Genomic DNA, 144,179 nt, shown 5'->3' on the forward strand with positions numbered 1-144,179 from the left:
AAATAAGGGCTTGGTGATGATGAACTCCTTTAACTTGACCTTATCTGAGAAGCACTTGATCTGCCTTCCATTCTAAATGAAAGCTTTGCTGGATAGAGCAATCTTGGATGTAGGTCCTTGCCTTTCATGACTTGGAATACTTCTTTCGAGCCCCTTCTTGCCTGCAAGGTCTCTTTTGAGAAATCAGCTGACAGTCTGATGGGAACTCCTTTGTAGGTTACTGTCTCTTTATCTCCCGCTGCTTCTAGGATTCTCTCCTTCATTTTCACCTTGGCTAATGTAATTATGATGTGCCTTGGTGTGTTCCTTTTTGGGCCCAACTTCTTTGGGACTCTCTGAGCTTCCTGGACTTCCTGGAAGTCTATTTCCTTTGGCAGATTGTGGAAGTTCTCCTTTATTATTTGTTCAAATAAGTTTTCCACGTGCTGCTCTTCCTCTTCCCCTTCTGGTACCCCTATAATTCAGATGTTGGAACATTTAAAGATGTCCTGGAGGGTCCTAAGCCTCTCCTCATTTTTTTTAATTCTTGTTTCTTCATTCTGTTCTGGTTGAATGTTTATTTCTTCCTTCTGGTCCACTCCATTGATTTGAGTCCCAGTTTTCTTCCCATCATTATTGGTTCCCTGTGCATTTTCCTTCATTTCATTTAGCATAGCCTTCATTTTTTCATCTAATTTGCGATCAAAATCAATCAATTCTGTGAGCATCCTGATCACCAGTGCTTGGAACTGTGCATCTGATAGGTTGGGTATCTCTCAGTTGCTTAAAAGTACTAGTTCTAAGGCTTTCATTTGTTCTTCTGTTTGAGCCATATTTTTTTTCCTTTGGTCTGGTCAAGCCTGTTATGTATGAGGGGCGTAGCCTTAGGTGTTCACCAGGGTGGGGCAACCCAGTCACTGGGTTGTGATGCTATATGTGGGGGTGGGGCCCAAGAGGGAACAATGGCGCTTGCTCCACCCTCTGTCAGACCTCAGCCCCTTCTGCCACTTCCCCCAAGCAAACTGGGCCTCTCTGGTGCTAATTCCCTGTGGGTGGGCTTGTGCATCCCCTGGGACTTTCCAACGACCTCTGTCCTGTGAGGCTGGGAGTCTTTCCCTGTGCCTCAAACCCCACAGGTGTTTTCAATCTGCTGTGCTCCAAGGCTCTATTTCCCAGTGCTGGGATCCTGGGTTGTGCATAGTGCCTTGCTACACAATTGCTGCTTTGCTGGGTCTGCTGGTTGCCACCCCTTGGCCGGGGTCTGCCAGCTGCCGCTTGCACACCCAGGGCCCGCCCACTGCAGTCTCATGCATCCCGGATGCCTTACGCACCTGGTCCCAATGCTCTCTGCTCTCTGCCCTGCAACCTGTGCGCAGCTGCCCGACTCCAACCCTCCTACTGGTCTGGATGAACGTGTCTATTTGAACTCCTTGGTTGTCTGACTTCCATACAGTTCAATTTTCTGTCAGTTCTGGTTGTTATTCTGTTTCTAAATGGTTGTTGTCCCTATCTTGGTTGTGTGAAGAGGCAGAGTGTGTTTACCTATGCCTCCCTCTTGGCCAGAAGTTGCAAGTTTTTAAGTACTTCGTTGGAGTTTTCCTAAGTCCCAGCTGCTACTCTGACCCTCCCAGGGTTTAATATGTGACACACCTTTATGTTCTTCTAATAAATTCTTTTGTCTAAACTATTTGAGAATTGCTTTCTATTGCTTATGTCCAATAGTCCTAATGAATACATGTAGGAAAGTCCATGTGAAGGTCACAGTATGGTCAGGAAAGGTAGGCTGGGCCAGAGTATTCCTTCCCTGGAAACAGATGATATGGAACTAGACTATCAGAAGACTGCTTGCCCTAAATGGTGTGGCTCGGCAGGTGTGGCATTGTTTTGCAAAATGAAATGTTGCTGGTTCTAGGGCACATGCCTGGGTTTCAGCAGGTCTGCTGTTGGGGGCACAGTTGGTGGCACACGGGAGGCAACCAATTATTGTTTCTCCGACACATTGATTTTTGCTCCCTCTTTTTATCTCTTCCTCTCTAATAATAAATACATATATATTTCTTAAGATTTTATTTATTTTTAGAGAGGAAAGGGAGGGAGAAAGACAGACAGAGAGAAACATCAATGTGCAGTTGCTGGGGGCCGTGGCCTGCAACCCAGGCATGTGCCCTGACTGGGAATCGAACCTGCGATGCTTTGGTTCACAGCCTGCGCTCAATCCACTGAGCTACATCAGCCAGGGCATAATAAATACATATTTTTAAAAAGGAAGAAGATTGCTTGGTGAGCAGAAAATCACAACAAAGGGAATTAACCATATGATTAGAATAAGGGTGTCAAACTCATTTTCACTGGGGTCCACATCAGCCTCACAGTTGCTTTCAAAGGGTCAAATATAATTTCAACTCCTTTAAAGTTAAGGAGTAGTTATATTTATAAAATCCTAAAATTATATTGGTGGGAGAGCAGACTGGTGCAGCCACTGTGGAAAACAGTATGGCATTTCCTCAGAAAACTGAACATGGAACTTCCTTTTAACCCAGCAATTCCACTGTTGGGATTATACCATAAGAATCCTGAAACACCAATTCAAAAGAACTTATGTACCCTAATGGTCATAGCAGCACAATTTACAATAGCCAAGTGTTGGAAGCGACCTAAGCGCCCATCAGTAAATGAGTGGATCAAAAAACTGTGGTACATTTACACAATGGAATACTATGCAGCAGAAAGAAGGAGTTCCTACCCTTCCTGTCAGTATGGATGGATCTGGAGGGCATTATGCTAGGTGAAATAAGTCAGGCGGTGAAAGACAAATACCATATGATCTCACCTTTAAGTAGAACCTAATCAACAAAACAAGCAAGCAAAATCTAACCAGATACATTGAAATTAAGAACAATCTGACAGTAACCAGAGGGGTGTGAGGGGTTAATGGGGAGTAGCAGGAAGGTTTGTCAGGAAGATGTATAAAGTACACATCGACAAAACCAAAGTGGGGTAGGATCGAGGGTGGCAGGTGGGGATAGCTGGTGTGGGGAGGAGTTGTGGGGGGAAAATGGAGACAACCATACTTTAACAATAAAGAGAAAAAAGTTCTCATCAGGAAAAAAATTGTAAACGTGAGGTGATGGATTTTAAACTTAAAATTATCATGCTGTACACCTTAAAAAAAAAAAGAAAAATGCCTGGTTTTCATGGAAGGGAAATCCTAGTAAGATCCACTCTTATATAATAACCCAATTAAAATATATATACTGTTGTGAACCCCGACAAAGAAGACATCTACTAAGATGGACTCCTGCTGACTAACTGGGCTCAAATTTCAAAGAACAGAGCCAGCAACTGTTTCTACACAGCGGCCTCTCATGTAAAATGCACTTCAGGGAGAAGCCTGCACTGAACTACCCACCTCTGCACTCGACTGCCTGCCTGAGCTGTTACTGCCATCTGAGCAAGCCCTTATAAAGATCCTGGAATCATATTTTAGCCAATAGGATTGAGATGGCCCCTATCCAGTAGGAGCTGCAAAACTCCAACCAACTAGTCTGGCTCTATTTTGACCAATCGGGACACTGCCTTTAGATGAATCAAACTGTGAGGATTTGGAGTCATTTTTTGCATTATGATAGAACAATCGGGGACCAGGAGCAGGGACTTATGTCTATATAAGCCAACTCCCCTCTGGCTTGGAAAGCACTTTCTCATTCCACTGGAGATTGAAAAATACATCTCTCTGGCTGAGCTGAAACACCAAAGATGTCTCACTAGAGCAGAGTGGAGTGGACCAGCATAGGCCAGAGCAGGCTGACATAGAATGGAGCAGACCAGAGCAGAGTGCAGTAGCACAGGGCAGAGCTGAGCAGAGCTCTCTAGCCAGAAAGGGGCCTGGCCCCTGGGTTTCCTCACAGCTGTGCTATATCACAATTGAGCTGTTTTGCACTGAATAAAGTTTCCTTCTCTGAACTCTGAAATTGGAGATTCTACTTGGCATTAAAGTAGCACCAATGACCATTGGTTGACACTGTTATGTATACCAAATCTAATAGCCTCTTCTACATCTATTTTATTTTTACAGGGTTGGACACCCTCACTTTGAAACTTGATCCTGCTCTTGGATGTAAATATACCAAGAGATAGAATAAAAGTTGCAGTTCAGACCTTGCAACTAGTTTGTGAAATTAGTTGGTCAATGACATTTTTAGATGTCTTTTTACAAAAATTGATATGAAGGCATATGTTCTTTTGAGCATTATAGATTTGCTTTTTAATATTTAGCTTTACAGACCATTTAGAGTTCATTTTGTAATATGATGTAAGCTCAGTTATCTTTCTCTATAGTGTGTCAATTTTACGAATATACCAAATATTCTATTCTTTTCATTGATTAAAAAAATTAAATTGACCTGGCTGGCATAGCTCAGTGGATTGAGCGCGGGCTGCGAACCAAAGTGTCACAGGTTCGATTCCCACTCAGGGTACATGCCTGGGTTGCAGGCCATGACCCCCAGCAACCGCACATTGATGTTTCTCTCTCTCCCTTCCTTCCCTCTCTAAAAATAAAATGAATAAAATCTAAAAAAAAAACCCCTTAAATTAACATTAGAGCAGGAAAGAGAGAAACATCAATTTGTTGTTCCACTTCTCTATGCATTCATTGGTTGATTTTTGTATGTGCCTTGACCTGGAATCAAACCTTCAACCTTGAAGTATCAGGACGATGCTCTAACCAACTGAACTACCGCGACAGGGCTATCATTTACGTTTTTCTTTTTCGTTGTATTTTTTCCATTACAATTTATCCCCTTTATACTATCTTCCACCTCCACCACACACTGCAACCACCGATTTTTTTATGCCAGTTCAACTACAGACCAAATTCTCATATATAAAAGGATTTGTGGAATACATTCTATTTGTCTATTTGTTTCTGTGTTAATGCTATACTCTTAATTAACATACCTTTGTAGTGCCTTATTTAATACAATAATTTTTTCAAAATTTCTTAGTTGTGAATTGTTGACCTTTAATATATATTTTTAGAATCAGTTTTTAAAATTCCACAGTAAAATCTTGCTAGAATTTTTACTGGCAATATTGAATAGTTTCTACATTTACATTAATTTGGAGACACAGAATGGCATTTTGTTCCACTTAGTTTGGTCTTCTTTAAAGTTTTTTAATAAAGCTTTAAAGGCTATATATATATTTATTTACATTTATTTATATTTATATTTATATGCATACATACCATGTTAGGGGATGGTAAAGTTCTATGAAGAATAACAAAATAGAGTAAGATGATGAGAGTGACTAGAGATCACAAGAGGATGGGATTGGTCTGTGATGGTCTCTTTAAGAAAGATAACTGAGCAGAGAGCTGGATTACATGGAAGAATGAGTCCTATGGAAGACCCATGGTCACATCATTAAAGGTCAAGTGAATGGCAAGGGCAAACTTCTTGAGGTTGGGAAGTCAGATGCAGTTGCAGACCTTGAGACCATGTTAAGGCTTCATATTTGATAGTTATGGGAAGCTTTTGAAAGCAAACTAAATTTTTAACTTTTGTAGTGGTTGCCTTAGAATTTGCAATGTACATTTACAACAATACTGGGATGAACATCTTTGTACATACCCTCATGTAGATTTGTGCTTGTTTATTTGGGGGCATATGTTGCAGAGTGAGTTTCTGAGTCACAGGGTGAACGTGGACTTAATTTCACTAAAGACAGCCAGACTGTTTGCTAACCAGCAGTGCATGAAAGATTCCATCTCTGTCTACTTGAACATTCAGTACCATAAAATTTCTATTTTTTGCCAGTTTGTTACACAAAGATTGGCATCATTTAAATTTGCATTTCTTTGGTTACTAGTGAGCAAATGTTTTCTTTAGCTACTTAGATCCATCTCCTGCTCACTCACTACCTCATTTTCCCTTGGTGAATTACAAATTCCCTGTTAACTGCTTAGTTTTCTGATTTTACTTGCTTTATTTTCATGTATATCCTAGATGGCACTGACTTTAGGAAGTATTTTAGAAATATATAGGGACTTTTTTTGATCTTCTAGTATAAGACCAAACATACACATATTGATTACATGCTACTTTATTATAACATTTAATTTATAAATTAATGCTTTAGGTTATTTTAAAAAATGTGTGTAAAGCTATGAATTTCATTTCAAAAGTAAAAATGACAATGTAAAATATTTCTTTAAAAATGCTGTAGGTGGAGGGGAGAATATTGAATTTCACATGGTTGGCTTTTGACATTTCTAAAATACTTTTTTCTCAACCTGTCACCCACTGGTTAACCACACCTATATTACACATTTTAAATTTTTATTTACTTTTAAGTACATTTTGATTATGCTATTACAGTTGTCCCATTTTTTTCTCCCCTTTATTTCCTTCTGCTCTCAGCTGGCTTTTAGTCACTTCCTCCACTACCCACAAGCAAATTGGGCCCTTCTGATGCCGATTCCTGGGTGACTGGGTTTGTGTATGTTCTAGGGTCCTGTGGGTCTCTCCAATGAGCTTTCCCGTGAGGCTGGGAATTTCTCTTGCTGCCTCATCCCCCACAGGTTTTTTTCAGTCAGAGGTTTTGAGGCTTTATTTCCCCTTGCTGGAACCCTGGGTTGCATGGTGTCTTGTTCCCCAGTTGTTCCTCCTGATTTATCTGCTCACAAATGTGGGACCACTCTGCCAGCAGCTGCCTCGCCTGCCCTGGTCCTCCAGCCACTGCCTTGTCATGAGTCCTCTCTGCTCCTGCTGCCCATCTCCACCCCTCCTACCAGTCTGGATGAATGTTTCTTCTTTAACTCCTTGGTTGTCAGACTTCCATGCAGTTTGATTTTTTGGCAGTTCTGGTTATTTTTTTGTTTTTAAATTTGTTGTTGTCCTTCTCTTGGTTGTTTGAGGAGGCACACTGTGTCTACCTATGCCTCCATCTTGGCGGGAAGTCTTACACACTTTTAAAAAATAGCTTCATTAAGATGTATTTCATACACCATATAGTTTGCCCATATAAAGGGTACAAAAATTGTTATATACAAATACATATATTTATATAAATATATATAATATATACAAATATATATAAATATATTTAAACCCAATAAATCCCAAGAGATCCTGATCTTGTGATCGCAATTCTTCCAATTACAATAGTTTTTAAGAATATGAACTAATTAGGCTGGCAAGGGATGAGAGTATTATTCACATTTAAAAACAATGTGGTTTTCAGATAACACATATAAAATGAAACACACCTCAGTAATTTTTGCATTTTTGTAAATAATTTATTCTGTTTGTAGGTCCAATTTTGAAATTTACATGTTATTTTAAAGACAACTAATATACAGCTCACTGAAATGAAATGTACAAGAAGTTTAGGTGATATAAGATACACATGAGAAAACCTTAAATGTTAACTTAATTTGCTCTTCTAGGAACATCAGGATTTATAGAATTGATACTGGCCTTTATATCCATTACTTGTTTCTATAAGTTATTGTGGATCCTTCCAGAGAGCATATTGTGCTATTGTATCTAAGAAATTAGTTAGGTTTTTCACTGTATCATAGTACAAAGCATTACTTTATTCCTAGGCCTTCTCACAGGATCCAGTATCTGTTTTCATAAAAGTGCACTTTCTTTTTACTAAGTTTGTTAATGAAATCTTGTTAAGAAATTACTGAAGCAGAAAGTAATACAAGGCATCTTTGTATTACAAAGGAAATCAGTGAAGACTTAAGAAGATAAACATCTGGTACTTTAAAAAAAATCTCAAATTCTTACATTTGGAGCAATATTCCCACATGATGTTTTCCTAAAAAAGACCTTTTCCAGCTTTTTTCCAGACTTCTTTTACTCCTCTGATGCTTTCTTTTTTCACACATTTCCAGTATTCTTGAACACTTTGTTGTTGTGTTACCTGTTAACCAAAAGTAAAACTTAAGGGGCTATTTTATTGAAGGCTAAACATGATTTCATGTGTGCAATGTTACTGTTTATTTCCCACACTCCTCCAAAACATATTTGAGGTGGATTATGTTGTAAAGGTGATTGCAACAGAACTGTACAATAAGGGTAAAAGATAAAAGTGAATGTGATGTAAGAATATCCACAGGGTAACCAAGGAATGGATACGTGATTGGAGATTCCTTTCTCATAAGAATAGGAAGACTTTGGTTGATCTTCTTTTACATATTGACTTTAAAATATAATTATTTGATAATTTTTCCTTTTATAATATATGTGGAATAAAAATAAGCCTAAAAGTTTGATTTAACCTTAGATAAAATTAAAAAGAAACTACAGGTCACAATATATATGAAGAGAAACCTTAAGAATACAATTAATTTAAGTGCTGAGTTAGAAAGTATTGTGTGGTTATTATTTCTCTCAACTAATCAAGAAAGTGGAAGTTCGACAAAACTGCGACTCTGGTGAGCACAGGGGCACAGCACTGCTGGAAACCTGCCACACTGAAGCAGAGTCTACTTCAGGTTGTATGTCCGTTTCCTACTGTTGATTTTCAGGTCTTCTCTTTAACACTTTCTGAGAAATCGTAGAGGCTCTAGGTATATTAAACTGTTAACTGCAAAGGCTGGTTTAATTTCCAATAATATGATTATTAACTATGGGGTGTTGGATGACTACAAAGCTTGTAAGACATGTTTGTTAGTGGAAATCATATTTGTTCATTTTCCGTAAGTAATGTTTATAGCAGGACATGAATGTGCTTCTCTAAGTTATAAATAGATTTATTTTTGTAAACCCACCATATTTTCTCTCTCTCATCCTCTGTTCTAACTCAACTGCCTACTTACTACGTGGTCCTGTCCGGACCCAGGTTTCCAACCTGCACACTACCTTCCTGACAGGGCTTCTAGCAGATTCTCATCTAAAATAAATTTTGGGTTTGATCTGTCCCAGTTATAGGCCAATATATGAATTTGAGTGAATGATGGTAATAGCTAACACCAATTGTAAGTGTCTCAACCACTATACTATTTTATACTTAATTCTCATAATAATTCTTTCTGGTAGATCCTATTAGTTTCCTCATTGTATAGAAGAGAAATCTGAGACTCAGGAAAATTAAGTGGCTTTGTAAGATTTGGTAGTTAACAGGTGACAGAGCTGGGATTTCAAACTAGGTGTGTTTGCCCTGACTGGTGTGGCTTGGTTGGGTGACGTCCTGCAGAGCAAAAAGTCACTGGTTTGGTCCCCAGTTAAGGCACATATGAGAAACAACCATTAATGTTTCTCACACTGGTTTTTCTCTCCCTCTCTTTCTCCGTCCCTTCCCTTTCCTCTAAAAATAAAGAAATAACATCTTAAAAAAAGAAACTAGGTGTGTCTAACTGCAAAGCCCAAAGTAAATTCTAGGCTATGATTTCTGAGTAATGGTTTCTGATTAGATTCGTATTAAAAAAAATGCAAAGAAAAATGTTAGATCACATCTGCAGGGGTATCTCTTTATACATTATGAAAACTCTACTTAAGATGACACATTTCCTCCGATTCTAGGTTTAACAACATTTAATTACATGTAAACATGTTATTTAAAAACTCAAAGTCTGTTACCCATAAACCTCGATGCATCCTGTTTTTTAACACTCCAAGGAACTCTCCATGACTAAGACATTCATCGCCATCCAAATCAAAGATCTTGAAGACAGTGTCCAAAATGTTGTTTGAGAGCTCCTGTCCTGTAGCTACTTTCACAGCTCTCTTAAACTCTGCTAAAAAAGAAAACACAAACCAACTTACCCACCATGTGAAACAGTCTAAGTAAAATTAATCTAATTTTTCATAATTTGAGAATTAAAAATAAATCTAACTATTAACTATATAGGCAGTAAAACAGAAACAAAAAACATATATAAAAATATATTCATATATAAATGTAGCTGACAAGTGGTACAAAAGTACTGTATTTGCCGTGCATAATGCGCTCCTGTGAATAATGCAAACCCACATTTTTGTGCTCATTATACATAGGCTCATTATACCCATGTATAATGTGTATCTTCATTTTTCCCTCAAAAGTTTGGGCAAAAAAGTGCACATTACACATGGCAAAATATGGTTAACTGCAAGTGGCTATTTTAATTTAACCAATGTTTCAAACACAAGTATTTAAATATTTCCTTCTCCCTCTCAGGGAAAAGTAAGAAAGTAAAAGCAAGCAGAGTAATTGTGAAATGTAAGTATAGTGCTGTAAATCTGGAATAACCTTGATTAATTAAGTAAAGGCCAGTCCACTGTTTTTACTGCTAACTGCCACCTTGGTTGGTATCTAGTTTAAGAGATAATAAAAATTAAATGATGCACTGAACTTACCTAGTCTGACAGGGCGATGAGCTAAATTAAACATCTGCATGGCAATAGCAAAGTCTTCCAAGTGGGTTGTAAAATGACAAAATGACTTGAACTCATCCAGACTAATACTCTAATAAAACAAAAGGGAGTTTTTATTACAATTTTGTAGTTACTTTAAATAATCTTATGAAATAAGTGTGAGTCCTCTTTTCTATCATAAAGCTTATGAATTACTACCTTTCCAAGCAAGTCTATTAAAAAGTTTGAGATGAAGAATAACAAAATTATAGATTTTAGAGATTAGAATGAACCCCAAGAGATAATAAATGTTTTTTTTTTTTTTTATTACCAGGGCACTGGGTGTGATTGCAGACTGTATAGTGTGTGAACGGAGTTGTGCAATGCAAGACCTGGGATTGTCCTGTGTTATGGACTGATTCTGTCTCTTCAATATTCATGTGTTGAATAACCCCCAATGTAACTTGATTTTGAGAAGGGAGGTTTAATTCGATAGGACTGCTGTCCTGATAAAAGGCACCAGACTGCTCTCATTCTGTATGTGGGGAGGAGAGGCTTCAGTGGACACCAAACTTGCCAGCACCCTGATCTTTGACTCCCACTTGCCAAAATTGTGAGCAAATTAGTTTGTGGTTTAAGCCACCCAGTCTGTGGTATTAATGGCAGCTTGAGAATACTAATACATACTGTTAAGTGGCCTACCTCCTAGCTTTTCTTAATTTTATCAGTGGACACAGCACTGAGTTTTGGAGTTAGATGGACCTATGTTGAAATTCCCGTTGTGCCATATATTATGGCATTATATATTTAATAGGGTAAAATGTCAGACACTTCATAGTTCTTGATTTTTTAAGACCCCATTATAAATTAGAGACATTGGTCTATTACGTGTGATCCCAATGTTTCCCCCCATTTTGTTAATTTTTAATTTTGACTTTGATTATAATTTTGGGGAGGATGAGGGGAGTCCATAGACTTTTAATTTTAGGTAGTAATTTCATAAATTTTTTTCTTTAAAGCTTCTGGGTTTGCTTAGAAAGACAGGTATACCCCATTCTAAGATGACTGTTTCCAAGTTTTCTTCTATTCTTACTCAGTTTCCTTTTTCTCTTTAACATTTAATTCTTTGATCCATCTGGAGTTTACTTTAAAGTAATGAGTGAAGTAGAGACTTAACCTTTATTTTCTTTCTCAGATGGCCAGTGAATTGTACTAATGCCATTTAATAATTCTTCTTTACCCAACTAATTTGTAATAATAGCTTACATATACTAAATTTTGTATGTGTATTTGGGTCTATCTCTGGACTTTATATTCTGGTCAACTGATAATGTCCATCAAAATCATTGTAACTGATTTAATTACAAATAGTTGATGATGTATTTTAGTATCTTTGCATTTTCTCTTAAAGACCACTTTTTTAGAATAGTTTTAGGTTGACAGTAAAACTGAGGAAATCATACTTCCCTGCCTCCTCAGACTTTCTTTTCATGTAAAACTTCATGGCATTTTTTTTATTGAAACCCGTAGTATTCAGCAGTGGCTCATTCTCTCGTAATTCCTGCACAGAAGAAGGATCACACTTTGGTGCCTCATTGAAGTTAGGTTGAGACATGTGATCAGTCTAGGCAGTAGCCAAGGGTGGTCATGTTTCCAGAACAAAACATTTAATTGCCAGAACATGACTCACTCCTTTCTTTTCCTACACCAGCCTCTGAAAGTGGTGTCTTTTTTTCAGGTGATGGAGCTCCAAGATGGCAGAGCCTCAAAAAGTCTAGGTCTCTGAGCACCACATGGGTGGTCTCCCACCTGCCATTCTGGAGATGTGTCATGGTCAAGAAAGAAGCCATCCTTTGTGTCAACCACAGTGATTTCAGGGTTGTTCGTAACTGCAGTAAACAGGCTGTTCTGATTGGTATGACTATCCCATTTACAGATTAATTTAAAGGAGAACTACTGTATTTATAATGCCATGACTTTCTATTCAATCACAGAGAATGTCTCTACAATCAGATAAATTTTATTTCATATCCATCAAAACTTTAAAGTTTGTTTCCACATATCTGTAGTTAATTTATAATTGTTATATACTTCTATTGCAATTGTAGATGCGATCTTCATAACGTTTTATTATCTTTTTCCTCACTATACAAATAGCTTTAAAATTATATGAAAATACATGCTCATTTCAAAAAAATTTTTTTTGAATAATGTAATAAAAACAATACATAAAGTAAAAATCCCTTGAAATCTAATCTTACCACTGTACATTAACTATTTGGCAATTATCATTTCATGCATTTCACATACATAAACACACACATATGGTACTACATTTTCTGATCTGGAATTTTTATATAGGGCAGCTACTTCTGATATAGCACTAGCATTGTAACGGGCATTTAATTTAGTTTTTATTGTTTCTAATATTTTTTTCCATTTGATTCTCTTGGGTTCTCTAGGCATATAATCACATCATATGCAAAGATAACTCTCACCTCCTTTCACATTTTCATACTTTTTAATCTTGTTGATTTGCCCTAGCTAAGATTTCCAGAACAACAGAAAGTGACGGCATTGACAATGGACATTCCTGTCTTATCTTGACTTCACTGGAAATGCCAAACTCATGGCTGCTATACTTAGTTAACAGTTTATTAGTAAGAAAATAGTATATGCAGAACTCGCACTTTTTTGTACTTATTTTTACACTTAAACAATAGAGAGCAGCTCAGTCTTGGTTAGTTTGGAAGTCACTTTATTTAATTATGTAAATATGCCTAACATATTAGTTCATGTTCATCACAAACATAACAAAAAGACATACCAACCTCTCCGGCTGACAACTTCTCTCTCACATTTTTCCAATAAATGTCTTTATTTTCAGTGTTAGTGAAAAAAAGGAGCCACTCTGCAAAGTCTTCTTTTCTCATGAAACTCAAACCTTTGGAGAATTGAAGGAACTCCATTTCTTGGACCTCCGTCTGTAGATTCTCCATAAACCTAAATGTTAAAGTATAGAGCTGACAGAAGTGGCCAGTGGCTTCCACCTGTCACATCATCAATGGAGCTGTGCGAGCACCTCTGTGAGCTGCACAAAGCATAAATGTCATGGCAAAGCCTGCAAGAACCGGAGTGTCTAGCAGCTGGGTAAGTCCAATACCTGCTTCAATCTGACTCCCTATACCTAGTTTGTGCAAATTCCACTTGGCAACCTACATTCTGACAAACTTAGACTTAACAAATTAGTAAAATATTGGTCTGATACAACCACAGAAAATGAAAATACACAGAAAACAGTATTTTTCCAATATAGATAAGTTGTCTATAATCAGAGAAACTTAAAATTCAGTTGGGATACTGTTTTTAGAATGTTAATTATAACTGATAGTTCCTCATATTTTTCAGATACCAAATTTGATCAATATAATTAACGGCTTTGCATCAAAAGCACAGATTTACCAGAAAGTATTTATAATCTTTTGGACAATAACATATGTCTATGTGATTTAAAAGTCCTTTTTTTAAAAAAAAATAAAAACAAATGGTCCATGACTCTGTTTCTGTTTTGTCAGTTTATTTTGTTCATTAGATTATACATATAAGTGAGATCATATGGTATATGTCTTTCTCTGACTTATTTCACTTAGCATAATAATCTCCAGGTCCATCCATGTTGTCACAAAAGTTAAGGTTTCTTTCCTTTTTACATCTATGTAGTGTTCCATTTTGTAAATGTACCACAGCTTTGTTATCCACTCATTGCATGGACACATGGAACACACTGACAACTCTCAGAAGGGAGGGGGTGGGGGGACTGGATGAAAGAAGGTAAAGGGATTAGCCAAAGAACGTATGTGCAGGACTCGCAGACCCAGATAACTGTGTGGTGATGGTTGGAGGGAAGCGGGGAGGGGCCTGGGTGGAGGCAGGCGGAGGGGGGATGGGGACATCTGTAACACTGTCAACAATAAAAATTTAAAAAAAAAGGAAACACATAGTACTTGGATCAAACTGTCATCAACAGCTTCCTGAGAAATGTACAAGCTGAAAGATTATCAGGTTAAAGATATACCTACTTTGAACAAGAACACAGAAATGCTGATTTACTTATAACTTAAATCATGTGAAAAGCATGACTGTCTCCATGAGTTTTAACATACTGCAGATTCCTTACTCACCTTTCCACATGGTCAATGATCTGTACTCTGTGTCATGTCACAATTTAGTGGGAATACACATGGGGTAAAAAGAGGTCCAGTCCAGTTCAGTGGGAGGAGAGCTGCCACTTGTCCCCCACACCTTAGAAGCATGAAGGGAGTTTAATTTTAGGCTTCTATCTGTGGTAGGTCAGAGTCTGAATGTATTCAGTACATATTTATCAGTGTTATGTGTCCTTTAGGGTTTAGAGTTTTATCTAAAACTTGAAGCATTTCAAATTTGGACTGAACAAAATCTACTGACACACTTCATCCTTTGTTATACTGTGTACTGTGGTGACATTCATTTTTTTCTTATGAGGGTTGTTTAAAAAATGCTTTATTTGCAAATAAATGTATAATGAAACAGGAAAGTAGAAAATATGGTATAAGAACAGGAACAGACTTCTGACTCAGATGGAGGCGTAGGTAGATACACTTTGCCTCTGTGCACAACCAAAAGGACAACCACAAATTTAAATAACCAGAACTGCCAGAAAATCAAACTGTATGGAAGTCTGACAGCCAAGGAGTTAAATAAGAAATATTCATCTAGACTGGTAGGAGGGGTGGGGACAGGCAGCCAGGGGCAGAGGGGACTCGTGACAAGGCAGTGGCTGGAGGATCTGGGTGGGTGAGGCAGCAGCTGGCAGAGCAGGCGGTCCAACATTTGTGAGCAGATAAATCAGGGCGAACAACTGGGGAGTGGGACAGACCACACAACCCAGGGTTCCAGCAAGGGGAAATAAAGCCTCAAAACCTCTGACTGAAAAAAACCTGTGGGGGATGAGGTGGCAGGAGAAATGCCCAGCCTCACAGGAAAGTTCACTGGAGAGACCCAGAGGGTCCTAGAACATATACAAACCCACTCACCTGGGAATCAGCATCAGAAGTGCCCAATTTGCTTGTAGGTAGTGGAGGAAGTGACTGAAAGCCAGCTGAGAGCTGAGCAAGTGGCATTATTCCCTCTTAGACCCTTCCCCCACATACAGCGCCACAAAGCCGTAACCAGGGTTGCCCTGCCCTGGTGAATTCCTCAAGCTCTACCCCTTACAAAGTAACCTGTGTGCCAAGACAAAAAAATATGGCCCGAAGTAAAGAACAGGTCAACGTTCCAGAAAAAATACAACTAGGCGACAAATAGATAGACAACCTATCGGATGAAGAATTCAAAACACTGGTAATCAGGATGCTCACAGACATGGTTGAGTATGGTCACAAAATGGAGGAAAAAGTGAAGGCTACGAAAAGTGAAATACAGGAAAATGTACAGGGAATCAAAGTGAAGGGAAGGAAACCAGGACTCAAATCAACAGTTTGGAGCAGAAGGAAGAAATAAACATTCGACCAGAACAGAATGAAGAAACAAGAATTAAACAAACAAACAAACAAACAAACAAACAAACAAGGAGAGGCTTCAGAACTTCTGGGACAACTTTAAATGTTCCAACACCTGAATCACAGGGGTGCCAGAAGGAGAAGAGGAAGAGCAAGAAACTGAAAACTTATTTGAAAAAATAATGATGAAGAACTTCCCCAGTCTGGCAAAGGAAATAGACTTCCAGGAAGTCCAACAAGCTTAGAGAATCCCAAAGAAGTTGGACTCAAGGAAGCACATACCAAGGCACATCATCATTACATTAACCAAGATTAAAGAGGAGAAAATCTTAAAAGCAAAGAGAAAGGGAGAGTGTTACCTACAAAGGAGTTCCTATTAGTCTATCAGTTGATTTTTCAAAGGAAACCTTACAGGCAAGAAGGGGCTGGAAAGAAGTATTCCAAGTCATGAAAGGCAAGGACCTACATCCAAGATTGCTCTACACAGCAAAGCTATCATTTATAGTAGAAGGGCAGATAAAGTGCTTCCCAGATAAAGTCAAGTTAAAGGAGTCCATCATCACCAAGCCCTTATTATGTGAAATGTTAAAGAGACTTACCTAAGAAAAAGAAGATCAAAACTATGAACAGTAAAATGACAACAAACTCACAACTATCAACAACAAAACCTTAGAAAACAAAATAAAAAATGAACTAAGGAAACAACTAGAACAGAAACAGATTCACAGAAATAGAGATCACATGGAGGGTTATCAGTGGGGAGCGGGAGGAGGGAGAATAGGGAAAAAGGTACCTGGAATAAGAAGCATAAATGGTAGGTACAAAATAGACAGGGGGTGGTCATACACCAAAGAACTTATATGTATGACCCATGGATATGAACTAAGGTGGGGGAATAATGGTGGGAGATGGGGTATAGGGCAGAGCAGAATAAAGGGGAGAAAAAATGGGACAAGTATAATAGCATAATCAATAAAATATATTTATAAAAAAGGAACATGAATAACTGGTTCCTTCCCTTTTTCTTTAGGCTCTAAGGCTGAAATGTTATAAACATAATTGCTGTTAAGCTATACAGTGTCTGGTTTAAGCTACTTCCATTTTAACTAATTATATTACTTTTGAAGAACATAAGTACATTATATGATAATCTATCTAAGTCTAATATATATTGTTATGACATGAAAATCTGGAATATGATACTGAACATAATATATGAATTGAATAATCTGTAATACATAAGGCCACCAGATGCACTCTGAATACATTTAAATAATTTATAAGTTAGTGGACTAACTGGAAGCCCTGGGAAACTTTGCCTCTTCTTGGATAGTGTTTTAGGCCCTGTGTACTGGAGCTGTGGGTGTGTACTGTGCATGTGTTGTCCACCTCTGCTTAATGTGAGGCAGCTTGAGATGAGTTTGCTAGAGTATTCACACCACTAATCTTAAGTGTTACCAGTCTAGGTAGTTCTCCCTAAGAGATGAGCATAAGATGTACTTATCAGCACACTACTACCTTGGCATTTATGAAAAAACTTCATGAGTTTGGAACACCCTCTATTAATAAGTGGTATTTCAGAAGCTAAAATAATCCCAGTCCTAAAAAGCACACCGGTATCAAAACTTGAGACCATTTTTCTTTCCTTTGTAACTATTTCCCTAATATATCTGGTAAGTCATAGAATTATTTTCAGCTTTAAAAATTTATTGGAAAAAAAAAAGAGGTCAAATGTACCATACCAGAAACTCAGGGATTACTTCTGGTCATTATTTCTAAGGCTAACCATCATTAGAGTTTAAAAGAATGAAAAGCAGAACAACAGGAAAAGGCCCTAAATAAAGTAGGAGAGAAAAGGGAAAAGGAATCAGGAAAAACAAAACAGAGGCACTGTTACAGAGGGGTAAACATCATCAATAGCTGCCTATGTAGACTGAGCATCCCTGAACAATACATATCCTGATAAAGAACCAAATTTTCACATTTAAGTTATCTGTTGATTTCATAACAATAAATAAACAACAAAATCCCAGGAGACAGAACTTAACTTATACTTTAGTTTTTATTTAAATGGCTAAGTGGTATTTTCATTGGGAAATCCCATGACTAGTTGTAAAAGTAAAACAACAACAAAACAAAAACAAAGCTAAAAACAACTCCCAAATCACAAATTTATCCACATGCTCCCTCATTAACTGCTAAATTTCTCTTGATGTGCTAGTATCTACTTAATGTGCCTGTCTCTGTGGTGCACCTACTCACCCACCAAGGACCTGTGGGACTATATTAGCAACTTTATGATCTCTTACACCTTTTAAGACAAACATGGGTATAAATATCTCCTTTTCAGTTTCTGAAGTCTATGACCCTGGACCAAGTGCCCTTAACTTCATCAAGTTCAGTCATCAAAGGGAAGACTACCTGTGCCAAGTTTTCAGGATAGATAAAACAATACATGTGAAACACTTAAACACTTGCCAGGCACATAGTAAGTAAGTACTTGACAGACAGTAGCTTGATAAGGCACTGAGCATGTTTGCAACTATCTTTCTGTTTTCATCCTACTCAAGTCCAGACTCAGATTTTCACTGCTTTGGCTGCTCTCTTGTTCCTTGGGCTTTTTTTTTTTTAATGTAAATCATAATTTTCACAGTCATATACTATATAGATTTTATACTAGTGTTGTATAGTAGGATACTTGACTAGAGTGGTTTAGATAGTATTTTCAAGGTCATGTAGATGAAAACAGAATTTAGATGCAAGTATGTCTAACCTCAAACATGATGATCTACTACTTTCCAAGCATGTCTAGTGTTTTTTAAAAATTTAAATTATATTTTATTTTTATGCTACTACAGTTGTCCCATATTTGCCCTCTTTGCGCTCCTCCACCCAGGCCCATACTCCCTCAGGCAATCCCCACACCTCTCACTGTTCACGTCCATGGGTTATGCATATATGTTCTTTGACTAATCCCTTTACCTTCTTTCAACCAATCCCCATCTACCCTCTCACCTTTGACAGATGCTAGTCTGTTCCATGTATCCATGCCTCTGTTTCTATTTTGCTTGTTACTTTATTTTGTTCAGTACATTCTACATATAAGTGAGATCATGTGGTATTTCTTTTTCTCTGACTGGGTTATTTTACTTATTTTTATCTGACTAGTATTTCTTTTTCTCCAGGTCTATCCATGCTGTTGCAAAAAGTAAGAGTTCTATAGGACACAATGAAAGCAGTCCTGAGAGGGAAGTTCATAGCCCCTTGGGCTTTGATGGCCTTCTTTAAGTGTAACTTGAAAACTATACCATAGCTGCATACAGTGGTACTAACAAAAATTCACTGCCTATACCTTTACTGGGCCCTCAACCCTTCAAACAGCCTCTGCCAACATGGAAAGGTCTTTTTTAGTTTACACAGTGGCTATTTCAAGCCCTCCATATCCTCTACAAATCTATACCATTGGCTTTGTTTGTCTTTGGTAGGTGACCCTGCCCCAACTTCCTTGAGGAGTTAGAAATCATTATTTAGGAAATTCTCTCGTTTTCTTGCTATCACTACAGAAATATGATAGCACTCAGAAAAAAAGGATGGCTAACTTATCTACCGGTCACTAAACTCCACCTTTATTCCCATGTTTCCTCTTCTGCAGGGAACTTTTTCTTCTGGTCATTCTGATTCATTCCTATATTGTTTCCTCTTTACATCATCATCTAACATGTGGGGAAAAACTTTCATATACTTCCAATCTGTTAGTGCCTGCTTTCTCTTTTTTGTAGTCAACCTTCTTAGAAGACTATTTATTTCTTTCCTTACCCCCTGCAATCTAGTATCTACTCCCCTTGACAACATCTGTGCTACACTCATTTTTTCCTCACATGCTTCTTGTGTTCTCCAGCTCAGTGACTAGGCCTCCTCCCATTCATTCATTGGTTCCTCTCAGAAACCAGCATTACCTGACTTCTGCCCCACTCACGCTCTCCTGTCTCCAACTACTATTAATTCTTTCCCTGAAATAACTTCTTGGATTCCTCCACTCGTTTCTATTCCCATTCCCACCACCTCAGTCTAATCACCACTCCCATTTCCTCTATCAGCCAGTCAGCTGTTAACTGACCTCCCTGCTTTCCTTTGATTTCCTTAGCTACCTATTCAATCTGACATCACTGCACTCTTGTGGTTCTCTGCCCTTCTCACCATGGATTAAAAAACCTTCACAATTTTGCCTGTTTACCTTTTTACCCTCTTTTCTTGCTTATTTTCCCATTGACATGTTTTTTTCTTGTAATACATATTATTTTATCTACTTAGTAATCATTGAGTTCAGACAACATTGGATTGATAATTCTTACCAATTTTGCAAATATGAATGCTTTTCTTGACTGGAAAATTGAGAAAATTAACTACCTATAGAGAGCATCAGTTTATCATTACATTGATTAAACTATTCTGAAGAATGACAGCAAACAAAATATTCCTGAGAATTTTTTTCTTAGATTAAATTCATTGTGTATTAGCAGCACCACAGAATAAGCTCATTTAGTACTGAATGTTCTATAAATTATCAGTTAGTGTATATCAAAATTTAGGGTGGAAAAGTAGATGGTGAGATGGTGTTTCTTCTCATGTCCTTTGATGGGGGATAATTTTTGCCAGGGCCAAAGATTAGATAAAAACATCAATATTTTGTAAAGTAAAATTTGACTTGCAGATTTAAATAAAATTATTGATTTATTGGAATGCAAAACAGACTAAAAAAATTTTTTTAAATCTTCACCTGATGATATGTTTATTGATCCCAGAGAGAGGAAGTGGGGGCAGGGAAGGAGGGGAGGAGAGATAGAGAGAGAGAGAGAGAGAGAAACGTTAATGTGTGAGAAAAATGTCAATCAACTGCCTCCTACATGCGCCCTGCCTGGGGATTGAACCTGCAATCTTTTGGTGTATGGGACGATATACTCCAACCACTCAAGCCACCCGATGAGGGCCAGACTTTTAAAATAATTGCTTTTTTCTAAGTGAAAAGTCTACACTTAACTAAGAAATGTTTTGCCCAAGCAATTTCTACATTCTTTTGTATGAACAAAGAATTTAAATTTAAGTTTCTACAATAATAAGGCATGACAAGAAGTTTGGCATACTGTTTGTTAAGCTTGACATCATTATCTTTTGCTCTGTATACTATTATTGTTCTGTAACTGCAGTTTTTGTGACAAATTTAATCCCATTGCTAGCATTATTTTCAGAAGGCTTTATAAAGACTAGGGATCCTGCATACAATTCATATACATTCTCAATATTTTAATTTGTTAATGTTTTATTGATTTTAAAAAGGAAGGGAGAGAGAAACATTGATTTGTTGTTCTACCCATTCACACATTCATTGGTTGATTCTTATATGTGCCCTGACCAGGGACTAAATCCACAACCTCGGTATATGGGGATGATGCTCTAAGCCAACTAAGATACCTGGACAGGGCCTCAAAATTTTGTCTTAAATGATGATTAAAAACTATTGAATTTTCAAATTAAAAAATTGGTTAACATAATAAAAAAAATTGGCCATCTGTGATAAAAAAATAAAAGTTGTGTCCTGTTCTAACTTAAAACAAACTCCAAAACCCTTTTCTTTGAATTTTAAGTAGTCATTTCCAGGAGAAAAAGACACTGAGAAAGTTATACTTTAAATTTAGTTTTGATTAGTTTTCTTTGAGAAAGAGACTGTGGATACTCCATGTTGAAGAAGCTACCTGAGAGAGTGAGCTGAGGAAATGGAAACTGAAAGAAGCCTTCAGGAAGCTTCTGGCATCTGGGCAACAAGCTGTGAGAGGTCTTTGACAGATATCAAATTGACATGAGCTCAGTATGCATTCTGAGTGTTGACCACATGTTATGTTCTTTGTGTTTCAGATACACTGTCTCATCCAACTCTCAGGTGCACCTCAGATTTAAAAAAAAATTGTATATATTGTACAATTTTTAAAAGATTTTATTAATTTATTTTTAGAGAGAGGGGAAGGGAGAGAGAAAGAGAAGGGAGAGAAACATCAATGTGTGGTTGCCTCTCATATGCCCCCGACTGGGGACCTGGCCTGCAACCCAGGCATGTGCCCTGACTGGGAATTAAACCAGCGACCCTTTGGTTTAAAGGCTAGCACTCAGTCCACTGAGCCACACCAGCCAGGGCTATATTGTACAAATTTTAATAGCTTCAATTGTATATACAGTCAAATAAAAACTTGCATTAACAATTGGTAGAGCTGGTGTCAATAGGATCAGTGAACCAGCCTCCTTTTTCTTGCTCAGGCTGTAGATTTTTAAGTGGCTTGGAATCTCCAGGAGTGAGGGTTTATTTATCCAAGCCAGTACTGTCCTTGGACACACTGTTATTAAACTATTAGGGTGATATATACATATTATGAAGAAACTGAGCCCCCAAAAGGTAAAGTATACTGCCTTAGGTCAGAGATCAAGTAAGGGTGCCAGGATCTGAACCCCGTCTTAGCCAGTCTGATGCTGGGAACGGGGTGGAAACTTAGGCCTTTGGCCCTTGTGACAGGATAAGTATGAAGGTTCACTGGCTGGGGGTGGGACAGGATGGCAGAGTGAATGGACTGTTATCTTTCTGTCTGCAAACCCTGTCAAGCTTTGATACCAGGTCAGCGAGCTGGGAAGCATGGCTGTGTGTTGGGCTGCTAGAAGCTCCCAAGCACTGGCTTGTGGGCAGACCAGCTACAGCTAATCACTTAGATTCCTGGAGCTAGAAACCCAACCAATCCCAACTCTGGTCTGGAATTTAGCAGAGGGCCTTCTACCTCATCATGGGTAGAAAGGAGGAGCCCAGAGGCTGACATGGGCAGGCTGTGCCCTTGTGCCCAGCACTGCAGTTGGAACTGAAGACTTCCAGGACCCATGTCAGTCATCTGTAGTCTCTGAAGCCTCCACCAAGCCAGGTCTGGCCTACAGCAAGAGCTTGAAATGTAGCAGTGAGTCTGAGGGCCAAGGAAGGAAGGTGCCCAATGGGTTTGTCGTGTGCTATTTTTCCCTAAACTTGGTTGGGCTATTTCTTCCACTAGGGGGACAGTCAACAACCTCTAGAATTTGAGTAGCCGAGCCCAAGTCCACCTCCGCTTCTTCATTTGGGGGAAAGAACAGATTAGAAAGGAAAATATTTGCATGAATTAGAGATTGTCTCTTTTCTGTTAGTAGGTTATTATAAAGTTGATTATCAGGATTTATAGTTTTATAGTTTACTTTTACATTTACTCAATTCTATAAAGTAGGCAGAACAGGACAAGTATCACCATGTAAATTTTTAAAGACTAAAAGAAGGTACAGTTGACCCTTGAACAATGTTTGAGTCCATGCAGTTCAAACTTGCATTGTTTAAGGGTCAACCATACTCAGGTGTTTTCTTCAGTTCTTACCTATAAAATTTCCCGACACGAATATAAATACTTGCATTTACCTTCGAAATTCTCTATAATGAAGTTTTCTTTCTCCTCTTTTTCCAAAGAAACGTATCTGAAGGGTTGTGTTAATTTCAGATTCTTTCACTTCTGGTTCCTATAAAAAATGTTACAGTAATTTCAAGTAATTATAACCAAGAACAAAAATAGATCCTGTAGCCCAGGACAATATCCACAAAAGACTCTTGTAACAACAACAAAGGTGGAAAAGAGAGAGATAGTCATTCTGCCTATCAGTTTGCATAACAATATTCTATAATCATCTTTGCTTAAGCAGGAGAAAAAAAGGAGGGCTGCAATACTCAAAATACTTAAGGTGGACCTAAGCAGTAAACAAAATTTTAGAAATGCTCATACCTTTTGATCCAGCAACTGAATTTCTGAGAAGTTACCCCTCATATATATTCATATATATATATATATATATAAATGAAATGATATAATCACAGAATTACTAACTGTAGCTTTATTTGTAATATTCAAACACTGGATATTTTTAAACATCTTTCAAAAGGGGAATAGTTACATAAATTGTTACATCCATACAACAAAGTACTATGGAGCCATTAAAAAAGAATAAGATACTAATATTAAGAAAAAACAGGAGAGCGTGGAACAATGTGTAGTATGTATGCTACTGCTTGTATAAAAGTGGGAAAAGATATATAGATATATCTAGTTAATTATATATATGCTTGTATATGCATAAAATAGCTCTGGAAGATTACACAGGAAACTGACAAGCACACATCGCTCAGGGAAAAGTGCTAACTGGGAGGAAAATTCTACCCTATATACATACTCTTGTTAACATTTTGAAGTCTATACCATATGAATGGAGCACATTTACTTAAAATATTCAGAAAAAATAAGCTACTGATAAGTTTCCCAATTGTTTGGGAATATTTATTTGAACAAACACAACAGAGAAACTAATATAGTATCGTCTGTTTGGAAATGTTTACTTTGTCGGCACATACCTGACATTCTGCTTTGTCTGCACATACCTGACATTCTGTTTCATTAGTTATTGTCTTCAAGTCATCCTGTTTGCTTATGATTTTCTGCAGCTAAAAGATGGCAAACATGATTTAGATATGTGTCTACTAGATTTTTCAAAACAACCTAAAAAAAAGATGCTATGTTTTTGTTATAAAACATATAATAGATATTTTAAAAATATTAAGTGAAATTCTTATACTGTAACTCCTAATGTTATGTTTTTATCCCCAGGTCATGTAAGAATCAAAATAGATATGCAATTAGTATTAACATTATTATTATTATTATTACAATCGATCATTTTTTTCTCATAAAGAAAGCCAGCTTACTTAATATAGGGCAAAAGTAGGTTTACAGTTGTGACAGATACATAATACAATAATTGATAAATAATAATACAAGAATAAACTCTGTGTTTTGCATAGTAACAACTGTAAACCCATCTTTGCCCCCCTCAGTATATACATATTCTAAGGGCATCATTCTATAGAAACTTCATGAGTACTCTCATTCTTCAAGAGAAATTTTATTCAGGCCCTGGCTGGCATAGCTCAGTGGATTGAGCGCGGGCTGTGAACCAAAGTGTCGCAGGTTGGATTCCCAGTCAGGGTACATGCCTGGGTTGCAGGCCATGACCCCCAGCAACCACACATTGATGTTTCTCTCTCTCTCTCTTCTCCCTCCCATCCCTCTCTAAAAGTAAATAAATAAAATCTCTAAAAAAATTTTTTATTCATAATTTTCTCTATCACTGAGACTTTATGGCCATATTTTCAAGTGAATAATTCTTAAAAAGCTACTTATATAAGTGTTGTTCCTTTTCCCTTTATGCATTTATAAAGCATTAAAGTAATTTAAAGACCTACATTTCTACCAATTATAAATTAGTAATAGAAAATTGAGACTGAGTACATTAAAAAACCTACCTTTTGGAGTCATTTGTACCAATCCTTAGGTGGAAAGCAAATTAAAAGAAAGGTTTTAAAAAATTAAATGTAGAGAAAATCTCAAACTATAAATTTAAATCAATTAGGAAATAAAGCTTCACCCATTTTTTTCTGGGCTATTTCTTTGTTAAAAATTTAAAAATTGCTGTAGCTAAATTCCAAAATAATTACCTCAAACTTAGTTGCTTCTACTATGTTTATTTAGGAAAGTATTTCTCTAGATCCCTCAAACTTTTCAATATAAACCTTCTTACTTTAGGGAAAAAAGTTGAAAAGCTTTATATTTGTTTTATCCTTTATTTTTCAAGGTGACAATCAAATTATGTAATGCCAAGTTTCTCCCTAATGGAAACAAACATTTCTCCTTAATGGTGCTATATCTTTTTCATTCCTCATATTGGTAATACGGATCCTTTTTTTTTTAAACTGAAGTACAATTGACTTACAATGTTGTTTATATTAGTTTCAAGTGTATGATACTGTGACTTAATAGTTATACATATGACAAAGTGATCACCGTGATAAGTCTAAGTACCTTCTGTCACCATAGAAAGTTATTACAGCATTGCTGACTACATTCTCTATGCTGTTTGTTACTTACTCGTAACTTAATTATTTTGTAACAGGAAGTTTGTATTCCTTGATTCCTTTTATATATTTTGCCCATCTCCCCACTCTTCTCCTTCTGGTAACCACATTTGTTCTCTGCATCGATGAGTTGGCTCTGTTTTGTTTGTCTGCTCATTTGTTTTATTATTTTAGATTCTATTTATAAGTGAAATCATACAATATTTGTCTTTCTCTGTCAGATTTATTTCATTTAGCAAAATACCCTTCAGGTCTATCCATGTTGTTGAAAATGGCAAGATTTCATTCTTTTTTATGGCTGAATATTTAAAAATAACCCACTGTGTGTGTATGTGTGTGTATATATATATCTTTTTAAGGCAAAAGACTTATATAATCTGAAGAGAAGCCAGAGTATACATATCTTTTTTTAAATTTCATTTTTTAACGTATTTTTAGAAAGAGGGGAAGGGAGGGAGGAACAGGGAGAGAAGCATTGATGTGCAAGAGAAACAACTGATTGGGTTGCCTCTCACACGTTCCCAACCAAGGACCTGGCCTGCAAACCCAGGCATATGCTGAGATGGAATCAAACCAGTGACCTTTTGGTTTGCAGGATGATGCTCAACCCACTGAGTCAGGACCCATGTTTTTGAAACAATCATCTATTGATGGACACTTAGGTTGCTTCCATATTTTAACTACTGTAAATAATGCTGCAGTGGCAGGGAGAAAATACAGACAACTGTAATTGAACAATAAAATCATTAAAAAAAATAATGCTGCAGTGAATACAGGGATGATGCATATGTCTTTTTCAATTAGTGTTTTGGATTTCTTCAGATAAGTACCCAAAAGTTGTTGGGTTGTAACATGTTTTTTATTCTATTTTTAATTTTTGGAAGTACCTCCATACTGTTTTCCAAAATGGCTACACCAATTTACAATCCCATCAACAGTTCACAGGGGTTCAATTTATCATGTGTATAACAATTAAAGAAATAAAATTAATAGATGTTATCCATAAAATGATTATAAATTTTTATAGAAAATTCAAAACTCATTTTTCTTTTATTTTAAAATATATTTAACATAGTTATCATTTTTACATGGTCATTGTCAAATAGTTACAAATAAGTAAAACAAAGATAGCAAATAGGATTAGTCTACTGAATAAGAATTTCTTAGGAGGCTTATTATAAGCACTGGCTTATTCTAACATGGTGTGGAATTTAGAACAAGGGCTGGCCCTGAATCTAACCAGTGGGTTTAGTGCTAGATAAAGCTTATCATGTCAGAGTCTTTCCTAAAACATTTCAGTTTGGACTCAGGGAGTTGGTTATAGCAGGTTCTAGTGTACTATGAAGATTACAGTACTGTATAGTTAGTTCTGCAGTAACAGATAAATCTGAAAGATCATAAACACTTTGTGACCAGGTATGCATTCATGTCAAAAGGTCTTTCTGGTCTACTAAGACACTTTCTAAAGTAGCTGTAGCCCTGGCGGGCGTAGCTCAGTGGATTGAGCGCGGGCTGGGAACCAAAGTGTCCCAGGTTTGATTCCCAGCCAGGGTACATTCCTGGGTTGCAGGCCTTAGCCCCAGCAACCGCACATTGATGTTTCTCTCTCTATCTCCCTCCCTTCCCTCTCTAAAAAAAAAAAAAAAAAAAAAAAAAAAAACCCACTTCCGGCAAGATGGAGGAGTAGGTGGACGCACCGTACCTCCTCGCACAACCAAGAACAGAACTACAATAATTTACAACAATGATTTGCAGTCATAATATCAGAACTGTCAGAGGATTTATCTAAATGGAAGTCGGACAGCCAAGAAGTTGAAGTAGACCCGTACATCCAGACTGGTAGGGGATGACGAGCCGAGCGAGCAGGCGCGGGGCTGGCACGGGTCGCTAGCGCGCGGAGGTCGGGGGAAATTTGGCGCAAAATCGGCGCGACAGCAATCCGGGACGCAAGAGCGCAGCGGTGTAGCGGTGATCCCTGAGTACGCAAGCAGCGGCTGGGGGAATCAGTGGGGCAGCGATTGTGGACCAGGGCAGAGCTCACGGCCCAGAAGCCTAGGGAAGTGTCTGGCTCCAGGAGAATGGAAGGGTCGCCATTGATCCCTCCTGTCCCCGCTCCCACCCCTGCCCCCACATATGATGTCACAAGCTAGCGACTGGGGCGCCCAGCCCCGGTGAACACCTAAGGCTCTGCCCCCCACCGTAACAAGAGCGACCAGACCGGGGGAAAAAATAAGTAAATAAGTAAAATAATAGGAGAGACAGGGAAAGACATAAGACATGTTTCCAGCAGAACAGATCAGTCCCCCAGGACTCATCCTTTTGAGTGACCAAGAAATAGCCAATCTATCAGATGCACAGTTCAAAACACTGGTGATCAGAAAGCTCACAGAACTGGTTGATTTTGGATCCAAATTACATGAAAAAATGCAGATTACCATAAAAGGGATGCAGGAAGACATACGGAGGAGAGCCAATTGTGAAAGGAAGGAATCTGAGTCTCAAAACAACACAGTGGACCAGAAGGAAGATAGAATCAACCAAGCAGGAGAGCATGATGAAATAAGAATTCAAAAATTCGAAGAAAAGCTTAAGACCATCGAGGACACCTTTAAACGTTCCAACATCCGAATTATAGGGGTACCAGAAGGGGAGGACCAACAAGTGGAAAAGTTATTTGAACAAATAATAAAGGAGAACTTCCCCAAACTGGCAAAGGGAACAGTCTTCCAAGAAATCCAAGGAGCGCAGAGAGCCCCAAAGAAGTTGGACCCAAGAAGAAACACACCAAGGCACATCATAATTACATTAGCCAAGGTAAAAACGAAGGAGAGAATCCTAGAAGCAGCAAGAAATAAGGGGACAGTAACCTACAAAGGAGCTCCCATCAGACTGTCAGCTGATTTCTCAAAAGAGACCTTAGAGGCAAGAAGGGGCTGGAAAGAAATATTCCAAGTCATGAAAGACAAGGACCTACATCCCAGATTGCTCTATCCAGCAAAGCTCTCATTTAGAATGGAAGAGAAGATAAAGTGCTTTTCAGATAAGGTCAAATTAAAGGAGTTCATCATCACCAAGCCCTTACTTTATGAAATGCTAAAGGGACTTATCTAAGAAAAGAAGATAAAGAAAAGACATGTATAGTAAAAGGACAGCAAACTCACAATTATTAACAACCACACCTAAAGCAAAACCAAAAGAAACTAAGTAAACAACTGGAATAGGAACAGAACCACAGAAATAGAGGGCACAAGGGGGGGCTAGCAGTAGGGGTGAGAGGAGGAGAGAGGGGTAAAAGGTATAGAGAATAAGTAGCATAGAATGTAGGTTGAAAATAGATAGGGGGAGGGCAAGAATAGTACGGGAAATGTAGAAGCTAAAGAACTCATAAGTATGACACATGGACATGGACTAAAGGGGGGGAATGTGGGTGGGAGAGGGGGCACAGGGTGGAGGGGAGTGAAGGGGGAAATGGGACAACTGTAATAGCATAATCAATAAAATATATTTAAAAAAAAAAATAAAGTAGCTGTATATGATGTGGATTCATGATAGCAACATACCAGGTACCCATTTTGTGACCAAAGTTCTGTTTTAAGTGTTGGGAATACAGTGGTTAAGGACAGACAATGGCCTTGCTTTCATTGCATTATATATTCTAATGGACTACAGATAACAAAGAAGTGAACAAATTAGAAATTTTAGGTAGTATTAAGTGCTGTAACTATAATAAAAGAAAGCAAGAGTGACAGGATTCAGGATTGCTGGGGAAAGGTTGCTGTTAAGATAGGCTTGTTCTGGCCTTGGGTGGTGTGGCTTAGTGGGTTGAGCATTGTCCCACAAATAGGAAGGAAATCACCTGTTTGAGTCCTGGTCAGGGCACAGGCCTGGGTTGTGGGCCAGGTGCCCAGCTGGAGGTGTGTGAGAAGCAACCAATTGGTTTCTCTTGCACATTCATGTTTCTCTTCCTTTCTTACTCCCTTCCCCTCTCTCTAAAAATAAAGAAATAAAATCTTAAAAAAACCCCCACCAGGCTTATTCTGGGTAGTTCTCTTTGTGGACATGCATTTGGGCTGAGATCTGAATGACTGAAAGCTACCAAATGGGAAAATATTTCAGGTAGAGAGGAAAGCTAAGTTTCTGGTAGAAACAGGGGTGCTCTGTTAGACAAACAGCAAGAAGGTAAACTGGTTAGACACAAATGGTAAAAGAAGCAGGAGGACACATTCACCAAATACAAATTCTGAATGTCTAAAAAAGTACTGCCTACGTTTACATGGATCCATGTTTTCAATTTCAGGTTGAAAATGGAGAAAAGTATGTAGGGTCGATTTAACTTATTTTTGTTTGCAGATCATGAAGTTTAAATTCTGACAAAAAACAGTACTTCAAAATCAAGAAGAAAAAATTCTACTGGGAAGGCTGTTCTATTTATTTAATAATAGCTCCAGGAGGTGTATTCAAATGGCAGAATTTAACACTGCTGTATGAAAAGTACAGTCCTTACCACCAGTATGGAACAATGTGAAATAAAGGACTGCCAAGAAATCTGCACTGGTAGACAGACCTTTCATCAGTCTATTGTTTGAAGAAATTATACTAAAACCCTGGCACTTATGCCAAAGAAGGAGATGTGCCACATATAAAAGTAAATATAAATTGGTCAACTATTATAGGCTCTGATCACTGCTGGTGTTGTTTATTATTATCTGGCAGGGAACAGCATATACAGATAGTTGCTAATTCACTTATTCTTGTGGTAAAGAAGTAAGCAATACACTTACCAACACAGTTTCTAGATCTGGATATGAATAAAACACAAATGTATCACAAAACACCAAAGTAACAAACTCAAGCAATTTAGGTTTTAGGACAGTTTCATAGGAATTTATTTTAATATATTTTATCATGACTTTTGTGTTTGCTGTTCAAATCACTTTGTTCTATGTTTTCAGTATTAAAGTAATTCTTATTGCTTTTCTAGCAATTATGGCAGGAAGAACAATGAATAAAATTTACTGGAGAAACATTCAGATAAGCCCCTACACCGTACCCCCCCCACACTGCCTTTTAAATATGTTTTTTTCTGATCTGAAAAAAACTGTTTGGTTCCTCCAATAAAATTTCAAATACAACATGCTACATACTTGGGTTTTCTAATATAAGACCATGAGTGTGAAATAATGATTTAAATAACTAATGCGAATATTGTTTTTTTCTCCCCTATGCTGCTATTTTAAATTGATAGGGTCCATGGGTTATCATTTTTAGTGTTGTTTCTAAGATCTGCACAGATAACTTTTTTTTTTTTAAAGATTTATTTATTTTAGAGAGGGGGAAGGGAGGGAGAAAGAGAGGGAGAGAAACATTAATGTGACAGAAACATCCATCAGTTGCCTCTCACATGTGTTCTGCTGGGGCACTGAACCTGCAACCTAGGCATGTGCCCTGATTGGGAATTGAACTGGTGACCCTTTGCTTTGCAGGACAATACCCAACCAATTGAACCACAAAGGGCAGCACAGAGAACCTCTTATAGGCTTAGATGGTTGACCTTTAGAACCTTAAACTTAAAAAAAAATCAGTGATGTATGCCAACATATTCTTTTTCTTGTTTTCTTGATTCATGGGGTTTGATCATCCAAGATTTTTTCAGACATTTAAGGAAAAAACTGTAGATTTCAGAATGCATTCCATAAATACAGCATTTTAAACTATTCTGTTAAAAAAAGTATCTGAGAAACTTTTAAAGTAGGTGTGCCTCACAGTTTCAGGAGCAGAGGCTATGGAAGGCAGGAGGAAGCTCTGTGTCCACCACAATAGGAGACCTCTTGCCTTTTTCAGTTTCACATTTGGTATGGTCTTTCTCTGCAGGCTGTCACTTGGCCCTGGGCTACCATCATACATTAGGACAGTGTACTACAACTCTGGTCCTGGAGAACAAGGCCCCTGTGATGTTACTGTTACAGAACACACAAGGGGGGCCTGGGATGATATACTATTATTGAAAGAAGGCCCCGGGTCCGTTATGTCCGCCGCCAGGGGAAAGACGTCTCTCAATGCCCGAGATTCGTGAAAAGGAAAGGAAACGTTTATTTAATGCTATATTAACTTAAAGTAGTGACCTAATGTCTTTACCAAAATCCCAAAGTCCCTTAAAACACCCACAAACAGACACAGTCTTTCCTTCCTTCCCCCTTTGCCCAGTCCAGAGTACCGTATCTCAGGAAAGAAAATAGAAGTCCATGGCTCAGGCAGTCTTCTGGTTCTTCCCAGTTAGTACTCCATCTCGACTGGGAGACCTCCCTGGGTTCCCGGCACCCTCGGCTGAGTCACCCGGATCTCTGCTAAAACCAGGTGGTGGTTCCCCCTTCTAAAGCTGTGGGGGTCCCCACTCTGCCAGGCTTGTGGTCCTCTCTCTCTCAGGGCTGCAGGAACGGAGAATCCCCACTCTGCCAAAACTGCATGGTTCTCTCCTCCAAGGCTGCCGCGTGGTTCTCCCTCTCTCAGGGCTGCAGGAGTCTCCACTCCGTCAAGGCCGCATGGTTTCTCTCCTCCAGGCTGCACATGGCTCTCTTTCCTAAAGCAGCACGGTTCTCCTTCTCTCAGGGCTGTGCATAGCTCTCTTCCTCTGGGCTGCACAGGGCTTTTCTTCTTAAAGCAGCCTGGTTCTCCTCCTCAATGGCTGTACATGGCTCTCTACTCCATCGAGTCTGCGTGGTTCTTCTCTCAATGGCCGCCAAATCTGGGTTTTAAACCCCCGCGGCCAATCTTCCTCTGCAGCCCCATTTCTGACTCCTCCCACACTCGGCTTCACATGCCAGCACTCTTGTTCTTCTAGCTTTACTGGGCTGCCATCATGAGTCTGGGCAGGCGTGGCCCCATGTCCTGGAGCCAATCTTCTCTGAGCTCCCACGCAGGCGCAGGCGCTATAACTCAGGGGACCTGCCCTCCCCAGTCTGGGTGGGGAAGTTACTTCTGTTCCCCTGGCTTAGAGCTGATTACGGCTACTTAACATATCCATGCAACCAGCCAAAGGCCATAGATATGCTAAATGACCAACCCAGAGGTTAGCTGCAAGGCTGTTGCTATGCAAAACAGCTCTCAATGGCCCTGCTCCATTTGTCCCTTCCCCCAACCCACACCCTGGGGTGGGGGATGGAGACATCTTAAAATCTCCTGGACACCTTAAGTTCTGGACCCCATTTCAAATGCCTATTTGGGGCCCCCCTCTTGGCTGCACCCTGTAACATTACCAAGGCCCCTGTGATGTTACTGTGTCTGCTTCATGACATGACCTCCAACTTTCTGATTCCAGGGATCAGGTTCTGATGCCCTGTGACTTCCAGAAAAAAAAGCAGGACATTTATCCAGGTTTGAGTGAATGAACCAATTCTAGCAGCTAATTAACCCAAAGAGAATTCACAGCCTTTTCATACTTATTAACCTCTACTGGCGTTAGAGCCCCAGTCAACCTTAATAACAGCAACCTTAAATATCTCCTGTTCTTGTAGCTGAGGTGGACTGAGGTGGAGTGTACTGGTACCTTGTGATTTATGACACTGGAATCTCAGGTTCTACTTATGCAGTCATGTTTCCTTCCTGAAACTAATCTAATTAATTGCCTCCCTTAATCACCAAACACCTCAGAAGAATAATTCTTATCCACTGCCATTAATTTTGTACTTCCTGCTCACTCCTCTTCAGCCTTTTTGACTTGATCCCTACCACTCTTTTGAAATAGCTTCTGTAATGGCTCCCAATGACGTACAAAGCTTAAGGGGCTCTCTACTCAGTCTCTATCCTAATGACTGTTCTTTAAAAGGGTGATGTGAAACATCACCTCACTATGCTCTTTTTCTGAGATTCCACTATCCACACCCTCTGGGCAGTCCTCTCCCTTCTTTGGTACTTGGCTTACTACTTTCCTTTCCCCAACTTCATCCTTGGGCTTCTCAGCCTCAGCTTGGCCTCTTAAATGAAACTATTTCAAGAAACTGGTCTTATCCCTGGTCACTTGACATTCTCCCCTGTGAGGTCACATACCCTCATGCCTTAAATCACTTTATTTGATTAATGATCAGAATGCTCCCTGATCCTGGCTACACTATTATTTTCTAGACAGCTTCTTGCTACATTTGTCATCCCTACAGGAATGGCCTATCAGTTTGTCAAGTCAGTGTCTCCAAGGTCAGAGTTACGATCATTTTCAGCCCATTCCTTTGAATTCTCCTTCAAATGGGCAGGCTGATATTGAAGCAAGAGTAGGCTGCAGAAATGGGTTGATTTGGAAACAAATCAGGCCATCATCTTTAAACTGGGGACACCCCTACTTATTTTGTAGGTTGCTGTAAAGATTCAATAATGTAACCTACGTTGGATGTGCCAATCCTCCATACGAACTAGTCTTCTGTTAATTAGTACTGTCAACATTCCTAGTCAGGCTGACTTCTTCTCTCCCTCACTTCCTTAAGCCCTTGGAAGCTAGGTCCCAGGTGTAGCCTAAGGAGCCTCCTTGCCTCCAGCTTCTCCTCTTTATTTTTTTATTTTTATTTTTTTAACTGTTTGCCAAGTAGCTGGAAAGAATGATCACTTTAAGAAAAAAGTCCCAAATCAATGCACAGCTTTTATTGCATCTTGAAAATTATACAAATACATGTAAGGAATATTGCAAGTAAATGTGAGGAATCATTTGGCATCTTGCTGTTTCTACAGCTGGACAACTTAGATCTTATTCATCAGCCTGCTGAACTGTTCCTTTTGCAGAAACACAGATACCATCCAAAAATTTTCTGATATCCTTTTATTAACTTGTGGCTTGCTGAATCAAAGCAGCTAAATTTGACTCAAGTTCAATGTCATTTCCTTCCAGAATCAACTCATCTTTCTGGGCCTGAGATACTGAACAAGCAACACCTGATCTCATCCGAACCCTGTGAATATATATTTTGCCCAGGAAATTTCTGATTTCAAAAAGGGAACCACTCTCCTGAATAACAGTGTTGATGGGGAAGTGAGTGTACACAGACCTCATCTTGGAAGCCCAGTGTAACGCCTTTGATCATGTTCTGTACGTGACTGCAGATAATGCAAATGGTGGCCAGTTCCTTTCTATTTTCCCACCATTTGTCAACCCGGTGCCTCTTCTTTTTCTTTCCAAGGAGACTGAGTTCTCATTGATACGGTTGAAGTCCCTCTGCAGAGTGGCTCTGGGGCCCTTTACAATAACTGTGCACCCCTTCAGAAAGATGTTGACAGTATAACTGCTGAGAGTGGTCTTTATCCTTGAAGTAGAAGTAGTAAAGAGCCCAGACTTTCCTCTTTAATTCACCTATCATACTGTGGCCAGAGATGGATTTTTCGAACAGTGAAGTGCAATTATCTCCATAACAACTGCTCATTAGACTGAAATAATTTGTTATTGTCCTTGTCGCCTACATAATTCATCACTTGTGGTTTCCAGTTTCATTTTCTTTAAAGTGCAGCAAAATGTATGAAAAAGGTGAAATTAATTCATATCCCCAAATTATTACTTCATCATGTAAGCCACATAAAAATTGAGGTATTTCACAATCCTTTTTTCTTCAAAATCCAGTGTATATTTTAAACTTACAGGACATCTCAACTCAGATTTCATTGGAAAAATACTTGATCTCTATTTAGATTTCATAAAATTTACAATTATAAAAGTAAACTCACATAAGTTGTTTCAAACATACTTAATTTCCTGATACCTGGGTTACCAGTCAAGATGGTAGGGTAAATAAACACAGCACTCACACCCTCTCACAACCACATAAAAGTTACAACTAAATTACAGAACCATCATTGGGAATAGCCTGAATCTAGCTAACAGAAGTCCTATAACTATGGATACACAGAAGAAGCCACTTTGAGACCGGTAGGAGTGGCAGAGAAGCAGAAAGGTCTGGTCTTTTAACTGCCCATGTGTGGCAGTTAAAAACTGGGAGGGTTATCTCAGCTGTGAAGGTACCCCTGAAGAGCGAGGGGTCCCAGCTCCCCACCCAGCCCCCACCCCAGGGTTCCAGTGCCATGAAGTCCCCATAACTTCTGGCTGTGAAAACCAGAAGGAATTATGGCTGAGTGAGATGGAGGGCTTCTGGAGTCCCAGGTGTTCCACTTGAAGGGCCCAACGGACTTAGACTCATTCTCTCTGAGCTCCAATGCTGGGGCAACAGTTTGAAAAGTACCAGGGACATATGGGAAGGAAATGAAGTGCTTGGCATCAGAGTAAGGACTGGTAGGGGAGCTTTCTCCCAGACAAAAGTTCTGGCAGAAACCACTGGTCCTTTTCTGAGCCCTCTCCCCACACAGCCAGCAAGTGGGTACCATATCTAAGTTCCCATCAACCTGCTAACATCGTTCACTGTCCTGGTAATTTCCTGAGACACTGTACCACCAAAATTGCGATCCCACTCAAACGATTTCCAGTGGCTTTTCCATTCAAACAGCTTATCCTGGATGGTACTGCAGACTTTTCTAAAATCTCTCAAATGAGCAGCATCTGGCTTCAGCATGTCTTATACCTCTTGCTAAGTGGCCCCAGAACTGGCAGTAATGGCAGTTAGCAATGGTTCACAGCCTGGCGTCTCCCAGGCATTTCTAAGCCCAATACAAGTAGCAGCCATCTACAGAATGCTTTGTAGCTCATGCTGGGAGGCCCTGGGCAGGATACAGATAGTGGTTAACCTTGGCCTGAGCTTCCTGGGAGGCCCCAGAGCTAGTGTACCTACTGGACAACTTTGGAACATGCAGAAGTACCACTTAACCATTTTCAAGAAGTACATATTCAAAGGAGGACTCAGTGGGCACCAGAGCACTGCTGAAGTGAGTCTTGCTCTGTGGGCTGGTTTCTGCACAGCAGGTCCTCCATAATGGTTGCAGCCAGACCTAGTAGAGGATGGGCTAGGGGGTAAATCCCTCTCATTGATGTGGTAAACAAGGCTCAACTATAACAGGAAGGTGAGCCCACATGGAGGCTCATCTGAGTGCCCAGCTATGGTGACGCAGAAGGCTGTGCCCCACAGAACACTTACTATATAAGGCCACCCTACCAACACCAGGAGACATAGCAGCTTTACCTAATACATAGAAATAAGCAAAGGGAGGCTGTCAAAATGAGGAGACAAGAAAAATGCCCCAAATGAAAACAGAAGAAAACTCCATAAAAAGAACTAAACAAAATGGAGAGAAGCAATCTACTGGATGCAAATGAATCTACTGAATGCAGAGTTCAATACACTGTTTATAAGGACACTCAGTGATCTCAAGAGGTAGAGCAGAGGAACTTAGAACTTCAATAAAGAGACAGAAAACACAAAAAATAGAGATAGAAAATATAAAAAAGAACTAGTCAGAAATGAAGAATATAATAACTAAAATAAAGAATACATTACAGGGAATCAACAGTGGAGGAGATGAAGTATAGGGTTAAGTCAGAGATTGGGTAGATAAGGAAGCAGAGAACACCCAATCAGAACAGCAAAAAAAAAAGAATGAAAAAAACAGGGCTAATATAAGGAGCCTCTGGTTCAATTTCAAATATACCAATGTTCTCATCACAGGGGTGTTGGAAGGAAAAGAAGAGCAAGGAATTGAAAACCTATTTGAAAAAATAATGATGGACTACTTCCCTAACCTGATGAAGAAAATAGGCATTCAAGTCCAGGAAGCACAGAGAGTCCCCCCAAAAACATGAACCCAAAGAGGCCCACACCAAGACATATCATAGTTAAAATGCTAAAGGTTAATAACAAAGAGAGAATCTTAAAAGCAGCAAGAGAAAAGCAGTTAGTTACCTACAAGAGAGCTTCCATAGACTGTCAGCTCATTTCTCAAGAGAAACTTTGTAGGCCAGAAGTGACTGGCATGAAATATTCAAAGTGATGAAAAGCAAGGACCTATAACCAATATTACTTGACCCAGCAAGGCTATCATTTAGAATCAAAGACAGAAAAGTTTCCCAGACAAGAAAAAGCTCAAGGAGTTCATCACCAACAAACCAGGATTATAAGCACTGTTAATAGTTTTTCTTTAAGAAGAAGAAAAAAAGATAAAAATATTAATAATAAAATGGCAATAAATACATATCTACCCATTACTTTAATTGCAAATGAATTAAATGCTCCAATCAAAAGACATATGGTGGCTGAATGGATAACAGAACAAGACCCTTACATATGCTGTCTATAACAGACTCACTTCAGATCAAAAGACATACAGAATGAAAGTAAAGAAATGGAAAAAGATATTTTGTGAAAATGGAAACAAAAATAAATGTGTGGTAGCCAATACTTATACCAGACAAAACAGACTTTAAAATAAAAGCTATAACAAAAGACAAAGAAGGACCCAGTAATTCCACTTCTGGGTATTAATCTGAAGAAACTCAAAACACTAAATCAAAAAGACATATACATCTATGTGTTCACTACATTATTTACAATACACAAGTTATGGATGCACCAAAGCGTCCATCAATAGATGAATGAAGAAGTAGCGAGTATATACAATGAAATATGACTCAGTTATTAAAAAAATGAAATCTTGCCATCTGCAACAATATGGATGAACCTCGAGGGTATTATGCTGGGTGAAATAAGTCAGACAAAAAAAGAAAAATGCCATATTTCACCTATATGTGGAATCTAAACAAAATGAATGAACAAGTGGAAGAGAAAGACACTCATAGATACAGAGAACATTTTGAGGTTGCTAGATGGGAGGGGTGTTGGGTGAAAAAGGTGGAGGGATTAAAAGTACAAATTGGTAGTTACGGAAAGTCATGGGATGTAGAAGTACAGCATAGGGAATATGGTCAATGATATTGAAATAACTGTGTATTGTTGGATGGGTGCTAGATTTATTGGGGTTATCAGTTTTTAAGTTATCAAAATATCTAATCACTGTGTTATACACCTGAAACTAATATATTGTATGTTAACTGTAACTGAAAAATAAAAAATTATTTAAAAAATTTCCCAACACCTAAAGTCAATGTCAGTTTCTAAATTTAAATTAATTAAAATAAAATTCTAGTTTCTCAATCACCGCTGTAATTCAAGAGCTCTATAGCCAGATATGGCTGTTGGCTACTTCACTGAACAGCAAAGGAGAGACTCTATCTTACACATAATTTTAACAAGATTTACTGTCCGTCTTCCCAGTACACTGGAGACTGGAAGAAAAAAATAGGTGACTAGAACCGACATACTTTTTTTCTATGAAATACTCTAGCAGATTAAAAAACTGACCCCTAACTGACACATAACCAACAGTTTATATGCAGAGGTATTTTTAATATTGCCATCAACTTTCCTGGAATGAACTGAAATTTACTGGTTGGGTATCCTGGAGTTATGTCTTGGGGAAAATTCATTTAAACATATTTTCAGCCTCTCAAATATTAGCCTTAGCAAATTCCTGGAAAATATGCACCAAATTTATACCTACTGTGGCTTTTCCATTTTCCACTATTTTTCATCAAAATCTAAGTTTTTGTTTTTCTTATCCCTTTCTTTGGGAGGGGGTGTAATAATAATTTTTAAATTGCCTATGAAGCCCTTTCTACTGTATTATCATTAGCTGAAATCATAAAAATAAAACCCAGACTTCCAGACAAGATAGAAGTGTAGGTAGACACACTGTACCTCCTCACACAACCAAAAGAAGGACAACAACATATTTAAAAGGAAAAAACAAGAATCAACAGAAAATTGAACTCTATGGAAGTCTGACAACCAAGGAGTTAAAGAAGAAACATTCATCCAGGCCTGTAGGAGGGGCGAAGATGGGCAGCCAGGTAGAGAGGGCTCCGGGCAAGGTGGCGGCTGACAGACCCGGTGAGGTGGCAGATTGCATACCGGGCAGTTCCACATTTGTGTGCAGATAAACCCAGACAAACAACTGGGGTGTGACACAGACCATGCAACCTAGGGTTCCAGCAAGGGGAAATAAAGCCTCAATTCACTGATTGAAAACACCTGTGGGGGTTGAGGATGCAGCGGGAGAAATTCCCAGCGTCTCAGGAGAGTTCGCTGGAGAGACCCACAGGGTTCTACATAGTACACAAACCCACCCACCTGGGAATCAGCACCAGAAGGGCCAAATTTGACTGTGGGTAGTGAGGGAAGTGACTGAAAACCAGCAGAGAGTGGAGCAAGTGGCACTGTTCCCTCTCAAACCCCTCCCACACGAACAGTGGGACAACACCGCGACATGGGTTGCCCCGCCCTAGTGAACACCTAAGGCTCTGCCCCTTAGTACGTAACAGGTGTGCCCAGACAAAAAAAAAAAAAAATGACCCAAATGAAAGAACAGATCAGAGCCTCAGGAAAAATACAAATAAGTGACAAAGAGATAGCCAACCTATCAGATGAATAGTTCAAAACACTGGTAATCAGGATGCTCACAGAATTGGTTGAATATGGTCACACATTAGATGAAAAAATGAAGGCAATGCTAAATGAAATAAAGGAAAATGTACAGGGAACCAACAGGGACAGGAAGGAAACCAGGACTCTAATCAACAGTGTGGACCAGAAGGAAGAAAGAAACATTAGATGAGAACAGAATGAAGAAACAAGAATTAAAAAAAAAAAAAACAAATGAGAGGCTTAGGAATCTCCCAGACATCTTTAAATGTTCCAACATCTGAATCCTAAGGATGCCAGAAGGAGAAGAGGAAGAGCAAGAAATTGAAAATTTATTTGCACAAATAACAAAGGAGAACTTCCCCTATCTGGCAAAGGAAATAGACTTCCAGGAAGTCCAGGAAGCTCAGAGGGTCCCAAAGAAGTTGGACTTCAAGAGGAACACACCAAGGCACATCATCATTATATTACCCAAGATTAAAGATAAGGAGAGAATCTTAAAAGCAAAAAGAGACAAGTAGACAGTTACCTACAAAGGAGTTCCCATCAGACTGTCAGCTGATTTCTCAAAAGAAACCTTACAGACAAGAAAGGGCTGGAAAGAAGTATCTGAAGTCATGAAAATCAAGGACTTATACCCAAGATTACTCTATCTAGCAGAGCCATCATTTAGAATGGAAGGGCAGATAAAGAGTGCTTCCCAGATAAGGTTAAGTTAAAGGAGTTCATCATCACCAAGCCCTTGTTACATGAAATGTTAAAGGGATTTACCTAAGAAAAAGTAGAAGATCAAAAACACGAACAGTAAAGTGACAGCAAACTCACAGTTATTAACAACCACACCTAAAACTAAAACAAAAGCAAACGAAGCAAGCAACTAGAACAGGAACAGAATCACAGAAATGGAGATCATATGGAGGTTTATCAACAGGGGAGTGGGAGGGGGAGAGAGGGAGAAAAGGTACAGAGAATAAGTAGCATAAATGGTAGATAGAAGACAGGGGGAGGTTAAGAATAGTATAGGAGATGTAGAAGCCAAAGAACTTACATGTATGACCCATGGACATGAACTAAAGCGGGGGGGGAATGTGAGTTGGGAAGGGGTGTGCAGGGTGGAGGGGAATAAAGGGGGGGGAAATGGGACAACTGTAATAGCATAATTAATAAACATATTTAAAAAAATAAAATTAAAATAAAACCCTAAAAAATGTAGATGCTTCAGCTAATTTCATTTTAAAGTCTTATGCTCTGTTCACTTAGTATTTTTAATGTATATAATTGATTTCTTGATATTTGACTTATAAGCAGTGGATATAGTTTTGAATTGTATGAAAATGTAAAATTATCACACAAATTTCTAGGTGTTGATAAACCAAAAATAACTAGAATCTACTTACCTTAAAAAATTCTTTTTTTTCAACCATCTCATCACCATCTGCATCCAGCATTTTAAAAGCAACATGAAACCCAGTATGGGGTTCTACAATCAAGACAAAAATGAATATTTTGAAATGCAAATTAAGTGCATATTTAATAGATTTTCAAATTTGAAATCAGCCATCAGAACCTACATAACTAAGTGCCTAAACACAGAAAAAAATGATCTCTTATGTTAATGATTTTTAAAGGCTGACACATTTCCATGGATGTGCTATTCAGCTATTAAGTGTGCTGCCCTTCAAAGAAACTGTAATTTGAGAACTTTATTTTTTTTTAGCTTTCTTATACTCTTATAAGACCATGGCTATTATCATATTGATTTCCCTTTCTCTTTATTTTCCTTTCTCAGAGTTTTTAAAAAACTTATTTTGAAATAATTTTAGACTTACAGAAATGTTGTAAAGATAGTATGGTGGGTTTCCATATATTCTTCATCCAACTTCCTCTAATACAGCTTCCTCTAATACTTCCCCTGACAACATCTTAATAACCACAGTACCTTTTTCAAAGCTAAGAAATTAATACTGGTATGGCATTTTTAACTTAATTACAGACTTTCTTTTGGTTTCAAGTTTTTCCACCAATGCTCTTTTTCCTATTCTAGGATCAAATACAAAAAACCATGTTGTATTTAGTTGTCTCCCTGTCTCTTCCAAGCTGTAAAAGTTTCTCTATTTCTCCTTGATTTTCATGACATTGACAATGTGAAGAGTACTGGTCAGGAATTCTGTAGACTGTCAATGAGAAGTTTTTAAATATAGAAACTAAGGTACCAATAATATTTACAATGATAAAGACATAAAATACTAAACCTCCAAAACACTGTTTCTTAAGAAGTAGAGAATTCCACATGATAGTTGAGGGAAAAAAGTGGATACTTACTAGTGAGGATTGTAAGCAAGAAGAGATACTCAGTATATGAAATTAATCCTGGAAGACATAAAATAAAAACATTGGAAAATAAGGTTGAGATGGTTCAGAAGTAATCATATACATACAATATGTGGAAAATTCATTAAAAATACATTTTCTCAGAGAGAGAAGATGGTGGTGAGGTATGTGGGAGCAGAGCCCAGTTCTCCCTGTGCCCAGCTGGAACATCTAGCCGATCTTCTGAGGAACAGTGAACAGCCAATGGAACCCCAGCTTATATGAAGTTTGGAGGCCAAAAATTGTAGAGGACATTGGAAAACAGACTTGTAAGGAGATTTCGTTGGGACAGTAAGGTCCCTCTTATCTGAGCAGGAACCTAAGCTGCTGTGGCCCTCAGCTGGGCACCTGCCATGGGATACTTGAAGAAGAGTTAGATCACCAGCTCTCTCCCTTAACAGACCAGGGAGGGCAGCCAGGCACCAGGAGGGACCTGGTTGCTTGAAGTCACTGGGGGGGAATAGAGATGAGTGGGAGACACACAGAGGCTGTGTACACCCGCTGGGGCTGTAGACACCGGGTAGGTCATTATCAGAGAAATTGGGGAGCTGGGTGACCCCTAGAGAAGCAGAAAAGTTGGGCTATTTTGGACTCTGACCCAGATAGTCTCTAGTCTGGTTAGAAAGCTGGGCTGTGTGAAAAGCTGGGCACTTGTTAAGAAAGGCAGGCTTCAACTAGAGGCTTTTACTAAAAACAAATAAGCAAACAAATAAATAAAAATAAAATAAAAAGGCTCATAGCTGGTGATTTGAGCTGTGTGTCAGCACTTGGCTTGGGCTATCACAGGACAGTGGAATCTGGCTGAGGGCCCTCAGGGACTTGGGCAGTTTGCCAGGCAGCTGATTTTTCCTGCTCACCCTACTGCTGATACTGGATGATCCCAGCACCACTTGCCTTACAGCTGATGTGACCCATTGGCCAGAGCTTGATTTGTGCTGCTCGCCCAGAGATTGAGTGGTGCCACATGCCTGGAGCTGCTTGCCTGGCGGTGGGTTCTGGCCGTGGAGGGCTCATAAAGATCAAGGAGGCACACCCCATGGACCTTGGTGCACTGGTGGATTAATGGTGCAAGCCTTGCGCAGATGGACTGTGGGGGCCGGCAGCTCATGGAAGACCTGGGCTGGAGGCTCGGCAACTGTGAATATTGCTGCCCAAACCTGGTCCCCATCCTAGCAAAATCATAGGAAGGGAGAGAAGCAAAGCCCATGCCCCTCTTCCTGTGGCATCCAGGAAGACCAGCAGAACTCGTTCAATGGGTTTAAAGTTAGCAGGAGGCTTATTTTTTTTAATCTTCCTCTTTTATTTTCTTCCCCCAAGCAAGACAATAAGATCTGGAGTTGTGAAAGGTCCAGAGACAGATCCAAAGGGGGAGCACAAGGCTAACCCCACAAACTGAGAAACTGTGACATGTTTCATTTTGCTATCCCATAGAATCAGCATTTTCTTTATTTGTATTATTAGTATTTTTTCATTATTTCTACTTTTGCTCACAATCCTCCTCCCCTCTAACAAGAGCCTTATCTCTCTTTCACCTTTATAAAAAGTGGCTAGTTGGGTGAAATATCACAGTTAATGCTATACTTATCCAAAGAATCTCCTATCTCTTCTCTACTTGCTGGTACTTTAAATCCCATAGAATACTCTCCTGCTGTCTTAATCCATTATACCTACCCCTTGCCACTGATCCCATGAAAGAATAGGTGGGAGCTGTGAATATCAGTATACCCGCTGGGGGAGAGACTGCACCAACAAAGGAACCACCAAAGAGTAAAAACCCAAGCACAACAAGAGAGTCCAAACAAACACAAGAAAGGGCAAACCTAGAGCATCCAGACAAGGAGATCAAAGAGACCACACCACTGAACCCCACAGAATTCCTACCACAGAAGTTCACTGTACAAAGAGAGCTAGCAAAGTGAAACATCAGGAAGGGCAGAAACAAACAAAAAGAGTCACCTAAAATGGGGAGACAAAAAAAGAACCTGCAATCAAAAGGAATGGAAGACTCCCAACTAAAAGAGCTAAATGAAATGGAGGTAAGCAAAATATCAGGTACAGAATTCAAAATAATGGTTATAAAGATGCTCAAGGAACACACAGGCAACTATAAGGAAATGAGTGAGAACTACAACCGTATGAAGAAGGAAACAAAATTTCATTTCAAAAGAAGAAATGAAGAATACAATTTCTGAAATAAAAAACACTAGAAGGAATTACAAGCAGGCGGGATGAAGACGAGGACTAAATTAATGAGCTGAAAGACAAGGTGGAAAGAAACACCAGGTAGAGCAGCTGCATGAAAAAAGACTAAAAAATATGAAGATGGCTTAAGGGAAATCCAAGATAACATGAAATGCAAAAACATGCAGATCATAGCAGTACCAAAAGGAGACAAAAGGAACAAAGGATAGAAACCCTGTTGGAAAAAATAACGACAGAAAACTTTTTGAACCGGGAGAGGGGAAAACCATGCAAGTTCAGGAAGTGCAGAGAGTCCCATCAAGATGAACCCAAAGAGACCAACTCCAAGACATACCGTATTAAAATGCCAAGTATTAAAGACAAAGAGAGAATCTTAAAAGCAGAATGGGAGAAACAAGAAGTAACACACAAAGGGCCCTGATAAGGCTAGCAGCTGTTTTCTCAACAGAAACACTACAAGCCAGAAAACAACAGCAAGAAGTATTCCAAGTAATGAAAAACAAAGGCCTGCAACCAAGATTATTCTATACAGCAAGGCTCTCAATTGAAATGGAAGGCAAAATAAGGGGCCTCCCAGACAAAACAAGCCTCAAAGAATACTCCTCCAAACCAGCTCTGCAAGAGTTACTAAAGGGTCTGCTTTAAGAAAAGGAAGAAAAAGAGTGAGAGGCAGAGGAACACAGGTACAAAGGAAGTAAAATGGCAACAAATAAGTACCTATCAATAATAACCTTAAACATAAATGTATGTTTAAACATAAATGGATTAAATATTCCAATCAAAACACACAGAATAGCTGAATGGATAAGAAAACATGACCCACACATATGCTGCCTACAAGAGACCCATCTCAGAACAAAAGACCTACACAGACTGAAGGTGAAGGGCTGGAAAAAAATATTCCAGGCAAATGCACAGGAAAAAAAAGCCGGGGTAACAATACTCGTATCACGACAAAATAGACTCCAAAACAAGGGTTATAAAAAGAGAAGGTCACTTCATAATACTCAAGGGAAGAATCCATCAAAGAAGACATAAACATTGTAAATATATATGCACCCAACATAGGAGCAACCAAACACATTAGGAAAATCTTGGAGGACTTCAAGAAAGATATTGACAGCAACACAATTATAGTGAGGGATTTTAACATCTCACTGTCAAAAATGGATAGATCTTCCAGACAAAATATCAACAAAGATATTGTGGCACTGAACAATATCCTAGATCAAATGGACTTAATAGATACATAGAACCTTTTATCCCAAAGGAAAAAAATACACATTCTTTTCAAATGCACATGGAACATTTTCAAAGACAGACCATATGATAGGACACAAAACAAGCCTCAACAAATTCAAGATAACTGAAATCATATCAAGAATTTTCTCTGGCCACAAGGGATTAAAACTAGAAACCAACCTCAAGGAAAAAGCTCAAAAACACTCAAACTCATGGAGATTGAATAGCATGCTATTAAACAATGAATGGGTCAAGAATGAGATCAAGGAAGAAATAAAAAAGTTTCTGGAGACAAAGAAAATGAACTCACAACAATCCAGAACTTATGGGATACAGCAAAGCCAGTCCTGAGAGGGAATTTCATAGCAATAGAGACCTACTTAAAAAAGATAGAAACATTTCAAATAAATGACCTAGCCCTATACCTATAAGAACTGGAGGAACAACAAAGACAGCCGAGAGTAAGTAGAAGGAAGGAAATAACCAAGATCAGAGCAGAATTAAACGACACAGGGACTAAAAGCACAATCCTAATGATCAATAAATCCAGGAGGTGGTTCCTTGAAAAGATGAGAAAATTGACAAGCCTTAAAGCAGACTCATCAGGAAAAAAAGACCACACAAATAAACATACTCAGAAATGAAAGAGGAAAGATTACAACCGATACCATAGAAATACAAAGGATTGTAAGAAATTACAACGAAGAACTATATGCCAATAAATTTGAAAACCTAGGTGAAGTGGACAAATTTCTAAAAAAACATAATCTTCCAAAATTGAATGAAGGAGAAGCAGAAAGCCTGGACAGACTAGTAACTACTGATGAAAATAAAGCAATAATTAAAAAACTCCCGACACACAAAGAGTATGAACTAGATGGTTTCCCAGGACAATTCTAGAAAGCATTTAAGGGAGAGCTAACCCCTTTTCTTCAGAGTATGCCAAAAAAAATCCAAGAAGACAGAAGACTCCCAAACTCTTTTTATGAAGCCAGCATCATCCTGATCCCAAACCCGGATAAAGACACAACAAAGAAAGAAAACTTCAGGCCAATATTGCTGATGAACATAGATGCTAAGTACCTCAACAAAATGTTGGCAAACTGTACCCATCAATACATTAAAAGGATCATACAGCAAAATCAAGTGTGATTCATCCCACGGATGTAAGGATGGTAAAATATTCTCAAATCAATAAACATAATACATCACATAAACAAAAGACAAAAATCACATGATCATATTAATAGATGCGGAAAAAGCATGTGATAAGGTACGGCACCCACTTATGATTAAAACACTCAGCAAAGTGGGAACAGAGGGAGCATTCCTCAACATAATAAAGGCCATATAAGAGACCTACAGCCAACATCATGCTCACTGGGCAAAAACTAAAAGCTTTCCCACTAAGATCAGGAAGAAGACAAGGAGGTCTGCTTTCACTACTCCTATTCAACATAATATTGGAAGTCCTAGACACAGCAATCAGACAAGAAAATGAAATAAATGCATCCAAATTGGAAAGGAGGAAGCAAAACTGTCATTTTTTGCAGACAACATGATATTGTACATAGAAAATCCTGTAAATTCCACCCAAAACTGCTTGACCTAATAAGTGAATTTCGCAAAGCAGCAAGATACAAAGTCAATATTCAGAAATCAAAGGCATTTGTGTACACCAACATTGAAATATCAGAAACAGGTATCAGGAAAAATTTTATTTGACATAGCAAAAGAAAAATAAAGTACCTGAATAAACTAAACCAAGGAGGTAAAAGGCCTGTATGCAGAAAACTACAAACACTAAAGAAAGAAATTAAGGAAGACACAAACAAATGGAAGCCTGTACCATATTCATGGATTGGAAGAATTAACATAATCAAAATGTCCATAGTACCCAAAGAAATGTATATATTCAACACAATCCCTATTAAAGTACCAATGATGTATTTCACAGATATAGAAAAAAAATTGCAAAAATTAAATGGAACCATAAATGACCCCAAATAGCTGAAGCAATTTTGAGAACGAAGAACAAAGTAGGAGGGATCACAATAGCTGATATCAAACTGTATTACAAGGCTGCTGTAATCAAAGCAGCCTGGTACTGGCATAAGAATAGACACACAGACCAATGGAACAGTATAGAGAGCCCAGAAATAAACCCAAGTCTCTATGGCCAATCAATATTCGACAAAGAGGGCAGAAGCATAAAATGGAGTAAAAACAGCCTCTTCAACAAATGGTGTTGGGAGATCTGAACAGCTACAAGCCAAAAATGGAACTTGATCACCAACTTACACCATACACAAAAGTAAATTCAAGGTGGATAAAAGAATTAAATATAAACCATGACACCATAAAAGTCCTGAAGGAGAACATAGGCAGGAAAATCTCAGATATTCCACGCAGCAATATTTTCACCAATATGTCCTCTAGAGCAAGGGACCTAAAGGAAACAATAAATAAATGGGATCTCATCAAAATGAAAAGCTCCTGCATGGCTAAAGAAAACAGCATTAAAATGAAAAGAGAATCAACAGTATGGGAAAACATATTTGCCAATGATGCCCTGGACAAGCGTTTGATTTCCAAAATACATAAAGAACTCACACGAGTCCACTCCAGGAAGACAAATAACCGAACAAAAAAATGGGCAAAAGAACTCAATAGACACTTCTCCAAGGAGGACATACAGAGGGCCCAGAGACATATGAAAAGATGCTCAGCATCGCTAGCCATCAGAGAGATGCAAATTAAAACCACAATGTGATACCACTTCACACATGTGAGAATGACAATCATAAAGAAGGCAACAAACAAGTGTTGGAGAGGATGTGAAGAAAAGGAAACTCTAGTGCACTCTTGGTGGGATTGCACACTGGCACAGCCACTATAGAAAATAGTAAGGAATTTCCTCAGAAATCTAAAAATGGAACTGCCTTTTGACCAGGTAATTCCACTGCTGGGATTATATCCTAAGAACCCTGAAACACCTATCCATAAGAAGCTATGCACCCCAATGTGCATAGCAGCACAATTTACCAAGTGCTGGAAGCAACATTAGTACCCATCAGTAAATGAATGGATTAAAACACTATTGTATATCTACATGATGGACTACTATGCAGCAGAAAGAAAGAAGGAGACCTACCCCTTTTGACAACATGGATGGAACTGGAGAGCATTATGCTAAGTGAAATAAGCCAGGCAGTGAAAGACCAATACCATACGATGTCACCTTTAAGTGTAACCTAATCAACACAACAAACAAGCAAGCAAAATCTAACCAGAGACATTGAAATTAAGAACAATCTGACAGTAATCAGAGGGGAGATGGGAGGGGATAATGGGGAAAAGGGTGAAGGGTTTTCAGGAACAAGTATAAAGAACACATGGACAAAACCAAGCGGCGTAGAATCAGGGGAGGTAGGTGGGGATGGCTGGGGCAGGGGCAGAGGTGGGGAGAAAAGGCAGAAAAGTGTACTTGAACAATAAAATTTAAAAAAATGAAAAAAAAAACCCACACCCCAGATTTTCACGTTAAGTTACATCCCACACCCCAGATTTTCACTTTAAGTTACATCTGTTTGGTACTGTGGAAACTTCTTTAATAGAGCTAAGTACAGTACTATCACTTAAAAAAAGGTACTAGGTTTTATCAGATTATTATTACTAGTAAAAAGGGGATAATGGATGCTGGTTAGGCAACAACTTGTATCCACTAGACGTTTTATATGCATGGCACTCTATGTAATTTCTGTTTAAATTTTACTATTCATAACATCTCAAGTAAAGCAAAATTACAAATTTAGTAGAATAACAGATTTGGACACACAAGGGTCAAACTGTATTATTTAAAGTGAAATAATTAAATCCCTGCTGCATACTGAGTTTTCTTTGGGCAAACACTCCTTCCCCACTCTCCAACATGTGGTTTGGGTGGGATGGTGTCTCCATGATGTCTCCCTTTCGAGTCATAGGTTTATTGGTGTAGGCAGTCACGGTGCTCTGCAGAGTTGGTGCTAGGATGGCACAGGGCTGACCATGCTAATTAACAGTTTGTGTTCGTCTTACTGCTGGGGCTTGTTCAGGGATGAGCTGTGACCTGCTCTAAGTTAAGCAGAGTGGGATTCCTACAGAGAAGACCGGGCCATACAATTCATCTTTCCCCCTGGGCTTTGATGATGCGAGAATGTTTCACTTAGGATGTGAGATCATGGACAGAGTCTGGGAACTGCTAGAGATCAGTGTTCAGAGTTTAAGAACCAAGACATTCTTTAACTGGCAGGTGTGAAGGAAGGACACAGGTGATGCCTGAGCCCTGAATTAAGCTGTGCATCACTGAAGCTAGCTGTTTGGTCACAGAATCAGCATCCTTTCCTGATCAAGTAAATGGTGTCAGATGTTATGTGCCTGCCATGAAAAGAATTACTATAAACAGAAAACATATCTTATAAATCACAGCTTCTTGATAAGCTAAAAAGAATTTCTCTCTGGATCATAAGCTACACAAAACACTTTATCATGGAAAACGTCAACTATATACAAACATAGCTAATAATAATATGAGTAATTATATATATCAGATTCAATTACCTGATTATATCAATCATCAATTCATGGAGGATCTTGTTTTACCTGTATGTCTTCACCCCCTTTCCTCACCTCCTACTGGATTAATTTCGAACAAAGCCCACAGATGATATTATTTCACAGTGGGAAATTCAAGCTGTATCTTTTTTTTTAGATTTTATTATTATTATTTATTTTTTTAGAGAGGGAAGGGAGGGAGAAAGAGAGAGAGAGAAAAACATCAATGTGCGGTTGCTGGAGGTCATGGCCTGCAACCTAGGTATGTACCCTGACTGGGAATCAAACCTGCAACACTTTGGTTCACAGCCCAAATTCAATCCACTGAGCTATGCCAGCCAGGGGAGGCTGTATCTTTAAAAAGACTATCCCCTTTTCACAAATATATCTACCACATCTAAAATATTAATGATAATTCCTTAATATCATCAAATTAAAATCAATGTTACAAACATCTGTTTCAGAAAAAAAATTGTATTTTATTGATTACGCTATTACAGTTGTCCTGATTTTTCTCCCTTTGCCCCGCTCCACCCAGCACACCCCACTCCCTCAGACAATCACCCCACCATTATTCATGTCTATGGTTCATTCATGTGAGTTTTTTTGCTACTCTATTTCCTATACTGTACTTTCCATCCTCATGGCTATTCTGTAACCATCTATTTGTACTTCTTAATTCCCTCACCGCTTCATCCATTCTCCCCCATCTACCTCCTATCTGGCAACCTTCTGGTAACTTCTTTGCTCTTGCTTTTCAGAGGCTCTGTCTTTAATTTTGGCCTTTTAATAATGATGTGTCTTGGATTGGGCCTCTTTGCACCCATCATAATTGGGCTTCGGTGCTTCCTGGAATTGCATGTCTATTTCTTTTACCAAATTAGAGAAGTGTGCTTTCACTATTTTTTTCAGATAGATTTCCAATTTCTTGCTCTTTCTCTTCTCCTTCTGGCACCCCTATGAGGCAAATGTTGGACCTCTTAAAGTTTCCCCAGAGGCTGTTTATACTATTCTTACTTTTTTTTTTTGTATTCTTTTTTCTTCTTGTGGTTCTGCATGGTTATTTTTTGCTTCCTTATGTTCCAAATCATAGATTTGATTCTTCACTTCATCCACTTACTGTTGTTTCCCTATAAATTGTTCTTTATTAAATTATTGTATCCTTCATTTCTGACTGGGTCTTTTTATGCTGGTGAGTCCTCACTAACTTCCTTGACCATCCTTACAAGCAGTGTTTCAAACTCTCCATCTGATAGATTGCTTATCTTCGTTACGTTCACCTCTTTCTGGAGTGTTAATCTATCTGTTCTTTCATTTGGGCCATCTTTGTCTTATTTTGGCAGCCTCCCTGTGTTTGTCTCTCTGTATTAAGGTAGAGCTGCTTTGACTGTGTCTTGGTAGTGTGGCCTAATGTAGAAGGTGTCCTATAGGGTCCAGTGACATAGCCTCCCCTATCACCCAAGCTGGGTACTTGAGATGTGCCCTGAGGGCTGAGTACACCCTCCTGTTGTAGAGGACTTTTTGTAGCTGTTGGCAGACCATTGGGATGGATTTCCCCAGGCCAGTCAGCTGCAAGGACTGGTTGTGACCACTGACCACCAACCTCCACTCTCCATGGAGGATCGGCTCTGCAGGTGCAGGGTGGTAGTGTTCCCATGTAGTCTATAGCTATCTACTGTGTGTTGGCCCTGGGGCTCCCCCCAGTAGTGCAGCCCCTGTGTTTTGCCAGGGGCACCTGGCTTGAGCTGTAAAACAATCCGAGATGGATACTACTTCTGCTGGGCTTGGAGATTCCCAGGTGAAGCCAAACTGTGACTCTAATCTGGCTGCTGTAAGGGCTCAATGAAGGCCATTGTTGCTTGTTTGATAGGATTTAGGAACCAAGACCAGCCATTGTTTTGGAAAAGCAGCTTGGGTGGGAGTGTAAATTAGGTGGGTTAGAGCCTCTGTGGATCTCCAAGGTGGTTCACACAGTTAGCCAGGTTGATAGAGTCTCAGGTATGGCACCAGTCTACTGGCTCTCTTGGGGGAAGGCTCAGTAGAGGGACAATGGCCTCTGCTTGCCCTGATGTGAGATACTTGTCTCTCCCTGTATACTACTGGTGCCCTTCAAGTTGCCACCCTGGTGCTGGAGCTCAGAAGGAGCTAGTCTGAGTAGATGAGTCTGTGTGTGGGTTCCCCAAAAGGAACTGCTTAGGGCTCCAGCAGCCTCTTCCACTGACTCAGTCTCCACTGGCCTTCGTAGCTAGACATTGTGAGGACTTACCTTCCTGGCACTAGAATCCTGAGCTAGGTGGGAGACCTGGTGTGGATCTGGGACTCCTCACTCCCTAGATAGCCCTCCTGAACTTTTATCTAAGTGGGTGTAGGGCCAGTGCATTCTCCATCCACGTCCCTCCTACCAGTCCGGATAGATGTGGTTTCTTCAGTTACATTAATTGTCAGACGTCTATTCAACACAATTTCATAGTTGTCAGACCTTTCATTTAACTTGATTTCTGATGTTCCTGAGTGATGGTTGTTCTATATTTTAGTTGTTATTTTGATGTGGTTGTGCAAAGAGGCGAATCATGTCTGCCTATGCCGCCTTCTTGATCAGAAGCCCAGAGAAAATGTTTTTAAGTGTGCTCAAATCAGAATTCAAAGAAAGTTCTTGCATTGCATTTGGTTGACAGGTCTTGTCACTTTTTTTGTGGTAAAATATACACAACATTTACCATTTTGGACTTTTTTAAAAAAGGTTTTATTGATTTATTTTTAGAAAGAGGGTTTTAGAAAGATGAGAGAAACATCAATGTGTGGTTACCTCTTGCATACCACCTACTGGGGAGCTGGCCTACAACCCAGGCATGTGACCCGACTGGGAATGGAACCAACAACCTTTGGTTTGCAGGCCCATGCTCAATCCACGTGGCTACACCAGTCAGGTCTGTCATTTTTAAATGTATAGTCCAGGCATTAAGTAAGTTCACATTGTTTTGTAACCATTATCGTCAGGATGTTTTCATCATCATAAACAGAAACCCCATAAACATGAATTCCCCATTCTTTTCTGCTCCCAACCCCTGTAACCTCTAATCCAGTGATTTCCAATCTTTTTCATGTCATGACACATATGAACTAATTACTAAAATTTGGTGACACACCAAAAAATATATTTTTTAATGACGTGACAAAAACATAGGTATAATTTTGATTCACTCACACTGGATGACTATTGGGTTGGCTGTTGTCATTTTTTTTACCTGATAATGGAAGGGAAAAGAGGTCAGTGCCCCTGACTAAATAGTCAGGTATTGCATGTTTTAAAAATTCGAGGAGCACACCTGTGTGTTTGTTGTAGCATACCAGTTGAAAATCGCTGGTCTAGTCTATATTCTGTCTCTGTTTTAGGGACCACATATACATGGAATCATACAGTGTGTCCCTTCCTGACTGGCTTTATGCCCTTAGCATAATGTCTCTAAGACTTTTCCATATTGTAGCATTTATTGGAATTTTATTCCTTTTTAATTTGGAATAATATTCCGTTTTATGGATAGACCACAGTTCATTTATCTATCATCTGTTTCCACCTTTTAGCTACTGTGACTAATGCTGCTTATAATGGTGTAATAATATAACAGCTGTTTGAATCTCTTTTTTTTTTAATCCTTACCCAAAGACATTCTTTCATTGCTTCTGGAGAGGAAGGAAGAAGTTGAGGAAGAGACATATCAATTAGTTGCATTCTCATATGTACCCTGACTGGAGATCAAACCCACAACCTGGGTGAGTGCCCTGATCAGGAATTGAACTCACAACCTTTTGGTTTACAAGACGACAATCCAACCAACTGAGACATACTGGCCAGAGCCTGAGTCTCTGCTTTTAATTTTTTTTGGGTATATATTTAAAGTGGAATTGCTGGATCAAATGGTAATATTATGTTTAATGTTTTGAGGAACATCCATACTATTTCCCACAGTGGCCATACCATTTTACATCCCTACTATCAATGTGAAAGTATTACAATTTGTCTACATCCTTGCCAATAATTAATTTCTTTTTATCCCCCTGATAGTAATGGGTGTGAAGTGGCATCTCACTGCGGTTTTGATTTGCATTTCCCTAATAGTCATGCTGAGGATCTTTTCATGTGAGAATTAGCTATTTGTATATCTTTGGAGAAATATCTATTCCAGCTTCCCCACTTCTAAATTAATTTTTTATTGTTGAGTTGTAGTTCTTTACATATCCTTGATATTAGCCCCCTATATATAATCTGCAAATATTTTCTCCCATCCAGTGGGTTGCCTTTTCACTATTGATAGTGTACTTGATTCACGACTTTTTCGTTCCTTATGTCTTAAATCTCTTTTGATATATAGGTTCTCCCTTCTCTTTTTTCCTCCTTTCAATTAATTTGTTGAAGAAACCTAGTTATTTTATTATAGCCTAGAAAATTTTGATGATTGCATCTTCTTGGTGTCATTTTATGTTCCTCTAACTTCTACATTTTTTAATGTAGTACTTAGACTACATTAGATGTAGGTACTTAGATCCAGAGCTGTGCTCAGATGTGGGGATCGAACCCACAAACTAGGTATGTATCCTGAATGGGGATTGAACCTGCAACCTTTTGGTGTATGGGATAAGGCTCCAACCAACTGAGCCACCCAGCCAGGGCTACGGCAAAAATTAATAGATGTTGCTGTGTATACCAGGAGGCTGAAATGCAAATGTTTATAGGGAATGCTATATATCACTGAGAGATATTGATAGTAAGAGGTATAGGACTTCAGGAAAATGTGAAATTATTTCCCAAATTTGGATGATCAGAAGCATAATTTTTACCCATCCTTTAGATGGGTGAAAATTTTAAGTAAGCAGGTATAAGTGGGAAAGCCATGTAAGATAAATAAAGATTAATATAAAAATTAAAAAGAGAGCCCTGGCCTCTGTGGCTTAGTTGCTTGGAGTGTTGTCCCATGGATTAAAAGGTTGTGGGTTTGATTCTGGTTAGGGCACATGGATGGGTTGCAAATTTGGCCCCTGGTCAGGCATGTACAGGTGGTGGACAATCGATATTTCTCTCTCATGTCAATGTTTCTCTGAAACTCTCTCTTTCAGAGCAATGAATAAAGTGTCCTTGCATGATAATTAAAATTAAAAAAGTTAAAAATTAAAAAGAGATTGTTGGAAGAACAGTGGGAAGTAAAGTTAATGTGGTAGTACAGAAAGAAGTGATAGAGAAGTGATGGCAGAGGAGTAAGACCACACCCAAATGGCTCCCAATCCCGTAAAGCAGAGATGTGGGACCACAGTCATTCAGAGCAAGGCAGGTAAGGATTTTACATCTAGGCTTTCTGTGTTTTAGCTGTAACTAACTTCAGGTATATTTTAAATGTTCTTAATGACTTACTTTTTTTTTTTTTGCATCACCAACTTTTCTGCTGTTTTTATATTTTTGGGGTAGGAGTACTTCTCTTTCATAAAAAAGCCTATAGTAAGTCTTCAGATTTTTTTTTTAAAACATTCAGTGTTCATGTGAAGGCACTCCAATATTAATAGCTGAAGGAACAAAGTATTTCATCCCTTGACTATCACAAAAAAGTCAACAGTTTTTTTCTAATTTTCAAAGGAATATGGCAATGTGAAGAAATGGCCAATTGTTAGATTGAACTGGGCTTGGTGCCAAAAAAAGACCTCATGATTCCTTTCTCTAGATATAAGTCCATGTCTTTTACACAGGGGAGCTGTTTATAAAAGAAAATTTTCATCCTTCTTTGAAATACTGATGTAAATAAAAAACTTGTGTGGGAGGAACTCCATCCCACAGAATTCCTCCCGTCTACCATGGATGAGAAATAAGTCATCCTGGACACAATCTTGCTGTTCCGGTGGGAAAGGGGGTGGTGATTCCCTCTAGTGGAGAATGCCTTAAGCCCTTCTCCAAAATGGCTTTTATTAGTAATGGTACATGTAGATATATACAGTATACATGCATAGCTCATCAGTCAATGTCAAAAAGCTATAGTCACACAAAAACAGGTATTATCTATAGATAAGAATCGAAGGAACACAGAAATTTGTCATAGGTCAGGGTCTGTTAGTCATACTGATGCCAGATGGTCTTTGAGATGTGTTTTATGAGATAAGGAGTTTACTCCTTATGCCTTGAACTTAAAACATCCAGTTTATATCAACAGAGCCATACAAAGCAAAGCAGAGCAAACTTCAAAGGATGCAATGTATTTATCAGGCCTGATTCCCACGGGAACCCTCAGTGTTAAGAGTTGGGTCACGTCTGTGACCTGTGTTACCTGGTTTACCAGGGAGACTTACTATAGCCCCTTTCAGAGCCTGGTCTCGTGGGGCTGCATTCTCTGAAACCACATAGAGTGTTCCCCAACAAGCTTGAATAAACACAGTTGAGGCAGTATGAAAATAGCATCCTACACTCTCAAGATAGATCATAGACAAGATATTTGTACAAGAGCATTCTAGGCATCTGCCCTCTGAAAATACTTTCCAAAAAAACCTGACACTTCAGAATATTTAGAGGAGAAATAATTTAATACATACTTGTTACATCTAATTATAAAACAAATGCTACTAAATGGCAATGTTTAAAAACTGCAGGTGAAATAGAGAAATATTTCAAATAATTATATTTAAAAATTTGTTAAAAAATCTTTAGGAGCCACCTGAAGAGATGATTAAATTCTCTTACTATGCTTCCGTGGAAATATTTAAAAATTGGAGTCATTGTAAAATATGACTTGCCACTGAATTTTGAGAACCCCATTTCCCAAAGAGAAATTATCACATCTGTCATAAAAGTATATTTATATCTTAAAACACGTCTTATAACTTATAGTCAGTACATTTAAACAAAATATTTACTTATTTATTTAGAGAGAGGGGAAAGGAGGGAGAAAGAGAGGGAGAGAAACATCGATGTGAGAGAGCAACATTGATTGAATCCTTAGTTGTCTGCCTCTCACATGCACCCTCACCTGGGACTGAACCCAGAACCTAGGCATGTGCACTGTCCAGGTACTGAACATGCGACCTCTTGCTTTGTGGGACACCACCCAACCTATTGAGCCATACCAATCAGGACTATATTTAGTATGTTTTTGAGGGTGGTATTACACTGAGAATTCTGCTTGGGTTTAAAAAACACAAAATAATTATGACTTACAATTTCCTTTTTTATAATGCATGGTGGGTAAATTTTTTTTATTTCAAGAATATAATATACCTGGCTGGCATAGCTCAGTGGATTGAGTGAGGGCTGCGAACCAAAGTGTCGCAGGTTCCATTCCCAGTCAGGGTACACGCCTGGGTTGCAGGCCATGACCCCCAGCAACCACACATTGATGTTTCTCTCTCTCTCTTTCTCCCTCCCTTCCCTCTCTAAAAAATTAATAAATAAAATCTTAAAAAAAAAGAATATAATATAGTACCATTAGCTAGTTATATGAGATCGTGGAAATGTTGGTAATTCTTTTATGTAGATTCTGTGAGGCCTTCTCGTTACATCAGATAGTCTGTCTGCCTTATTCCTCTATCCTGGCCTTAATGAAAATTGATGCTTGAATAATTTATCTGTAATTGCTAAGAGTTTGACAAAGTTATTTCTTATTTAATGAGTATTTTATTATGACTTAAAACATATATTAAATAACGTGGTGTTGTAACATTCTCTATGTATAGTCTCTACTGTATATTCTCTAACACACAGCTGCAAACCTCATACCATAATTTATTAATACTTTGGTTAATTAAAACACTTAAGAAGAAACTTAACAAATCACAATTACCTTTATCACCAAGGTCTCTAAAAAAGGTTGATCCACAATGAGTTCTTTGGATTGCTGCCAGTACATCCTCGATATCCTTTGAATATACACATATTAAAATATTTTAATTTAATTTATAAAAGTTCATTTTCTATCATAAGGAAAATTTAGAAAAAGAACCCCACACATTGCTTACCTTTTTTGTCAGCTTCTTGACTGAAGTTTTACCTAAAGCAAAGAAAAACATTACTTACTACCTACATTCCTTGGTCAAACTTGACTTCCATTAAGAAAGAAATCATTTAAAAGACACAACAAACAATCAAATATTTATTTAAAAAAAGTTTGGCAATTTTAGCTAAAATTTTTAAATGAAAATTATGAGCCAGAGAATTCTATATCTGAACAAAAAGACACTGCAGGTTCTTCCTAATACCTGTTTTCAATTTCATTCACCCCATCTCAGACACATGAAGTACAGTTTGCATACAATATCCTATTAATTTCAAGTGTGCCTCATAGTGATTTGACACTTATATACATCACAAGTGATCACCACTATTAGTTATCTTCTGTCACCATACAAAGTTTTTATAATATTATTAACCACATTCCTTATGCTCTATTTTACATAACTTTTGCCTCCTAATCCCCTTCACTTATTTTGGGTGCCCCTTAACCTCCCCCCTCTGGAAACCACCAGTTTGTTTCCTGTATCTATGAATTTGTTTCTGTTTTGTTTTGTTTTAGATTCCACATATAAGTGAAATCATACATTTGTCTTTGTCTTATTTCACACAGCATAACACCTTTCAGGTCCATCCACTGACATGAAATCTTGTAAGTATCTTTACCTTAGTTGTCTGCATCATAAATTCTTGCCAAATACGGTTTTGTTTACATAATTATTAAAAGTCTGTGTCTTTGTGCTTTACTGATTAAAAAATACAGCTTCATGTTTTAGAAAGCTATCTTTTTGAACCCTGAAAAGTTCTCTTAAGCTTAGAACTCTAGTTAAATTTAAAAGGTTAGTTAACATGACTGTGCACTCTAAGATGATGTCACTTTTAATACTTTTCTACTGGATTTAAATTCTTTCAGGTTTCAGCCATTTTCTCTACTGATTACATTACTTTCCTCTTACCCACTGTAATTCTAAAGCTATCACATTGTTTCTTTTGTTGGAACTTATTCTGATAGTGTCTGCCATTTTACACAACTAGAACAATGCTGGAAAAGGTCTTGTTTTGTTTTTTATATAAGCCATGTGCATCACAAACTTCCAATTGCTCTCAAAACATCTGTGAAGTTCCTTCAGTACACTGAAATTCATGTGACAAGTTAAAAAAATGAATATTTTCATATTAAGCCTTTTCTGTAGTTTGGATGCTTAATTAGGACTATAAACCTAGTGGGGATAAATTCTATTATTTGATGCTATAAACTGTCAAGATTTTATTTTTGTATTATTAATCATAATATTGTGAATATAATAATTTTTAGAAACATTTATGAACATGTTTGTAAACTTAGGTACTCCAGTTTGGGCTTTTATTCTTTGATACATTATTCCATGTCACCAAATGACAAAGAACCCTAGACTATACTGTTAAATACTATCTTATGAGATCATCACATAGAAAAACCTTACCAATTATTTTACAAATCTAAGAGTCCCTGTGAATGTGTATGTTGAATTGTAGTAATATGATGTTGATACAAACCCCAGAAAACTGTGTAGTACATGTTTTTCTATCTTTGCATATTCTTCTAACTTAAAAAAAGGAACAATGATTCACATGCTTTATACCAATTTTCTTAAAGTTGTGTAACAAATTATTCATTACCATATGCACTTTCATTTTTAGACATTTAAGGTTAGTCTTATCAGTTTTTTTAAAGAAAAACTGATCCTTGTTCCTAATGGAAGAAGTGTTCTAGGAAGTAAAACTGACACCTAGAAGGTAACATCTTGAGATGACAGTATGGATGATTTCTGAGAAATGAGATAATTTCTAAGGGATCTTATATCTACTTCATAGCTAGATTCCTTTCTGGCCTTTTAGGAATCTTTGTGCTTAAAAAGAGCCCTTCTACTTGAAACTGAGGAAGGAAGGTAAATTTTGATTCCCTGTAGTTGGTAGCCTTGATGCCAAATGACTGAGCCAATACAATTCAATAATATGTGAATGAAATAAAACATAAAGGTATGAGCTAATCAAATAACATAATACCAGAGTCACAGCTAAGAACTAATTTGTAAAACCATACTGAGGCAGATACTCCATATCTCTTGTACCTTGATGTAGCTCAGGGCCTAGCATTTAAATATTTGTTGAGTGAATACTTGATTAAAAATTAGAAAAGATTTCAGAATGTCTCCTTAGTGAGATCCCTGCCTTTACATGGCTAATAAATTTTTATCCCCATTTTACAAATAAAACAGACAGGGCCCAGGGCCCAGCAAAGGGCAAGAGGAATTAGGTCATGACACAAGCATTGCAGGGTTTTCTTTGTCACACAGATCTTTCAAAAACAGGTGTTGGATTTCTTGAGTTCCATTAAAGCGGGAACTTGTGGACTAGTTTCAACACTTAAGAAAGCTTCACAGAACTGACTGCTAAGCATGTATGATAATAGCGTTTTTTTCTTTTTGCTTTTGATTATAATTTGGTACTTCTCTATATATTTGATTCTCAAAATAGAAAAACCATGTACTTAAAATAAGCTTCTCTTGTAAAAACACATTTTCAAAATGAAATCAATACTTGGAAAATGGATAAAGAAGTTATCTATGCTGATAAAAATGTGGGGGTATTGTCTTATATAAAATTCATTTTGAGATTAAAAAATAATAAGGCAGAGCTACCAGAAGTGAACATCTATTCTCTTCGACTTCCTCTCTCTTCTAAGTTAATAAACTTTACCCTGAGTAAGAAAAGGGGTTAGTAGGATTTTCCATCAGGTAGTTGTCTCACCCAGGTGTGCTCAGTCTTATACCACTTGTTCTTGGGCTGTACCAGGAGAGAGGCCACAGCACCAAATCAGAGGCCCATGGTCACATCTGCTACATGAGGAGCAGTAACAACATAGGACATAGTAAACAGACCTAAATATTTTTGTTTACATTTTTCTATTTAGGGGTAAAACCCATTTGTAAGTAAGCTAATTTTCCCTTCAGGTTTTCCTTTTTCTTTTCCTGTACTGTTTTGTTTTTTTCTTTTTTTTTTTGTGGGGGAAAGAGGACTCTTTTCTCTCTCTCTCTCTCTCTCTCTCTCTCTCTCTCTCTCTCTCTCTCTTTTTTGGCTATTTCTAGTTACACATGCATAAAAATGTTCAGTCTTATTATTTTCATAGCTATTTCATAAATCACACACTCATACATGGAGATAACAAAAAGGGGAAAAATTTAGCAAAAACAGTACATTTATAGTTGAGGCTGTAAGGTTTCACTCTACAATATGAAAGCATGGTTTTCACACACTGAGGCTTTTCTTGGTAGGGTAAGTACAGATCTCTCAGCACCAGGGTAGAATTCTGGCTGAGATTTTTTTTAGGTTCTTTTTTAAAAAAAATATATTTTATTGATTATGCTATTACAGTTGTCCCATTTCCCCCTCTTCATTCCCCTCCACCCTGCACATCCCTTCCCACCCACATTCCCCCCCCCCCCCGCTTTAGTTCATGTTCATGGGTCATACATGTAAGTTCTTTGGCTTCTACATCTCCTATACTATTCTTAACCTCCCCCTATCTTCTATCTACCATTTATGCTACTTATTCTCTGTACCTTTTCTCCCTCTCTCTCCCTCCCACCCCCTGTTGATAAACCTCCATGTGATCTCCATTTTTGTGATTCTGTTCCTATTCTAGTTGTTTGCTTCGTTTGCTTTTGTTTTAGTTTTAGGTGTGGTTGTTAATAACTGTGAATTTGCTGTTACTTTACTGTTCGTGTTTTTGATCTTCTACTTTTTCTTAGGTAAACCCCTTTAACATTTCACATAAGGGCTTGGTGATGATAAACTCCTTTAACTTGACCTTATCTGAGAAGCACTTGATCTGCCCTTCCATTCTAAATGACAGTTTTGCTGGATAGTGTAATCTTGGATGTAGGTCCTTGCCTTTCATGACTTGGAATACTTCTTTCCAGCCCCTTCTTGCCTGTAAGGTCTCTTTTGAGAAATCAGCTGAAAGTCTGATGGGACATCCTTTGTAGGTAACTATCTCCTTTTTCTGTTGCTGCTTCTAAGATTCTCGCTTTATTTTTCATCTTGTGTAATGTAATTATGCGCCTTGGTGTGTTCCTTTTGGGCCCAACTCCTTTGGGACTCTCTGAGATTCCTGGACTTCCTGGAAGTTTATTTCCTTTGCCAGATTGGGGAAGTTCTCTTTTATTATTTGTTCAACTAAGTTTTCAGTTTCTTGCTCTTCCTCTTGTCCTTCTGGGACCCCTATAACTCAGATGTTGGAATGTTTAAAGTTGTCCCAGAGGTTCCTAAGCTTCTCATTTTTTTTTTTTTGAATTCTTGTTTTTTCATTCTGTTCTGATCTAATGTTTCTTTCTTCCTTCTGGTCCACTCCATTGATGTGAGACCCAGCTTTCATTCCATCACTATTGGCTCCCTGTGCATTTTCCTTCATTTCACTTAGCATAGCCTTCATTTTTCCCATCTAATTTGTGACCAAATTCACCAATTCTGTGAGCACCCTGATTATCACTGTTTTGAACTCTTCATCTGATAGGTTGGCTATCTTTGTCAGTTAATTGTATTTTTTCTGGAGCTCTGAATCTGTTCTTTCATTTGGGCCATTTTATTTTGTCTTGGCGTGCCTGCTATGTACAAGGGGTGGAGCCTTAGGTGTTCACCAGGGCAGGGCAACCCACATTGCTGCTTTGTGATGCTGTATGTGGGGAAAGGGTCTGGGAGGGAACAGTGGTACTTGCTCCACTCTCTGGTGGATTTCAGTCACTTTCCCTGCTACCCACAAGCAAAGTGGGCCCTTCTGGTGCTGATTCCCGGGTGTGTTGTGTTGGCTTGTGTACACTGTAGGACCCTGTGGGTCTCTCCCATGAGTTTCTCCCATTGCCACCTCAACCACCACAGGTGTTTTCAATCAGTGGTTTGAGACTTTATCTCCCTGCCCTGGCACCCCGGGTTGCAAGGTCTGTCTTGCTTCCCAGTTGTTCTTCCCGGTTTATCCAGACACAAATGTGGGAGCACTTCCTCTGCCAGCAGCTGCCTCACCTGCCCTGGTACTCCACCCCTGCTTTGCTGAGAGTCCTCTCCACCCAGCTGCCCGTCTCTGCCCCCTCCTATGGGTCTGGATGAATGTTTCTTCTTTAACTCTGTGGTTGTCAGACTTCCATCCAGTTCGATTTTCTGTCAGTTCTGGTTGTTTTTTCTTTTTAAATTGTTGTTGTTGTTCTTTTGGTTGTTTGAGGAGGAGCAGTGTGTCTACCTATGCCTCCATCATGGCTGGAAGTCCTTGGCTGAGGGCATTTTTAAAGGTCTCTATCTATTCTAAAGATTCTACCATGCGATTTTTTTTTCTTTACTGTTTACAGAGACTTTGTAAGTAAAACCAGGAACAAGCATATTTTGTTATAGGCAAACAGCCATTTCAATACTTAAAATAAGCAAAACTGCATTAATACATATTAAGTATTATTATGGGTCAAATAAATATTTGCCTTTAGCCAAATTATTTGATAATCCTAACTATAAAACCATTATTTATGGTATCTAATTCTATTTCATTTTACTGGAGACAAGTGGACTTATGACACAAAAAAATTAGACAACAGAGACATTTCCATCATGTCGTATCTTTTGCATAAAAATATAAAACTTGGCATCAATATCAGAATTAGTGTAAGACAAAGCTGATTACTCTAATACTTAGTTGAATTCAAAACTAAGCATTTTCTGCTTAGTTTTCACTATTATGAAAACCAAAGCAGAAAATGACACTGAACTAATATTACTAATAAAAGTGATAACCAGAGGAAAAAGGTACAAATATAATGGTGTTATTTTCCTTCAACAAAGCATATGGCTTGGCTTGTTTACTTGTGCTGGAATATCTGAATATTAAGAAATATCTTGTTGGTACTTGTTCTAGAGGAAGACAAATGGTGATCCCCTAAAATGCCTGAAACTGGCTTCTTGTCAACTTTGCTTGAGATACATTTCAATTGGTTCTGAAAGGGAGGAAAAAAAAAGAAATGTGTCTTTTTTTTTTTTGCAACATTAAGCACTGTGAAATAGTAAGAATGCTATAAACAATAAATTATTTAATTAGTTTGAAAACTGATATAAAGGAGTAAATACAGCAGCAAAGAACTAAATAATGGGGAGAGGGGAAGATAAGGAAAAGCATCTCTAAACAAGAAATACTTAAGTTAAGATCTGAAGAACTAAGAGTATCCCTCCCCATCCCCTGCAATTTCTCTTTCTGCAGTTTGTTATCTGCCATCCATCATGCCCTGAAATTATTAAGTGAAAAATTTCAGAGGTAAACAATTCCTACATTTCACATTGTATGTCGTTCAGAGCAGTGTGTTGAAATCTAACACTGTTCCACTCTGTCCTGTCGGGGACATGCAACATCCCTTTATCCAGTGTCTCCATGCTGTAGACTCTACCAGCTTGTTGGTCACACAGCAGCCATCTCTGTTATACCAACTGTCATGGGATTACAGGGCTTGTGTTCAAGTCCTTTGTTTTCCTTAACAAGGGCCCCAAAGCACAAGAGCAATTTAAACTTCATCATGGGTTTATGCATGTATAGGAAAAAACATTATATACAGGATTTGGTGCTATCTCGAGTTTCAGGCAACCACTGGGGATCTTGAAATGCATCCACATGTAGATAAGGGCAAGGCTCTAATATGAGCTCAGAGAAGTGGGGTTAATGGCATTCTGGGAATAGCATATACATCAATTCTGGGATGGGAAGAGAGGAGGCCCTGTCAGCCTCTTCTCTTGTGGTGAGAAGGAAGGAGAAGTTGAGCATCTGTGCAAGTTTTGGTGTCAGGAAGCTGAGTTAATTACTATCTAACGACTTGTATTTTCTGAGTTGATGATCAGGTAATTTGCTAGGGCATGTAGGTCAAAGTGGGAGGCTGGGGCTTGGAGACATTTAGTAGGCTGCATTGGAGGTTGCTAGTATAAAGAAATACAATGGATTTTTGCATAGAGAGCCTATATCCTGTGTGACCCTGATGACTCATTGTTAATTCTAGTAGTTTTATTATTTGTAGATGCATTGGGGTTTTCTACATAGGTAATCATGGCTCTGAAAAGGACGAATCTTCTGAAATCTGCAGGTCGATTTAGTTTTCTTGCTTTTTTCACTGGCTAGGATTTCCAGTACAATGTTGAAAGCAAGTGCTGAGAATGGACAGCCTTGCTAGTTCTTGATCTCAGAAGCAAAGCTTTCAATCTTCCACCACTGAGAATGAGATCAGTAAGTGGCTTCATAGTCCTATGGCCTTTTAGGGCCTAACTTCAAAAGTACCATAATGGATGCTGCATGAGTTGAGGCAGCCACAAAGGTTGAAGGGGAGGGGACAAAGACTTCACCTCTTGATGGTAAAGTCTGGAAGAGTTTATGGGATCAGAAATATTATTGCAGACATTTTTGGAAGTACAATCTGAGTCAGCACCTTAACCAATTTATCTTCTCAATGGAGCATTCTACCTTTTCACTTACGAAATTTTATCAGTTCTTCTCTACCCTTTGTGAAATCCTGATTACTCCAGTCCTCATCCACAGCTCTGAAGACAGTCTATTATCCAGACTCATACTAGATTGTGAATTCCACTAATACAGTAACATTATCTCTTTTCATTCGCCTATACCCCCAAGGCCTAACACAGTGCCTGTTACAGGAGGTGAGTCCAACAGAAATTTTAATAAATGGATTATGACTCATCATTTTGTTATACAGTAATTTGTTTGGATTGGTATTACTTATTTATTAATCTAGTCAATAAAATATTTGTGCCAGGCACTGTGCTAGGTAAGGAATAGTTTCAAAGAATAGAGACCTTGATGCTGTTATTGATTAGCAGAGGGACTAGAAGATAAGGTAGGCTTGGGGTATGTATGTGTGGGAGTGGGGGTGGGAGAGCAGAGTATCTGCCACACATACACATGGACATTTTAGGTATTATATCTGGTATTTCTTAGTGGAGATGTCCAAAGACAGGTCTGGTATTCATGGGTCTGGTATTCAGCCGAGACATCTAGTCTGGAGAAACACAGGAAACAGCTAAATCACCAACTGAATAACATCATTAAGGAAGAAGGTAAAAATGAGGAGAGGAGACAGCTTGAAGAAGATAGAACCTTACAAAATAACTTCTAAGATAGGCCTTATTTAGTCCCTATCAGGAGACTGAAGACTTTTTGAGGGTCCATATCTTACTAATTGCCTATATCCTCCAGGATATTTATTATAGTATGAAACACTTATTTAGCATTAAATATCAGACTGATCTGAGTTGCTTTATGCTACAAATCCCCATTAAAACTGGGTCTCATAACCAGGAATTAGAGCTTGTCACTCTTGCAGCAGCCTTTGCTTCATAAACAAGTGATGGAATGAATCTTGGAAGAGAATTCTTCAACTGTGAACAAGTTTTTTAGGCTAATATTTGTTAAAATTTTTGACAGATAGCTCACTTAGAGCATTGTCCCTATATGCCAAGGTTGCAGGTTCAATCCCTGGTCAGGGCATATATAAGAATCAACCAATGAATGCATAAATAAGTGGAACAACAAATTGATGTTTCTCTTTTTCCCCCCCACCTCCCTCTCTCTCTAAAATCAGCAAATAAAAATTTTTAAAACAGGTTTATTTTGTTTTTTATTGTTGTTCAAGTATAGTTGTCTCCATTTTCCCCCACACCTCCCCCCGACACCAGCTTCTACCCTCAATCCTACCCACTTTGGATTTGTCCATGGGTCCTAAAAAAGGTTTCTTTAAAAAAAAATTATGAATGAAAATCATTTGGACTTCTGGCCAAGATGGAAAGGTAGATAGATACTCTGTGCCTCCTTGCACAACTGAGATAGGGAAAACAATAATTCAGAAACAGAATAACAACCAGAACTGATAGAAAACTGAACTGTATGGAAGTCAGACAACCAGGGAGTTAAAATAGACACGTTCATCCAGACCGGTAGGATGGGTGGAGTTAGGCAGCTGGGTGGAGAGGGGTCACCACAAAAAGAGGGGTGAAACCAGGTGCGTAAGGCATCCCAGGCACACAAAACAGCAGTGGGCAGACCCTGGGGGCGCAGGTGGCAGCTGACGGACCCTGGGCGCAGGGTGGCAACTGGCAGACCCAGCAAAGTGTCGATTGTTAAGCAAGACACTGCACGCAACACAGGGTCCCAGCACCTGGACAGACAGCCTCAAAACACTGATTGAAAACACCTGTGGGGGTTGAGGCCCAGGGAAAGACTCCCAGGCTCCCAGGAGAGTTCACTGGAGAGACCCATTGGGTCCTAGAACATGCACAAGCCCACCCACTTGGGAATTAGCACCAGTAAGACCCAGTTTCTTTAGGGGAAGTGATGGAAGGGACTGAAGTCTAACAGAGAGCAGAGCAAGCACATTGTTCCCTCTTGGGCCCCTCCCTCACATACAGCCTCACAACCCAGCAACTGGGTTGCCCTGCCCTGGTGAACAACTAAGGCTTTGCCCCCCATACATAACAGACAAGACCAAAAAAAATGGCCCAAATGGAAGAACAGATCAAAGCTCCACAGAAAATACAACTAAGTGATGAAGAGATAGCCAACCTATCAGATCCACAGTTCAAAGCACTGGTGATCAGGATGCTCACAGAATTGGTTGAATTTGGTCACAAATTAGATGAAAAAATGAAGGCTATGCTAAGTGAAATGAAGGAAAATGCACAGGGAAACAATAATGATGGGAAGAAAACTGGGACTCAAATCAATGGAGTGGACCAGAAGGAAGAAATAAACATTCAACCAGAACAGAATGAAGAAACAAGAATTAAAAAAAATGAGGAGAGGCTTAGGACCCTCCAGGACATCTTTAAATGTTCCAACATCTGAATTATAGGGGTACCAGAAGGGGAAGAGGAAGAGCAACAAGTGGAAAAGTTATTTGAACAAATAATAAAGGAGAACTTCCACAATCTGCCAAAGGAAATAGACTTCCAGGAAATCCAGGAATCTCAGAGAGTCCCAAAGGAGTTGGACCCAAAAGGAACACACCAAGGCACATCATAATTACATTAGCCAAGGTAAAAATGAAGGAGAAGATCCTAGAAGCAGCAAGAGATAAGGGGACAGTAACCTACAAAGGAGTTCCCATCAGACTGTCAGCTGATTTCTCAAAGAGACCTTGCAGACAAGAAGGGGCTGGAAAGAAGTATTCCAAGTCATGAAAGGCAAGGACCTACATCCAAGATTACTCTATCCAGCAAAGCTTTCATTTAGAATGGAAGGGCAGATCAAGTGCTTCTCAGATAAGATCAAGTTAAAGGAGTTCACCATCACCAAGCCCTTATTATGTGAAATGTTAAAGAGACTTACTTAAGAAAAAGAAGAAGATCAAAAATAGGAACAGTAAAATGAGAACAAACTCACAACTATCAACAACTGAACCTCAGAATAAAACAAAAACAAAAGCAAACTAAGCAAACAACTAGAACAGGAACAGAATCAGAGAAATGGACATCACATGGAGGGGAGAGAATGGGGGAAAAGGTACAGGAAATAAGAAGCATAAATGGTAGGTATAAACTAAACAGGGGGAGGGCAAGAATAGTATGGGAAATGAAGAAGCCAAAGAACTTATATGTATGACCTGTGGACATGAGCTAAGGTGAGGCAATGATGGCGAGATGTGGGGTACAGAGTGGAGGGGAATAAAGGGGAGAAAAAGTGGGACAAATGTAATAGCATAATCAATAAAATATATTAAAAGAAAATCAGCCATAGATCAGTGGAACAGAATAGAGAGCCCAGAAATAAGCCCATGTCTCTATGGCTGATTAGTGTTCGACAAAGGGGACAAGAACATAAATGGAATCAAAATGCCTGTCCAACAAATGGTGTTGGAAGATCTAGACAGCTACATGAAAAAAAAATGAAACTTGACCACCAACTTACACCATACACAAAAATAAAGTCAAGATGGATAAAAGATTTAAATATAAGTCATGACAACATAAAAGTCCTAGAGGAGAACATAGGTTGGAAAATCTCAGATATTCCAAGCAGCAATATTTTCACTGGTGTGTCCCCTAGAGCAAGAGAGATAAAGGAAAGAATAAAGAAATGAGACTTCATCAGAAGATTAAAAAGATTCTGCATGGCTAAAGAAAACATCAGCAAAATGGAAACGGAACCGACTGTATGAGAAAATATATTTGCAAATGATACCTCAGAAAATGGTTTGATCTCCAAAATATATAAAGAACTCACATGAGTCCACTCTGGGAAGACAAACAACCCAACTAAAAATTGGGCCAAAGACCTAACAGACACTTCTCCAACAAGGACATACAGAGGGCCTAGAGACACATGAAAAGATGCTCAGCATCACTAACCATCAGAGAGAGGCAAACGAAAACCACAATGACATACCACCTTACACTAGTTAGAATGGCCATCATAAGCAAATCAACAAACAAGTGTTGGAGAGGATGTGGAGAAAAGGGAACCCTAGTGCACTGTTGGTGGGACTGCAGACTGGTGCAACCACTATGGATTAACAGTATGGAATTTCCTCAGAAAACTAAAAATGGAACTGCCTTTTGACCAGACAATTCCACTGCTGGTATTATACCCTCAGAATTCTGAAACACCAAATCAAATGAACCTATGCACACCAGTGTGCAGACCAGCACAATTTACGATAGCCAAATTTCTGAAGCAAGCTAAGTGACCAGCAGTAAATGAGTGGATCAAACAACTATGGTACATTTCCTAGGTGGTGTAGTTCAGTAGATTGAGTGTGGGCTGTGAACCAAAGGGTTTCCAGTTCGATTCCCAGTCAGGACACATGCCTGGGTTGCAGGCCTAGTCCCCATTACAGGGCGCACGGGAGGCAACCATACACTGATATTTCTCTCCTCCTCTACCCAGTTGTTTAAAAACGAATAAATAAAATCTTTAAAAAAACCCAACTATGGTACATTTACACAATAGAATACTATATAACAGAAAGAAGGAGCTCCTACCCTTTGTGACAGTATGGATGGATTTGGAGAGCATTATGAGTAGTGAAAGAATCCAGGCGATGAAGACAAATACCATATGATCTCACCTACAGGTGGAACCTAATCAACAAAAGAAGCAAGCAAGCAAAATATAACCAGAAACACTGAAATAAAGAATGAAGTGACAGTAACCAAAGGGGAGGTGGGAGGGGATAATGGAGGGAAAGTGGGTTAGTGTCATCAAGGAACATGTATAAAGGACACATGGAGAAAGCCAAATAGGGGTAGGATCAAGGGTGGAAGGTGGGGATGTCTGTGGTGGGGGCAAGTGGTGGGGGGAAAATGTAGAGAAGTGTACTTGAACAACAATTAAAAAAAAGAAAATGTGGGGAAGGCTGGGGGAGGCAAGTGGTGATGGGAAAATGTAGACAACTGTACTTGAACAATAGAAAAAAGAGAAAAGAAAAAAATACTAAAAAAAGAAGACAGGAAAAATCCAAATAAATAAATAGATACAAACACAGTAGGGAATCAAATTTAGTAAGAAATAGAAAATGTGAATAGACACGAATAAGTATGAGAATGAATCTGTAAATCAAAAACTTTCCAACAAAGTCCAGGACCAGGTGGACTTACTAGTAAATTTTACTCATTTTCCTCAAAGTCTTTCAAAAACTGAAGTGGAGGAGGAAACATGTCTCAACTCATACTAAGAGACCAGCATTACCCTGACACCAAAACTAGACAAAGACATTAAAGGAGAAGAAAACCACAAGCTAATATTCCCTACCAATTTTGGTGTAAAAATCTCAACAAATTTCTAGTAAGCAGAAGTTGACAGTCCAATAAAAGGATTATATATCATGACCAGATGGGATTCAGACCTGGAATGCAAGGGTGGGTAAGATGTGAAAATCAATCAATGCAATACAGCACATTACTAGAATGAAGGGAAAAACCCACATAGTCATCTCAATGGAGAAGGAAGCATATGACAAAATTCTATACCCTTTCATGATAAAAACAAACTCAGAATAGAAGAGGCCTTCCTTTCCATTATTAAGGGTTGTATGTAAAAGAAGAACCTAACATCATGTTCAATGGTAAAGGCTGAAAGCTTCTACTATGAGATTAAGAACAAGAAAAGGGTCACTGTATCTGCTACTTCTCTGTTCAACAAGTGACCAGAAATTCTAGCTATAGCAATCAGGTGAGAAAAAGATCTAAAATGCATCCATATATAAAAGGAACAATTATTTCTATTTGTAAAAGATATGATCTAATATGATCTTTAGAAATTTAAAAAAACTGTTAGAATTTAAAAAATTAATCGAAGTTACAGAATATGAAATCAACACACAAAAGATGTAAAAGGTTAAAAAAAAATCTAAAAGGCATCTAAATAGAAAAGTAGATGCCTTTCTTATTTCTTTCTTTAAAATCATCATCTAAGGATATGTTTATTGATTTGAGAGAGAGTGAGCAGAGGCAGAGATGCAGGGACAGAGAGAGAAACTGGTGTGAGAGAAAACTAAATTGGTTGCCACCAGGGAACCTTTGATCCCTGCCCAGGGATTGAACCCACAACCTTTTCTGGTATATGGGTTGACTCTCCAACCAAGTGAGCCACCCAGCCAGGGCATAAAAGTAAACTTATTTCCATTCATAGAAGACATAATTTTATAAGTAGAAAATCTTAAGAAATTCACAACATTATAGTTAATAAATCAATCAAAGTTACAGGACACAGCATTGACATACAAAAACGAATTTTATTTCTATGCATCAGCGATGTGTGTTCTAAAGCTGCCTGTAAGGTCTAGTTCATTTACAGTGCTGCTTAAGTCTTCTATTTATTTTTTGGTCATCTACTTAGTTTTGATATCTATTAAAGTGGAACTGAAGTCTCCCACTATTATTACAAAATTACTTATTTTCCCCTTCATTTCTATCAGTTTTTGCTTCTTGTATTTTAGGACTCTATTATGAGATGAATATAAATATATATCTTGCTAATGAACAGATCTTTTTCTCATGACAAAATGTGTCTACTTATCTCTAGTAAATTTTTTTTGTGTTTTAAAGTGCCAGTATAGCCACTTCAGTTTTCTTGTGGTTGCTGTTTGTACAATATATATTTTACCATCTTTTTATTTTCTATTTGTATCTTTGCATCTAAACTGTATCTCCTGCTGGTAGAGTGTAAGTTTGATCCTGTTTTTTTATCTAGTGTGACAATTTCTGCCTTTTGACTAGATTGATTCATTCATATTTTTTAAAAATATATTTTATTGATTATGCTATTACAGTTGTCCAATTTCCCTTTATTCCTCTCCACCCTGTACACCTTCTCCCACCCACATTCCCCGCTTTAGTTCATGTCCATGTGTCATAAGTTCTTTAGCTTCTACATTTCCCATACTATTCTTGCCCTCCCCCTGTCTATTTTCTACCTACCATCTATGTTATTTATTTTCTGTTCCTTTTCCACCTCTCTCCTCCTCCCACTCCCCTGTTGCTAACCCTCCATGTGATCTCCATTTCTGTGGTTCTGTTCCTGTTCTAGTTGATTGCTTAGTTTGTTTTTGTTTTAGGTGTGGTTGTTAATAATTGTGAATTTGTTGTCATTTTACTATACATGTTTTTCATCTTTTTCTTAGATAAGTCCCTTTAACACTTCATATAATAAGGGCTTGGTGATGATGAACTCCTTTAACTTGATCTTATCTGAGAAGCACTTGATCTGCCCTTCCATTCTAAATGAAAGCTTTGCTGGATAGAGTAATCTTGGATGTAGGTCCTTGCCTTTCATGACTTGGAATACTTCTTTCCAGCCCCTTCTTGTCTGCAAGGTCTCTTTGAGAAATCAGCTGACAGTCTGATGGGAACTCCTTTGTAGGAGTTACTGTCCCCTTATCTCTTGCTGCTTCTAGGATCTTCTCCTTCATTTTTACCTTGGCTAATGTAATTATGATGTGCCTTGGTGTGTTCCTTTTGGGTCCAACTCCTTTGGGACTCTCTGAGATTCCTGGATTTCCTGGAAGTCTATTTCCTTTGGCAGATTGTGGAAGTTCTCCTTTATTATTTGTTCAAATAACTTTTCCACTTGTTGCTCTTCCTCTTCCCCTTCTGGTACCCCTATAATTCAGATGTTGGAACATTTAAAGATGTCCTGGAGGGTCCTAAGCCTCTCCTCATTTTTTTAAATTCTTGTTTCTTCATTCTGTTCCGGTTGAATGTTTATTTCTTCCTTCTGCCTCAAATTATTGATTTGAATCTTGGTTTCCTTCCCTTCACTGTTCATTCCCTGTAAAGTTTTCTTTATTTTACTTTTAATAGCCTTCACTCTTTCCTCTATTTTCTGACCATGCTCAACCATGTCTGGGAATATCGTGATTACCAGTGTTTTGAACTCTGCATCAGACAGGTGGCTCTCTCTTCATTGCTTAGTTCTTCTGGAGTTTTGATCTTATCTTTTCTCCTTGCTTCCTTCCTTCCTTCCTTCCTTCCTTCCTTCCTTCCTTCCTTCCTTCCTTCCTCCCTCCCTTTCTCTCTCCCTCCATTCCCCCCTCCCTCCTTCCCGCCCCCCCTTTCTATTTTACTTATTTATTTTTAGAAAGGGGAAGGGAGAGAGAAAGAGAGGGAGAGTAACATTGATGTGTGGTTGCCCCTCGTGCTTCCTCTACTGGGAATATGGCTGGCAACCCAGGCAAGTGCCCCCACTGGGAATTGAATCAGTGACCCTCTGTTTAGCAGGCCTGCGCTCAATCCACTGAGCTACACCAGCCAGGGCTGATCTGTTCATTTGGGCCATATTTCTTTGTCTTGGCGCATCTGTTATGTTGTAAGAGGTGGAGTCTTAGGTATTAGGGCGAGGCAACCCACTTCACTTTGTTGTGGTGCTGTATGTGGAGGAGAGGTCAGGAGGAAACAATGCTGCTTTCTCGTCTCTTTGCTGGCTGTCAGTCCCTGCCCCTGCTACCAACAAGCAAATTGGGCCCTTCTGGTGCTCATTTCTGGATGGGTGGGTTTGTGAACATTCTAGGACCCTGTGGGTCTCTCCACTGAACTCTCCTGTGAATTTGGCAGTTTCTCCTGCTGCCACGACCCCCACAGGTTTTTATAGTAAGAGGTTTTCAAGCTTTCTTTTCCCATGCTGGAACCCTGGGTTGCATGGTCTGTCTTGCTCCCCAGGTATCCCTCCCGGTTTATCTGCATGTGAATGTGGCACTGCCTGGTCTGCCATCTGCCATCTCACCTGCCTGGTCCTCTAGCTGCTGTCTTGGCACACCTCCTCCCTGCCTGGCTGCCCATCTCTGTCTTTTCTACCAGTCTGGATCAGTGTTTCTTCTTTAACTCCTTGGTTGTCAGACTTCCATCCAGTTTGATTTTCTGGCAGTTATTGTTGTTTTTTGTTTTTAAATTTGTTGTTGTCCTTCTTTTGGTTGTGTGAGGAGGCAAGTATATCTACCTACACCTCCATCTTGGCCAGAAGTCTTCTCTTTGAGCCATTTAAGTATGCTATTCCACTACCTTCTGTCCTCCATTGTTTCTGCTGAGTCAGCCATTTTGTTAAGTGGGTCCCTAGTAAGTGGCAAGTCATGTCTTTTCTTTTGGCTGCTGTCAAGATTTCTCCTTGTTTTTGATTTCAGTAGTTTTACTAGGGTGTGTCTATTAGTAGATCTCTTTATGTTTGTCATACTTGGAAACTGGTGACCTTACTGATATATATAAATCAGTGTTTGTTAACAAATTTTCGAAGTTTTCAGCTGTTATTTCTTTTAATGTTTTTTTCCTGCTCTCTTCTCTCTCTCCTCTTCTAGTACTCCCATCAAGCATATGTTGGTATATCGTATTTAATGGTGTCCCACATTTTCTGAGACTTCATTTTTCTTCAGTCTTTTTCTTCTCTGTTCTTCAGATTGCATAATCTTTATCAATATGTCTTTACATTCACTGGCACTCTTTTCTGACATTTCTAATCTACTGTTGAGCTCCTTTAGTGAAATTTTCATTTCAGTTATTCTAGAATTTCTATTTGGTTCTTTTAAAATAATTTCTATCTTTTATTTGATATTATTTATTTGATATGGCATTATCATTATAATTTATTTTACATCAATAATGATTTAGTTCTCTGAGGATATATATAATGGTATTTAAAAATTTTTTTTTCTGCTTAGTCTGAGTTCTGGATGTACTCACAAGCAGTTTCTGTTGACTGTTTTGTCTAGTGGAGCAATACTTTGCTGTTTCTTTTCATGTCTCATTGTTTTTGGAAACTGGACATTTGAGATAATATATAGTAGCAACTTTGGGAACTAGCTTCCCCCTTACCACAGGACTTCCTATTTGCTTGATCACTTGTTTAGTGTTTGGCTATAATCAGTTCCTCTGATGTTGTTTCTCAGGGAAGCAGAGCTTTGGAAATGCCCAATCATGGGGTTGAGACTAGATTGGTGTTCTCTTGGTCTCCTTCCTTGACCACATCAAGGTGTTAAGCTCCATTAGTTGCCAGTTGGCTGTTTGTTATTGTCAAGAATGCCCTGGGGCATAAATTGCTCTTGGGGTCTGAGTACCTTGATTTAGCCCATTTCCCCTGTCTCATACATAGCTACCCATAGGGCAGTACTTATACCACACTTCAAAAAGTGTCAGGAAGCCAAGAAATTGTTATAGAACATTCGTGCAATATAAGACCCAGAGGATGGGGCTGTATCGACTCTCTGCAAAGTAAAAGAGATTAGTTTAGATAATAAAATGAAGAATTTCTGATATCATTTGAAGTAACAGAGAGTTGGAAGTTTATATAATTACAGCTTTTGGATTTTTCCTTCTTATTCTATTTATTTTGTCTTGTTTCTTTTTTTAACTGATGGCCTCATGACTCCATTATGTGAAACTCTTAATTGCTCATTTCATTTTTTTTGCCCAGTTTAAAACATTAATACCACCAAACACGAATATGCCAGATAAAATAATCATTCTATTAATAAATCATCTGGTGACATTAAAAACTTAACTATTTTTCCTTTTTCTCTTTAGAAAAACCCATATACAAAACAACTATTTCTTAGATAAATACATGTGTAAAAGTTTAACTGTACTTGTGTCACAATGATTGAAAAATCTAAATAAGAAAATGCACAGCATGAGGAATGATAATTAAAATGAAGAAAACCTGTGTACCAATTATGAAAAACAGAGTTTTTTCAGCCCCAATATTTGTTTTTTTAAATTAAAAAGAAAAACTCACGTTCTATGTGCTCAAACATTACTGAAAAGAGGAAGTCTCGTGGTGTCATGTAATATGCTCCTTCATGTTCCAGTGAAGAAAACTGCATGAAGCGTTGTTTACGAAGAGATAACTTCTCCATCATCTTTCCAGAGGAAGCATTTTCCTAACAGAAAAAACAACAGCAATGTATTATGCCCCAACTTAGCTCCTCTAGAATAATTTTGTAATTAATGAATAAATGTGTAAAATAATGTAAGAGAGTGAGAAGTGACAAGAAGAAATACAAAGTAGGACAACAGATCTTGTGGCATAATGGTAGCACATCTGACTCCAGACAAAGTAGGATAAGAAACTGAGACAGAGTAATGTTTTAGACAGGACAGTCAGGAAAGGCCTTTATAAAGAGGTGACATTAAGGAAACTAAATGAGGTACAGCTACCAAGCCATGGAGCTCTCAGGAGAAAGAGTATGCTAAGCAAGTGGTAAAGATGAGAATAAGCTTTGTGTGTTCAAGGACCATTATGGCAGAAGATCAGATCAGAGACAGGTGGGCAAAAGATCATGTAAAGCTGTGCTTTCATAAAGACAAAATATAGCATATCTAGTAAATAGTTCTGCTTTGAGAAATATATTTATATTATGGGTGAAAGTGCGAAAAGAACAAAAATGGATAAAATATTGCTATGTGTAGGAGTCTGCAGCCCAACTAAAAGGATCTAGATCTTAACCCAAATGCTGATAAAGACAATGTTGAAATACTTATTGCTAACCTTTCACTGAAAAGTTATTATTTGCAAGGCACTGTACTAATCATTTTACATGAATTATTTAGTTATTACTCACAATAACTGAAGAATAGACACTACATTAGATATGAAAGCTCTAAAGTAAATGGCAGAATCAGGATAAATCTCTTAACTAGCATACTATTCTCCTACTCATGGCTGGCATTGTGTCCCAAGCAGAATGGATGAAGATGACATACTAGTTAACACAGATACCAAGGTCAATATAGTAACCTTGACACAGAATGTGTCAGCTATGAAATGCAAAACCACACTCTCATCTTAGATATGAGATCCATCCAGAAGGTATCTAGCCATGTAATATGAAAATTACAGATATTTATTGAAGAAGATACAGGAAACAAGAAACATTGTAGATAGGACAATGATGGCTCAGTCTCCTTCAGAGTAGGTATCTTGGGACTTCACACAGTTCTCTCAATTGCTATCAGCTGTCTGGTCATATGTTCTTGAATCTCACCAATGATCTGAAATCTCTTCCCTTTCAAAGGTGATTTTAGTTTTGGAAAAAGCCAGAAGTCACAGGGTGCCAGATCTGAGCTGTAGGGGGTGCTGAGTCACCTGGGTAATTTGACATTTCACCAAAAATCTCTGCACGAGATGCAATGCATGAACAGGCACACTGTAGTGATGAAGTTGCCAATCACCAGTTGCTCATAGCTGTGACCTTCTGAATCATCTGAATAGCTTCAGCAGAAGAATGTTCAAGCTTAATACAAAATTGGATGCAGATTTGTTGCTCTACTTGCTCAATCATTTTGAATGCAATGGCCACACAGTAAATATGCTCACTGAACAGCGTCTACTGTCCCCACTGACTAGTACAGTGAAGTCATCATTGTTCACGCATGGGAATTCCAGTCCACTCTCCTTGGCTGCCAGGTTACAATGATATCATGCAAACTGTTCTTATATTAATAATGGTTGGACTTTTTTCAGACAGACCTCGTAGCTTTCCTTAAGGTACTGCTCTGACTTGGGTAAAATCCTTCCTTGGACACACCACTCCCCTTTCACACTCACTATTGATGTGTTATTCACACAAATGATGTTCAGTGAGTGCACACTGGAACTGAAATGGAGAAAAATAAATTATAGTGGCTTAAACCTCTCTAGATTCAAAGCTCCTTTTTGGCTAATCTCAGTTCTCTCTTGACAGTGAGTTTCTTGAGCAGCTAGCTTTATAACTCTTTTGTGTTTTGTGCTGAGCCTACCAGAATACTGGATATACATGGGACACTCACTAATACTACAATGATCTGTACCCCTGTCTTCTCTAGAACTTGTCTATGTATGTCTTTCATTTTCTTTCCCCTTAAATTACTAACAGAAATCACTTGAGGGGTATATTTTAATTACACGAGTCCATACCCATCCTCGTCATCAGAAAACTGAATTTTAGTAATAATTTCTGAACATTTTATACATGAGGAAGATATAGTATCACTTTTAAACAAAACAATATAAGTGACTATAGGAAAACAGTAATAAGATGAACATTAATTCATACTAGAATGTCCTAAGTACTTTGGCAATTAATTTGCAGAAAGCATAATATGGGACAGGGAAGGAGGGTGACTAAGAATCTTCTCAGAAAATGTCATAGCCCTGGCAAAGTCCTAGATATGAAGGACAGCACAGGACATTTGAAGAACTGAAAGAGGATGAACACGGACAATATATTAGCTCAGAGAATATTTTTATTTACTATATAATTGTTAATATATAATTTATTGAGATTTGTTAATAATAAGTAAATAATCTACACAGAAATACAGTATATTTCCAAATGCTTTTATATTTCCTAATGTCTAAGTTTTTCATGACTGATTAAAAAATGCCTTTACCAACATTTTAATCCTTTTTGTATAAATAAATAAACTTTTCTTTTCAAACTTTAACTAAAAGGGGTCCATTACTCATTTGTCATTCTCAACTGGTGTCATAACAAGTTGATTAACATGCATTTTGTGTGTTATATTATACACTGTAATCTAATAATAAAGTAAGCTAGAGCATAAGGTTTGTATGTAAGTTTTTTCAAATTGTTGCAAATCTCCAAAAAGTTTTCCAATTTATTTATAGAAAAAAATTGCATATAAGTAGACTCATGCAGTTCAAACCTGTGTTATTCATGGGTCAACTATAGACATAGATTGGGCTTTTCATAAATACTATTACATGTCAAATAAAGTTAGACCATAAGATACAAATCTTTTATTCATTCCAATATGGTTAACATACTTATTTTTATTGTTTACATAATTATAGATGTCCCCAGTTGCACCCATTTGCCCACCTCCCTTCTGCCCTCAAACCCCTTCTCTTTGTCCATCACCACATGGTTGTCTGTGCTTACAGATTATGCATATATGTTCTTTGGCTAACCCTTTCACATTCTTTCATCCAGCCCCCACAGTCCCTTCCCCCTGACAGCTGTTAGTCTGTTCTATGTATTTATGTCTGTTTCTATTTTGTTCCTCAGTTATTTTGTTCATTAAATTCCACATATAAGTGAGATCATATGCTATTTATCTTTCACTGACTGGCTTATTTCACATAGCATATAACCCTAGATGAGGTCCATCAATGCTGTTGCAAAAGGTAAGGTTTTCCCCCACCTTAGAAAAAAATAGTGCATTGTGTGAATGTACCACAACTTTTTAAATCATTCATTTACTGATGAATATTTGAGCTGTTTCCAGATCTTGGCTATTGAAAAAACTGCTATGAGTGTGGGGTGCATATATTCTTTTGAATTGGTGTTTTGGGATTCTTAGGATATAGTCCCAAAAGTGGGAATACTGAGTCAAAAGGCATTTCCATTTTTCATTTTTTGAAGAAACTATATGTTTTCCACAATGGCTGGACCACTATGCATTCCCACCTTCAATGTACTAGGATTCCCTTTTCTCCATATCCTCACCAGCACATGATGTTTGTTGATTTATTGATGATAACAGCCATCTGACAGGCCTGAGGTGGTATTTAATTGTGGTTTTAATTTGCATCTATCTGATGATGAGGGGCCTTGAGCATTTTTTACATATGTATTGGCCATTTGTATGCCTTCTTTAAGTGTCTATTCAGGTCCTTTGCCCATTTTTTAAATTGGATAGTTTTTCTTCCTGTTGGATTTTATTAGGTCATTGTAAATTTTGGATATTAACCTCTTATCAGATATACCAATAGCAAATATATGTTCTCCCATACAGCTGGTTCTGTTTTCATATTGCTAATGGTTCATTTGCAGTGTTTTTGCATGTACCTGTTTAATTTTCCCAACACCATTTATTGAAAAGACTGCATTTACTCTATTGTATGGTCTTGCTTCCTTTGTTAAATATTAATTGACCACAAAGGCATGGATTTATTTCTGGGATTTCTATTTTGTTCCATTGATCTATATGCCTGTTCTTATGCCAGTACCATGCTGTTTTGATTACAATGGCCTTGTAGTATAGTATGATATCAGATGTTGCGATATCTCAAACTTTGTTCTTTCTCAAGATTGCTGAAGCTATTTGGCATTGTTTTTGATTCCATATAAATTTTTGGAATACTTGTTTGAGATCTGTGAAATTTGTTAGTAACAGGAGTTGCACTGAATCTATATATTGTTTTGGGTAGTATGAATATTTTAATGATGTTAATTCTTCCAATCAATGAACATGGCATATGCTTCCACTTATTTGTATCCTCCTCAATTTCTGTTTTCAATGCCCTATAGTTTTCTGAGACAGGTCTTTTACCTCCTTGGTTAAATTTATTCCTAGGTACCTTACTTTTTTTGTTGTTCATAGTAAATGAAACTGTTTTCTTAGTTTCTGATAATTCATTATTGGTGTATGAAAATACCACCAATTTCTAAATATCAATTATATATCCTGCTACTTGCCAATTCATTTATTAGATGTTGTAGCTTTTTGGTGGAGTCTTTAGGGTTTCCCATGTACAATTCCATGTCATCTGGGAGTAACGATAATCTACTCCCTCCTTTCCAATTTGGATGCCTTTTATTTCTTCTTCTTGTCTGATTGCTGTGGCTAGGACTTCCCAGTCTATGTTGAAAAGAGTGGTAAAAATGGACACTGCTGTCTTATTTCTGTGCTTAAGAGAATTACTTTTAGTTTTTGCTCATTGACTATGATGTTGGCTATAGGTTTTTCATGGCCTTTATTATGTTGAGGTATGATCCTTCTAGTCCCATTTTGCTGATAGTTATTTTTTTAAATCATAAATGGGTGCTGGATTTTATCAAATGCTTTTTCTGCATCTACTGATATGATAATTGACTTTTGTCTTTCATTTTGTTTATGTGATGTATCACATTTGTCGATTTGCAAATAATGTACCAACCTTGCATCCCTGGGATAAATCCCACTTGATCATGCTGTATGCTCCATTTAATGTAATGCTGGACCTGGTTTGCTAGTATTTTTTGAGGATTTTAGCATCTATGTTCAGGGATATTGGACTATATTGGATAATTTTCTTTCTTTGTAGTGTCTTTATCTGGTTTTGGAATTCAGATAATGCTGGCCTCATAAAATGAGTTTGGAAGTCTTCCCTCCTCTTCAGTTTTCTGAAACAGTTTGAGAAAGCTAGATGTTAGTTCTTTTAATGTTTGGTAAAATTTGACTATGACACCACCTAGTGCAGGGAGTTGTTTTATTTTTGTTTTTTTGTTTTTTTTTGCTTACTGCTTCAATTTCATTAATTGTAACCAATCTATTCAGGTTTTCTGATTCTTCCTGATTCAGTTTTTAAAAGAGTATATATTTGTAGAAATTTATCCGTTTTTCCCACGTTTTCAGTTTCATTTGGGTATATAGTTGTTCATAGTATTTTCTTACAATCCTTTGTCTTTTTGTGATGTCAGTTGTTTCTTTCATTTCTGATTTTATGTATTTGGGTCCTCTGTTTTTCTTGATGAGTCTGCTTAAATGTTCATCAATCATGTTTATCTTTTCAAAGAACAAGCTCTTGGTTCCACTGATCTTTTGTGTTGTTCTTTTAGTCTCTATATCACTTATTTCTGCTCTGATCTTGATTATTTCCTTCTTTCTACTTACTCTGGGCTTTATTTGTTATTCTTTTTTCTACTCCTTTTAGGTTAGGTTGTTTATTTGAGATTTTTCTTGCTTCTTAGGTAAGTCTGTAATGTTATAAACTTACCCCTGTGGGCTGCTTTCACTATGTCCCATCCATTTTGGGTTGCTGTGTATTAATTTTCACTTGTTTCCAGGTACTTTTTGATTTATTCCTTGATTTCATTGATAATTATGTCCTTTGATTGCAGTATTTACTCCATTTACATTTAAGGTTATTATTAAGAGGCACTTATTTATTGCCAGTTTTTTCTTTATACTGTTACTCTTTTCTTTATTTTTAAAGCAATTTCTTTAACATTTCTTGCAGTACTGGGTTGGTGGTAATGGACTCTTTAGCCTTTGTCTGGGAAGATCTTTATTTGACCTTCAATTTTAAATGATAGCTTTGCTGGGTAGATAGTCTTGGTTACATGTCCCTGTTTTTCATCACTTTGAATACTTCATGCCAATCCTTTTTGGTCTGAAGTGTTTTCTGTTGAGAAATCACTTGGCAGCCTTCTGAAAGCTCCCTTGCAGGTAATTAACTGTCTCTCCCTTGCTGCCTCCAAGGTTGTCTGTTTGTCTTTAACCTTTGCCATTTTAATTATAATGTGTCTTCATGTGGGTTTCTGGGCTCATATTGATTGGAACTCTGTTTCCTGAACTTGGGGGGTGACTTTTTCCTTCACCAGGTGAGGGAAATTTTCTGCAAACAGGTTCTATTTCTTCAAACAGGTTCTCTATCCATTGTTCACTCTTCTCCTTCTGATATCCCTATGATACAGATGTTGTTATGCTTAATGTAGTCCCAGAGGTACCTCAGACTTTTATTTCTTAAAATTCTTTTCTTTTTGTTGCTCTGCTTGCGTGTTTTTCTTATCTTGTCCTCAAGTTGCTGATTTGATCCTCTGCTTCATCTGACCTGCTGTTGATTCCTTCTAGTGTATTTTTCATTTCAGATATTGTGTTCTTTATTTCAGACTGATTCTTTTTTTATGGTTTCTATGTCCTTTTTAATGTTTACTATCTCTTTAAATTCTCACTCAGATCATCCATTCCTCCCTTAAGGTTCTTGAGCATCCTTGTTATTTTAAACTCTGCATCTGTTCTTTTGGTTGCTTCCATTTCATCAATTTTACTTAATTCTTTTTTTGGTGGGGGGAGCATTTTTCTTTGTCTCCCTATTTGCATATTAAGTAGATCTGGTACAACACTCAAAGTTGTTATGATGGTTTTATGATGTAGGTGTCTTGTTGGGTTCAGCTGCACAATCTTTCAGATCACTTGAGTTCCGTGCTCCAGGAATGTTTCTTATGGGTTACGTGCACCCCCTGCTGTAGTCGAGGCTTGAATGCTGTTGGCCCTTTAATGGGAAGAGTTAACCCTTTAAGGTGGCTGACTATAAGGGTAAACCTTGATCACCATGTATGAGACACTGTACAGGGGCTGCCCACTGAGGTGGAGTTGTTCCTAGCAGGATGGGGCCGAAAGTTCCAGCCCTGTGAAGCTCCTCTGTGGGGCAGAACTCTACAAAACATGGCTGGCTGAGTGGCTCAACAGGTGGAGGGAGGGATACCACTGTGCACTTGAGGTGGGGGAGACTGGTCCTCTTTCCTAAATTATACAGTTTAGTCACTGTCTGGGTCTGTGTTCAAAGCCACTCCAGAAAATAGCCTCTCAAAGTTATTGCTGAGTGCAACTAGCAGATCCCTCCATAAGACCCAAGTACAGTAGCATGGCCTCGCCAGTAGTTGGGAGTCTGGACTCTGAACTGCCCAGGCTAGTGTGTAACAATAAAGAGTGCTCATTCCTGGGAGAGTTCGGTCTAAGTCTCCTAGGTGGCTTGAATTGTTACTGATTTTCACTGCCAGATGCTATCGGGCTCTACTTTCCACCTCTCTTGCTCTGGGCTGGGAATCCCTGCTTGGTGTTAAGACCCCACACTCCTAGGGTGAGGGAGTTCTATAGCCATATCTGTCCAGCTTCTCAGCCACCACAGTACCTATGTGCATGGGCTATCCCTTTCCACCACTCTGCCATTCTTACCAGTCTCTAAATAGCTGCTTCTGTAAGAGCTAGCCTTCCATTGATTTTTTTTGGTTGATTGCTTTGCAATTTAGCTGCAAATCTGGTTTGGGGCTAGGAACAAATCGGCGTACCTTCCACCTACTCTGCAGCCACCTTGGAATCTGTTAACATATACTTTTAAGAGAACTCACCTCTAGTGTACTCTTAGTCATAATGAGGTATCAATTATAGGGAAAACATCTATACAAATAATAATTTGGTATGCTGACACATAGGTTGGAGGATTTGGGATATAAGGAGAAATATGACTATTATCTCCCAAGGCTAAATCAATTCCTTTGAAAAATAAAAAGTATCATTAAGGCAAACCATAATTTTAAGCCATTTATTAACATAATATATTTCACTATAAATGTTAATGTTAATGTCTAAAACCCTTGTAAGTACCAATGACTGTTTCAAGGCAATGGAAAAGATATCAGTACTGGAGAAAGTTGGAATCTCCAGGTATTATAGGATCTGTTGCATAGACCAAATTTTCTTTTTTTCTTTTGCATTTTTGATTTTTAGTCTCAATCTATATAATAACCCATTTAAAAAAAATCTGGGAACTTCTTTTCTCAATGTTAACTCCTCCCCCCACCCAAAGGTATAAATGTACCTTCCTGAGACAGTTAACTCTTAATAAAATCATAGGGTCATAAGAAAACCCTAAACTGATGAGAAAGTAGTACAGAAAAGTTCTTCAAACCTTCTTATCACCTGACAAAACACAAAACCAAAAAGAAGCCCACATATCCATCCTGATGCTGGCTCCTAACCTACCACTTTGAACTCGTTCTAGAAGGACCTTCTGGATACTGGTAAGTTGGCTCAAACTAAGACAACACTATGATTGAAAACCAGTTTCTTCTGTCATATACTGGAATAAAAGGATGAAACTATGAACTATCTCGCTGATCAGAACTCTATAAGGAGCATCTTTCACACTGTGGTCACCACACAACTGTCTAGCAAATGGCAGTCCAGTGCACTGAGGAGGGGGTACCTTTTTCCTAATTTCCACAAAGGTCTCATATGCTTTGGTAATGCTGTCATTGATATCTCCCAATCTGCACAGATAGTGCAAGGAGAGAAGAGTACAGAATGTTCACTGGAAGCTCCCATCACATGCTACATTCACTACAGGCCCAACACCAACCATTTTTCCCACCTGTGTCCTTTCAGAGGTAGGTGGTACCAGCATTGGCAAATTACAGCTTAGTTGGGCAGAGAAATATATTGTATTCATGATCATACTACCCTAAAACCTATGAACTAAGTAGGAGGGCATTTCCCCAAAATGGCAGGCACCCCAAAATGGGGGGAAAAGCGAAACCCAAAGGTCATCCCGTAGAATAGGATAAATCCGACTTCACAGAACAGGAAGGTCTTCTGGAGTAGAACTGGGACGTGGACACTTTCCCAACTGCAGAAGATTTTGGTGTAGCTCTTTTTCCAACCCCTCAAAACTAATACCATAAAGAGTGCTTAGATTAAGATGGAAAGGAGATAAAGATACATATTCACACTATTTTTGGTTAATAACACATCTGGCTAGAAAAATCTGTTTAAAAACTAATGTTGAGCCTATGCCAATTCTGTAGGAATAATGAATGCAAGAGCAATAGGGAACAAGTAAAAAGAAAAATCACATTATGAAAGAAGACAGAAAAAATCTAAAGAGGCAATAGCCTTTATAATATTAGACAATAAAGATAAGGTACAAGAGGATGAAAACATTTGACGAGAGTTGGCTCAACTAAATGAACGAAGGGGAAAAATACCACTGTAAAACACTGAAAACTTTAAGAAACAGTATAGATTAGAGAGAACGTTGCAGAAAATCTATGGACAGTGTTATAAGGAAAAAACATATAGAAGGCAGAAGAAAAGCATCAGAAAAACCAATTTGGAAAAAGAATGTCCATGCATATGACAGACATCAAGGAGTCAACACAGGAATAACTGATGTGCTTCAGGAAGAGAAAGAGCAAATCAACATCCATTTCAAAAATATAGTGGGAAAAACATTTACTGAAATGCACAAAAATTTGTGTTTGCTACTCCATTTGCCACTGCCCTACGTTTGTGTGTACTCTAGGTTTTACTAATTCTAGAAAACCCCAGGAAAGATATCAATTTTAGTCTCTTTCAGAAAACCTAAATAAGGTTAGAATCATAATGCCCTTATTGCTGGATTCAACCTAAAAGCTGTTCTCTAAGGAGTTAATACAAAAAAATGACACAGGAAAGGATGAAATATGACTGATTTCTAAGACTATTCTCAAGACATGCACCACCCTTCTACAGTATGTGGAGATGAAAGCGGTATAGGGGACAGGACATCTGAGCTATTCAACTGGAAAGGCTGAAGAGTAATTTTTTGTCCCTCCTCACCCCAATACCCAACTTGCTCACTGCAGTTTGAGAGACCTATTCATGTGGAAGTGGACTGAACAATAGTACACCTTTACCTGAATGATGAGATTCCACAAAGCTACTCTGTGGACCAATGTACATTGTCACATATAAATAATGGATGGGCTGGCAGGAGGGAACAGCTGCCTGCAAACCAGCTCCTAAGGATAAAGGGTAGGAATTCAGTGGTGGAGATCAAAGGCCTGCTTGGGGCCTGCTGGTAGCTTTATCCTGAATAACCTGACACACTGAATGGGAGGTCCTATAGATGGAAAGTGATGGGAGTGCACAAATTCCTATTACCACAACTATGTGCTTCTCAACCCTGCATCTACAGCTAAATACATGGGAAAGGAGGGGCAGGAGAACTGCTGGGATTGTGCTATACTGAGCATGTGACAATCATTCACATGGCTCTGCTTATATGTAAAATGCTCCGTGGATTTCCAGGATTACATGTAATGCAGTGGAATTTATGACAAAGGAATTAAGAGCAATGAGTGATGTGAACTGGATAAAAGAGATCTTTGAAAGCTGATGACTTCTGTTAAAACATTTCACTAGTTTATTGCCATTACAGCAACAGGTGCTTCACCATTCTGTCTCTACTTTTTATCCATGAAATGACAAATTGGAAAAAGTTAGTTCACTGTTTTTTCTTGAACATTCTTTGTCTCTACAGTTCTCAGGAAGAAAGTGGAAAAAGAAAGGGCCTTTCTTACAATTCTTCCAATATGTCCTATATACATTGCATTAGACAAAAATGTGTAAAACCTTATTCATTTGGGGTCTTTATTTTGGAATTTGTAATAATCTGGGTAAAATGTAATTGCTTTGCTGCCTTTGAACTTTCTGTGGTATAACTGAAAGAGTATCTTTTCTTCTTAAAGAAAACTTTACAACTGAAAATTTTCAGTCATTATACAGAACTTTTCCATTTTGTTCTGGATCATGGAGATATGACTGTGCATGAAACAAAATACTGCCAGACTAAGTTAGAAATATTTACTGAATAAGCTATGTTCCTGATAAATTCTACAAAAAGACAGCATATTAGCCAAGGCCACAGGTAATTCCTGAGAATGTGGGAAACCCTGGGATATGCTCTCTAGCTTCTGAAGATGACGTCATCTAGTAATGACACCGTCTGGACTGCTTTCCAGAGAGTAGAAGGGAGGTGGTATGGCTCCCCTTACATGGGCAGAAAGAAATGGTATATGGTTATATATACTAATTCTTTTTTTTAACTGAGAATTTTTTTAAGATGGTTCATCTTTTTTAAAAAAATTTTTATTTATTTATTTTTAGAGAGGGAAGGGAGGGAGAAAGAGAGAGAGAAACATCAATGTGCAGTTGCTGGGGGCCGTGGCCTGCAACCCAGGCATGTGCCCTGACTGGGAACCGAACCTGCGATACTTTGGTTTGCAGCCCACCCTCAATCCACTGAGCTACGCCAGCCAGGGCTTATATATACTAATTCTTAAAAAATACTCTTGTATTCTGTCTGAGGAAGGGTGGCCACTGTCAAAAGCTGATGAGTAAAGCAATAACATCTCTAGTAACTGCTTTCTCTTTCCTGCTGAGGTCACTGTGCAGAACACGCATTGATCCTTCCAAAATTACCCTTTAGGGGTTACATCATAATTACATAACTTTTTGTTTATGCTATAAATAGAAAGTTTAAATTAAGTTTCAAGTGATTAAAAAGAGACTAGAGCCTTAACTTAAAACCTCAATACCCTCTTAAAGTTTGATCAAAATCATTTTTTGCAATCATAACTAAATAATGTTTTTCTTATGAAATGACTGAGTTACTTTATTTTTTTCTACATAGGAAAAGGTAAATACTACTTTGTGCACTCCTTCTTACTGCTATTCAACATCAACCTATTGAATAAATATTACATGTCTACCATGACCAAGCACTGCATAGAGATAAAATGACAAATGGATAGATCCTCTCTTTCCAGTTGGGTAAACACAACAGAAGGTGGTCAGTGCTAGACAAAAGTATGAAAGGAGCACCCAGCATTCAGCAAACATGTGTCCCACTATAATAAATTTCAAAGTGATTTATTTTATTTTTAGAAAGATTTTATTTATTTTTATTTAGAGGGGAAAGGAAAGAGAGAGACAGGGAGAAACATCAATGTATGGTTGCCTCTTACACGCCCACTACTGGGGGCCTGCCCGGCAACACAGGCATGTGCCCTGACTGGGAATCAAACTGATGACCCTTTGGTTCTGCAGGCACTCAACCCACTGAGCTACGCCAACCAGGGCCAAACTAATTATTTTTAAATGTTATTTATCAGCTGTGACATTTTGACTTATTTTTTCACAATGAATATATTTTTTAAGTTTATATTAATTAAATTTAACTAGAACTCTGGTAACAGGTCTGGCACAAGTTTGTCTATATTGTGGTCTCTCTTCTTCTGGCAATAACAGTAAGAGAAGTGCAGCCAAGCAGTAGCAAGGAAACTTTTTGTGACCTGAAGCTATGATCTGATTTCAGGAACCTCAGCCATGCAAAACACACCTCCTTGGAACTGAGAACTTTTAGTAAGCCTGTGAAAGTGCTGCTGTCAGAGGCCACTGAGAGGGTTAACACTTAGGATACTGTGCCTAACACTGTATGACAGTGTGGCACAAAGAAAAAATGGATTAAAGTACCCCTCTTTCCTTCTTCCCACCTCTTTCCTGGTGAACAGCTGCTGCCTGTAGCTGTATTTTATAGATGGGATTTCAGAAGGAAAGTGATTCATCCACATAGTATTTTGCACAGCTCCTCAACCCCTGCCCAAGTTCCCACATTTTGTGGTCTACTTGGACTTTGTTATCCACAATCCTGAGCAAAAGACTGTCCCCTACATACACTTCCTCAGTTTACACGACACTCATAGTAAGGATGGATTTCCAAAGATTGGGACTGAATACTGAGGGCAGTCTGTGTCTCTAGCACAAGTCCCTTTACACAAAATTTGGTGAAATAGAAGAATTATTATTTTTTATTTTATTAAATTTATTGCAATGACATCGGTTAATAAAATTATATAGGATTCAAGTGTACAATTCTATGACACATTATCTGTATATTGCATTGTGCCCACCACTCGAAGTCAAATCTTATTGCACCACCATATATTTGACCCCCTTTACCCTTCACTACCCCCACCTCCAAGAAGTGTATTTTTTAAAAGGCAGTATGTTGCTTGCATACAAAGAGAAATGTTATCCAAGACAAAAATGAAACAAGTTAAAAAAAATTCTCACCCAAGGATATGTTTTACTGATCTTAAAAAGAGAAGAAGGGCCCTAGCTGGTGTGGCTCAGTGGATTGAGCGCTGGACTGTGAACAAAAGGATCACCAGTTCGATTCCCAGTCAGGGCACATGCCTGGGTTGTGGGCCAGGTCCCCAGTTGGGGGTGTGTGAAAGGCAACCACACAATGATGTTTCTCTCCCTCTCTTCCTCCCTTCTCCTCTCTCTAAAAATAAATAAATAAATTCTTAAAAAATAATGTCAGTCTTAGTTTTGTACATTGTACACACGATGTCTTGCTTGTGTTCTTAGCTTCAGAATTCACCTGGCTACCTTTGATGAGCTTCAATAAACTTCTACTGTACACCTTTCCAGAAGACAGATTAAATAGCCATTTACCGCTTCTGATGGTAATGAAAACACTTCACCAGTCATGTCATACACTTCGTTGTTTCTTAACCCACTTTTTGTTTGGCTAATTTATTTGTTAAGGATTCTAGTAATTACCTCCTTTAGTTCTTCCAAAGTACCCATTTTGGATTTGATGTCCTCTCAGTGAGCATACACAGAACCCTGACAGAACTTTATTAAAGCCATAATGATTCTGAATTCCTCAAGAACAGAAAGTATCTTTTTTCTGTCTCCCCAGTGCCTACTACATGGTTAATATTGCTAAAATGGCTAAAAAAAAAAAAGGGTGCAGGCAATTAAAAAATGTGCAGGAATGAATGACTATGAATAGGAATCAATTGTGTGATATTTACAAAATAACAATTTAAAAACAGATTTCAGTCTGTGAACCAATATGCAAATTCTTGTTTTTTGTGATTATATATTTTAAACCCTGTTAATAATTTATTAAAATACCTTTAGAGAGGTAGTTACGTATTCTGCCATGTTCAACAAAACTAAAGAAGTATGTACAAATAGAAATAAAGACCCTTTTATTATATTCCTTTTATTGTAACCACAAATGCAATTAATTACTTTAGATGGAAAAATGCCTTCATAACAAGAGGAAAAAGGTAAAGACATTAACAGGTGGTGGCCATATTAACTGTTTCAAAGGATACTGGTTTATTTTTCACTAATCATGGATATCACAGAATCTCACAAACTGGATCACACAGCTGCTTCATACTCTCCTGTAAATCTGAATGATCTAATGAATTTCAGGCCTCATACCATGTTTGGTTTAAGTTTTAATGGATTTTTTTTGGGCTGTAGCTTGGAGTTCACTGACATATCTTAGCATGGTATGTCTAGGATAAAATTTTGCTATTAAAATGTATTTGCAGGAAATGAGCAGGGGATGATCCAGACAGTTCACCAGTATTGATAAAATGGGTAGTTTCCTAACAAAGGCACTAAGATACATGTCATTTGTTCATCTGTTGATGTTTATTAATTACATCACCAGTAAAAGAAGCAATACATAGGTTACACAATACAAACAGCAAAGTAATATACAGATATGATTATATATTTTGGCAAATTAATTTACTGTTCAAGCAAAGCTCCACTTTGTATCTGTTAAGTACAAACTCAAACAAATTATTTCGGATTGGCATGGATTTGTAAAAATCTTCCTTTCTGCATTTACCTTCTCTATGGACATTATTTCATGATAAAATATTAATGCTCTCATTTAGTAATTTCTGAATATATTTTAACAGTAAAGATATAAAAAAATATATTTTATTTATTTATTTTTAGAGAGGGAAGGGAGGGAGATAGAGAGACAGAGGGAAACATCAATGTGTGGTTGCTGGGGGTCATGGCCTGCAACCCAGGCATGTACCCTGGCTGGGAATCGAACCTGCGACACTTTGGTTCGCAGCCTGCACTCAATCCACTGAGCTACGCCAGCCAGGTCTAACAGTAAAGATTTAAAAAAAAAGATTTTATTTATTTTTGGAGAGGGGAAGGAAGGGAGAAAGAGAGCGAGAGAAATATCAATGTGTGCTTGCCTCCTGTGTGCCAGTACTGGGACCCAGCTGACAACCCAGCCATGTGCACTGACCAGGAATTGAACCAGCGACCCCCTTCTTCCCAGGCTGGCACTCAATCCACTGAGCCACATCAGGCAAGGCTTAACAGTAAAGGTTTAAACAAAGATTCCATCGTAGACTTTGCTCTGTGAAGACTGAAAAACTGAACTTTATTTTTCTTGTTTTAACTTTAAGGTAGCACAAAACATAACTGAAGTAAGCAACTGCTAATAATTGAAAGGGAATTCCCACTTTACTACAACTGCCACCACTACTGGAATTAATGGCCAGTTTTCTCCTTCAACTAGTCACCCTTCTGTCTTTTAAAACAGTTGGTGTCAAATGAGGAATGACTTCCTACATCTTAACCTTCTAGTACAAGAAATTAGCAGTATAAAACGGCCGATGAATCTGATACTGTTAGCATAATTGTTAGCATGTACCTAGGCAACAGTGGGATCTGTACCAAATATGAAGTTCTTTGAGGGTGCACGTTAAAGAAAAATTTTTATCTCGACCCTTGAGAATTTTAGGATCTTATGTGAGAAACAAAACCAGTGAAAATGTAGCTTATAATAAGTTGAGTTGTTACAATGCTTACTTTAAGAAGGACAGGCATGGACAGTAGCCCTTGGGTACACTTTCCCTTTTAAAATTTATTTGGTGATTAATATACTCCTGAACTCTTTATATAAAAGTCTATTCAAGAGAATATTCGTAGTTAAATCCTAGGAAGATATTGGGGGAAAGAAGTGACAAATATTTTCAAGCTAGAATAGAAAGAACTTGACATTCTGAAATGAATCGAGCAACTCAAATCTCCAAATTTGAATTGCTAGTGAAGTCCCAAAGAGTGACTGAATATTTAAAGACTTGGATGGGCTTGGTTACTTTAGTTCTTAAATTTTTTTGGATACTGTTTTAACTTTTAAAAAAACGTATATAATGTATTATTACCAGTATTAATAACATTACTAAGAATTTACTGGCAGACTCCTTAGGCTCTGAAAACTTCATTAACTCAACTTACGCACAGGTGAGAGGTAAAGAGAAGAAACTTGAAGATGCTCCCTTGGATGATGGACCTTTATGATTATAAGGAGAGGGATGTGGAACTAGAACAAAGGCACTTACAAAGGTTTAGCTAGGATGATCTAGTACCATAGGGCTAACAGAATGTACACTGGGCTAGGAAAGGCAAGGGTCAGAACAGAAATGAGTATGGTACATTATCTGATGTGGGGATAATGACGTGATCAAAGCAGAAGATTTTAGATGTAGCATTTGAAACATTTCATAATGTGAAGGACAAATATTAAGAACCTAGAAGAGACAAGGGCTGTAGTCCAAGAATTTACTGCAGAGGCTCTTTTTTTTTTTTTTTTTTGCAATTTGTACTTTTATCAGTACATCCTTTATTTTCCTATTTAGTGCTTTTAACCCTGAGTTTTATATATTTTTTATTTTTAATTCTATTTTAATCATTGTTCAAGTAAATTTTTCTGTCCTTTACTCCCATTCCAGCCCACTCACCCATCCCTCCCCACCTCCCTCCCATTTCCACTCCTGCTATTTTTTGTCCATGTGTCCTTTATATTTGTTCCTGTAAACCCTTCCCATTCTCCCCTGCAATTTCCTCCCCTCTCCCCTCTGGTTATTGTCAGCCTGTCCTCTATTTCAGTGACTTTGGTTATATTTTGTTTGTTTTTTTGTTTTGCTGTTTAGGTTCCTATTAAAGGCAAGATCATATGGTATTTGTCTTTCACTGCCTGGCTGATTTCGCCTAGTATAATGCTTTCCAGCTCCACTGTTGATGGGTCTGCAGACTGGTACAACCACTATGGAAAACAGTAGGGAACTTCCTCAGAAAACTAAAAATGGATCTGCCTTTGACCCAGCAATTCCACTGCTGGGACTATATCCTAAGAACACTGAAACACCAATCCAAAAGAACCTATGCATCCCAATGTTCACAGCAGCACAAATTTACAATAGCTAAGTGCTGGAAGAAACCTAGGTGCCCATCAGTAAATGAATGGATCCAAAAACTATGGTACATTTACACAATGGAATTCTATGCAGCAGAAAGAAAGGAGCTCCTACCCTTTGCAACAGCATGGACAGCAAAGGTTCTTAACCCTACACTATATGGTTGTACTTCCTGGTGTTTGTAACTCCCAGAAATTACACAAAAAGAAAATGTGTGAACACACATTGTTGGGAGAGAGTAGGTACTTTTTATCACATTCTCAAACAGATTCGCAATCGATTCAAACATTAAGTGGCAAAGATGAACAAACAAAACTGAATGATAACATGGTAAAATGATTCTTAAAATGCTCCAATTTTGAGTACTACCCATATTAATATAGATAGTTAACTTGAAATAACTGAGATAAATATCAGATTCTTCATTTCCAACATATGGCCAAAGAGGTCTAAAAATAGCCTCTCCAATGGGACAAAGTACAGAATGAGAAACTTATTAATTCCAGGTCCTTTAAAAATGTTTTATATTTTCTATCATCTAAAGCAGATTAATTAAAATAAAGAATACACAACTGCTGTCTAGCCAGAATAAAGCAAAGTGCTAAGGGACATTTTGCTGCACAAAAATTCCAAATAAAAACTTGGCCTTAATAAAATCCTATATGTCTATGGGCACAGTTCTGACTTTTGTATCACTGTATCTTTACACCGATGTGGCCCTAAAGCCACAGTAGATAGGCTGCCTTCCCCACACTAGGCCCTCCTCTATGTAAGGAAGCAACCGGCACAGTAAGCATAATAAATACTCACACAGCTCTTAATAGAGAAACTAAAGAGAAGAACCTACAGAGCAAGAATACGGGGGCTCTTAATTGGGAAATTATAACCAAATAAAACTGATAAAGATTTTTGTCTTTAAACACTTAAGAATGGGCACTGACTGGGTAACTCAGTTGGTTAGAGCATCATCTCGACATGTCAAAGTTTCAGGTCTGATCTCCAGTCAGGGCACATACAAGAAACAACCAATGAATGCATGACAAAGTGCAACAACAAATCCATGTCTCTGACTCTTTCTTGCAAAAAATTGATGTCTCTCTCTTAAAAAAAAATCAATTACCAAAGAACTGTATGCCAAGAAATTTGAAAACCTAGATGAAATGGACAAATTTCTAGAAAAATATAATCTTCCAAAACTCAATGAAGAAGAAGCAGAAAGCCTGAACAGACCAATAACAGCAGAAAAAATTAAAGCAGTAATTGAAAAACTACCCAGACACAAAAGCCCTGGACCAAATGGTTTCACAATGGAATTTTACAAAGCATTTAAGGATGAGCTAACCCCTATCCTTAACACTTATTCCAAAAAATCCAAGAAGATGGAAGACTCCCAAACTCTTTATGAAGCCAGCATCATCCTAATCCCAAATCTGGATAAAGACATAAAAAAGAAAGAAAACTTCAGGCTAACATTGCTGATGAACATAGACGTTAAAATCCTTAACAAAATATTGGCAAACCGCAACCAGCAATGTGTTAAAGAGATCATACATCATGGGATTAAACCCAGGGATGCCAGGATGGTACAATATTTGCAAATCAATAAACATAATACATCACATAAACAAAAGGAAAGACAGAAAGCACAAGTTCATAGCAATAGATGTGGAAAAAGTATTCGATAAGGTACAGCACCCAATTATGATAAAAACAGCAAAGTGGGAATAGAGGGAGCATTTCTCAACATAATAAAGGCCATATATGGGAGACCTACAGCCAACATCACATTCAATGGGCAAAAACTAAAAGCTTACCCACTAAGATCAGGAACAAGACAAGGATGTCCACTTTCATCACTCCTATTCAACATAGTATTGGAAGTCCTAGCCACAGCAATCAGAAAAGAAAAGAAAATAAAAGCCATCTAAATTGGAAAGGAGGAAACAAAACTGTCATTGTTTGCAGATGACATGATAGTGTACACAGAAAATCCTATAGACTCGGCCAAAAAACTGCTGGACCTAATAAATGAACTTGGCAAAACAGTGGGATACAAAGTCAATATTCAAAAATACCTTCAAAGGCATTTTTGTACACCAACAATGAAATATCAGAAATAGAAATTAGAGGAAAATCCCATTTGATATAGCAAAAAGAAAAATAAAGAACCTAGGAATAAACCTAACCAAGGAGGTAACAGACCTGTACTCAGAAAACTATACAACACTGAAGAAAGAAATTAAGGAAGACATAAAAGCATGTACTATGTTCATGGATTGGATGAATTAACATCATAAAAATGTCACCACCTTACACCATACACACACAAAAAATCAAGGTGGATAAAAAAATTAAATATAGTCATGATACCATAAAAGTTCTAGAAGAAAACATCGGCAGGAAAATCTCAGACATTCCATGCAGCAGTATCTTCACCGGTATGTCCCCTAAAGCAAGTGACATAAAGGAAAGAATAAACAAATGAGACCTCATCAAATTAAAAAGCCTCTGTATGGCTAAAGAAAACAGCATTAAAATGAAAAGAGAACCAACAGTATGGGAAAACATTTGCCAATGACACCCAAACAAGGGTTTCATCTCCAAAATATGTGAAGAACTCACATGACTCCACTCCAGGAAGACAAACAACCCAATAAAGAAATGGGCAAAGGACTTGAACAGACACTTCTCCAAGGAGAACGCAGAGAGGTCCCAGAGATACATGAAAAGATGCTCAGCATCACTAGCCATCAGAGATGCAAATTAAAACCACAATGAGATACCACTCACACAAATCAGAACGACCATCATAAACAAATTATCAAACAAGTGTTGGAGAGGAATCCTTCTGGATAAAAGGGAACCCTAGTGCACTGGTGGTGGGAATGCAGACTGGTACAACCACTATGGAAAACAGTATGGAATTTCCTCAGAAAACTAAAACTGGAACTGCTTTTTGACTAGGCAATTCCAATGCTGAGATTGTACCCTAAGAACCCTGAAATACCAATCCAAAAAAACCTATGCACCCCAATGTTCACAGCAGCACAATTTACAATAGTCAAGTGTTGGAAGCAACCTAAGTGCCCATCAGTAAATGAGTAGATCAAAAACCTATGGTATATTTACACGATGGAATACTATGCTGCAGGGAAAGAAGGAACTCCTACCCTTTGTGACAGCATGGATGGAACTAGAGAGCATTATGCTAAGTGAAATAAACCAGGTGGTGAGGGACAAATAGCATATGATCCCACCTTTAACTGGAACCTAGTCAACAAAACAATCAATCAGGCAAAATCTAACTGGAGACATTGAAATTAAGAACAATCTGACTGTAACCAGAGAGGAGGTGGGAGAGGATGATGGGAGGAGGGGAGAAGGGTTTTCAGGAACAAGTATAAAGGACATATGGACAAAACCAAGTGGGGGTGGAAGCAAGGGAGGGAGGTGGGTTTGGCTGGGGTAGTGGGGTGGCAGGTAAATGCAGACAACTGTAATTGAACAACAATAAAGTTGAATAAGTTTTAAAAAAATAAGAAAGGGGAAGGGTTAACAGGAACAAATATAAAGGACACATAGATAAAAACTAGGGGCAGGTAGAAATGGGAGGGAGGAGGTGAAGGCTGGGTGGGTGGGCTGGTATGGGAGTAAAAGATAGAAAATTGTACTGCAACAACAATGAAAATAAAAACAGCTTGATTTAAAAAAATTTAAAACATAATTTACTGTATAATACAAAAATAATAAATTATTTTGAGAATTGTAAAAAAAAGAATAGTATAGGAAATGGAGAAGTCAAAGAACTTATATGGAAAACACATGGACATGATCTAAGAGGGGGATTGCTGGAGGGAAGGGGGGTACTGTGCAAGGGGGCAAAGGGGAAAAATTGGGGCAATTGTAAGAGCATAATCAATAAAATATACTTAAAACAAAAAAGCAAACAAAAAATCAATAAATTTTAAAAAAATACTAGTGCACATAAATCTCTTGGCATTGACACTGCACACACAGAAAATGTGGAAATCAACCCATTTGCAATTTCCTGTCAGTAAAATCTTCTAATTGTACATATCAGCAAATGAGAAAAATGACATTCTATTCCCAAACAGATGTACTAAGTCAACCATATTTTGCTTTGAATATCTAGAACAGTGCTCACTTCAGTAGCACATATGAGGAATACTGAATATCTACAACAATTTGAGGAAAAAGACTGTACTTTCCTATTTAAAGTTCATTTTTCCTAATTAAAAAAATGGTATGCATTTCTAAGGCATATACCAGCTAAGTGATGAGTAACTGTAATATGTAATGAGAAAGGTATAGTGTTTCTAGTACATAACACATAAACCATATCATATACAAGTAGATAGTTAAGATTTTATAAATCCATATTTGTTAATTAATAGTAATCACAAACTATACTCCACACACCACCCATTCATGGAAATTTCATGAGGTCAATGAAAATTTTCTGTATAGACTGTGCTGTACTTAAATACAAGATTCATTAAATATTATTTCTATATTGAAATTATTTATAATGAAACATTTAACAATCTTATTAATGGAGAGTAGGTTATTAAGAGAATATATCTGCTATTTGTTTATCAAATAGTTACCAGTTTTTAAACTATAACTTTTAAGTTCATATATTGCTATTATTGGTGACTAAAGATCTATTCATGCTATGTTGTAATTCATAAAACTCCAAAATTCACAGGAACAAAAGCATCAATTTGTGTAAATTTTCTACTAGAACATATGTTTTATAGAACAAGAATAGTAGTTTTTTACTGGATTTCAGCTAAACAAATATAACTGTAAAAGGAAAAACTAAAATATGCTTCTGCTTTTATATTACAATATATTTTTATTTCTTTCTTGCCCTGCCCCCAGAAGGATATATATGTTCTCTTCTTCTATTATCAAAGAAGGAAAGACAGCCTCTTATTCATGCAGTACAAATAGCTATGCCAAAAGCACAAATTACTTCTAATTATAGGGTACAACTTTGTCATCTTTCTTTTCATAATCTAGCCATTTACACACTTTGATTTTTGACTTCCATTTAGGTTTATTAACATCAAAGCTTTGTCATCACTTACCTGTTTCTGAAGGCATTTTTACCTGAAGCAATAACATGTAAAAATGTCTTTGCATTCTTGCTTTACTGTTGCAAGAAAGCTTTAGTCTTAAGTTTACAATGTTTCCTGCTTATTAAACTTGTGTTGTTCTAAAGTTTACTGACCTTGGCATACCAATTTTAAATGTACTGTAATGAAACCCAACGTAATGCAATGCACACAAATACACTCTAATCTGAGTACTCCAACACACTCTAGTTTTACTCTCTGCTAATGTCTTCTTAGTGTCCTTTTCCATCCTTTTCACAAAATAATTAGTACATAGTCAGACAATAGGAAATAATAGCAATGTCACTTTTACTGTATAAACTGTCTAGAGCTCTTACACTAAATCAAAACAGCTCCATTACATTAATTACATTATTTGAGTTTTTAGACTCTTCATTGATATGCAATAGAAAAAGAAAGTCCTACATCAAGTGAAACTTGTAAAATCACTTCCCAAGTTAATATACTTCTGTTTGTTTAAACACGATGGTTCCCATCCCTTGCTTTTATTGAAAATTTGTGATCATTTGTTTTAGTCAGGTTGTATTCATAAAATAGAAAATGAACCTGGATGGTGTGGCTCAGCTGGTTGGAGCATCATCCTGTAACGGAAATGCTGCAGGTTCAATCTCCAGTCCAAGTGTGTATGGGAAGCAGCCAGTCAATGTTCCTCTCAGATTTCCCTTCTCCTTTCTCCAAAGGCAATGAAAAAAAAATGTACTTGGGTGAGGATAAAAAAAAAATACACACAAAAAATGAGTCCAAATGTGAACTCAAATATATAAAAAAAGCAAACCATCTTTGATGTTTTCTTAAAGTTTTAAAAAATTTAGTGCCATGATGCAACATATTACTCACATTAAACTAATAATATCGAGGTTTCTTAAAAATAATTTGTTAGATAATACTTCTTAGCAACATTGGAAAAACCCACCAAAAGAAAGCCATTAGAACTGTTTGGCAGTTGGTCCCATATTTACCAGAATTGTTTCCAAGCTCTCATTCTTCACTGATGTTGTCACCCCCTCCTCCGACCTACTCTATGTTTTTCTCCAGTAGCAGTGTCATTAGATCCCTCTGAGACAGCCCATGTCCCGATTCCACCTGCTGCTTTTCCAGAGCAGTTTGCCATCAGGGTCTTTTGGCTTTTTTTTTTTTTTTAAAGAAAAAAAAAAAAGATGGAAGGAAAGTGTGGAATTAGGTCTAGAGCCCGCTTTTAGGATTAACCACCATCTTCTGCTTTCACTCCAACAACGGAGGAAGATAACTTGTCATCATCAAAGTTCAGCCTTTTTACCATGGTCTTGATTCCATTTAACTTTTCATAAAGACTATAACCAAGAATTACCCACCCTCAGATCTAACAAATTCTGCAGCTTTATCACATCACATCAGCATTCCAATGTCCTCTATTGTTGCACATTTTAAAACAATACCTATCTTTGGTTTCATGTCTCCTGTTCACTGTGTCTTTTTTAAATACCCTTTTCAGTAACACTTTTAGAAAGGAATATCTGTTTTCTTTGCTTCCTTCACAGTCTCTTCTCAACACACCCCAATTAAATTGCTGTCTGCAATATTTCACAGAAATGTCTCTTATCAAAGTCAACAACTTCCCTATTGCCACACCCAAACTCAATTTTCTGTTTTCATACTTTCAGCCACAGACTTAAGTGGGTACTCTGTTCTCCCTGAGGGGTTTTCTCACGATTATGTGGTCATGATAAGCACACTTATCTTACTTTTGGGGAGCTATCCACATGTCCTACTTTGAGATTATCAAAACTGCCATATAAAACTTCTTGCTAAACTTACTGTAACAATGCTATAGTATACTCTATGAAACAGAAGAAAATACTGTTTTATTTCCAAAATTAGTTATGCTTCTGAGCAACTGACTTTAGTCATGTGTCCCTTAAAGACAGGGGTAAATTCTGAGAAATGGTTATTAGGTGATTTTTGTGGTTGTGTGAACATCACAGAGATACTTAGACAAGCCTAGATGATACAGGCCACTACACACCTGGGCTATATGGTATGGAGTACATGAGATCTGTTGACAGAAATGTTATGACATGGCACAGCTGTACTATGAAGTATATAATTGGCCTGCTCTCCTCTTTGAACTTTTAAAGTTCAAAGTTTAAAATCAAATTCATGACTTATCTCAAGTGTAATATAGGAATTCACAGCATACATTTTAATCTTTTTTAAAGTTTCATCTGGTATTTGCTATTTTCCTCATTAAAAAATTATAACTTGCAGTAGCATTTTTAAGCATATTTTATTACAGTGGTCCCATTTTTTCACCCCCTTCTCCCACTCTGCCTGGTACCCCCAGGCATTCTACCCCTTAGTTCATGTCTATGGGTTGTACATGTAAGTTCTTTGGCTTCTCCATTTCCTATACTATTCCTAACCACCTCCAGTCTATTTTGTACCTACCATTTCTGCTTTTTATTTCTTGTATCTTCCCCCCTTTTTCCTCCTCCTCCTTCCTGCTGATAACCCTCCATGTGATCTCCATTTCTGTGATTCTGTTCTAGTTGTTAGCTTTTTTGTTCATTTTCTTTTTTTAAATTTAATTGTTGTTTCAGTCCAGTTTCTGTCTTTTATTCCCATCCCAGCCCTCCTCACCTCCCTCCCATTTCCACTCCTCCTAGTCTTTGTCCATGTGTCCTTTATACTTGTTCCTGTAAACCCTTCCCCTTCTCCCCTGAAACTCTTTCCCCTTTCCCCTCCGGTTAGCCTGTTCTCTATTTTAATGTCTTTGGTTATATTTTGCTTATTTGTTTTGTTGTTTAGGTTCCTGTTAAAGGTCAGATCATATGCTATTAGTGTTTCATTGCCTGGCTTATTTCACTTAGCATAATGCTTTCCAGTTCCATCTATGCTGTTGCAAAGGGTAGGAGCTCCTTCTTTCTTTCTGCTGCATAGAATTCCATTGTGTAAATGTACCATAGTTTTTTGATCCACTCATTTACTGATGGACACCTAGCTTGCTTCCAACACTTGACTATTGTAAATTGTGCTGCTATGAACATTGGGATGTATAGGTTCTTTTGGATTGGTGTTTCAGGGTTCTTAGGATATACTCCTAGCAGTGGAATTGCTGGGTCAAAAGTCAGATCCATTTTTAGTTTCTTGAGAAAACTTCATACTGTTTTCCATAGTGGTTGTAACAGTCTGCAATCTCACCAACAGTGCACTAGGGTTCCCTTTTCTCCACAACCTCTCTAACACTTGTTGCTTTGTTTATGATGGCTATTCTTAATGGTGTGAAGTGGTATCTCATTGTGGTTTTAATTTGCATCTCTCTGATAGCTAGCGATACCGAGCATCTTTTCATGTGTCTCTGGATCCTCTGTATGTCCTCCTTGGAGAAGTGTCTGTTCAAGTGCTTTGTCCATTTTTTAATTGGGTTGCTTGTCTTCTTAGAGTGGAGTCATGTAACTTCTTTATATATTTTGGAGATTAAACCCTTGTCTGAGGTATCAATGGTGAATATGCTTTCCCATACAGTTGGTTCTCTTTTTATTTCAATACTGTTTTCTTTAGCTGTGCAGGAGCTTTTTATTTTGATGAGGTCTCATTTTTTAATTCTTGCCTTTATGTCCCTTGCTCTAGAGAACATATCAGTAAAAATATTGCTGCATGAAATATCTGAGATTTTCCTGCCTATGTTCTCCTCTAGGACTTTAATGGTGTCACAGCTTGTACTTAAATCTTTTATCCACCTTGATTTTTGTGCATGGTGTAAGTTGGTGCTCAAGTTTCATTTTTTCCACATAGCTGTCCAGTTCTTCCAACACCATTTGTTGAAGAGGCTAGTGGTACTTCATTTTATGTTGCTGCCCCCTTTGTCAAATATTAATTGACCGTAGAGACCTGGTTTTATTTCTGAGCCGTTTGTTCTGTTTTATTGGTCCATGTGCCTGTTTTTATGCCAGTACCATTCTGTTTTGATTACAGTGGCCTTGTAATACAGTTTAGTATCAGGTATTGTGATCCCTCCTACTTTGTTCTTCTTTCTGAAAATTGCTGCAGGTATTCAGGATCATTTATGGTTTCATATAAAGTTTTGAAGTGTTTCTTCTGTAACTGTGAAATATGCCATTGGTACTTTAATAGGTATTGCACTGAATCTGAAAATTGCTTTGGGTAGTATGGACATTTTCATGGTGTTAATTCTTCCGAACCATGAACACAGTATATGTTCCCATTTGCTTGTATCTTCCTTGATTTTTTTCTGCAGTATTGTGTAGTTTTCTGAATACAGGTCTTTTACCTCCTTGATTAGGTTTATTTCTAGGTTCTTTGTTTTTCTTTTTGCTATATTGAATGAGATTTTTAAAAAAAATTTTGCAGCCCTGGCTGGCGTAGCTCAGTGGATTGAGTGCGGGCTGGGAACCAAAGTGTCCCAGGTTTGATTCCCAGCCAGGGTACATTTCTGGGTTGCAGGCCATAACCCCCAGCAACCGCACATTGATGTTTCTCTCTCTCTCTCTCTCTATCTCCCTCCCTTCCCTCCCTAAAAATAAATAAATAAAATCTTAAAAAAAAAAATTTTGCTTCTGCTGCTTTATTGTTGGTACACAAAAATGCCTTTGATTTCTTGATATTGACTTTGTATCACGCTGTTTTGCCAAATTCATTTATTAGGTCCAGCAGTTTTTTGGCCGAGTCTATAGGATTTTCTATGTACAATATCATGTCATCTGCAAACAATGACAGTTTTGTTTCCTCCTTTCCAATTTGGATGTGTTTATTTCCTTTTCTTGTCTGATTGCTGTGACTAGGACTTCCAACATCATGTTAAGTAAGAATAGTAAAAGCGGACATCCTTGTGTTGTTCCTGATCTTAGGGGGAAAGCTTCTGTTTTTCCCTATTCAGTACGGTGTTGGCTGTTTGTCTCTCATATATGGCCTTTATTATGTTGAGGAATGCTCCCTCTATTCCCACTTTGCTGAGTGTTTTTGTCATAAATGGTTGCTGTACCCTATCAAATGCTTTTTCTGCATCTATTGACATGATCATGTGATTCTTGTCTTTGCTTTTGTTTATGTGATGTATTACATTGACTGATTTGCAAATATTGTCCCATACTTGCATCCCTGCGATGAATCCCACCTGGTCATGGTGTATGATCTTTTTAATGTATTGTTGGATGTGGTTTGCCAATGTTTTGTTGAGGATTTTAGCGCCTATATTCATCAGTGATATTGGCCTGAAGTTTTCTTTCTTTGTTGTGTCTTTCGTTTTGGGGTTAGGATGATGCTGGCTGGCTTCATAAAAAAAATCTGAGAGTCTTCCATCATTTTGGATATTTTGGAATGCTCTGTGAAGGATAGGGGTTAGCTCTCCCTTAAATGCTTTGTACAATTCTCCTGTAAAGCCATCTGGTCCACGGCTTTTGTGTGTTGGGAGTTTTTTGATTACTGCTTCAATTTCATCTGCTGTTATTGGTCTGTTGAGGCTTTCTGCTTCTTCTTCATTGAGTTTTGGAAGATTATATTTTTCTAGAAATTTGTCCATTTCACCTAGGTTTTCAAATTCCTTGGCATACAATTCTTTGTAGTAATTCCTTACAATCTTTTGTATTTCTGTGGTATTTGTTGTAATCTGTCCTCTTTCATTTCTGATTGTGTTTATATGGGTCCTCTCTCTTTTTTTCTTGATGAGCCTGCTTAAAGGCTTGTCGATTTTGTTTATCTTTTCAAAGAACAAGCTCCTGGAATTCATTGATCCTCAGAACTGTGCTTTTAGTCTCTATGTCATTTAATTCTGCTCTGATCTTGGTTATATCCTTCCTTGTACTTGTTCTGGGCTGTCTTTGTTGTTCTTCCAATTCTTGTAGGTGTAGGCTTAGGTCGTTTGTTTGAATTGTTTCTATCTTTTTTAGGTAGGCCTGTATCACTATGAACTTCCCTCTCAGGATTGCCTTTGCTATGTCCCATAAGTTTTGGGTTGTTGTGAATTCATTTTTGTTTCCAGAAATTTTTTGATTTCTTCCTTAATTTCATTCTTGACCCATTCATTGTTTAATAGCGTGCTATTCAGTCTCCATGATTTTGAGTGTTTTGGGCTTTTTCCTTTGGGGTTGGTTTCTAGCTTCAGTCCTTTGTGGTCAGAGAAAATGCTTGGTATGATTTCAATTTTCTTGAATTTTTTGAGACTTGTTTTGTGACCTATCATGTGGTCTATCCTTGAAAATGTTATGTGTGCATTTGACAAGAATGTGTATTTAGCTTCTTTGGGATGAAGGGCTCTATATATATCAGTTAAGTTTATTTCATCTAGGGCATTGTTCAATGCCACAATATCTTTGGTGGTATTTTGTTTGGAAGATCTGTCCATTTTTGACAGTGGGGTGTTGAAATCCCCTGATATAATTGTGTTGCTGTCCATATCTTTCTTGAAGTCCTCTAAGATTTTCTTTATGTATTTGGGTGCTCCTATGTTGGGTGCATATTTGTTTACAATGTTTATGTCTTCTTGGTGGATTCTTCCCTTGAGTATTATGAGGTGACCATCTGGGTCTCTCTTTATGGCCCTTTTTTTAAAGTCTATTTTGTCTGATACAGTACTGCTACTCTGGCTTTCTTTTCCTGTCCATTTGCTTGGAAAATATGTTTCCAGCCCTTTACTTTCAGTCTGTGCAGGTCTCTTGTCCTGAGGTGGGTCTCTTATAGGCAGTATATGTGTCAGTCATGCTTTCTTATCCATTCAGGTATTCTTTGTCTTTTGATCGGAACATTTAATCCACTTACATTTAAGGTTGTTATTGATAGGTACTTATTCATTGCCATTTTTGTGTCTGTGTTCCTCTCTCTTTTCCTTCCTTACCTTAAAGCAGTCCCTTCAGCATCACTTGCAGAGCTGGTTTGGTAGAGGTGTATTCTTTTAGACTTCTTTTGTCTAGGAGGCTCCTTATTTGGCATTCTATCTTGATTGAGAGCCTTGCTGGGTAAAGTAGCCTCAGTTGCAGGCCTCTGGTTTTCATTAGTTGGAATATTTCTTGCCATTCTCTTCTGGCTTCGAGCGTTTCCATTAAGTCAGCTGCTAAGCTTATTGGGGCTCCCTTGTATGTTACTTCCTGTTTCTCCTTTGCTGCCTTTAAGATTCTCTTTTTGTCTTGCAATTTTGCCATTTTAATTATGATGTGTCTTGAAGTGAGCCTCTTCGGGTTCCTCTTGATTGGACTCTCTGTGTTTTCTGGATTTGTGTGGCTTTTTCTCTCATCAGATTAGGAATGTTTTCCATGATTAGATTTTCAAATAGATTTTCTATCCCTTGCTTTTCTCCTTCTCCTTCTGGTATCCTTATTATATGGATATCATTACATTTCATATTGTCTTTCATTTAGGATGTGAGGTTGATCTGGCTGCGACATCTGTCACCCCATTGATCGCCAGGGTTGATTAGGCTGATCTGGCTGGCTAGGCGGATGTCCCCTTCCTCCCTCAACGATCCACGTGCATCCCTCCCGAAGGTGCGCGCTCGGTCGAAGAGGACGACCTTCCCAACTAGAGGAGTGGACCAGTCTTCGGCCAAGGGTATAGGAGTAGCTGCGCTCCCCTGCCAGAACCTCCAAACAAGCTCTCATATTGTCTTTCATTTATGTTAACCCTGTTCATTCTTTCTGAGCCCCTTTTCCTGTTCTTGCTATTTCTGTTTTTTTTTTTTTTTTTTTTCTGCTTTATTCTCCAGCTCAGTCTTCTGATCTTCTGCTTCATCAATCCTGCTTTTGATTCCTTCTACTGTGTTCTTCAGTTCAGAAATTGTATTCATTTCCTCTTGGCACTTGTCGATAGTTTCTATTTCCTTTTTCATGTTGATATAGTTTGCAGTTAGTTCACTGTGGTTTCCCTGTAGTTTCTGGTAATTCACTGTGAGCTCATTGAGCTTCCTGATAACCATTGTTTTGAACTCAATATCTGAGAGTTGACTTGCCTCTATTTCACTTAACATTCTTTCTGAGGCTTCCTCCTTTCCTTTCATTTGGGGATTGTTTGTTTGTCTTTCCATTGTTTGTGAAACTCTTCTTGTTAGCCTCAGTTTCTTAAATTGATCTGTTCTGGCTCCATGGGTTTATGGTGTGAACTTTTTTGGTAGAATACCTGTGAGCTTCAGTGGTGCAGTCTCCTTGATCTCCTGAGCTCACTGGTCTTGGGCTGTCATTTAAGTTGGCTCTGTGTTTGTTTTTGGGATGATTGTTGTTGGGTCATTTTTTGGTGGGTCCTTCCCACCAGCTGGTTAAATGAGGGTCACTCTGTCCATCATGTCTTGTATTTTGCTGTGCTGGTTAGTGCAGGTTGTGTTGAAGTTCTTTCTTCTGTGTGTACAAGGTTTTGAGGATTCTTTCTTGTTCTTGTTCTGTTATTTGTACTGAGTAGTTTCTGCACTATTTAGTTGTATTTCCAGATACTTCCTGGATTGAGGTTAGTGTCGCTTCCATTCTTTCCTTCACGTCCTCTGTTGGTCATTCCTTTATTGTTGGATTTCCTCTTCCAGCAGGTATCCTGGTGTTCACAGCTTCCACCTACTCTTTTTTGTGATCAGTTGGAGGGGGAAGGCAAAATGGTTTAAGACAGCAGGAGAGTATTCTATGATATTTCCAGTAGCAGCCGGTGGAGAAGAGATATGAGATCTTTTGGTTATGTATAGTGTTAATTGCGATATTTCACCCAATTAGCCAAATTTTAGAAAGGATGGAGAGAAGATAAGAGTCTTATTGGGGAGGTAAGGGTTGTGCGTTGGATGTATAAGGCAGAGAGGTTGTGGGAAGTCAGATTCTGAGGTGGGGTGAGAGTAAAGGATAGTAAATAGGTGCAGTGTGTGAGAGAATAGAGTTAACCACTACAGTAATAGAGTTCAGGAAACTGTGAAGTGGGCTAAGATCTGGGAGGGGTGTTGTGTAGTATTTACAATTGTATGGAACAACTAGTATTTACAATAATATTAGAACAACAATCATATGACAGAATGTATGTGATCTGGATAACAAGAATAGGGAGTATATAGGACCTTGAGTCCTATAGGTCCTTGTGTGCTCATGGGACAGAAGTGAAGTGAAGGACAGTAAATTAGCAATACACTATGAAAGAGAGAATAGGGGACAGGTGTCAAACAATACAATACAACCAGCCAAGCGAAGAAGCGTAAACAGAAAGAAGAGGAATACTAAAATACTGTTAAAATATAAGATGTAGCTCTGGCTGGCATAGCTCAGTGGATTGAGCTCGGGCTGCGAACCAAAGTTTCGCAGGTTCAATTCCCAGTCATGGCACATACCTGGGTTGCAGGCCACGGCCTCCAGTAACTGTACATTGATGTTTCTCTCTCTCTCTTTCTCCCTCCCTTCCCTCTCTAAAAATAAATAAATAAAATCTTAAAAAATATATAAGATGTAAGAATAATGAAGAAATAATAATACAAATATGCAATAAGTTGCAGGTTCTCTGTAATAGCAAAGTGAAATTTGTCTGTCTCAGCTGTTGGGATGCCCCCTCTTTGGGTCCAACTTTGGTGTTTTCACAGTTCCAGGTTTTTTTGTCTGACTTGTGGGTATTTAAAAATAAAAAAAAAACAGAAGAAGGAAGGAAGAAAAGGTAAAATTGGAAAGAAACGGGGAAGGGATAAAACAAGAAAGAAGGAGAGAGAGGAAAAAGGGATTGAGAGGTTAAAAAAGTAAAAATTAAAAAATAAAAAATGACTTAAAAAAATAAAGCCTCTTTGTGGTTTCAAACTGGGCACACTGGTTTTTCTGGTCTTGCTGGCTGCGGCCAGCTGAGGGGGTTTTCTCCCTTCCCAATCAGCACTCAGTCAGCCTCCCCACTGGCTAGCTGGGCACTCTCCCCAGAGCTAGCCTGGCGCCTCTCCACGGGGCCCTGGGTGCGGCATCCAGGACTTTCTCAGAGCACACTTTCTGCTGTGGGCTGGGGCCTCTTGCAGGTTGTGGGCACATGTGCTTGGTCAGGCTGTCTCTGGCCCCATGGGTTGGGGCGCATACCCTTCCCAGTGCTATGGGGGCACGCAGGACCTCCCGAGTCCCCTTGGAAGTGCTGCACAGCTGGGTGGAGAGGCAGCCAGAGTGATTTCTGCAGGAGAATTCCCCAAATAGTGTTTCTTTTTCCCCTTTTCCTTTTGAGAAATTCCTCCTACTCAAGCCTGCTGCTCCATACAGCGGTCTGTCCTCTCCCACAGTCCAATTCTCCAGCCAGATGGGGGACTATTGGGGTCAGATCCCATCAGGGTGAGACTCTCAACTCTCCCGAGCTGATGTCCACAGACTCCGTGGGTGCTCATAGCCCTTGTGTGTTTGCCACTTAGTCTTTACTCCCCTCTCTGCGACTTCAAGCAACCAGGTCACTCCCCATGCCGCTCAAACCTTGTTTGGTCGAGGAGGAAGCAGTTGACCGAGCTCTCCCAAGGGTCCTATGGCAGACACGGCGGGTGCCAGGCCTGGGACTGCAGCTTCCCTGGTCCCTGCACTAGTCCCCGGGACCTTATTGTCCTGAAGCAGTCTCCTTACCATCTGGTTTCTCAATGTCTGCTACAATTTTGGTCTCCTATTTTTCATATGTGCTGGGGTACTGTTGGCTGTTTACTGTGTCCCTCTGCAGATTGGCTAGGTTTTTCTCCTGTGTGTATGGGGAAGTGGAATCTGCTCCCTCCTACCTCGCCATCTTCCTCTCCCCTCTCATTTTCTTTTTTTTTATATTCAGTAGTTGTTAGTTGTGAGTTTGTTGTCATTTTACCATTCATGGTTTTGAACTTCTTTTTCTTAGATAAGTTCTTTTAACATTTCTTATAATACAGGCTTGGTGATTATGAATTCCCCTCACTTGTCCTTATCTGGGAAGCACTTCATCTGCCCTTCCACTCTAAATGATAGCTTTGCTGGATAGAGTATTCTTGGATGTAGGTCCTTGCCTTTCATGACTTGGAATGCCTCTTTCCAGCCTCTTCTTGCCTGCAAGGTTTCTTTTGAGAAATGAGCTAATAATCTTATGAGAAATCCTTTGTAGGTAACTGTCTCCTTTTCTTTTGCTGCTTTTAAGAGTCTCTCCTTCTCTTTAATCTTGAGTAATGTAATTATGATGTGCCTTGGTGTGTGCTTCCTTGGATCTAACTTCTTTGGGACTCTCTGAGCTCCTGGAGTTCCTACAAGTGTATTTGCTTTGTTAGATTGGGGAAGTTCTCCTTCATTATTTTTTCAAGTAAGTTTTCAATGTCTTGCTGTTTTTCTTTTCCTTCTGGCACCCCTATGATTTAGTTGTTGGAATGTTTAAAGTTGTCCCAGGGTTTCCTAAGCCTCTCCTCATTTTTCTGAATTCTTGTTTCTTCATTCTGTTCCAGCTGAATGTGTATTTCTTCCTTTTGTTCCAAATTGTTGATTTGAGTCCTATTCCCTTCCCTTCACTGTTGGTTCCTTGTCTATTTTTATTTCACTTTGTATAGCCTTCAGTTCTTCCTTTATGTTGCAGCCATACTCAGTAATTTCTGTGAGCAACCTCATTATCAGTGCTTTGAAGTCTGCATCTAACAGGTTGCCTATATCCTTGTCCCTTGGTTCTATTTCTGAAGATCTGATCTGTTGTTTAATTTGGGCCATATGTCCGTCTCAGCACTCCTGTTTCATTGTAAGGGGTGGAGCCTTAGATATTTCCCAGTGCAGGGCAACACACTTTACTTTGTTGTGGTGCTGTATGTGGAAGAGGGGTCAGAGAAGGAACAATGCTGCTTGCTGGAGTCACTTTCAGTCACTTTTCCCACTACCCACAAGTAAATTGTGCCCTTTCAGGTGTGGCCCTGGTGCTGATTCCTGGGTGGGTGGGCCTGTGTGCATTCTAGGACCCCGTGGGTTCCCCCCAATGGACTCTCCTGTGAGGCTGGAAGTTTCTTCTACCACTACATCCCCCACTGGTTTTTACAGACAGGTTTTTGAGGCCTTCTTTTCCCATGCTGGAACCCTGGGTTGCATGGTCTGTATCGCTCCCCAGATGTACCTCTTGGTTTATCTCCATGCGAATATGGGGCTGCCTGGTCCACCAGCTGCTGACTCACCCACCCAGTCTGCCAGCTGCCACTTTGCTGCAAGTCCTCTCCATCCTGGCTGCTTGTCTCCACCCCTCCTATCAGTCTGGTTGAATGTTTCTTCAATTCCTTGGTTGTTGGACTTCCATACAGTTTGATTTTCTGGCTGTTCTGGACTTCCATACAGTTCAATTTTCTGGCAGTTCTGGTTTTTTTTTGTGTGTGTGTGTTTAAATTGGTTATCTTTCTTTTGGCTCTTTGAGAAAGCAAAGCTTATTTATCTATGCCTGCATTTTGGCCAGAAACCTGCAGTAGCATCTTTCTAAGCCATTTAAAATCCTTTCAGTATCAAGGTCAGCAGAAATAAACACACTTAAATACAGTTAAAAAAAAAGTGACAACATTAAAGTCAGTGTGGGAGAAAGGATGTCTACTCTGGTCTCCCTAGAAACTGCTTTTCTAGGTATCTTCTTCTCTCTTTCCCGTATTTGTCTAACATTTCAGAGATTATTACTGACCATATCCTAGGTGAGTTACCAGTCATTTTGTTACCTATGTTGAAAACTCTCCTCTTAGATCAACTGATCAATCAATTGATCGATTGTTGGCTGCAGCCCCTCTCTTCCTCCTCCCTCTTTGCCAAGGGTGAGGGAAATGGGCACGTGTATCCAAAACACAACTTTTGGGACACTGGTTACATACAGGTACATGGAGCATCCACATAAACATGATGATCACGAATTGAAACTTTTTGAATAAAACCAGAGTCTATGAGTTCAGATATAAATGAATGAATAAATACATACATAGTAGAGAAGAGAAAGCCCCACAAAGCCTCAACGTACTGCCCTCTAAAATACTTACTAATTAATGAGTATCAAACACAAATGAACTTTACAGTGGAGAGACCTGGCAGATACCATCTTATTAAATGATAAAAGTTAACATTGTCAGTGGAAATCTGCATCATGTGCCTTCAAACCTCAAGCATTAAAGAGAATACAGCATGACTCTAGTGTTACTCCTAACAAAAATGCCTAAATCATGAGGAAACACCAGCCAAATCTAAATGAAGAGACATTGCGAAAAGTAACAAGCCACTACTCACGGACCAGTGAAAATGCTTTAGAACCGCAAATATGCATAAGAACATAAGATGGACTGAAGCTTAGAGGAAAGGCACACTAATTATAAATGGAATTTAGTCATTTTAAAAGTTCTTTTTAAGATTTTATATGTTTTTTAAAGAGAGGGAGAGACATGGAATGGTTGCCTCTTGCACGGCCTTAACCAGGGACTTTGCCCACAACCCAGGCACGTGCCCTGACCAGGTATTGAACCAGTGACTTACAAGCTGGTGCTCAACCCACTGAACCACATCAGCTAGAGCTAAATTTAGTCATTTTAAACACAGCTTTGGCTGGGCACTTTATCTATATTTGTAATATAGTAATACATGTAATTCTTTATGAATTAAATAACCCTGATATGGTGGCAGGCTTAAAAAGCACTCTAATTTCAAAGAGGTGATACTGAGATACCTGTAACAACTATAATATAGTATGAAAATATCTAAGATTTCTATTAATGACAAAGTTGGTTAGTTAATACTACTGTAGCTTGTTGCCTACATTCATAATTGAAGAAAATGTTAAATATACGTCAATGAAAAAATGTACTCTTTTTCTGAGTTTATAGATCCCTGAGTTCTATGCCTGAATTCTCTGGGACTCATGAGGGTTAAGAACCCCTAAAATGGCTCCTTGTTGTTCTCAGATAAACATTTCTGTCATATGGCTTAAGTGGAACTTCATGATCTGACTGCTTGCCACCAGTCATCCTCTGTCTTGACCCTCATTATTTTATAGCTCACATTCAACTGAGTAAAACCCTTACCTGCAGACTTCTGCAATGCTATTGCTTGCAACATTCCTCCCATACTTTTTGCCTGGCAAACTCCCAATCATGTGACAAATGTAAGTTCCCATCAGTGCTTCAGGAAACCAAGACTGTGCTGGATGTACTTCTACTGCTCCTATATCACCCACACTTACTACCCTGTCACAGAACACTGTGTGCAAATTGCACCCCCTCATGAAACTGGAAGCACTTTAACTGTTTCTCACCACTATTTGCATGCTGTGTGGCACAGAGTAGGTACTTCAGTAATTGTGGAAGAAAGGGAAAAAAAAGAAGGAAAATTCCTAATGGCTGTTTCTTGACTTTGAATTCTGCCAAGAATTTCTGACTAACTCTCTAAATGCAAGGTATTTGTCACAATGGGAACCAGTTAATAGTGATTAATATAATATCACTATTTTTGTTGGAAAAATCACTTAGTGTGATGATTGAAAATGAAGGACGTTATTGCTATTACTATAAATCCGTATGAGGAAAGTTTTATTACCTTGCAATACTAAGTAAAAAACCCTACATTTCTGCATAAAATAAAATTATACCAGGAGATTGTACACATCTATAGTGATTCTCGACTATGCACATGATTGGTGCACTGGTCCACGATTGGTCCAGAATGGTGTTGGTGGTGGCAGTGGTGGAGGGACTACAGAACTCTTCCCAGAAAGTGTTACCAAAATTGATGAAATAGAGGACGAGTTTTTAAACTGTATGTCTCTCAATCTCTGTTGTACTCAGCTACTGCTGCTGAGAGGAATGTGTGGTCATCTTCAAAGTTCACTATGGTGGTCACAGAATGAGAACCACTGTTTTAAATTTGTCCAACAGCAGATCTCAAGCAACACTGTGTCAATTGATCTGGTAAAAAGAACCCCTGATAAAAAAATGTTTTCTGTATTCCTTTAGGCAGGCTGAAGAACGGGAGGGAGCTAGAGAAAATTCAAACTACCACAACGGCATGAAGTTTTTAATGCCATGTTAGGAATTGAAAACATAAACAGGTTGGAAGTGGGCCAAAAAACCCCACAAAAAACGCAATGAGACAAATGAACCAAAATCAGACTACAAATTGCTGAAGGGGTAAAATAAGGAAGTCTTGTTCTGAGGACAGGGGTGGATCCACTCTGACTAGAAAGTGTGTCTGAGTAGTGACAGGTCAGAGTGTAACTACAGAGGACTCTGAATGACTAAATTCTAGGCAGATCAAAGCGCTAATGGTTTCCTTTGGGAAAATTAACCTAAGCATCCTAAACAGGATGAATTAAAGGGTTGAGAATACAGGTAGAGAAACCAATGATGAATAATAAACTGCTTGACACATATTAACTAACAAATTAAACACTAGAAGATAGAGCCTGCCACATGTGATCAGAAATGGTGTAAGGATGCAGGAAAGTCATTGCACATTTTACCTCTGTGGCATCTTAATTTAATACAAGTAAAGAATACCATTTGTCAATAATTTTAATTCACAAGGCCTGCTTTCCTCTCTTTGGTTGTATCTGACTGTCCCTGGAGTTTTCATGAGAAAGATCTAATGTAAATCAAACGAACAGAAAAATAATGAAATACTACTTTTAATTTTAAAAAGCCCACACAAAAACCTGTTTAAATTAAAAAGTCCATAAAATATTTAAAAAGTAGTTTTTCAAATTTCCAAATATTGTACGTAACCATTTCATATTAATCTAGGAAACTTAATCTTTACCGTTAACACAGGGAAGTTTTAGAAATGTCTTTTACTTAATACACACGGTCCAATGAGGCATTAAAGTTTATGATAGCGTACTATTTCTTTACCGTTGATCATAAAACCTGGAAATTATCGGCCGGTTAATTTTTATGGTTGACATTTTTACGATTAAATAAAAGTCATCTATTAGGACAACCTCCCCAAACTGGTCGTACAAGCTTGGTATGTGGTTTGGTATGTCTGGGTGGGGCAACTGGACAAAACGACCTTCGGCCCTGAGAACCCCTTCGTTCACAGGAAGGAAGGACCCGGCACTAAGCAAAAGGGACAAATTCAGTGCGGTACTAAGGCACGCCCACTACCCTCACCACCGAATTTGTAACGCTCGCTCGCGGCACTTCCCAGAGCTGCCCGCACCTTACCCCACCTCCCCAGGTCCCCAGCCCCGTCTTCTGAGGAGCTCGGTGGCGCCCGGGAAAAGGGCCCCTCCCTACCTGCGCCTGGACAGTGAGTCTGCCCTGCGGTGCCGCCCCATTAACGCGACCGTGGTACAAAGCCACTCCCGCTCCTGCCAGCGCCAAGCTGGCCACTGACGCCGCCACGGATCCAGAGGCCCGCACAGTTTGCAAGCCCGCAGTCACTCCACGCAGCAGCCTACTACCCCCAGCCGCTAGCCGAGAGACCCAGGCAGCCGCTGCCGCTGCCGCTGCCGCCGCCGCCATCTTTGCGGAAGCGGCCTCGACTCATCACGCGAGAACCCCTTATCCGTGGGTCTCGCGCGGCTTCCGTACTGTCTCGAGGGCGTGATCCTTGCGAGCGCAGCGGCAGACTAGGGGCCACCGGGTGGGGGTGGGTACGGAGGAACTGCTTTCAGCTGCAGAGGTTCGATGGAAGTGGAAAAGGCCAGGACAGCCAGACAAGACTGCAGTAAAAGGCTAGACGGATCCCTGTGGTGGAGGAAGTGCCCTGGAGGATGTGTCCCCTGTCTGTAAGCGAGGTATCGCCTGTTGGTCACTGAGGGATCCGGGTTGCGGGTTCCGCCCCGCAAAAGAAGCGGCAAAATTATCTGATAGTAATTGTGATCAGCTGTGCGGTTCGCCTCCGGTTCGCCTCCAACAGGCGCATTTTAACAGTGAACTCATCCCTGAAAAGTTTGGGTCGCAGAGCCCAGTTTTCTGCATATTCCCAAGTACATTTGCTCTCGATGCTGCAAGCTTACCTGTATTAACGGTTTCTTAAGCTGTCCTGTTATTCAGAAGTCTGCAGATACTTTCGCACAGGCCATTTAAAATACCGTGGATCAAGCTATCCGGCCTGTAGTGAGCACCCTTGATATTTTTCTACTTGACTCACTTAAGTAGCTAAGTTAGCTTGTTTAAATTCGATTTTTTAAATTGTGGTAAAATACACATAACATGGAATTTACCATCCTAACCAATTTCACGTCTAAGGTTCAGGGGTATTAAGTACTTTCACACTCATGTGCAACCATCACACCATCCATATCCAGAACTTTCATCTTGCAAAAACCTAGTAAAGTTAAAAAAATTCAGTGTATGGTCACATTCTTTAAAAAATATTGCTGTTTTTCAATTACAGTTATATTCAATATTATTTTGTGTTAGTTTGAGGTGTGCAACATAGTTAGACAATCATATACTTTACAAAGTGGTCCCCCTATATTTCAACTACCCACCATACATAGCCTGGCACCATATATAGTTAATGGAATATTATTGACGGTCTTGCCTATCCCCTGTTTTGTAACTGCCAATTTGTATTTCTTAATCCCTTCATCTCTCTCACCTAACTCCCCAATCCCCCTCCCACCTGGTGACCATCAGTTTGTTCTATGTATCTACCTATCCTCATGTTCTTGATTGCTCTTTTGTGTGTGTGTGTGTGTTTTTTTTGCCAAATTATATCCTGTCCCAGCCAACTCATTTAGATGAAGTAAATTCTTAAAAACTCTCAGACAAAGCCACTCTCTTTATTTCATGCAATCACTATTTATTGAAGGTTGAATTTAGATTCTGTCCTGATAAGGTGTTTGATGGTATCTATTATACCATCTGGGGCCAAGTCAGATGCAGGAGCACCTCTACCCAATATCCCCGTCATCATCAGGGACCCAGATATTTTCCCCAGTATGAGTTGGAACATTACCTCAGTCCTGGTTGTTCCATTGGTCATAAGAAACGATTTCACTGAGGCAGATAATGGCTTTATTTTGTTGCCTCTGACCCTCCACCCTTTGGTATTTACTTTTCAGTATCAGTCTACTTCAGAAACTTTGTTCAGCTTCTGAAGTGTCCCTGGCCATTAGAAACTTTATTAGAGCATGCAGAAACAGAGCCAAAGTCAAAGGTGCCAAGAGTCCTGACCTTGTCCTGGCTGGTGTGGCTCAGTGGATTGAGGGCCAGCCTGCAAACCAAAGGGTCACTGGTTGCATTCTCAGTCAGGGCCCATGCCTGGGTTGCAGGCTAGGTCCCCAGTTGGGGCCGCATGAGAGGCAACCACACATCAATGTTTCCCTTTCTCCCCCACTTCCCCTCCGTGTAAAAATAAATAAAATCTTAAAAAAAAAAGTCCTGATCTTGCTTATAGGCACTACCATCTCGAAGTTTTGCAAAACCAACTGAACACAAGGACCATACTAAATTTGATTTGACTGCTTGATTCCTCAGATCATTTTGTCATAATCCACCCTTAGTTCTTGCTCCCTTTGTCTTAGCCAGTTTGACTAAATCAGTCTGTAGTTGGAGCTTCCTCGTGTTGTCCCCAGCTGCTGAAAACCACTTTCAGTGCCTTCCAATGGAGGAAATACATCAGACTCACTGTGCACAGATATGTGAACCAAACCACAGGGTTTGAATCCTGACTCTGCTGAAATCTGGGGCAAATTACTTAATTTCTGAGTCTCAGTTTTTTCCATTGTAAACAACTCTCATGGTTTGGGGTTGGGGGATTAAATGAGAATTCTATGGGAAATGATCTGGCACATGGTCGACTCACCATAGATGACATTTTACCCTCCTTGAGATCTGGCTCACTCCTGCCTTCTAATCACAAATAAGCTTGATTGGTGGTTGTTGATTCCAGATCACTAGCCCACCTAACCTGAGAATTTTTTGGTTGATCTTGTACACCTCTGGTCCATTTTTCACCTCTGCTGACTCTAGTACCTCTTGACCTATGCTTTATTTTTCTGGATTGTTGACATCTAGCTTGTTTCTGTGTCCTGCTATTTATAGGATTCCTAGGATACCTTTGGATGTCTTGGATGTCTTACCTTGTAGCTTATTCTTGATTTCCATAGACCACAGTTAAAATGGTATTGTTATTTATACAAATGCTGCTTAATTCACACAATTTCTATAGCCAGTTGATGAAACCCTGCATGTTAGTTAATCATGGCCCCAAGCCCCAAATAGGTGCATATTCCTATTAGAACATTTGGCATATTTAAAAACATTGTATTTCTCACACAGTTTGGAATCCTTCTGGCTGAGGCTATCTTGTTTTTCTGTTTTCTCAGAGTCCAGCATATACTAGATATTCAATGAAATGAATATATGAATAAGCAAGTGACTAAATAGATGGCACAAATGAAACTCTAGTGTGCCTATTTGCATTCTGTGGGTACCGAACATACAAAAATATATTATCCCTTTTATATAATTTATTTTCCAAGACAAAAATCTCATTTTATTTTATGTTTTTATTGTTATTCTATTAGAGATGTCCTAATTTTTCCCCCTTTGTCCTTACCCGTCCAGCCCACCTTGCTGCTCTCACAGTCAGTCCCCACACTATTGTCCATGTCCATGGATCATTCATACATGTTCTTTGATTAATCCCTTCCCCTTCTTTCCACCGTTATCCCCCTCCCACCTCCCCTCTGGTCACTGCCAGTCTATTCCATGCTTTCATGCCTCTGGTTCTGTTTTGCTCATTAGTTTATTTTGTTTATAAGTTCCTGTTATAGGTGAGATCATATGCTATTTGTCTTATACCATGGGCTTATTTCACTTAGCATAATGCTCTCCAGTTGTATCCATGCTGTCGCAAAAGGTAGGAATTCCTTCTTTCTTTTTTGCTGGGTACTATTGTATTCCATTGTGTAGATGTACCACACTTTTTTTTTTTTATCCACTCACTTACTGATAGGCACTTAGGCTGTTTGCAAATCTTGGCTATTGTAAATAGCACTGCTATGAACATGAGGGTGCATAAATTTTTTGGAATTGGGGTTTCAGGATTCTTTGTGTATATTCCTAAGAGTGGAATTGCTGGGTCAAAAGGCAGTTCCATTTTTAATTTTTTGAGAAAATTCCATACTGTTTTCCACAGTGGCTGCATCAGTCTGCATTCCCACCAACAGTGTACAAGGGTTCCCCTTTCTCTACAACCTCACCAGGACACGCATGTTCATTTGTTCATGATGGCCATTCTGACTGGTGTGAAATGGTATCTCATTGTGGTTTTAATTTGCCTCTCTCTGATGGTTAGTGTTGTTGAGCATCTTTTCATATATCTCTGGGCCCTCTGTATATCCTCCTTGTGGAGGTGTCTGTTTATGTCCTTTGTCCATTTTTTAATGGGATTGTTTGTCTTCCTGATTTTGAATTGAGTTCTGTATATATTTTGGAGATCAACCACTTGTCCAGTGTATCATTGGCAATTATGTTCTCCCATATGGTTGGTTCACTTTTCATTTTAATGATGGTTTCTTTAGCTGTGCAGAAGTGTTTTCATTTGATGTAGTCCTATTTATTTTTTCTTTTTTTCCCCTTGCCCTAGGAGATATATCAGCAAAAATATTTCTACATGAGATATCTGAAATTTTACTGCCTATGTTTTCCTCTAGGACTTTTATGGTGTCTTGACTTATATTTAAGTCTTTTACCCATTTTGAGTTTATTCTGGTGTATGCCGTATGTTGGTAGTCTTGTTTCTTTTTTTTTTTTTTTGCATGTACCACTCCTGTTCTCCTAACACAATGTAACACAGAGGCTACTTTTACTCCATTGTATGCTCATGCACACTTTGTCAAATATTAATTGACCATAGAGACATGGATTTATTTTTGGGTTCTCTATTCTGTTCCATTGATTAATATGTCTGTTCTTATGTCAGTATCAGACTGTTTTGATTACAGTGGCCTTGTAATATAGCTTGACATCAGATTTTGTGATCCCTCTTGCTTTGTTCTTCTTTCTCAAAACTTCTGGGGCTCTTTGGGGTCTTTTTTGGTTCCATATAGATTTTTGAAATATTTGTTTTAAATCAGTGAAATATGCCATTAGTATTTTAATAGGAATTTTGTTGAATCTATAGATTGCTTTGGGTAGTATGGACATTTGGATGCTGTTAACTTTTCCAATCCATGAAAATGGTGTATGCTTCCCTTTATTTGTTTTTGTTTTTTTTTTAAAGATTTTATTTATTTATTTTTAGAGAGGGAAGGGAGGGAGTAAGAGAGAGAGAGAGAGAGAGAAACATCAATGTGTGGTTGCTAGGGGTCATGGCCTGCAACCTAGGCATGTACCCTGACTGGGAATCGAACCTGCGACGCTTTGGTTCATAGCCTGTACTCAATCCACTGAGCTATGCCAGCCAGGGTGCTTCCCTTTATTTGTATCTTCCTTAGTTTGTATAGTTTCACTGTTCTGTAGTTTCCTCTGTATGAGTCTTTTAACTCCTTGGTTAATTTTATTCCTGGTACTTTATTTTTCTTGTTGCTATAGTAAGTGGGATTCCCCCCCCCCCCCCCCCACTTTCTCTTTCTGACATTTCACTGTTGGTATACAAAAATACCTTCAATTTCTGAATATTGACTTTGTATCCTGCCATTTTGCCAAATTCCCTAATTACGTTGAGTAGCTTTTTGGTGCACACTAGAGGGTTATCTATGTACACTATCATGTCATCTGCATATGACAGTTTTACTACCTCTTTTTTAGTTTGAATGTCTTTTATTTCTTTTTCTTGTCTGATTGTTGTGGCTAGAACTTCCAGTACTATGTTGAACAAAGGTGGTGAGAGTGGACAGCCTTGCTTGTTCCTGATCTTACCAGGAAAGCTTTTAGTTTTTGCCCATTGAGCATGATGTTGGCTGTAGTTTTCTTGTATGTGGCTTTTATTATATCAAGGTATGCACTGTCTATTCCCCCCTTAACTGTTTTTATCATAAATGGATTTTGGATTTTATCAAATGTGTTTTCAGCATCTATAGATAATGATCATGTGATTTTTGTCTTTCATTTTGTTTATGGGGTGTATTTTGTTTTTTGATTTGCAACTATAGTACCATCCTATAGTACCATTCATCCCTGAGAAGAATTCTTCTTGTTATGGTGTATGATATTTTTAGTGTATTCCGGGATCTGGATTGCCAATATTTTGTTGATGATTTTAGCATCTATGGTCATCAGAGATTTTGGCTTATAGTTTTTTTCCTTTGTTGTGTCTTTACCTAGTTTTGGAATTAGTATAATACTGACCTCATAAAAAGACTTTGGGAGTCTTCCATCACCTTGAATTTTTTGGAATATTTTGAGAAGAATGGAGGTTAGTTCTTCCCTAAATGTTTGATAGAATTTGCCTGTGAAACAGTCTGGTTAAGGGCTTTTGTGTGCCAAGGTTTTTTTTATTTCTGCTTCAATTTCAGTAGTTGTTATTGGTGTGTGCAGGCCTTCTGCCTCTTGTTGATTTAGTTTTGGAAGATGTATTAAATTTGTAGATATTTGTCCATTTTGCCCAGGTTGTCCAGTTTCTTTGCATGTAGTTGTTCTTAGTAATTTCTTACAATTCTTTGTATTTCTGTGGTATCAAGAGTAACTTCTCCTCTTTTGTTTCTGATTTTATTTATTTGGATACTCCTCTGTTTTTTTCTTTTTTTGATGAATCTGGATAAAGGCTTGTTAATTTTATTTATCTTTTCAAAGAACCAGCTCCTGGATTCATCGATCCTTTAAATTGTTCTTGTAGTCTCTATGTCATTTAATTCAAAAGACTCCTTTTAAATTATTATCTTTTGTTGAAAAATTTACACTTACTTGTAATTAGGTTTTGTGTGTTGTGTGTCCAAGTCCCTTGAACTCCATAAGATTTAATGTTTTCAGCAGTCTGGCCAAGATGGAGGCATAGGTAGAAACACTCCGTTTCCTAGCACAACCAAAAAAAGGATAACAACCAATTTAAAAACAAAAAACAACCATAACTGCCAGAAATTTAGATTGCGTGGAAATATGACAACCAAGGAGTTAAAGAAACATTCATCCAGATAGGTAGGAGAGGCGGAGATGGGCAGTGGGTGCTGAGACGATGCATGGCAAAGTAAGTGGCTGGTGGACTGCAGTCCCACATTCATATGCCAATAAGCCAGGAGAAACTATTGGGGAGCAAGATAGATCTCAGAACCCAGGGTTTCATTGTGGGAAACTAAAGACTTAAAAACCTCTGGGCATAAAAATCTGTGGGGGTTGTGGTGGTGGGATGAACTCCCAGGCTCATAGGAGAGTTCGTGGGAGAGGACCATGGGGTTCTAGAACATACACAAACCCACCCACCTGTGAATCAGCACCTGAAAGGGCACAATCTGCTTGTGGAAAGCGAGGGAAGTTTTGGAAAGTGGGGCAAGAGCTGAGCAAGTGGCATTGTTCCCTCTCTTACCCCTCCCCCACATACAGTACCACAACACAGCAAAGAAGGTTGTCATGCTCTGGCAAATACCTAAGGCTCCACCCCTTACAATGTAACAGGTGTGCTGAGACTAAAAAATGTGGCCTAAATGAAAGAACAGGTCAAAACCCCAGAAAAAGAACTAAGTGATGAGGAGATAGGCAACCTATAAAATGCAGAGTTCAAAATATTGGTAATCAGGATGCTCACAGAAATGGTTGAGCTCAGTCGCAAAATGAAGGAAGAAATGAAGGTTATAAAAAGTGAAATAAAGGAAAATGTACAGGGAACCAACAGTGAAGGGAAGGAAACTGGTACTCAAATGAATTATTTGAAACAAAAGATAGAAACAAACTTCCAACCAGAATAGAAGGAAGAAACAAGAATTCAAAAAAAAATGAGGAGAGGCTTAGGAACCTCTGGAACAACTTTAAATATTCCAACATTTGAATCATAGGGGTTCCAGAAGGAGAAGAGGAACAGCAAGAAATTGAAAACTTATTTGAATGAATAATTAAGGAAAACTTCCCTAATCTGGTGATAGAATTCCAGGAAGCCCAGAAAGTCCCAAAGAAATTGGACCCAAGGAGGAAAACACCAAGACATATAATTAAGTTACCCAAGATTAAAGATAAGGAGAGAATCTTAAAATTAAGAGAAAACGAGACAGTGACCTACAAAGGAGTTCCCATTAGACTATTAGCTGACTTCTTGAAAGAAACCTTTCAGGCAAGAAGAGGCTGGAAAGAAGTATCCAAAGTCATGAAAGGCAAGAACCTACATCCAAGAATACTCTATCCAGCAAAGCTATCATTTAAAATGAAAGGGCAGAGAAAGTGCTTCCTAGATAAGGTTAAGTTAAAGTTGTTCATCATCACCAAGCCCTTATTGAATGAAATGTTAAAGGGGTTTATCTAAGAAAAAGAAGATAAAAAACTATGAACAATGAGAAGACAACAAACTCACAACTATCAACAGCTGAACCTAAAAAACAAAAACTAAGTAAACAACTAGAACAGGAACAGAATCACAGAAATGAAGATCATTTGGAGGGTTATCAGTGGGGAAGGAGAGGGGGAGAATGGGGGGGAAGGTACAGGGAATAAGAAGCCTAATAAGTGGGCACAAAATAGACAGGAAGGTTAAGAATAGTATAGGAAATGGAGAAGCAAAAGAAATTATATGTATGACCCATGGGCATGAACTAAGGTGGGGGGGGCGGAATTCTGGAGAGTGGTGGAGTGCTGGGAGAAGGGGGATAAAGGGGATAATGAAATTAGGACAACTGCAGTAGCATAATCAGTAAAATATGCTAAAGTAAAAAGTACATAGAAAAAAGATTTAATGTGTTCAGTCTTTTCTTTTGCAGAATAAATACATTATTGTTATAGAACCAATCTCCTGTCAACTAACTATTCTAAATATGAAGTTCTCCCTGACAACTGCTGACATTTGTCTAAGTACATTTTCTGTATTGGTCTTTTTAGTTTCCAGCTTTGTTCAGTTCTTCATCACCAGCTGTAGAGAAAGTCCTTGGCTGGGATGTATCTTCACCCATGTAGTTTAATAGCAATCTCCAAGTAAGGAACTGCTTCTAAATTTGTAAGATCTATGCTGTTTTTTTATTTTTATTTTTTTATTTAAAAAATATATTTTATTGATTATACTTTTACTGTTGTTCCAATTATTCCCTCTTTGCCACCCTCCACCTGGTAACCCCTTTCCCTCCAGTAATCCCTCCCTTAGTTCATGTTCATGGGTTGTGCATGTAAGTTCTTTGGCTACTCCATTTCCTATACTGTTCTTAACATCTCCCTGTTTGGTACCTACCAATTTGTGCTTCTTAATTCCTGTACCTTTTCCACCATTCTCCCCCTTTCCTCTCGCAACTGATAACCCTCCAAATGATCTCCATATTTGTGATTGTGTTTCTTTTCTGCTTGTTTGCTTAGTTTGATTTTTAGATTCAGTTGATGATAGTTGTGAATTTATTGCCATTTTAATGTTCATAGTTTTGATATTGTTCTTTTTCTTAAATAAGCCCCTTTAACATTTCATATAATAGTGGCTTGGTGATGAAGAACTCCTTTAGTTTTACCTTTTCTGGGAAGCACTTTATCTGCCCTTCCATTTTAAATGATAGCTTTTCTGGATAGGGTAATCTAGGTTGTAGGTCCTTGCTTTTCATCACTTTAAATACTTCTTGCCCACCTCTTCTAGCCTGCTAAGTTCCTTTTGAGAACTCAGCTGACAGTCTTATGTGAATTCCTTTGAAGGTAATTCTGTCCTTTCCTCTTGCTGCTTTTAAGATTATCTTTATCTTTAACCTTTGGCATTTTAATTTTGATGTGTCTTGATGTGGGCCTCTTTACATCCATGTTGTTTGGGACTCTGTGCTTCCTAGACTTGCATGTCTATTTCCTTTCCCAAATTGGGGAAGTATTCTTACATTATTTTTTCCAGGAGATTTCCCATTTCTTGCTCTTTCTCTTCTCTTTCTGGCTCCCCTTTGATGGGAATGTTGGATGGAGTTGTACCAGAGGCGTGCTTACACTATGCTTGGTTGTTTTTTTTTTTGGATTCTTTTTTCTTCTTATAGTTCTGATTGGTTGTCTTTTGTTTTCTTATGGTCCAAACCATTGATTTAATTCTTGGCTTTATCCTCTCTACTGTTGTTTCCCTGTAAATTGTTCTTTATCTCAGTTAGTATATCCTTTTTTTCTGACTGGGTCTTTTTTATGCTGCTGAGGACCTCACTGAGTTCTTTGATTATCCTTATAAGCAGTGTTTTGAACTCTGCATCTGATAGATTGCTTATCTCCATTTCGTTTAGCTCTATTTCTGGAGTTTTGATTATTCCTTTCATTTAGGTCATGTTTCTTTGTCTTCTTATTTTGGCAGCCTTCCTGTGTTTGTTTCAGATAGAGCAGCTTTGAGTCTGTATCTTGGTATTGTGGCTTATTGTAGCAGGTGTCCTGTAGGGTCCAGTGGCACATCCTTCCCTATCACCCAAGCTGGGTACTCGAGGTGCACCCTCTGTGTGGGCTGAGTACACACTTTTTGTGGTTGAACATTGGTTGTTGTTGGCAGGTCAATCAGAGGAATTTCCCTAGGCCAGTCAGCTACAAGGATTGTCTGTGGCCACTGACCATCAACCTCCACCCTCTGTGGAGGATTAGTGGTGTGGAGTTATGGTGGTGGTGACTCCATATGGAGTCAGGTACATGTGATATGTAGCTGTCCACTGGGTGCACAGGCTCTGGAGTTTCCTGAATGGTGCAGGCCAAGTTCAGTCCCCACCTGTGTTTTGCCTGGGGCTACCCTGCCTGAGCTATAAAACAATCTGAGATGGCTGCTACTTGAGCTGGGCTTGTAGATTCCCAGGCAAAGCCAAGCTGTGAATCTAGGCTGGCTGCTGGTAGTGATGGGCCTGGGGCTACTTAGGAAGAGGTATGGGGGCTGGTGGCTCTCCGAGTCTGTCTGTTGCTTGTTTTGGGGGACTTAGGAAGTTGTGAAGCATGAGACAAGACCATCCATTCATATGGAAAGCAGCTTGGGTACTTTTTAATTTGGGTGGGGTGGAGTATCTGTGGATCTCCCAGGCAGGGCAAACACTGTTGGATGAATGGAGTTTCAGACATGGCACCAGCCTGCTGGCTCTGTGGCTCTGTGGCGGGAGGGTTCAGAAAAGCGACAGTGGCCTCTCCTTAATCCCAGACACTTCATTTCCTTGCCTTATGCCACTGCTGTCCTGGTACTGGAGCTCAAAGGAAGTGAGTCTGAGTAAATCTGTGTGTGAGTTCTTTAAGAGGAACTTCTTGGGATTTCAGCAGTTTCTTCCACAGACTCAATCCCTGTTGGTTTTTGCAGCCAGAAGTTGTGGGGAGTTATCTTTCTAGCACTGGAACCCAGGCCTGGGTCTGGGACTCCTTGCTCCTGAGATATCCCTCCTGAATTTTTATCCACCACACATGGGTGTGAGATTAGCCTGTTTGTTATCTGCATTCCTCGTATCAGTCTGGATGAATGTGGTTTCTTTCTTTTTTTTTTTTAAGATTTTATTTATTTATTTTCACAGAGGGAAGGGAGGGAGAAAGAGAGAGAGCGAGCGAAACATCAATGTACGGTTGCTGGGGGCCATGGCCTGCAACCCAGGCATGTACCCTGACTGGGAATCGAACCTGTGACACTTTGGTTCGCAGCCTGTGCTCAATCCACTGGGCTGTGCCAGCCAGGGCTGGATGTGGTTTCTTTAATTTTGTAGTTGCTAAACTTTCGTGGAACTTGATATCTGATGGTCCTGAATGATGGTTGTTCTATATTTTAGTTGTAATTTTGATGTGGTTGTGTGAGGAGTTGAGCCACGTTTGCCTATACTGCCATCTTGACTGCATATCTTGCAGTAACATTTAATAAATGTTTTGCTTGATTGATTAATAAAGATATTAGTATATGTGCTGATTTAAAAAGATTAGGTTTGAAATGCAATTAAATAAAAGAAATGGAACATAAGTTAGGAAATGGGACCAACTATAGATTTATTTATGTTGTGCACATAGCTTTTGTTACACATGAGGTATATACTTCTCCGTATTTCCATTCACATGATATCTGTATTGCAGTTTCTTGTAAGAAATACTTAATTTCTTACTCAAATGTAGATATTGAGAAGCATAACAACTTATTTGGGCAGAAATACAGTGCTTACAAATTTCATAAAAAGTCTTTTGATGTAGTAAAAAAAAAGTAGTGAGATAATACAGAGGAATTATTTTATTAATGTAAGAATTGCTTAAACATATTTCCCTAGTGAAAATATCAAAGTTATTGTTGCTGCATAGAAATTGACACTGAAACACTGCATTTTGATTTTTTGAATATGATAGCAATAATGAATTACCTATCATTTTGAGTGAAGATAAGAGCTGGCCAAACATAGCAGTTTCAGCTACAGAGAGGTGGGAAGGCAGTGAGCCTAAGCTATACGAGACGTCCATAGTGCAGACAAAAGGTGCTATGGACCATTTTCATGCTTCCCCAGACATCTGTGATGGTCCTGGGGACAGGCTTTGAGAAGTCTCTATGGCTGTGGGTCCTTATTAACTGGTAACTTCTCAAAGAGCATCTGCAGTTTCAGAAAGCTGTACTGTGTTTGGAAGCATGGTTTTCATGGGTGAACTGCCAGAAACAAATATATGTGAAACATATGTGACTATATATGTGTGTGAGTATAACATTTGCATATTTGTGAATAAACAAATATATGTTTGAATTTGCTTGTAGAAAGTATCTTTTTCTATGTGACAATTGATGTGCCTAGAGGATATCAAAATCAGGAATAAAGTATCACTTGTCCACATATGAAAATTAAATTGTATAGTATAGATCTGAAACATTCTTAGGGGAAAAAAGAAGGTAGTCCTTTGTTAAAATTTCACAGTGCTTCTCTCTTTGTGAAGCCTTATCAAAGTTCTAAACCCTTTTTCTAACATGTGTGAGACTTCAAAAATACTTTCCTCAGAGATCAAAATTTTAAACTTTAGGTTGGGTTAAATACATTGTGTAATTCTTCCTGCAGCTGTTCAAGCTATAATGCTGTAAAATGAGAATTGCTTTTAGGGTGTATTTTTCAACAGAGTGGTTTTGAAAATGAAACCAAATCTTCATGTTCCACATGACATTGGAATTTAAAGTTATTTTTAGAGGCTCCACTGCAGTCACCGTGTGGAACATTAAAAAAACATATTAAAATATAGTAAGCTAAGAGTTAAGACAATTTTCTTCCAACATCTTGTTCAGTAAATAAAAAAGAGGAATACAAATTACATCTTGCTGTTACCTTTTATGCTTTTTCATAGTTGTGCTACAACCAAAAAATCATTTTCTTGTGTAAAATATTTCCACTCTTTCAATTATAGCCAGATTTGCTGCCACAGCAGGTAGGGCTTTTATTAACTTGAAAGTATGTTTGGTTTAACTAGGGGATGTGGGATCAAACCCTTCAAGGAAAAGCACATTTTCTCTGAAATGTGGTATCTAAATATAGCCTTGACTAAGTCCATAGAACATTGAGGTACTGGAAAATGTTCAGGTGTCCCTACTGGCACAGATTTGCTTTTGATTTCACAAAGTAGGACTATATGAAGTCACTGAAGCTGAGTTGAAAAAGGGCTTTCAATTCATAGTAAAGTCCACATGAGAAATAAGTGAACACTAGTGTGAGCAAGGGAAAAACTGTGTCCATTTTCCCTTTTGCCTGTGACTTAAAAGGCCTGTGACTCTGGGTACTGCTGGGAAGTAGATCACTTTGGTTTCCTCCTTCTATCCCACCCCTAGCAAATGGCAAGTGTACCATTCCTGGAGGGCCTGGCTTGAGCTAACTGTCCACCAATCCTTGGTAAAGCATCTGTTAAAAGAAAGGCTCCTTTCAGGAGAGGGAGGAATCAGGCTCAAACTACACCTTGAGGATGGAATAGTTTAGGTTCATTTACAGTGAAGACTGTTAAATATCAGTTCCACAGTAATTCCAGAAGTCATTTTTTAAGGAAAACAAAGAATTTTACTAGGTAATTAAAACAATATTACAATATAAAAATTGACAGATCAAGAAATTAGAATACGAAGTCCAGGTATAGACTATGTTTTTTTGTCATGATTTATGAGAAATATGATATTTTAAATTAATAGGAATAACATGGACACTTTAATCAGTGATATTAAAAACTACATCTGAAATGTGTCTTTATAGATTTAATTCTGTATATATTTACATGTATAAATGAATAGTAGACATGCTTAAAGAAAACATAGTTTTCTGTTTTTCGAGTGGTGGGTATTATTTGAGGGAGAATATAAAACACAATTCCTGAAGGAAAAAAATGACAATAAAATAGGCATGCATTAACAAAGCACACCAAAAACTAAGTACAGACAACAAACTCCAAAAATATTTATAATGCATAAACCATACTTAAGGAATGTATAAAAATTGAGTTTCTGTAGTAGCAGATGGAGTCATTGTTTTGATAGGGTCACTTTTCTTCTGTCATTTGTATGCTATATATATTTTTATTGAATTTATTGGGGTGCATTGGTTAACAAAACCATGCAGGTTTCAAAGTACACAAATCAATGAAACATCATCTGAATGCCTGTGCACTCATAGCCCAAAGTAAAGTCTCTTTTGGTCCCCATTTAACTCATTTTTGTTCACTTTCATCTCCCTAACTCCCTTGTCCTCTGGCTATCATCATAGTGTTCTGTTCCCCATGTCTGTGTGTCATGTGTATGTGTGTGTGTATGCACATATATATATTCTTATTTAATCCTTTTACCTTTTGTTCATCCATGCCCCCAACCATACCCCATGATAGCTGTCAGTCTGTTCTGTGTATCTGTGTTTCTGTTTCTATTCTGTTTGTTAAATTATTTTGTTCAGCAGATTCCATATAAAAGTAAGATCATATGGTATTTGCCTTTCTCTGACTGGCTTATTTCACTTAGCATTATACTTTAGGTCTATTCATACTGTTGCAAATGGTAAAATTTTTGTTCTTTTTTACTGCAAAGTAGTATTCTGTTGTGTAAATGTACTACAGCTCTTTCATCCATTCATCTTCTCAAGGCACTTGGGCTGTTCTAGATCTTGGCTACTGTAAATAATGCTGCAGTGAACATAGGGGCACATATATTATTTCAAATTAGTGTTTTGGGGTTCTTCTGGAAATATATGTAATATTTCCAGAAGATATGTAATATTTCCAGAAGTGAAATTGCTGGGTCAAAAAGTAGTTCCAATTTTAATTTTTTGAGGAAATGCCATACTGTTTTCCACAATGGCTGCACCAGTCTTCATTCCCACCAACAGTGCATGAATGTTTCCTTTTCTCTACATTCTCACCAGCACTTGTTTGTTGATATATTATTGATCATAGCCATTCTGACAGGTGTGAGGTGATATCTCACTGTGGTTTTAATTTGTGTCTCTCTGATGATTAGTGCCTTTGTTCATTTTTTCAAATGTGTATTGGCCATCTGTATGTCCTCTTTGGAGGAGTGTCTATTCAGGCCCTTTGTCATTTTTCTAATTAGGCTGTTTGTCTCGTTGGTGTTGAGTTGTATAAATTCTTTATATATTTTGGAAATTAACCTCCATTCAGATGTGTCATTGGTGAATATGTTCTCCCATTCAGTGAGTTGCCTTTTCATTTTGTTGATTTTTTTTTGCTATGCAAAATCTTTTTAGTTTGATGTTTTAGTTTATTTTTCCTTTCTTGCCCTTCCATGAAGAGAGATATTGGTAAAAATATTGCTATAAGAGATGTCTAAGAGTTTACTGCCTGTGTTTCTCTCTAGGATTTTTATAGTTCTTGACTGACATTTATGTCTTTTATCCATTTTGAGTTTATTCTTATGTATTCTTGTGTATGGTGTAAATTAGTGGTATAGTTTCATTTTTTGCATGTTATCTGTCCAGTTTTTCTAACACCATTTATTGAAGAGACTGTCTTTACTCCATTGTATGTTCTTGCCTCCTTTGTCAAATATTAATTGACAATAAAGAAGTGGGTTTATGTGAGGGCTCTCTGTTTTGTTTCATTGATCTATATGCCTGTTCTTATGCCAGTACCATGCTGTTTTGATTATTATGGCCACAGTATAGTTTGATATCATGTAGTGTGAATCCTCCAACTTTTTCTTCTTTTTCAAGATTGCTGTTGCTATTCAGTGCCATTTATGGTTCTATATAAATTTTTGGAATATTTGTTCTAGTTCTGTGATTTATGCCACTGGTATCTTGATAGTAATTGCATTGAATCTATAGATTGCTGGAGTAGTGTGGACATTTTGATGATGTTAATTCTTCCTGTCCATGAACAATGGCATATGCTTTCACTTATTTGTATCTTCTTCAGTTTCTTTCTTTAGGGTCTTATCCTTTTAAGGGTACAGGTCTTTTACATTCTTGGTTAAATTTAGGTGTTTTGTTCTTTTTGAAGCAATTATGAATGGGAATGTTTTCTTAGTTTCCATTTCTGATAGTTCATTATTCATGTATAAAAATTCAACTGATTTCTGGATATTTATTTTGTATCCTAGTAGTTTACTGAAATAATTTATCAGTTTTAGGAGGGTTTTTTTTGGTGGAATTTTTAAGGTTCTTTATATACAGTATCATGTCTTTGGCAAATAATGAGTTTTACATCTTTCTCTCCAATTTGGATTTCTTTTATTTCTTCTTGTCTGGTTGCTGTTGCTAAGACTTCCAGTACTATGTTGTATAAAAATGATGAAGGCAGAAATTCCTGTATTGTTCCTAATCTTAAGGGAAATGCTTGTAGTTTTTGCCTATTGAGTATGATGCTGACAGTAGGTTTGTAATATATGGACTTTATTATGTTGGGATATGTTTCCTTTATTCTCACTTTGCTGAGGGTTTTTATCATAAATAGGTGCCAGATTTTATTGAATGCTTTTTTTGTATCTATTGATATGATCACGTGGACTTTGTTCTTCATTTTGTTTTCATGTTGTATCACATTTATTGATTGTGGATATTGTATCAAGCTTTTATCCCCAGAATAAATACCATTTAATGATGGTGTGTGATCATTTTAATGTACTCATAATTGCTGAATTTGGTTTTCTAATATTTTAATGAGGATTTTAGCATCTATGTTCATTGGGGATTTTGGCCTATAATTTTTTTCTTTGTAAATGTCTTTATCTGGTTTTGGAGTTAGGATAATTCTGGTCTCATAAAATGAGCTTGGAAGTCTGCTCTCCTCTTGTTTTTGTTTTTTGAATATTTTGAGAAGGATAAGGTATTAGTTCTTTTTGTTAGTATATTTTATTGATTATACTATTACAGTTGTCCCAATTTTTCCCCCTTTGCCCTCCTCTGTCTGGTACCCCCATTATTTCCAGTAATGCCCCCCACCCTTAGTTCATGTCCAAGGTTTGTGCATGTAAGTTCTTTGGCTTCTCCATTTCCTATACTATTCTTAACATCCCTCTGTCTATTTTGTACTTACCAGTTAGTTATTCTTATTAATCCCTGCACCTTTTCTCCCCCTATTCACCCCTTCCCTCTCCCAGCTGATAACCCTCCAAACTGTTCTCCATATCTATGATTCTGTTTGTGTCCTAGTTGTTTGCTTACTTTGTTTTTTTAATATGTGGATTTTGTTTGCTTAGTTATTTTAATTCTATTTTATTAATTATGCTATTATAGTTGCTCTGATTTTCCCCCCTTGCCCCCCCCGACCCATTGCCCCTACTACCTCAAGCAGTGTCCCCACCATTATTCATATTCACAGCTCATATGTATAAGTTCATTGGCTACTCTACTTCCTATATTGTACTTTACAACCCCAAGACTATTTGACAAGTACCTATTTCTACTTCTAATCCCATCAGCTCTTTACCCATTCTTCCCCTTCAACTTCCTATCTAGCAACCTTCTAGTAACTAACTTCTTTACTTTTGCTTTTAAGAGTCTTTTTCTTTGATCTTTGGCCCTTTAATAATGATGTATCTCATAGTGGGCCTCTCTGCATGCATCATAATTTGTACTCTCTGCACTTCCCGGACTTGGATGACTATCTCCTGCACTAAATTAGGGAAGTTTTCTTTCACCATTTTTTTCAGATACATTTCCAATGTCTTGCTTTTTCTCTTCTCTTTCTGGAACCTCTATGAGGTGAATGTTAGACCTGTTATAGTTGTCCCAGAGGCTGTCACTATTCTCATTTTTCTGGATTCTTTTTTCCTCCTGTTCTGCCTGGGTATTTCTGATTCCTTATGTTCCAAATGATTGATTTGATTCTTGGCTTCATCCATTGTACTGTTGTTTCTCTGTAAGTTGTTCTTTATTTAAATTAGTGTATCTGTCATTTTTCAAATTAATTCATTTACTTTTTAGTTTTTATTATTTTTTTTATTGTTGTTCAAGCACAGTTTGCTACCTATTGCACCACCCCTCCCCTACCAACCCAGCCCTCCAGACCTCCTTCCCCTGTTTCCATCCCCCCTTGTTATTGTCCATGTGTCCTTTATGTTCCTGTAAACCCTTCACCCCTTTCCCCCATTACCTCTCCTCACCTCTCTGGTCATTGCCAGCCTGTTCTCAATTTCAATGTCTCTGGTTATATTTTGCTTGCTTGTTCATTTTGTTGATTAGGTTCCAGTTATAGGTGAGATCATATGGTATTTGTCTTTCACCACCTGGCTTATTTCACTTAGCATAATGCTCTCCAGTTCCACCCATGCTGTCTCAAAGGGTAGGAGCTCCTTCTTTCTTTCTGTTACATAGAATTCCATTGTGTAAATGTACCTTAGTTTTTTAATCTATTCATTTACTGATGGGCACTTAGGTTGCTTCCAGCATTTGGCTATTGTAAATTGTGCTGCCATGAACATTGGGGTGCATAAGTCCTTTTGGATTGGTGTTTCAGGGTTCTTAGGATATAATCCTAGCAGTGAAATTGCCAGGTCAAAAGTCAGTTCCATTTTTAGTTTTCTGAGGAAATTCTATACTGTTTTCCACAGTGCTTGCACCAGTCTGCAATCTCGTCAACAGTGCACTAGGGTTCCCTTTTCCCCATAACTTCTGCAACAGTTGTTTGTTGCTTTGTTTATGATGGCCATTCTTAATGGTGTGAAGTGGTATCTCATTGTGGTTTTATTTTGCATCTCTCTAATGGCTAGTGATACTGAGCATCTTTTCACATGTCTCTGGATCCTCTGTATGTCCTTGAAGAAGTGTCTGTTGAAGATCTTTGCCCATTTTTTAATTGGGTCGTTTGTCTTCCTGGAGTGGAGTCATGTGAGTTCTTTATATATTTTGGAGATCAAACCCTTGTCTGAGGTGTCATTGGCAAATATGTCCTATATTTGGGACATACAATTTTTGTTTTAATTTTAATGCTGTTTTCCTTAGCATGCAGAAGCTTTTTAATTTGATGAGGTCCCATTTGTTTATTCTTTCCTTTATGTCCCTTGCTCTAGGGGACATATTGGTGAAAGTATTGCTGTATGGAATATCTGAGATTTTCCTGCCTGTGTTCTCCTCTAGGACTTTCATGGTGTCATGACTTATATTTAAGTCTTTTATCTACTTGCAATTTATTTTTGTGTATGGTGTAAGTTGTTGATTGAGTTTCCTTTTCTTGCGTATAGCTGTCTAGCTCTCCCAACACCAATTGTTGAAGAGGCTATTTTTACTCCATTTTATTCTGCTGCCCCCTTTGTCAAATATTTTTAAAATATATTTTATTGATTATGCTATTACAATTGTCCCATTTCCCCCCCTTCACTCCCTTCCGCCCTGGACACCCCCTCCCACCCACATTCCCCACTTTAGTTCATGTCTGTGTGTTGTACCTATAAGTTCTTTGGCTTCTACATTTCCTATACTATTCTTACCCTCTCCCTTCTTATTTTCTACCTACCATCTATGCTGCCTATTCTCTGTACCAGAGTTGAGTTTATTTCTGGGCTCTGTATTCTGTTCCATTGGTCTGTGTGTCTGTTCTTATGCCAGTACCAGGCTGCTTTGATTACAGTGGCCTTGTAATACAGTTTGATATCAACTATTGTAATCTCTCCTACTTTGTTCTTCTTTCTGAAAATTGCTGCAGCTATCCGGGGCCACATAAATTTTTGAAGTGTTTATTCTATATCTGTGAAATATGCCATTGGTCCTTTAATAGGCATTGCATTGAATCTATAAATTGCTTTGGGTAGTATGGACATTTTGATGATGTTAGTTCTTCCGATCTGTGAATACAGTGTGTGTTTCCATTTGTTTGTATCTTCCTTAATTTCTTTTTTCAGTGGTGTATAGTTTTCTGAGTGCAGGTCTTTTACCTTCCTGGATAGGCTTATTTTATTTTTCTTACTGCTTTATCAAATGGGATTTTTTCCTGATTTCTATTTCTGATATTTCATTGTTGGTATACAAAAATGCCTTTGATTTCTGAATAGTGACTTTGTATCCTGCTGTTTTGGCAAATTTATTTATTAAATGGAGCAGTTTTTTGTGGAGTCTATAGGATTTTCTATGTACACTATCATGTCATCTGCAAACAATGACAGTTTTGTTTCCTCTTTTCCAATTTGGATGCCTTTTATTTCCTTTTCTTTTCTGATTGCTGTGGCTAGGACTTCAAATAATATTTTGAATAGAAGTGGTGGAAGTGAACAACCTTGTCTTGTTCCCGATCTTAGTGGAAAAGATTTTAGCTTTTGCACATTGATTATGATGTTGGCTGTAGGTCTCTCCTATTTGGCCTTTATTATGTTGAGAAATGCTCCCTCTATTCCCACTTTGCTGAGTATTTTTACCATAAATGGGTGCTGTACCTTATCAAATGCTTTTACTGCATCTATTGATATGATCATGTGATTTTTGTCTTTGCTTTGTTTTAGTGATGTATTATTATTATTGATTTGCGAATATTGACCCATCCTTTCATCCCTGAGATGAATCCCACTTGCACATAGTGTATGGTCTTTTTAATGTATTGCTGGATACTCTTTGCCAATATTTTGTTGAGCATTTTAGCGTCTATGTTCATCAGCAATATTGGCCTGAAGGTTTGTTTCTTTGTTGTGTCTTTATCTGGTTTTGGGATTAGTCTTTTTATTGTTTCTGCAAACTGATTCCTATTCATAAGCTTTATTTTTTTAAACTTTATTGTTCAATTACAGTTGTCTGCATTTTCTCTCCAGTCCTCTCCCTTACCCCAGGCTAACCCCCTTTCCTCCCTTTATTTCACCCTCCCCCTTGGTTTTGTTCCTGTTTCCTTTATAGTAGTTCCTGATAACCCTTCTCCCCACTGTCCCCTCCCCTCCCCTCTGGCTATTGTTAGATTGTTCTTAATTTCAATGACTCTGACTATATTTTGTTTGCTTTTTTCTTTTGTTGATTATATTCTAGTTAAAGGTGAGATCATATGGTATTTGACCCTCACCGCCTGACTTAGTTCACTTAGCATAATGTTCTCCAGTTCCATCCATGCTGTCTCAAAGTGTATAAACTCATTTCTCTCTGCTGTATAGAATTCCATTGTGTAAATGTACCATAGTTTTTTGATCCACTCATTTGCTGATGGGCATGCTGGTTGCTTCCAACACTTGGCTATTGTAAATTGTGCTGCCGTGAACATTGGGGTGCATAGATTCCTTTGGATTGGTGTTTCGGGGCTCTTACGGTATAATCCCAGCAGTGAAATTGCCAGGTCAAAAGTCAGTTCCATTTTTAGTTTTCTGAGGAAATTCTATACTGTTTTCCACAGTGCTTGCACCAGTCTGCAATCCCATCAACAGTGCACTAGTGTTCCCTTTTCTCCACAACCTCTGCAACAGTTGTTTGTTGCTTTGTTTATGATGGCCATTCTTAATGGTGTGAAGTGGTATCTCATTGTGGTTTTATTTTGCATCTCTGTAATGGCTAGCAATACTGAGCATCTTTTCATATGTCTCTGGACCTGCTGTATGTCCTCCTTGGAGAAGTGTCTGTTGAAGATCTTTGCCCATTTTTTAATTGGGTTGTTTGTCTTCCTGGAGTGGAGTTGTGTGAGTTCTTTATATATTTTGGACATGAAGCCCTTCTCTGAAGTATCATTGGCAAATATGTTTTCCCATATCATTGGTTCTGTTTTAATTAATGCTGTTTTCTTTAGCCTTGCAGAAGTCTTTTAATTTGATGAAGTACCATTTGTTTATTCTTTCCTTTATGTCCCTTGCTTTAGGGGACATATCTGTGAAGATGTTGCTGCATGGAATGTCTGAGATTTTCATGCCTATGTTTTCCTCTAGGACTTCTATGGTGTTACAATGTATATTTAAGTCTTTTATAAACTTTGAATTTACTTTTCTGTATGGTGTAAGTTGGTGATCAAGTTTCATTTTTTTGCATGTAATTGTCCAGATCTCCCAACACCATTTGTTGAAGAGGCTATTTCTGCTCCATTTTATGCTGCTGTTCCCTTTGTCGAATATTAATTGACTGTGGAGGCTTGGGTTTATTTCTGGGCTCTCTGTTCTTTTCCACTGATGCTGGCTTCATAAAAAGAGTATGGGAGTCTTCCATCTTCTTGGATTTTTTTTGGAATAGTCTGTGAAGGATAGGAGTTAGCTGTCCCTTGAATGCCCTGTAGAAATTTCCTGTGAAACTCTGCAGTCCAGGGCTTTTGTGTGTTGGGAGTTTTTTGATTATTGCCTCAATTTCATCAGCTGTTATTGGTCTGTTCAGGGTTTCTGCTTCTTCTTCATTGAGTTTTTTTTTTTTCAAGATTTTCTTTAATCATTTTTAGACAGAGGGGAAGAGAAGGAGAAAGAGAGGGAGAGAAACATCAATGTCCATTGCCTCTTTAGCTCCCGGTACTGGGGATCTGGCCTGCAACCAAGGCATGTGCATTGACTGGGAATCGAACTGGTGACCCTTTAGTTCACAGGCCCCCACTCAATCCACTGAGCTACACCAGCTAGGGCTTCTTTATTGAGTTTTAAGATTTTATTTTTCTAGGAATTTGTTTATTTCACCTAGGTCTTCAAATTTCTTGTCATGGAGTTCTTTGTAGTAATTTCTTACAATCCTTTGTATTTCTGTGGAGACATTCAATTATAATGTCTCCTCTTTCATTTCTAATTGTGTTTATTTGGGTCCTCTCTCCTTTTTCTTGATAAGTCTGCTTAAAGGCTTGTTGAGTTTGTTTGTTTTTTCAAAGAACAAGCTCCTGGGTTTATTGATCCTTAGAATGGTGCTTTTAGTCTCTATGTCATTTAATTCTGCTCTGGTCTTGGTTATTTGCTTCCTTCTACTTGCTCTGGGTTGTCTTTGTTGTTGTTCCTCGAGTTCTTGTAGGTGTAGGGTTAGGTTGTTTGTTTGAAATGTTCCTATCTTTTTTAGGTAGGCGTATATTGCTATGAACTTCCCTCTCAGGACTGCCTTTGCTGTGTCCCATAAGTTTTGGATTGTTGTGAGTTCATTTTCATTTGTTTACAGAAACTTTTTTATTTCTTCCTTGATCTCATTCTTGACCCATTCATTGTTTAACAGCAGGCTATTCATTCTCCATGAGTTTGAGTGTTTTTGTGTTTTTTTTTCCTTGAGGTTGGTTTCTAGTTTCAGTCCTTTGTGGTTAGAGAAAATGCTTGATGTGATTTCAATTTTCTTGAATTTGTTGAGGCTTGTTTTGGGTCCTATCACATGGTATATCTTTGAAAATGTTCCATGTGCATTTGAAAAGAATGTGTATTTAGCTTCTTCGGGATGAAGGACTCTGTATATATCAGTTAAGTTCATTTAATCTAGGACATTGTTCAATGCCACAGTATCTTTGTTGATACTGTGTTTGGAAGATCTGTCCATTTTTGACAGTGGGGTGTTAAATCCTCCACTATAATTGTGTTGTTATCAGTATCTTTCTTGAGGTCCTCTAAGATATTCCTTATTCATTTTGTTGCTCCAATGTTGGATGCATATGTATTTACAATGTTTACGTCTTCTTGATGGATTCTTCCCTTGAGTATTATGAAGTGACCTTCTGGGTTTCTTTTTATGGCTTTTTTGAAGAGGTAAATCAATATTAGTAATAGTTTTCTTTTTTTAAATTCTATTTTATTTTATTGATTATGCTATTACAGTTGTTTCATTCTCCCCCTTTATTCCCCTCCACCATGCACACCCGCTCCCACCCACATTCCCCGCCTTTAGTTCATGTCCATGTGTCATAAGTTCTTTAGCTCCTACATTTCCCATACTATTCTTGCCCTCCCCCTGTCTATTTTCTACCTACCATCCATGCTACTTATTCTCTGTACCTTTTCCCTCTCTCTCCTCCTCCAGCTCCCCTGTTGCTAATCCTCCATGTGATCTCCATTTCTATGGTCTATTCCTGTTCTAGTTGTTTGGTTAGTTTTTGTTTTTGTTTTAGGTGTGGTTGTTAATAAGTGTGAGTTTGTTGTCATTTTATTGTTCATATTTTTAATCTTTTTTTTCTTAGATAAGTCCCTTTAACATTTCATATAATAAGGGCTTGGTGATGATGTACTCCTTTAACTTGACCTTATCTGAGAAGCACTTGATCTGCCCTTCCATTCTAAATGAAAGCTTTGCCAGATAGAGCAATTTTGGATGTAAGTCCTTGCCTGTCATGACTTGGAATACTTGTTTCCTGCTCCTTCTTGCCTGTAAGGTCTCTTTTGAGAAATCAGCTGACAGTCTGATGGGAACTCCTTTGTAGGTGACTGTTCCCTGATCTCTTGCTGCTTCTAGAATTCTCTCCTCATTTTAATCTTGGGTAATGTAATTATGATGTGCCTTGGTGTGTTCTTCCTTGGGCCCAACTTTTTTGGGACTCTCTGAGTTTCCTGGACTTCCTGGAAGTCTATTTCGTTCGCCAGATTGGGGAAGTTCTACTTTATTATTTGTTCAAATAACTTTTCCACTTATTGCTCTTCCTCTTCCCCTTCTGGTACCCCTAAAATTTTGATGTTTGTACCTTTAAAGATATTCTAGAGGTTCCTAAGCCTCTCCTCATTTTTTTGAATTCTTATTTCTTCATTCTTTTCTATTTGAGTGTTTCTTCCTTTTGGTCCACTCCATTGATTTGAGTCCCAATTTTCTTCCCATCACTATTGGTTTGCTGTGCGTTTTCCTTCTTTTCAATTAGTGTAGCCTTCATTTTTTCATCTAATTTGTGACCAAAATCAACCAATTGTGTGAGCATGCTGATCACCAGTGCTTTGAACCGTGCATCTGATAGGTTGGCTATCTCTTCATCACTTAAAAGTATTTGCTCTGGTGCTTTGATCTGTTCTTCTGTTTGGTTCATTTTTTTTTTTTTTTTTTTTGTCTTGTTGCACCTGTTACATAGTTAGGGGCAGAGCCTTAGGTGTTCACCAGGGTGGTTCATCCTAGTTGCTGGGTTGTGAGGCTGCCTGTTGGGGAGGGTTCCGAGAGAGAACAATAGCGCTTTTTTGGGTCTTTCTTGGATTTCAGTCCCTTCTGTTGCTTCCCAGAAGCAAATTGGGCCCCTCTGGTGCTGATTTCCATGTGGGTGGGCTTGTCTACATTCTAGGACCCTGTGGTTCTCTCCAAGGAACTCTCCCGTGAGGCTGAGAGTCTCTGCCTGTGCCTCAACCCCCACAATCCCCCTCGCTTTTCAGTTTCAGCTGGTTTGTCTGCATGCAAATGTGGGACCGCTCGGTCAGCCAGCCACCCCACATGCGTCACTGGGTCTGCCACCCGTCTGTGCACCCGAGTCTGTGAGCCACTGCTTTGTGCTCCAGGGTCTGCAGGCCACCCCGTTTTTGTTTTGTTTTGTTTTGTTTTTTGCTGCAACCCCTCTCCACCTGGGGCTGGACTCTGCCCAGCCACCCAACTCTGCCCCTCCTACCAGACTTGATGAATGTGTCTAACTCCTTGGGTGTCGGACTTCCATACAGTTCAGTTTTCTGTCAGTTATGATTGTTTTTTTGTTTGTTTGTTTCTAATTTTTGTTGTCCTTAATTTGGTTGTTCAAGGAGGCACAGTGTGTATACCTACGACTCTATCTTGGCCGGAAGTTATAGCCCTTTTCTTGAAGTCTATTTTTTCTGATATGAGTATTGCTACCCTAGTTTTTTGCCCCTTGTCCATTTGCTTGGATTATTTGTTTCCACCCCTTCACTTCCAGTCTGTGTAGGTGTTTTGTTGTGAGGTGGGTCTCTTGCAGGCACTGTATGTGTGGATAATGATTTCTTATTCATTCAGCTATTCTATGCTTTTTGATTGGAGCATTTAATTAATTTACTTTTAAGGTTATTATTGATAGGTACTTATTCATTGCCATTTTACTTCCTTTGTAGCTGTGTTCCTGTATCTCTCACACTTTTTTCCTTTTCTGAAAGCAGACCCTTTAGCGTCCCTTGCAGTGCTCATTTAGTGGACATACATTCTTTTAGCCTTCTTTTGTCTGGGAAACTCCTTATTTTGCCTTCCATTTTAATTGAGAGTCTTGCTGGGTAGAGTAGTCTTGGTTGCAGGCCTCTGGTTCTCATTACTTGGAATATTTCTCGCCGGTCTCGTCTACCTTGGAGTTTTTCTAGTAAGTCAGCTGCTAGTCTTAATGGGGCTCCCTTGTATGTTACTTCGTATTTCTCCTTTGCTGCCTTTAAGTTTCTATCTTTGTCTTGGAATTTTGTCATTTTAATTATGATGTGTCTTGAAGTGGGCCTCTTTGGGTTCTTCTTGATATTCCTGATTGGTACTCTCTGTGTTTCCTGGATTTGTGTGGCTTTTTCTCTCATCAAATTAGGGAAGTTTTCCATCATGACTTTTTCAAAGAGGTTTTCTATCCCTTTCTCTTCTTCTTCTCCATCTGGTATCCCTATTATATGGATATTATTACATATCATGTTGTCCTGCGATTCCCTTATCACCTTCTGAGTCCTTTGTCCTTTACTTGTTCTTTCTGGGTATTTTTTTCTACCTTGTTCTGCACCTTGCCAATTTGATCTTCTGCTTCATCTAGCCTTCTTTTGATTTCTTCTGCTGTGTTCCTCAATTCAGAAATTGTATTCTTCATTCCTCTTGGCCCTTGTTGATAGTTTCTATTTCCTTTTTCATGTTATGATATTGTTCAGTGAGTTCGTTATACAATCCTTATAGTTTTTGTTAGCTCATTCTCAGTGAGTTCATTGAGCTTCCTTATAACCATTGCTTTGAACTCTGTATCTGATAGTTAAGCTGCCTATGTCATTTAGCATTGTTTCTGTGGCTTCCTCCTTTCCTTTCATTTGGGGTTTGTTTCTTTGTCTTCCCACTGTTTGTGAGACTCTTTTCATTAGCCTCTGCTTTTTAAAATTTTTTATTTTTATTGTTTTTATTTAAATTATTTTATTGTTGTTCAGTTACAGTTGTCTGCATTTTCTCTCCATTCCTCCCCACCACCCTCTACAAACTCACCTCCCTCTTTTTCTTCCACCATCTCCCTTGGTTTTGTCCATGTGTCCTTTATAGTAGTTTTTGAAAACCCTTCTCCCCACTGTTCCCTCCCCACTCCCCTCTGGCTATTGTTAGATTGTTCTTAATTTCAATGACTCTGACTATATTTTGTTTGCTTTTTTCTTTTGTTGATTATATTCCAGTTAAAGGTGAGATCATATGGTATTTGACCCTTACCACCTGGCTTATTTCACTTAGCATAATGTTCTCCAGTTCCATCCATGTTTTCTCAAAGGGTAGGAGCTCCTTTTTTCTATCTGCTGTATAGAATTCTATTGTTTAAATGTACCATAGTTTTTTGATCCACTCATTTGCTGATGGGTACTTAGCTTGCTTCCAGCATGTTAGTTTCTGCTTCTTTAATTGATCTGTTCTGATTCCTTTGGTTTGTGGTGTGAACTTCTATGGTAGGAAACCTGTGAGATTCAGTGGTGCAGTCTTCTTGATCTCCTGAACTTGCTGCTCTTGGCTGTTGTTTTTGTTGGCTTCCTGGATGTATTTGGGTTTTGTTTGTTGTTGGGTCTTTCTTTGGTGGGTACTTTTCTCTGGTTGCTTAACTGAGGGTTACTCTGCCCACAGCATCTTGTATGGTGTTGTGCAAGTACAGATAGGTTATGTCAAAACTGGTTTTTTGCCTGTCCTAGGTTATGAGGCTTCTCTCTTGCTATTGTTCAGTCATTTGTTCTAGATAATTTCTCCACCGTTTAGTTGCAATTCCAGATTGGTCCTGAGTGGAGGTTAGTGTGGCTTTCACTCACTCCTCCACCATCTTCCTTTATTATTTGTTCGTGGTTCCTTTTTTGGTGGGTTCTCTCTGTCAGCAGATATATTGCTGTTCACAGCTCCCACTTACTTTTTTATGTGATAATTTGGAGGGGGAAGGGAAAATGGATTAACACAGCAGGAGTGCATTCTATTGGATTTAAAGTACCACCTCGTAGATAAGATAGGAAATTCTTTGTATAAGTATAGTGTTAACAGTGATATTTCACCCAACTAGCCACTTTTTAGAAAGGGTAGGAAAGAGACAAGAGTTTTGTTATTGTTGGGGAAGGATTGTGAGTTGTATCCAGAAAATGGTGAACTTGTGGGAGGTCAAATTATGAGATGTAGTGAGATTTAAGGATTGAGAATAGGCATAGTGTGTGAGAGAATAGAGTTCACCA

The 144,179-nt window shown here is 38.3% G+C and overlaps 1 protein-coding gene across 4 annotated transcripts; it reads right to left on the reverse strand.

The window, feature by feature from the left end:
* Positions 1-7,257: 7,257 nt before the first annotated feature.
* MICU2 (mitochondrial calcium uptake 2) lies at positions 7,258-116,068 on the reverse strand. 4 transcript variants are annotated; one of them, XM_036018417.1, is made up of 12 exons: positions 115,826-116,068; positions 76,927-77,071; positions 58,655-58,686; positions 58,480-58,555; positions 42,584-42,631; positions 41,659-41,741; positions 24,342-24,404; positions 23,334-23,431; positions 13,160-13,331; positions 10,332-10,440; positions 9,573-9,727; positions 7,258-7,914 (listed from the first exon to the last, which is right to left on the reverse strand). In XM_036018417.1, the coding sequence occupies exons 1-12, from the start codon at positions 116,051-116,053 to the stop codon at positions 7,810-7,812; spliced, it is 1,314 nt and encodes a 437-aa protein (XP_035874310.1). In that variant the 5' UTR covers positions 116,054-116,068; the 3' UTR covers positions 7,258-7,809. The 4 variants fall into 4 exon arrangements, with proteins under 4 accessions (XP_035874310.1, XP_028387976.1, XP_035874311.1 ...); XM_028532175.2 differs by having other exon boundaries at positions 9,573-9,730; XM_036018418.1 differs by lacking the exon at positions 24,342-24,404 and having other exon boundaries at positions 9,573-9,730.
* Positions 116,069-144,179: the final 28,111 nt, after the last annotated feature.

This window comes from Phyllostomus discolor, chromosome 2, assembly GCF_004126475.2.
Source record: "Phyllostomus discolor isolate MPI-MPIP mPhyDis1 chromosome 2, mPhyDis1.pri.v3, whole genome shotgun sequence".
Lineage (NCBI taxonomy): Eukaryota > Metazoa > Chordata > Mammalia > Chiroptera > Phyllostomidae > Phyllostomus > Phyllostomus discolor.

Coding starts and splice junctions, on each gene's coding strand:
- MICU2 (XM_028532175.2), bottom strand. CDS start 116,053: ATGGCGGCGGCGGCAGCGGCAGCGGCAGCGGCTGCCTGGGTCTCTCGG. Junction 23,432..24,341: donor CTAATGAAACAGAATGTCAG/GTATGTGCAGAC, acceptor CATTTTTTATAG/GAACCAGAAGTGAAAGAATC. Junction 9,731..10,331: donor TCATCGCCCTGTCAGACTAG/GTAAGTTCAGTG, acceptor TTTCTTTTTTAG/CAGAGTTTAAGAGAGCTGTG.